Source organism: Dendropsophus ebraccatus, chromosome 9 (genome assembly GCF_027789765.1).
Source record: "Dendropsophus ebraccatus isolate aDenEbr1 chromosome 9, aDenEbr1.pat, whole genome shotgun sequence".
Taxonomy (NCBI): Eukaryota; Metazoa; Chordata; class Amphibia; order Anura; family Hylidae; genus Dendropsophus; species Dendropsophus ebraccatus.
In genome coordinates, this window is record NC_091462.1 from 112,164,910 (window position 1) to 112,307,871 (window position 142,962).

The following is a 142,962-nucleotide window of genomic DNA, read 5'->3' on the forward strand; positions in this document are numbered from 1 at the left end:
AATCTTCTCTCAGTAAGTTCATAGATAAGCACTGACCTTTCTGAAACCTGAATCCAGCGTTTTAGGTGCCCAGAGAGTCTACAAACAGCTGACCTTCATGTCGCCTCTTCCTGCTCCCTCATCTCCCTCAGCCCCTCCCCCCTTCATAGGCTTACAATGGAGAGAGCAGAACCCGTCTTCACTGGCTTCTCTGTAATGAAGACGTGTTTGCCTGATAATGCACAGATAAGAAGTCAGGGGGGGAGGCAGGGAGGTTGCTTCTTGAGTACAGAAGCAGGCTTTTTTGGCTGATGAAACCTATTACAGAGTTTCTTAAAAACGCTTATACTACTGATTTCTGCAATAAAAAAACATGACAGTTACGCTTTAACCCTTAGCCGCACCAGGGCGTTATTGTACGTCCTGGCAGGAGGTTACTTTCCGCACCAGGACGTACAATAACTTCCCGACTCCCGGTGCTCACTGTTTACATAAACAGTGACCGGGAGCCGAAACTAAACTGTCAGCTGATAGCTGACAGTTTAGTGTAACTGCTGCAGGACCCCCTGAAGGGGTCCAGCACGGGCGATCACCGGCATCAGTGGATCGGTAACGATCCACTGATCCCGGTGAAGACAGCAGTAAACCCCCGGTCCCAGTCTCAGCAGAGTTCCGGGATCCGGAGGAAGCTGGGGCAGAGCTCCCTCCTGCCGGCTCTCTGCACCGCCCCCAACCCCCCCCACACACACACACACACGTCACACATACCGCCCCCCGCCGCGCCATCCCCGCCCCCTGTTGCTGTAACCCCCGGTCCCTGCAATCTCCCCTTGCTGCCGCGCCCCCCACTGATCCCCCGCTCGATGCCGTGCCATCCTTCCCCCCCCCCCCGAGCGACCTCTGGAAGTACCGGGCACAGCGGGTGGGGGTCACAGCAGAGATCGCTCTTCCTTCTCCTCCTCGCAAATCTGGCCTGCCGCATCCCGCAGCTCAGAGTAAGTTCCAGGACCGGGGAGCTAGTGCTGCGAGGAGGAGGGGGAAGGAGCGATCTCTGCTCTGAGCCCCTCCTGCTGCAGCAGCATGTACCAGCATCGGTGTAATGACGCTGGTACATGCTGCTATATACTGTGATTGGCAGCTCTGCGATCAGAGCTGTCAATCACAGTATCTGATTATGGATGCAGGCTCTGATCCCTCACTTTGTGAGGAGATCAGAGCCTGCATCCATATACTGTAAAAAAACACACTGACACATAATAAAAAGTGCCCCCTCCCCTGTGATCTCCCAGTAATAAGGGAGATCTTAGTAAGTGTCCGTCAGTCAGCGTCCGTTAGTAAGTGTCAGCGTCCGTAAGTAAGCGTTGGTGTCAGTCAGTTTCCGTTAGTAAGCATCAGTCAGTGTCCGTTAGTAAGCGTCAGTGTCAGTCAGCGTCTGTTAGTAATCGTCAGTCAACGTCTGTTAGTGTCAGTGTCCATCAGTACATATCAGTCAGAGTCTGTTAGTAAGCTTCAGTCAGCGTCATTTAGTGTCAGTCAGCGTCCCTTAGTAAGCGTCAGCAAGTGTCAGTGTCCGTTAGTAAGCTTCAGTCAGCGTCCATCAATAAAACTCAATAAGCCTCATTCAGTGTCTGTCCGTCAGTCAGTGTCCATTAGCATGTGTTAGTAAGCGTCAGTCCCCTTTCATCAGTCAGCTTCAATTTGTATGTTTCGGTAAGTGTCAATCAGCATCAGTCAGCGTCCATAAGTAGATGTCCATAAGCGTCAGTCACCTTCCGTCAGTAAGTGTCAGTCAGCGTCCATTAGTAGTAGTCAGTCAGTGTCCGTTACTAAGCATCAATTAGCGTCTGTTAGTAATGTCAGTCAGAGTCCATTAGTCAATCACCTTCCGTAAGTAAGTGTCAGTCAGCGTCCGTTAGTAATCGTCAGTCAGCATCCGTTAGTCACCTTCCATAAGTAAGTGTCCGTCAGCATCAGTCAGCTTCCGTTAGTAATCGTCAGTCAGCATCCGTTAGTCAGTCAGTGTCCGTAAGTAAGTGTCAGTCAGTGTCAGTAGTAGTAGTAAACACATAGACATAGGTGCTCCTTCTCTTCTGAGCCCTGTTGTACGCCCGTATAATACTTTAGCTTCACAAATGGGGTATTTCTGTGCTTGGTAAAGATTGCTTTACAAATATGGGGGGCTATTTCTCCTCCAAGCCTTTTGAAATTTGGGGTTTCACCAATGTATAAGTGTGAAAAATGTGATTTTTCATTTTCACAGCCCACTTTTGCAAAAAACTGCGAAAAACCTGTGAGGTCTATATGCTCACTGTACCCCTTATTACATTCCTTATGGGGTGTAGTTTTTAAAATGGGGTCACTTGTGGGGGGGTTTCGACTGTCTCGGCACTAGGGGGGCTTTATAAATGTAACATGGCCTCCGACATTCATTCCGCCCAAATCCACTCTCCAAAATTTAAAGGGTGCTCCTTCTCTTCTGAGCCGTATTGAGAGCCCGCATAACACTTTACGTCCACAAATGGGGTATTTATAAAAACTGCAGATTCAGAGGAATAAATGTTTTATAGCATTTTACTTTTTATAGCTGTGTGGTATGAAAGAAATAGAATTGAATTGGAATGTCTGCAAAGAAAATAGAAATTTTTACTTTTTACACTTACTTTGCAGTTATTCCTGTGAAATGCCTAAAGGGTTAAAAAACTGTATGAATGTCAATTTGAATACTTCAAAGGGTGAAGAATTCGAAATGGGGTGTATTTGGGGCGTTTCTAGTATACAGGCCTCTAGAATATGCTCCAAAACTGAACTGGTCCCTTAAAAAAATCTGAGTTTAAATTTTCACAAAAATTTTGAAAATTGCTACTTAACAATTACGACCTCTAAAATCCTAAAAACATTAAAGCATGTTCACCAAATGTTGTCAATATAAAGTAGACATATTATAGATATGAATTAATCAATAACTTATGTGGTAGAACTATCTTCCTTATTGGCAGAGGCTTTCAACTTTAGAGAAATGCAATTTTTTTCCAATTTTTCACCACATTTTGGCATTTTTTCACAAAAAAAGTAAAAGGTATCGGCCTAAATTTACTACTAACATAAAGTAGAATATGTCACGAAAAAACAATTTCGGAACCACAAGGATCGGTAAAAGCATTCCAGAGTTATTAATACATAAAGTGACACATGTCATATTTGAAAAATTTGGCCGTGTCATAAACACCAAAACTAGCTGTGTCCCCTAAGGGTTAAAGCTCGAAAAAGATGGAGCTGGTCCACTGAAACACGCTGCCTCTCTACTGCTCATACCAATAACCGGAGAATACCGCATCTGGTGCCTACTACTGGCGTCTGTACACCGCGCACTTGGAGGGGGTTCTGACCGGAATACACAAGTCTCTCCCTCATGGCAGAAGTAGGGGACGATTATCGTGCGGAAAATCGTTTGAATTTAAATGATAATCGTTCAGTGTAATTGCAGGCAACGATCGAAAAATCGTTCACTAATTCTTCACTGATCGTTCAGTGTAATTACAGGTAGTTCCTTCCTGGGATCAGATGGAGTAATGGATTGTAGTAACGATGATTATAACGATCTCTACTAACGACTATTGTTCTGTGTAATATGATGAACGATTTCAGGTTAACGATAAACGTTCTCGTTTGAGATCGTTTATCGTTAAAAATCGTTAAAAATCGTTTATCGTTAAAAATCGCTTTGTCTAATAGGACCCTAAGTCTTCTCTCCCCTCGATTATCGCTATGCTTTGATGGTTGCTGGTTTCCCTGAGTGCCAGATTGTTCTTTTTGTTTTTCCTATAAATCCCCATCGGCTCTGTGTGACTCCTACCCGGTATTGTCAGGCGCGCTCCCTCAATGCGGGGATATCAGTGTAATGACGAACCAACTCTGATGCTCTCTACTATAACGTTTATGCGGCTTCTAGGTGATATGGATGGTTTCCATCATCCACATACACCAGGTGTATATATATAGATTTATAATTCCTCTAGTGAATGAGCACTAGCCCTTCCCGTTATATTGTATATCCTGGCAGTAAGGGGGTTGTGGAAAAGTGTCTGCACTGTTGCATGGCAACCGCGGGGTCACAGTTCAGAGAGGAAACCAGGAAGTGATCAGATACATAGGGGAGAATAATGGTGCAGGGATAGAAGCTGCTTTACTGAACACCACACATTTCTTCTCCTGTACGTATTTGTGGTATACATCTAATTATACCTTCTTTGCTTTGTGACCCTGCCCTTTTAATCTTAAGAAATGATGCCAGAGAAGCTTCCGGCAGCAACCACACAGGAAGGTGCTGCAATAGCTGTGAGTGATAGGGAGGGCCGGGCGGAGGGTGATGGGGAGGGCTGGGCGGTGGGTGATGGGGAGGGCCGGGCGGAGGGTGATGGGGAGGGCCGGGCGGAGGGTGATGGGGAGGGCTGGGCGGTGGGTGATGGGGAGGGCCGGGCGGAGGTTTAAAATCGAAAAGATACAAAACATAAGAGCAAAAAAAAAAGTATGTGCATACGGGTCAGGAGGAATCTTCAGGATGAGTGGACTGGGCACAGTATGACCTCACCACCTCCTACAGCTGGCTTCACACTACACTTGTTCTGCAGCACCTTTCCCCCTACCCCCACTATTCAACTCTACATTGAGGGACATTTAAGCCCCGCCCCATTCCCCTTTATATGCAGATCTGCCCAGGCTCCACCTCCTGGTCTTACAATTACGTATCCCTGATATGTAGTAACAAAAACTACCCTAAAACACAAAAGAAACAGCCAAGGATTATAGATCCATAACATTTTAATATAAGCGATGTATAGCAGCACATCACAGGGTAACATTTATTATGTGTACAAGTATAAAAAGACGTGAATAACATCACTATACAATCGCCCCACTGCTGCCCCTGCTGGTGCAGTGTCTGGTACAGGAACCAGAAGGCAATACAATAAGTACTATAGTATAGGAGCTCATATAAACTTATAGCATGCTGTTCCCAATAATAATCAGCACAACAATGAGTTCAGCTCTGGAGTAGAATAGCTTAGAATCAGTACAAGATATGTAACTTAATACAAAGTGTTATAAAACAACCTATAGAGAACACATAAGTACAAACCATCTTCAGTGTTAATAAAGGGGTATTCTGGAGATGTATTTATATTAAGGTTGCTGTTAAAAAAAAAAATTTATTTATATATATATATATATATATATATATATATATATATATACACACATACATACATACACACATACACCACCACCACCCCCCTCCTTCCTCCCCCACGTCATTCCCCCTGTTGAGCTGCACTTCCCTGTGTCTGTGTTGCTCCTGGACCTTTCTGTTTAGCCAATCAGGCAGGAGGTGGGACACCTATGCAGCCACTGATTGGCTGAGCAGGAATGTCCTTGTGCAACACAGACACAGAGACCAACACTAAGACACTAGCGATGGCAGGGGAGCGGGTTAAATTGGGGGGGGGGGGGGGGAGAAAATCTCCAGAATAATTTATGTTCAAGTAAATTATTTATGGTGTTTTCTTTTGATTTTATGTCAGATACTAAAATTGTGCAATTTCTTTTTTATTTTTTACAAAATTTGGTAAAGTGCTTGTAGTTTTCTTGCCAGTGTCCCTTATGAGGGGTGGACAGTGGGTTGTGGCCGATGCAGTGTGGGGGAATCTAAAGGGGTGTCTCAGATGTCACCACTCAGAAATCAACAATGACCAAGGGTCTAAGGGACGTTGGAAAGAAGGAGACTCACTCTATAAGTTGTCAGACCCTCCCAGATCGCTAGTTGTATGTCTATATATGGTTCAAGGAAAATAAAAAACAATATGGCGTCACCAGAGTTTTCCACAGTACAAGTTCTTGATTGTTTTAGCGAATGACCCACAACCACAACTACTGACCCCCTATGTTTGGGTGGTCTTTCCTTACAGCTGTGACCCTGTTGCCCCAATATGGGGTAACATTTCTAGAACAACTTAACCCCCACCCCAGATGTTTCAGTTTTGGGACTTTGCTCTTGGGGGAGCACTGGAAATCCCCCCCCCATCAACCAATATCCTGCACCAACCTTACTGATGGGGTACTCCAAGCAGAATAAATATAACACTAGGAATGTGGGGGAGTATTTGGTGTAATATAAATAGTGGGCCAATTATACCCATGGGGGGGGGGGGATTAGTAAGAGTGTGAGGCTGTACAGAGGGTCCAAAGGAAAGTGCATGTCGATGGGGGCATTAAGCTTGGGGAAACCCAAAAAGTGCAGAACTGCCCAGATGTCTAATATAGAGTTACTTCAGTTTCCGACGTTGATCGGTGTAAATGTAAGTGAACCCCCAGCTATTCTACATTACAGAGAGGTATAAATATATGATAGCGGGGGGCTCAGACCACATGGGTCTGTACAGGGACTCGGTACAGGCTGCCCACTGGAACTCCGGCCCCGCACGATCTCAGAAGACTGATAAACCAGTTGTCTCTCGGATCGGTTTGTCCTTCTTCCTCCTCAGCTGTTTGTCCATCTTCCTCCTCAGATCTTGTCGGACACAATGTAGACACTAAGAGTGAAGAGAGGAGATCAGCGGCGCCTTCAACACCCCGATATTTACGTCACCTGCCGCACTGATCGTACAGAGATTATCCCAGAATGCAGGGAACCATAACGCTGATAAAGCCGCCCTGGTCCATCTAGTCCGCCCTCATATTATTTCCTTCCTTATTATCTTAGGGTAAATATCTGTATATCCCAAGCAGGTTTACATTCACTTACTGTAGATTTATTGTAGAACCATATGTGCCCCCTCGGGTGCAGTTTGTCACCCCCATTTACCACCCGAACATAGACACCGCCGGCAGGATCTGCCTGGACATCCTGAAGCCGCCGCCTAAAGATGCCCGGAGGCCGGCCCTGAGCCTGTCCTCCGTCCTGACCTCCATCCAGCTCCTCATGGCCGAGCCCAACCCGGAGGACCCCCTGATGGGAGCACAAGGACCACAGGGCTGTGTACAGCGCCACCGCCAGGAGCTGGACGGAGAAGCAAGCCGAACCCCGGGACACAGAGGAGTCAGGTATCAGCTCACCTTACAGTGTGTTCACACTTTGCAGCAACCCCCCTTCTCATGCTTTATGGCTTTAAGTGCATTATAATATTAAAACTATCAGAGCTCTGTAGGAATACTCCAAGAAAAGCTGATACATTGTGTAATCTGTAATTCAGCACTATTGGGGGCGGGGTCTGAATGTGTCATGCTCCGCCCACTCTTGTCCTGCAAGTATCAAATGGTCATTTTTTCCCCTTTAAATACTGTCTGAAACCGTAATATCAGATAAGGAAACTTTACACTTACCCAGGGCTTTGCCACATCCTCCTGCGTACCGAATGGGCCAGAAAGTGATGGAAATTACAGCGTCCATGACCGATCTGCGGGAAAACCGAAAACAAAATTATAGCAGTAGCAATAGATTGTATCTGCCCTTCCTACATTCATCTCTCCCCAGCCTGATATGGCTGATAACAGGGAGCAATAGATTGTATTTGCCCTTCCTACAATGGCTGATAACAGGGAGCAATAGACGGCAATGTACTACACGCCAGCTGGAGAGATGCCGGGCGGTGCATCCAGATGTTACTATATGGCGGATATAGTTACAGATCAGCAGGATATCCACTTACCGGGGGAAGGTTCTGCTATAGTTAAAGGTCCCCGAGAGGCTCAGCGCAGAGTGAGACAGAGGAAGTTTATAAAGCCGCAGCAGAGGCACCGTCAGATTTAAAGGGACTATAGCGATCACACCCCTGAAGGCTGCAGCTAGTCACTGTGAAGGGAAAGTAAAACTGTGATAGCTTTATGGCTGGGTATAAACCATGGGAAGCGGCACTCCCTAGAGAGTCCAGATTATTGTGTACCGTCACTTTAAATCAGTGTCACCTGCATATCAACAGTCATCCCCAACCTAAGGCTCTCCAGCTGTTGCAACACTACAACTCCCAGCCAAAGGCTGTCAGGGCAGGCTTGGAGTTGTAGTGTTGTAGAAGCAGGAGAGCCACAGGATAGGGATCATAAGTCACTAATGTCCACCTGTCCCTGTAGGAGCTGTCACCCAGCTTTCCACAGAGCCTGATGGGATATAAATTTGCATGTATATAGATGCCTGGCTCCCCCCGGGTGTCAGCGTTCATTGCACTTCTGGCTTTTATGCCTACATTGGGTGTTGCATGTGATACATGTTGTCTATATGATACAGTGTTGTCTAGAACCTTCCGGCAGTGCAGGGATGTGTATATGTAGGACATGTCCGCCGGCTCTGGCAGCCTGGAGCCTCACACGTCACTTAAAGAATGTGAAGTCTCGAAAACAGTTTAGATTCTTGGAAAGTCTAACCTAAATAGAAGCTGCATGGCCGAAATATAATCCAGGGCAGGGGGTGAGGGCAAACGCACACCTGAGAGGTGACAGCAGGAGAGCGCACACTCATCCTACACCTGAGAGGTGACAGCAGGACAGCGCACTCTCATCCTACACCTGAGAGGTGACAGCAGGAGAGCGCACACTCATCCTACACCTGAGAGGTGACAGCAGGAGAGCGCACACTCATCCTACACCTGAGAGGTGACAGCAGGACAGCGCACACTCATCCTACACCTGAGAGGTGACAGCAGGACAGTGCACACTCATCCTACACCTGAGAGGTGACAGCAGGACAGTGCACACTCATCCTACACCTGAGAGGTGACAGCAGGACAGTGCACACTCATCCTACACCTGAGAGGTGACAGCAGGACAGTGCACACTCATCCTACACCTGAGAGGTGACAGCAGGACAGTGCACACTCATCCTACACCTGAGAGGTGACAGCAGGAGAGCGCACACTCATCCTACACCTGAGAGGTGACAGCAGGACAGCGCACACTCATCCTACACCTGAGAGGTGACAGCAGGACAGCGCACACTCATCCTATGCCTAAGAGGTGACAGCAGGATGGGACAGTGCACACTCATCCTACACCTGAGAGGTGACAGCAGGACAGTGCACACTCATCCTACACCTGAGAGGTAACAGCAGGACAGCGCACACTCATCCTACACCTGAGAGGTGACAGCAGGACAGTGCACACTCATCCTACACCTGAGAGGTAACAGCGGGACAGCGCACACTCATCCTACACCTGAGAGGTGACAGCAGGAGAGCGCACACTCATCCTACACCTGAGAGGTGACAGCAGGAGAGCGCACACTCATCCTACACCTGAGAGGTAACAGCAGGACAGCGCACACTCATCCTACACCTGAGAGGTAACAGCAGGAGAGCGCACACTCATCCTACACCTGAGAGGTGACAGCAGGACAGCGCACACTCATCCTACACCTGAGAGGTGACAGCAGGAGAGCGCACACTCATCCTACACCTGAGAGGTGACAGCAGGACAGTGCACACTCATCCTACACCTGAGAGGTGACAGCAGGACAGCGCACACTCATCCTACACCTGAGAGGTGACAGCAGGACAGCGCACTCTCATCCTACACCGGAGAGGTGACAGCAGGAGAGCGCACACTCATCCTACACCTGAGAGGTGACAGCAGGAGAGCGCACACTCATCCTACACCTGAGAGGTAACAGTGGGACAGTGCACACTCATCCTACACCTGAGAGGTGACAGCAGGACAGCGCACCCCCCTCCCCCCCCCCGAAACTTAGCTTCACCCAGATAACTACGACTGGGGCTTGTATCACACTTTTAGGACAGGTCACCCGACACTGTAGGGCACAAGGTGGTCATACACAGTCTAAACACAGGTACAAGTAAACTTCTCGCTCTACAAGTATTTCTCCAAAGTTCCGGCAGAGTACATTGCTACATTGGGTTGGGACTCCCTCAACAAAATCTTCTCTACTCTCAACTTTCCAAGCACCGGTACAAGTACCTCTTTCTATTCTACTTCTGCAAGCACCTCCTCAAGCACAAACGAGTTAAGCACTAAAGTGTATGTAAAGTTTTATCTATTCTACCAAAGTGTATTGTACTATTGAAAGACTGTACAAAAACTGAAAGATTGAAAGACTGTACTGTAAAGTTGTCCTATTCTTGACATCACTGGGACTCTGTCATCCTTTATACACCACAGCACCCATACACACTAGCCGCACACCTTGGGTTATTTTTCCCCTTTCTGTGGGTAGCGGTACCGATAGTCCAGGTGGGTCGATTGCCACTCAGGACTAACGTGACAAGAGCCCAAGGGACCCATCACAGCCCAGCAGGTCACTGACCATTTGGGGAACAGTGAAAACCAGCCACACTAAAGCAGGTACCAACATCACACCTGTGTGCTGGACTAGCACTGGCGTCACAACACTAATACCTGTGGCTGAGCTGACACAACTACCGGTCATAACATCACCCGGTGGATCATCATCCAGAGTCACCATACCAACAGTAACGTACAATGCACAATCGTCCTGGATACTTGAGAATTAAAAGCTGTACAGGACAGGGCACATTTATCCTTCATACCTGAAACAACAGATCTGCAGTTCACACAATGTAGGTTTTTGGAAAGTGAGTAAAACAGAAGCTGTCTGATTCAAAAACATCTATACATCCCACCTAAGAGGTGACGGCAGAACGGAGCATTGCACACTCATCCTATGATGAGAACAGCAGTGCACATATCATTCTATACGAGAGGAACATCAGTCATCATCCTATACCTGAGAGGAGATTAGTGCAAAGCACACTCATCATCCTATATCTGAGAGGAACAGCAGTGCAATGCACACTCATCATCCTATACCTGAGAGGAACAGCAGTGCAATGCACACTCATCATCCTATATGAGAGGAACAGCAGTGCAATGCACACTCATCATCCTATATGAGAGGAACAGCAGTCATCATCCTATACCTGGGAAGAGATTAGTGCAATGCACACTCATCATCCTATACCTGAGGGGAACAGCAGTGTACTGCACACTCATCATCATATACCTCAGAGAAGAGCAGTGCAATGCACACTCATCATCATATACCTCAGAGAAGAGCAGTGCAATGCACGCTCATCATCCTATACCTCAGAGGAGAGCAGTGCAATGCACACTCATCATCCTATACTCGAGAGGAACAGCAGTGTACTGCACACTCATCATCTTATGCGAGAGGAACAGCAGTCATCATCCTATACCTGGGAAGAGATTAGTGCAATGCACACTCATCATCCTATATCTGAGAGGAACAGCAGTGCAATGCACACTCATCATCCTATCTGAGAGGAACAGCAGTGCACTGCACACTCATCATCCTATATGAGAGGAACAGCAGTGCAATGCACACTCATCATCTTATGCGAGAGGAGCAGCAGTCATCATCCTATACCTGGGAAGAGATTAGTGCAATGCACACTCATCATCCTATACCTGAGGGGAACAGCAGTGTACTGCACACTCATCATCATATACCTCAGAGAAGAGCAGTGCAATGCACACTCATCATCATATACCTCAGAGAAGAGCAGTGCAATGCACACTCATCATCCTATACCTGAGAGGAGAGCAGTGCAATGCACACTCATCATCCTATACCTGAGAGGAGAGCAGTGCAAAGCACGCTCATCATCCTATACCTCAGAGGAGAGCAGTGTAATGCACACTCATCTCATACAGTTCAGTGCACACTCACCAGTCATAACTAGGGGGGCCAGCAGAACAGTACACACTCATACACAAGTCATTCTGTTACCCCAGGTCCTATAGCTCCTGCACCCGGAGTGTACCCCAGACGAGTCGCAGGCTGCAGGATACCCCCTCGTACTGTACACACCTCTGTGGTCACGCACTGTTACCCATTACACAGATTATTTATCCTCATTGCACTTTAACACAGGAGGCAGTGCCCCCCCCCCCACCTGTACCATCCTCTGTGTGTTTACCAATACTACGCTTCACATGTCACCGCTATATACTGTATCTATAGCACCATAAAATACATATTCCAGGAACAGCACTCTGTCAGCATAGAAGTGTCATTCCTGGGAGTCGGTGACAGGTGTAGCAGAGGTCAGTTTGTCATGTGAACACCAGCTTGGCTTATACACTGTCATAGCTCTAAGTACAGATAATGACACCTCCAGGCTGTATTTCTATGCGGTTTTTACACAGATTCTTCTGTTTTTTCACACTTTTTTCCTTGTTTACCAGCTGTCTGGATCCTCTCACTTCTGGGTGACATGGAGATGTCTTCTCTGCTTTGGACGATCCCTCATTTGGAAGGTGATCCCCAGTGATTGCCTGTAACCTGATCACCTGTAACCTGTTCAGCTTCCCTACAGCACCACCACTGGTCAAAGGAAGAATTACAGTAGTTATTTTAAATGAATAAACCTGATGCAAAACTACAACTACCACAATGGCCTTGTTCTTATGTATGTGTCAATATGTGGGTGCAGATTGTGTGTGCTGCTGGCAGGATGAGGAGTGTGCGTGCTGCGGGCAGGATGAGGAGTGTGCGTGCTGCGGGCAGGATGAGGAGTGTGCGTGCTGCGGGCAGGATGAGGAGTGTGTGCGCTGCGGGCAGGATGAGGACTGTGTGCGTGCTGCGGGCAGGATGAGGAGTGTGCGTGCTGCGGGCAGGATGAGGAGTGTGTGCGCTGCGGGCAGGATGAGGACTGTGTGCGTGCTGCGGGCAGGATGAGGAGTGTGTGTGCTGCGGGCAGGATGAGGATTGTGTGTGCTGCGGGCAGGATGAGGAGTGTGCGTGCTGCGGGCAGGATGAGGAGTGTGCGTGCTGCGGGCAGGATGAGGAGTGTGCGCGCTGCGGGCAGGATGAGGACTGTGTGCGCTGAGAGCAGGATGATGACTGTGTGTGCTGCGGGCAGGATGAGGACTGTGCAATGCGGGCAGGATGAGGACTGTGTGCGCTGTGGGCAGGATGAGGGCTGTGCAATGCGGGCAGGATGAGGACTGTGTGCGCTGTGGGCAGGATGAGGACTGTGCAATGCGGGCAGGATGAGGACTGTGTGCGCTGTGGGCAGGATGAGGGCTGTGCAATGTGGGCAGGATGAGGACTGTGCAATGCGGGCAGGATGAGGACTGTGTGCGCTGTGGGCAGGATGAGGAGTGTGTGTGCTGCGGGCAGGATGAGGACTGTGCAATGCGGGCAGGATGAGGACTGTGCAATGCGGGCAGGATGAGGACTGTGTGCGCTGTGGGCAGGATGAGGAGTGTGTGTGCTGCGGGCAGGATGAAGACTGTGCAATGCGGGCAGGATGATGACTGTTCTGTGGGCAGGATGAGGACTGTGTGCGCTGCAGGGCAGGATGAGGTGTGCGCTGGGAGCAGGATGAAGACTGTGCAATGTGGGCAGGATGAGGACTGTGTGCTGCGAGCAGGATGAGGTGTGCGCTGGGAGCAGGATGATGACTGTGTGCGCTGTGGGCAGGACTGTGTGTGCTGCGGGCAGGATGAGGACTGTGCGCTGCGGGCAGGATGAGGTGTGCGCTGGGAGCAGGATGATGACTGTGTGCGCTGTGGGCAGGATGAGGACTGTGTGCTCTGCGGGCAGGATGAGGACTGTGTGTGCTGCGAGCAGGATGAGGTGTGCGCTGAGAGCAGGATGATGACTGTGTGCGTTGTGGGCAGGACTGTGTGCGCTGCGGGCAGGATGAGGACTGTGTGCGCTGCGGGCAGGATGAGGACTGTGTGCGCTGCGAGCAGGATGAGGACTGTGTGCACTGCGGGCAGGATGAGGACTGTGTGCGCTGCGGGCAGGATGAGGACTGTGCGCTGTGGGCAGGATGAGGACTGTGTGCGCTCAGGGCAGGATGAGGACTGTGCGCTGTGGGCAGGATGAGGACTGTGTGCGCTGCGAGCAGGATGAGGACTGTGCGCTGTGGGCAGGATGAGGACTGTGTGCGCTGTGGGCAGGATGAGGACTGTGCGCTGTGGGCAGGATGAGGACTGTGTGCGCTGTGGGCAGGATGAGGAGTGTGTGCGCTGCGGGCAGGATGAGGACTGTGTGCACTGCGAGCGGGATGAGGTGTGCGCTGAGAGCAGGATGATGACTGTGTGCGTTGTGGGCAGGACTGTGTGCGCTGCGGGCAGGATGAGGACTGTGTGTGCTGCGGGCAGGATGAAGACTGTGCAATGCAGGCAGGATGATGACTGTTCTGTGGGCAGGATGAGGACTGTGTGCGCTGCAGGGCAGGACTGTGTGTGCTGTGGGCAGGATGAGGACTGTGTGCTGCGGGCAGGATGAGGACTGTGTGCTCTGCGGGCAGGATGAGGACTGTGTGCGCTGCGAGCAGGATGAGGACTGTGCGCTGTGGGCAGGATGAGGACTGTGTGCACTGCGGGCAGGATGAGGACTGTGTGCGCTGCGGGCAGGATGAGGACTGTGCGCTGTGGGCAGGATGAGGACTGTGTGCGCTCAGGGCAGGATGAGGACTGTGCGCTGTGGGCAGGATGAGGACTGTGCGCTGCGAGCAGGATGAGGACTGTGTGCTGTGGGCAGGATGAGGACTGTGTGCGCTCAGGGCAGGATGAGGACTGTGCGCTGTGGGCAGGATGAGGACTGTGTGCGCTCAGGGCAGGATGAGGACTGTGTGCACTGCGGGCAGGATGAGGACTGTGTGCACTGCGGGCAGGATGAGGACTGTGTGCACTGCGGGCAGGATGAGGACTGTGCGCTGTGGGCAGGATGAGGACTGTGTGCGCTCAGGGCAGGATGAGGACTGTGCGCTGTGGGCAGGATGAGGACTGTGCGCTGCGAGCAGGATGAGGACTGTGTGCTGTGGGCAGGATGAGGACTGTGTGCGCTCAGGGCAGGATGAGGACTGTGCGCTGTGGGCAGGATGAGGACTGTGTGCGCTCAGGGCAGGATGAGGACTGTGTGCGCTCAGGGCAGGATGAGGACTGTGTGCGCTCAGGGCAGGATAAGGACTGTATGTGCTGTGGGCACAATGAGGACTGTATGTGCTGTGGGCAGGATGAGGACTGTATGTGCTGTGGGCACAATGAGGACTGTGTGCGCTGCGGGCAGGATGAGGACTGTATGTGCTGTGGGCACAATGAGGACTGTGTGCGCTGCGGGCAGGATGAGGACTGTGTGCGCTCAGGGCAGGATGAGGACTGTGTGCGCTCAGGGCAGGATGAGGACTGTATGTGCTGTGGGCACAATGAGGACTGTGTGCGCTCAGGGCAGGATGAGGACTGTATGTGCTGTGGGCACAATGAGGACTGTGTGCGCTCAGGGCAGGATGAGGACTGTATGTGCTGTGGGCACAATGAGGACTGTGTGCGCTGCGGGCAGGATGAGGACTGTATGTGCTGTGGGCACAATGAGGACTGTGTGCGCTGCGGGCAGGATGAGGACTGTGTGCTGCGGGCAGGATAAGGACTGTGTGTGCTGCGGGCAGGATGAGGACTGTGCACTGCGGGCAGGATGAGGACTGTGTGCGCTGCGGGCAGGATGAGGACTGTGTGCTGTAGAAAGGATGATGAAAAGCAACTACTCCAACTGCTGGGGATGGTCCTTGGGGGGGGGCTGCTTTTAACTTTTTTTATGTCTGTAGTGGGTTTGTATCTTGCCATTGCAGTGAACTGTTGCATTTTTCTGTGTTTTTGTGTGATAGTCCTTGGTCAACAGATAGGGCTTCCTTAAAAAAAAATGTAGTATACCGTCTTCCTTGACATAGACAGAACAGAGTCCCTCAAAACCCAGACGGGGCCGGGGATGGGGAAACTTTGGCCCTCCAGCTGTTGCAAAACTACAACTCCCATCATGCCTGGACAGCCAAAGCTTTAGCTTTGGCTGTCCAGGCATGATGGGAATTGTAGTTTTAAAACAGCTGGAGGTCCTGAGTTTGACACGTCTGGTGTAGAGTATGTATCAGGATCCTGTATCGGGTTGTCCATATACTTTGAATGCCGCCATGTTTAATTGCAAACCGCACCTGAACTGGAGACAACAGTAGGGGGAAAAGTGGCCATGTTTTTGTAGCGCTGGAGAACCCCTTTAATGCTGTCACTGATTTCACCTCAGCTTTTCTGTAGCTTCTGGTAATAGATCACTGAGGGGGGAGAGGACTTTAACTTTGTGTTAAACATTGAGCGGTAACGTGTGATAAGTAACATATGAGAGGCCAGGGTTCCCGGAGGTGTGAGAGAGAACATGCAGAATGTCACATCCAGAGCTGCACTCACAATTCTGCACAATCTGCCTCCTAGTTCAGTACCCGGGAAGGTGATGATGGGCAGGGACAGTAGGGATGAGTGGTCCCTGTCAGTCCTGGGGCCCCGTAGTTACAGAGCAGTCTCCTACACTCGGCTCCTGAGAAAGTTTTCATTAGTAATCCCCAAAGGAAATCCTGACATCCTGAGACATTGCGGTATGGGGCACTCCATATACTGCTGCCCGAGGACCCCAGCCCCATGGCGGCAGAGCCAGAACCTGCTGAGAGAGGAGCACATGATAGCAGGTGTATGTGCCATTCAGGGTGAGGGGAAAGCTGGGTGGAGACCACTGATAGGGTGTCACTACCTGGGAGAGAAGAGCACACTGGGGCAGGTCAGGTGTATGTGCCATTCAGGGTGTGGAGACTGCTGATAGGGTGTCATCACCTGCTTCAGAGAAGCACACTAGGGCAGGTATATGTGCCATTCAGGATGAGGGGAAAGCTGGGTGGAGACCACTGATAGGGTGTTAGAAACTCAGGAGAAAGGAGCACACTGGGGCGGGAGGTGTATATGCCATTTAGGGTGTGAAGACTACTGATAGGGTGTCACTACCTGGGAGAGAGGAGCACACTGGGACAGGTGTATGTGCCAATCAGGGTGAAGGGAAAGCTGATAGGGTGTAACCACCCGGGAGAGAGGAGCACTCTGGAGCAGGTGTTTGTGCCATTCAGGGTGAGGGGGAAGCCGAGTGACCTCCTCTATAGCAGGAGAACAGGCTGGAGATCACAGGAGGACAGTGACAGATCTGTCCCCTCTGTAGGTGACCTACATAGCGCCGGCAGGTGAGGATGACGAGGAGGAGCAGGAAAATAGGTTAATTCTCCAGGAGAAAATCCATCCAGACCTCAATCACAGGAGGCTCGAGGTATTTTCTGTCTGTACAAACTGAACAGACCCGGATTATAAACAGGAAGCCGCTCTGGTCTGATCATAACACACAACATCCGCCTGCGCTCAGTACACACCGCCATCTTGTCTTGTTGCCAACATTCAGGTTATATCACTGCGGCAGGGGCCACCTTACACCTCAGTTAATGGATAGACTATGTGACACCCGGCTCTCCCATCATCCGGAATGACACGTTTCCATCATGTATGATCCATCTTCTCACGTATATGTTACTGTGGTCCTGTAGTGACGTGTGGGGCCCCCGGGGCTCGGGACACTTGGGATCCTGGAGATCGTATTTCACATTCTTACTTCTCAGACTCTTTTGTTGACTTTTCATCCAGACTTTGCCAAGTTTCCAGAACGGCGATGTTCTTATCTTTGCCGCAGACGCATTTCACCGGGTCACATGACTCGGTTAGGGACCCCGCACTCACATTTGTTTCTGTTCCATCTTATGCAGCTCATCGTTCTTCCCTCACAGCAGCCTCCGGCCACACCAGATCACGTCTCCTAATACACCAATTCACCAATCTGATCTGTATAGTGATGAGCACACATGGTTATACTATACTATTATCCACTAGATCAGCAGGGAACATATCTACTACATCCCTGGGGAAACTTACATTATCCATCACATCACCAGGGAACAGACCATAACCACTAGCTCACCAGGGAACATACCTTATCCACCAGATCACCAGGGAACAGACCATAACCACTAGCTCACCAGGGAACAGACCATAACCACTAGCTCACCAGGGAACAGACCATAACCACTAGCTCACCAGGGAACAGACCATAACCACTAGCTCACCAGGGAACAGACCATAACCACTAGCTCACCAGGGAACATACCTTATCCACCAGATCACCAGGGAACATACCTTATTCACTAGATCACTGGGGAAATTTACCTATTAGAAATGTATCTATTAGATCACCAGAAAACAGACCATAACCACTAGCTCACCAGGGAACAGACCATAACCACTAGCTCACCAGGGAACATACCTTATCGACCAGATCACCAGGGAACATACCTTATTCACTAGATCACTGGGGAAATTTACATTATCTATTAGATCACCAGAAAACAGACCATAACCACTAGATCACCAAGAACACAACATTATCCACAAGATCACCAGAGACTAGAAATTATCAACTAGATTACCAGGGAATAGACATTATCCACTGAATCACAAGGGAACATATCTTATCCACTAGATCACCCAAGAACAAGGCATTATCCACTACTTTACCAAGGGAAAGATGTTATCCAGTAGAGCACCATGAAATTGACCTTATCCACTAGATCAGCAGGAACTGGAGATTATAGATCACCAGGGACATGACATTATCTAAACATTGGGGACATTGTGCCAAAAGAACTGACATTATCCTTTAGAATGACTGATACTTTTCCTTCTATCACAAGGAAACAGACACCCTCTACTAGATGACCAAGGAACAGACACCCTCTACTAGATGACCAGGGAACAGACACCCTCTACTAGATGACCAGGGAACAGACACCCTCTACTAGATGACCAAGGAACAGACACCCTCTACTAGATGACCAGGGAACAGACACCCTCTACTAGATGACCAAGGAACAGACACCCTCTACTAGATGACCAAGGAACAGACACCCTCTACTAGATGACCAGGGAACAGACACCCTCTACTAGATGACCAAGGAACAGACACCCTCTACTAGATGACCAAGGAACAGACACCCTCTACTAGATGACCAAGGAACAGACACCCTCTACTAGATGACCAAGGAACAGACACCCTCTACTAGATGACCAAGGAACAGACACCCCCTACTAGATGACCAGGGAACAGACACCCTCTACTAGATGACCAAGGAACAGACACCCTTTACTAGATGACCAGGGAACGGACACCCTCTACTAGATGAAAGGAACAGACACTCTTTACTAGATCACCAGGGAATGGACACCATCTACTGGATCCCCAGGGAAAGGACACCATCTACTAGATGACCAGGGAACAGACACCCTTTACTAGATGACCAAGGAACAGACACCCTTTACTAGATGACCAGGGAACGGACACCCTCTACTAGATTACCGGGGAACGGACACACTCTACTAGATCACCAGGGAATAGACACCATCTACTAAATGACCAGGGAACGGACACCATCTACTGGATTACCAGGGAACGGACACACTCTACTAGATCACCAGGGAATAGACACCATCTACTAAATGACCAGGGAACGGACACCATCTTCTAGTTCACCAGGGAGGGGACACCATCTTCTAGTTCACCAGGGAGGGGACACCATCTTCTAGTTCACCAGGGAGGGGACACCATCTTCTAGATCACCAGGGAGGGGACACCATCTTCTAGATCACCAGGGAGGGGACACCATCTTCTAGTTCACCAGGGAGGGGACTCCATCTTCTAGATCACCAGGGAGGGGACATCCTCTTTTAGATTGCCAGGGAACGGACACCATCTACTAGATCACCAGGGAACAGACACAATCTAGAAGATGACCAGGGAATGGACACCATCTACTAGATCACCAGGGAGCGGACACCATCTTCTAGATCACCAGGAAATGGACACCATTTACTAGATGACCAGGGAACAGACACCATCTACTAGATTACCAGAGAACAGACACCCTCTACTAGATCACCAGGGAATGGACACCATCTACTAGATCACCAGGGAAAAGACACAATCTACTAGATGAGCAGGGAAAGGACACCAACTTCTAGTTCACCAGGGAATGGACACCATAAACTAGATCATCACTGAACAGACACTATCCACTAGATGACCAGGGAATGGACACCATCTTCTAGGTCACAGGGGAATGGACATCATCTACTAGATCACCAGGGAACGGACATTATCTACTAGATCACCAGGGAACAGACACCCTCTACTAGATCACCAGGGAACAGACACCCTCTACTAGATCACCAGGAAATGGAAACCATCTACTAGATTACCAGGGAACAGACACCCTCTACTTGATTACCAGGGAAAAGACACCCTTTACTACATTACTAGGGAACAGACACCCTCTACTAGATCACCAGGGAGCGGACACCATCTTTTAGTTCACCAGGGAATGGACAGATCTATTAGTAGACGGAAAGACGGAATTGTTTCTTCTGTGCTGTCTGGTTCCTTTTGTGGGTTGTGGCTGGCCTCACTGTTGTGTCACATCCTGGAAGAGACTTTGCTCTGTGGTTAGATATATATATATATATATACACAGACACACACTCACTCCTTACTCTTTAAATCACTGTAGAAGGTTGATATCCCAAACATAACATTCCCTGCATCAGACTTCATAATCCTGTTGTATAAGCATAGGTGACTGGTATGGACAGAGATCCCTGCGAGGTCATTGTGTGGTGTAGTCATAACGTACTTCCTCCTTAGAGCAGAACAGAAGGAGTAGCTGCACCAACTACTAGAGACCTGTATGATACCATGAATACCAATATGTAGCACCAGGACCTGACTATAATGGCCTGGGCTACAGATCACTGTCTGGCATCCGTTCATCCACTGCACACCAGACACACACGGGTACTTGTGCCCCTATAGTTCCCCAAGATAAGCCTAATAAAGAGCACAGACACAAGCTACAAAAGCAGAGAAGAGTTTATTCACAGTAATGGTGGGAGGGTGCAGTTCTGATACATAACACCAGGGGGCACCTAGTCATAGCTACATCTAAACATTAGACATAGTGGCTGAGACAAGATCGGGGGTCTTTGACTTTCACAAGATTTCTGAAGGCTTTAAGTGTCAACGTGACATCATCCGAACAAACTCTGCAAGAGACAAAAAGGCGGTGATCAGGAGATGTACGGGATGAGGTGAGGGGTAAGGTACAGGGTGTTAGGGACCTCTCCTTACCTTCAAAGTCCACTGTCCCGTCCCCATTGAGATCGGCCTCCCGGACAACATCAGCGATCTCGCTATTTGTCAGCTTCTCTCCCAGAAGCCTTTGCATGGCATGCTGGAGTTCATCCAATGTGATCTCGCCATCGCCGTTCGCATCAAACTGTGAATAAATAATAAAATGTTATTATAACTGCAGCAGGGGTGACAGTAGAATCAGATCCATTCAACCAATCAGATCCCTGATGTCCTGTAATAATCTGATTCCTTCCAGTTATTATACATGAGGCCACTATGTCACCCCAGAGATTGAGGCTTCAACCCAAGCAATAAAGAAAGAACCCACCAGGGTTGTCACCCATCTTTCCCAGATGCCTGAATTACACATCTGCACAGTTATGGAGATTGATTCCCTCAGGTCACATTGTAGGATAACAAGATCGATTTACCATTCAGGAGTCTAGAAAAGTGGGACCATAACTGGAGTGCAAGCCTCCAATACTCAGTAGCCAGTGAGGCTCTCACCTCTTTGAAGGCGTCTCTCAGTTCCTTCACTCCGATCATCCCGGCCGTCTCCTCCAGCAGCTTTGGAGTCATCAGGTCCACGAAGTCCTGAAAGTCAACGCGGCCTCCAACTGGAGGGAAATAAAGGGTTAAATGAGAGGCGGCATGTATTCAAAATGGGAAAAGAGGAAAAGCTGCTACCAGATACATTAAAGGTAAAGGGATCGGGCAGGTTAAAGTCCACACACTGATTATTCATACAACATCCACCATTGGGGTAGGGTCGTGAGGCCCCCATACACATTAGATGAGTGACCAATCTCACCGAAATCAGCCGGTCCAGCAATCTTTAACCTAACATGTATGGCCGTCTTTACCCGATACTTACGATTCATGTTGATCTGCTGGGACAATTCTATAAGCTCCATCTCGGTGGGCATGTATCCCATGATCCTCATCAGGTTCCCCAGGTCCTTGCAGGTGATGAAGCCATCCTTGTCCTTGTCAAACTCTACAAAGGCATCACGTAATTCTACACGAGGTAAATGAAGACTGAGAATTAATGAAAGGAATACATAAAATCCCAACACAACATCTCCTGATCCCCACAGATACAAAGGAAGAAAGCCACTGCCAGGCTCCTTGGCCTATCTTTTAAAGAACCAAAGGATCAGGCAGTTAAAATCAGCACACCCGATCCTTCCATCCCTTGATATTTGGAAAAGTCAGCATGCCCCTATTTTTGGGTTTATGTTTGTGATCCTGATAAAATTGACAGGTTAGGCTGGGCTTATCTAAAATATATGTCCGGTCTAAAGGGTCTTATACACATGCCTAATGATGGTGGATTATTTATCCATGTAAAATGGCCAATGATTGGCTGATGTAAGAAAAAAAATGCGTACTCGTCATCTTATCACATCATTGTGGGGCCCATATGTGTTTAAAACCACACACCTTACACCCTCCAATGGGCAGGACTTTAGGCAATACCATACAATCCATTGGAGAAAACAAGGATAAGTGGTCTCAAACGAGAGGAGAGGCAGCCTAAAAGGTCCTGTCAACAAGCGTCAATTGACTTGTATATAGTCAACCAGCACTCATAGAAGTGCAATAATCTGCTCATGTTGGGCTGTGTTCACACATTCACAGCTGTGTTGTATTTTTTGGTTACATAACACAAGTCTGCAAAAAAAAAAAAAATGTTTTCGAGAGCTGTTTTGGTTCTTCCACGTAATCTTTGTGTTTTTGGGTGCGCTGAATCGGAAAATGACCTCCATTTTGTCATGGGACATCACGTTACCTGAAAATTTTGGTAACTTTATTGAATAAGGCAAATAATTATTTTTTCTTTACAAATTTTTCATGAAATAATTTTTTTTTTTAACTGGAATGAGCTCACTAACACACATTAACATTGATTCTTCTTCCCCGTGAGGCTCCTCTTGGTACATTTACGTTTTTCGAGTAGCTTCTGGAATGTCTCTCTACAGCGCCCAGCAGAAGTCTGCCATCATTGTAATGCTTCATCTTCCCTGGTATCTTCTTTCCATCTCTTTAATGTCCTGGTGGAATCGTTCACCTTGCTCTTCACTCAAGGCTCCCAAATTTTTTCAGGACAGTTGTCTAGGTGGAATAGAGGAAACGCACTTTCAAACTCATCAGGTAACCTAAAGCTTGAAATGTTTTCAGAATTTGTCCGACGATCTTTTTGTAGACAGGATCTTTATTACTGCCTAAAAATTTCTCTATGACCACTTCAAATGCAATCCACCACCCTTCTTTCGTCATGGTATTAATAAACTCTTGATCAGAAATAAGCCTTCTAATGACTGGTCCAATGAACACATCTTCCTTCAATTTTGCCTCCGAGAGGCTACGAAACTTGATGACCAAGTATTAGAAGCATTCTCCATCTCTTAGAAGTGATTTTTCGAATTTCTTCATCAATCCCAATTTTATGTAGAAGAACTTTATGGGGAGGTACCAGAGTTTCTCGGAGGACATTATTTTCACCCTGAGCTGCAAATTCCTTTTGGTCCAGTGATGTTGTCGGTCTCGACTGTCCCATAGACACAGAAAACAAGGGTATTTGGTATACCCAGCTTATTGCCCAAGCAGCATGCACAAGACTTTCAAATCCCTGCACACTTGCCAACTGTGGTCTTCATATTTAGGTTTATGAAGAACCAGTTCCAAATTCTTGTAGGTTTCCATGAGGTGTACAGAATGACCTAGAGGGATTGAAGCATAAGAACCGCCGCTGTGGGGTAAAACTGCTTTGAGACTTTTTTTTTAATAATCTATAAAAAAAAGACGCCATTGCGCTGAATTATTTTGGATTTTGCAATAAACCCACTGGTCTTCCTGGGCAAAGTAAGGGACGAACTCCTTTTTACAAAGACACTCCTGGCAACAAAATATTCCCGCTTTTGAGCCTTTGATCTAAGTAACTCGCCGGCATCTTTGGGGAGATTCAAGTCTCTTACCAAATCATTCATCTCCTCCTGGGAAAACTATTTTGGTCTTGTATCATTTTCAAAGTCAGATTCATTATCTGGTTTAGGTATGACTCCACCTTCATTGGAGCTAATGTCATCTCTTCCAACTCTTTGAGTTTTGAAGTTAAGACATTCATGAATTGTAATTCTACTTGTATATTTAGCGGAGTGCTCTACCTGCCGGTTACAATATGTGGGATCCACAAAACGAAAGTTAAAGGGGAACTCCGGATAAGAAAAACTTGTTTTCTATTAAAAGTACATTAAAAGTTAAATATATGTGTCTATACAATGTATTACCGTATCTGTACGGTTCTGCCACACTGGTAGCTGATAGAAATAGTGGAAGTGAAAAAAACGGCCCCTGTGCCAATCCACATTGTCTCCTGCTTCCACTGCTCTCCCCCATTAGGAGACAAATCTTCCATGCCTCTGTCTCACATTGTGTGTGTTTGCTGATGATGCAGACAGGGGGCAGGGTGTGATGTCACAGGAGGCGTGGCTGGATCCCCCAATCCCCTGAGTGATTCTCCATCTCTGACCAGCCTGAAGCAGGTGCAGCACTAATTTTATTGAATGTGATGGGTGGGGACTGTGACGACCAGCTGAGGGAAAGCATTGCATTCTAAAAAATGCTAAACCATGAAGGACAGAAACACAATACAGAGCAAAAACTCCCCCCAAAAATTGTTTTTTGGTAGTTTCAAAACTGGGATAGACAGGTAAGTAATGCTATATGCTTCTGCAGAAGTTTCATATATATTTTTTTTTTACCTCTACCTGGAGTTCCCCTTTAAAAGTGCAGAGCGCATCTCAGATGCAACTTCCATGGCAACCTGACAGTTAACCAAATCCATTTCTGGTCTATTACGGCACTTTTCTGAAGTCCACAAAGGGGATCTATCCAGTCTCATAATGATTGCCATTAAGAAGGTGTTCTGTCCCAAACGAGGAGGTGATCGAGTCCACACCCTCTGTAAAAGGGAAGCGTTTTGGATTCTGCGTACCAGGACTCCCACAGGCATGACCTTTCATACAGTAATTAACTGTTCATGTGCTATTTGGATAAATTCTGTTTTTCATAGTATGTCACACATTATCTTGAGTGTAATCCATTAAAGCAATTGTTAAATATCATGTGATGTGCTTTGATCATGTGTCTGCAGGGCTGCACCCTGATGGGGGCGTGCCCCTTTGTATTTGGCATTCATCTCCTTGTGTATATAAGTTGGTATATACAGTAACTTGAATTATGTAACTGCCATAATTAAGGAATTTGCTATTCCAAAGCATTTTTTTAAGTCTGTTGTATTTTTTAAAGGATATGCAAAAAAATTCTCTACATTTTTTACTGCATGGAGTTGTGGAAATTCCTCCTTTCATCGTGTGAGCACCATTACCAGGCTTCATGACAAGGCGTTTATGACATCCCGAGATATAGTCTGGTAATACAGACCACATGATCATGATCAAACAACAGAATCAATGAGGCTCTAATTATGTAACCAAAGAAAGGCAACAAAACTATGAATGTGTGAACACAGACTAAAAAGAGCCATGGTCCTGAATTGTTCTCTGCTGTCAAATTTGTCAGCAGCTGTCTATCTGATTCCGGAAAAGATGGGTGATAACCAACCTAACTACATGCTGCTTTGTGCATTCATATCTCATATGTGAACAATTGAGCCAATTTGGTCACATGATTCTGACATCTATAACACCATCAGCATCTGCAGCAGCAATGTGCAGGGCCCCCGAGATCTCCACAATATGATTCTGACATAGTTTAACTCTTACCTTCAATCTCGTCTGTTCCCAGTTCCCGATACTATAAAAAGAGGAGAGGAGACGTAACACATGAGCAGGAGGAGCACTCATACATCATAAAGAGGATCTCCCCTTTAAATCCCCATAGAGAAAAGTGGAATCCTATGTAACCCAATGATATAGGGACATCTACAGTGACAACCCCCAGGGTAATGCTAAGGATAGGTGGTATTCAAATATGGAGAATGTAGATTATAAATCATGATACACAGTGTTACCCTCCAGAGCAGCATTCCCCAATTTAGGGCTCTCCAGCTGTCAAAAAACTACAACCATGACAGATGAAGACTGCCAGGACATGCTGGGAGTTGTAGTTTTACAACAACTGGAGAGTCCCAATATGAGGAGCTTTGCTGTTAAACAGGTAGGAACTCACATATTACACTATCCACAGTACATGCAGCTACAGACTAGTGTACTCACCCCTTGCTTCTCAGCAATTCCCTTACGTAGAAAGATACAGGCTGGACCTAATCCCTGCATGCCAGAGCCAAGCGTAATCACCGGTAATGTCAACTCTGGTTCCGTTATTGTAAGTTTCCGGCGGAACCGAGACACCGCTCCCGCCGCCTGGTGATCCAAAGAGAAATCACACATTATATCTGTGCCACAACCGTTCAATGTATTTCATATCTATCTCCTATCTATCTCCTATCTATGTATCTATCAAGCTATCTCCTATCTATCTATCTCCTATCTATCACATAGCAATGGGCACTTACCTTCCTGTAGAAGCGTGACACTTCTCCCCTATAAGGGAGAACCACACCAGGCCAAAAGAAAAAAAACAGGACCTATACAATGTGATCCTCGGGGAACAATGGAGCAGGACCAGGTACAGAAGAAACAGATTTGGAATGAGAGGATTAGGAAGGGTCAGAATTTACTAGGAGCAGGACCACCTATAAGGTAAAAGACGGTGAGAAAAGAGAAGAAGGTAAGATGTGAAGAGGAGGACGAGGCTGGACACTGAGGAGAAGATGAGATGCTATGGAGGTAGCAGAGACGACTGATGGCGGAACGTGCGGGTATCAGAGATCATCTGTGAGCGGATAATACAGATTATATCACATGTCACCTCTGTGACTCCGCTGAACATCTGCTTTATTAATAGTCCCCCTCCCGTCACACATCTGTTCTCTCCATACTGAGTACTGTCCGCCTGTCATCAGCAGGTGCATACACGTGAATGGCTCCGACCACCAATAAACCTTCTCCACCATGGCTCACATCATCCATCTGATGTCCAGGATTGCTGGATATTTTATAGGGATGAATCCTCTTAAAGGGAAACTCCATCCTATGATATCCGATTCATATGATCAATCAGAATAAAGGATCGTGAGAAAAATACTTCAACTGTGCAAGTCTTCTCTATGAGTACAGACTGAGGAGCAGGTTGTGATTTTGCAACGGGAGATTGACAGGCTGAAGACCACCGATGTAGATAAACGCAAAAGAAGACTGAAAGTAACACTGGGCCATCGTTTAGTGTAATAGCAGACAACGATTAAACGACCCACGAGAAATTGTTGGTAGTTTAATAGAATTTGGACCTATTTTTATGTAATAAGACGTCATAAGGTTGTTCGCAGTAGTGGCGAACGCAGTGGCGGCAACAGGACAAGCGCAATAACGATCATAAGTAATGATCCTTGTTCTGTGTAATTTGGTGAACGATTTCAGGTCGTTCGCCATAGCAGTTGTTTGAGTTCGTTTATCGTTAATCGTCAAAAAATCGCTTTGTGTAATAGTACCCTTACACTAAGGGTCCTATTACACAGAGCAACTAGCTGCTGAATCAGGCAGATATCGCTCCATGTTAGGGCATGTGCACACTACGTAATTCTCCTGGAGAACTCCCTGTGGATTCCGCCGCTTGTCCCTACACGCTCCCGCTTCACTCTCCACCTGTCCCATAGACTCCATTCTATGTTCAGGCAATTCCGCTGTCCAGCTGAAGAATGAACAGGTTCATTCTTTGGGCCGACAACGGAATCTGCCTGACCGTAGAATGGAGTCTATGGGACCGGCGGAAATTCAAGTGGGAGCGCGGGGAGTTCTCTGCGAGAATTCCGTAGTGTGCACATACCCTAATAAAGACAAAGATCACCCAAAGGGTCGATCAGCTGTTCCTGGTCTTGCAACGTTTAAAAATTATATCAGCCATTGGCCACACATTGCTACGTGTAATAGTGATGTGTGTCCGACAGCTGATTTGAGGGTAAAGAAAACAATGAAGATGTATACTTACCTGTCCACAAGTCTCTTGCCTTGTTTCTGGGGTTCCCAGCTCACTGCAGCTGCCTCCGACACTTCAGAACCCCTCTCTGACATGACAGAACGATCAGCCAATCACTGGCCACAGTGCTGACGCTTTAGAGACAGAACCTGAAGTGTGAACTGTAGCTGTGGTGACAGACAAGGCTTCAGGAGTGTGAACAGGTAAGTACATCTTTATTATTTTACACCTCCAAAGCAAAGGCTGCACAATATCTATCTATCTCCTATCTATTATCTATCTATCTCCTATCTATCTATCTATCTATCTATCTATCTATCTATCTATCCATACTCTATCTATCTATCTATCTATCTATCTATCTATCTATCTATCTATCTATCTCCTATCTATCTATCTATCTCCTATCTATCTATCTCCTATCTATCTATCTATCTATCTATCTATCTATCTATCTATTATCTATCTATCTATCTCCTATCTATCTTCTATCTATCTATCTATACAGTGGTCTCTTGGTTTAAGAGCGACTTGGTTTAAGAGCATTGCTTTGGTTTAAGAGCTCCCTGTACTGTGTGGGAGCGGGAGTGGGGGAGGGGTATGGTCTGCATAGCGGGGTCTACAGCCCTGTACTCAGGAAGTCTCCCTCACCTTCCAAATCATAGCAGATCCACTTCAGGCTGGGGCTTACATCAGAGGACAGGACTGTGGAGGTAATCTCTCCATAGCTGTAACCCCTCTCTCCCCGGACAGAGAGTGCTGCATGTATGTGCCCACATCTGCCCTGCTCATTCCTTCCTGCTCCCTGCAGTCTCTGTCCGCCCTTGTGTTTCCCATCCTCTCCTATTACTGTACAGTAACTTATATTATCACATATTCTGCTGTTTCTGAATGTTTGTTTCATCTGTTTTACATGTTATTCAGAATAATAAATGATTATTTTTGGGGTGTGGAACCAATTGTCTGCATTTCTATGATTTCTTATGGGAAAATTTGCTTTGGTTTAGGAGTGGATTTGGATTACAAGCGCCGTCCTGGAACGAATTATGCTCGTAATCCACGGCCCCACTGTATATGTATATATACACACACAGCGTTTGCTGCACAATAATTAAGTCCTAAAATAGGCTCTGTAAGCAAGGACTGATCTAGCAGATCGGCACTCGCTTACCCAGGATATTGGACTGTGTAATATGGCCCTACTGTTTCTTTTATTATTGTTCCCTTATAAATTTCAGTTACCTGAAAAGCCTAATAACAGGGAGAAATAGACGGCATTTATCTGTCCTACAATAAGACTGCATTCACACATACTGGTAAACGCAGGATGCCAAGACCATGTCTCCATGAATTCAGCAATAGCCAAGAGATGTGTTTAATAACTGCACTGAATATCATCTGCCTATCGGTGACCGCGTAAATGTGTGATACAGTCTGCATGCACTTATATGAGCGAATAACAGGGAGTATTAGAGTGTATTCATGTGTCCTCTATATATGGCCATTTCTCCAGGCTGAAATGGCTGATAACAGAGGACAACAGACTGCATACATCTGTCCTATACTCAGAGAGCAATAGGCTGTATGAAAATGCACTGTCCGTGCTCCTCACCATCTGCCTTTCCATCCCCTACATAGCACCAGATCTCTGTGTTATAGTGTTATTACGTTGTGGAAGCAATATTACCGCATTTCTGGTAACCTTTGGTAGCACGGTGGCTCAGTGGTTAGGCAAGGAGTCTGTGGGTTTTTTACATAGTAACATAGTTAATAAGGTTGAAAGACCATTAGGTTCAACCTAGGAAAACCCTACTGTGTTGATCCAGAGGAAGGCAACGACAATTGCCCCATCACAGGGAGACAATTCCTTCCCGACTCCAAATGTTCCCACTCCATATAAGTACAGATAGGTGGATTTAGATTGTAAGGGACTGATCTGAGTGATGGCAAACTATGTAGAAGTAGTTGACCGTATATAAATAATTTCCATTGGAAACTAACAAAAGTGGAAGAAAAAAATTACAAAGTTTGTTTAGTAGAGGTAGGGAACCCTTAAGGTCAAGGACAGAAGAGCAGAGGACACTGGAGAAGGTCTTGTAGGTGAAGGCGGACACACAATTCATGCAGATGCTCCTTGAGGGTAGGGGTAGTATTGGAGGGAAAGGAGATTTAGAAAGGGGTGAGTATACATAAGACCTTATACTTACTTTTGGGATCCCCTCCACATGAATGAAATGCGCTTGGTTCCCCATATGATTCCCCATCCTGATACGGTCACTCTTCAACCCACAGCATGACTGAGGCATAACATGGTGGTGCCGGGTCTTTGTGCCTACAAATATCTTACACACTGTGCCCCCTGACTGAGCGTCTGCACTGTCTTCTTCATCGGAAGGGAGGGTGTGAGAATGCAGCTGGTACTGTCTCTGTGACTATGATGACACCTATAAGTTTCATGCACGTGAAAGCAACAAATTGTCAGCGTGTGAGTGAGAGATGGGAGGGGGAGACGACGACAGATGGACCGTCAGATCCCAACAGCTGACCAGATAAAGCCGCCGCCGCCGAAACCATAAGCACAAGAATATTCACAGTTTAATATAATAACCAGACTCGGTCAAAGTGATTACAGTGACGCCAGAGCCTGGGCTTGTAACCTTGCTCTAGTTAATTTAGCACAAATCAGGCGCCAAATCATAGGCTTAGCAGCAGCTTCCGCGACAGAGTTGCCGGGGGCCTCCCTGACCTAAAAATGATCAGAGGATGACCCGGTTTCTGCAGGTGGGTCATGTTCATTGTAAATAAATTAAAAAAAAATGAATATCTATAAAATATTGTATATTCTATACTATACACTGCTCAAAAATAAAGGGAACACTAAAAGATCCCATCCTAGAGCTCAGAGAATGGAATATTCCAGTTGCAAATATTTCTTGATTACATAGTGAAATGCATTGAGAAGAATAAGGGTGCCTTTACACAGAGAGATTTTTCTAACAGATTTTTGAAGCCAAAGCCAGGAACAGACTATAAACAGGGAACAGGTAAAAAAAAAGACTGAGATTTCTCCTCTTCTCAAATCCATTCCTGGCTTTGGCTATAAAAATCTTTCAGCTAAAAGGCACTCTTAGGTGCCTTCACACGTAACGGATCAGTAGTGGATTTCTCGCTGCAAATTTGCAGAGAGATCCACTGCGGATCTGTGCCCTGTACACTCTATGGCCAGACAAACTCGCAAAGGGGTGGACATCCCGATGTAAGTATGTCAGCAGCCCGCCCCGTTAACCCCCCGCTGCAGGAGCGTAAACATCCACTTCTCCACGCTCCGGCTTGCTTTGGGGGTTCCCGGCACATCCTGCTCGGCCAATCAGTGCGCTGCGGCCCGTTGCAGCACACTGATTGGCTGAGCGGGACGTGAAGACGCCGGGAGCCCCGAAGCAAGCCCGAGTGGGAAGAAGGTGAAGTATACGCTACAGCGGTGGGGGGTTATCTGGGCGGGCTGCTGACATACTTACATCGGGATGTCCATCCTCTGCGAGTTTGTCTGGTCATAGAGTGTACAGGGCAGGGATCCGCAGCGGATCTCTCTGCAAATTCGCAGCGAGAAATCCGCTGCAGATCCGTTACATGTGAAGGCAGCCTTACACATAAAAATGATCAATGTAAATCAGAATGAATATGCCATGGAGGCCTGGATTAACTACCCAACTGCCCAAAAAATCTCCATGAAAATAATGAGGCTCTTGGTTACCATTTTCAAATAGTATAAACCACCCCATCAACAATAAGGTGGCCTCATGCCAGGATGGACTAGCCTCTCCATGGCATGTAATAAGCCTATGCTCTGGGCATGCAGGATCCATCTAATACTGGCAAATATCATAACCAACTGGGTGGGACAGGTGGGGGGCACGACCAAGCAGAGGCAGCCACTCCCCCATCTGGTACACAGAAAAAAGACAAGTTTGGTCAGCTCTCCTAGAACACTATTCACACCAGGCAGGAGCACGTTGCTATGGCTGAAGTTGCAAACACACAAAAACACAGAGGAATGCAACAGCTCACCGCAATGGCAAGATGTAGACCCAATACAGATATAAAGATCACTAAAAGCAGCCCCCTAACCGCAAAAAAAAAAAAAAAAAATCCATAAAAATAATGAGGCTCTTGGTTACCATTTGCAAATAGTGTAAATTTGTCTTTTTTCTGGGATCAGAAGGAACCCAGGACCCACTGCACCTACATATGGTCTCACAATCTGTCTGAGGATCTCATACCAGTATCTAATACCGAACCGGCCAATTATAGCTCGGTGGAATAGAGAAAACGATCAGCTGATCATTGTGTCATCGGCTGATCGTTTATTTAGGCCCAGACCTAAAATCATCGGTCACCCACCGCGCATCGCTTCATGGAATAGCGGTGAGCGGCGGCGACTGACGATTTGAGAAGCAGCAGCATACATTACCTTGCAGGGCTTCTCCTCCGCTCCTTCTTCCTCCCGGGCCCGATCGCATCAACTTCGGAGCGGCCTGACTGAGCTGTCAGACTGCTCAGCCAATCACTGTCCGGAACCGTCGCGGCCTGTGATTGGCTGAGCAGTCTGAAAGCTCAGTCAGGCCGCTCCAGAGTTGATGCTGTGAGCGGGAATCGGGGAGATAGACGGAGCGGAGGAGAAGCCCTGCAAGGTAATGTATGGTGCAAGGGCTGCAAGGACATCGGTAACGATGTCCCTGCAGCCCTCGTGTAACGATCATGGGCCGTGGAATAGGCCCAGTAAACGAGCGCCTATCTATCAGATCGGCGCTCGTTTACATCGTTGATCGGGCCCGTGGAATAGGGCCCTAACATTACCAACAATCACCTGCACCTCCATCACACGTGGTGGCACACCACACATACATTCTGTGTTTCATGGAACATGGGAATAAACCCTCAGTCTTTCCTTTATTTTTTTGAGCAGTACATATATTCTGTGCACCGAATCAGATGAGTAACTGAGGTCACCCATAGAATTAACCTAAATGCAAAATACTGATTGTGTAGTCAGTATAAGGCTGCGTTCACACTACGTATATTTCAGTCAGTATATGTATATTTCAGTCAGTATTGCAACCAAAACCAGGAGTGGATTAAAAACACAGAAAGGATCTGTTCACACAATGGTGAAATTGAGTGGATGGCCGCCATATAATGGCAAATATTTGCTGTTATTTTAGAACAATGGCTGTTGTATTGAAATAATGGCCGTTATTTACTGTTATATGGCGGGCATCCACTCAATTTCAACATTGTGTGAACAGATTCTTTCTGTGTTTTTAATCCACTCCTGGTTTTGGTTGCAATACTGACTGAAATATACTGACTGAAATATACGTAGTGTGAACGCAGCCTAATACTCTACAGCTGCCCTAAACATAACAGATGTGCATGAACCAACCCAGGATTTAGTGTGTGATATATATAAACCCCATCCCCCTTAAACACATCACACCACCCAACTAAAAACTTAACCCCTAAACTCCAACCAAGTTGGCGCCATTTTGCAGATTAAACAAATTTACAATTACATTTTAATAATTTTCTTCAGGGGATGACTTTTTTTTCTATTGCTCTATGTTTTGGAGTTAAAAAATGCGCCGTTCACTGCATAGTAAAAGTCACATTTTTATACATAATTTTATAATCTGGGTCAGTACAATTATAGGGATACCAAATGTATACTTAAAAAAAAAAAATGTGGGTTGTTTTTTTTTGTAAGTTTTACTAGATTGGCACAATGGAATCAAAAAGAAAAACTTGTGTTCCCACATTTTAAGACCCATAACATTTTTATTTTTTCTTGCCAGTGCCGGGTGAGGTCTTCATTATGTGTTACTTATCTGTATTATTTTCAGGTACATACAACTTTTCTGTTTTTTAGGAGGCAGATTAACAAGATGCAGCCCGTGCCAAACGGAAGTATCTGTGCCCTAACTTTGCACCACCTTTCTGTCCCTCCTCCCCCACCCTCCTCATCATTAGGAATGCTCCAGGCAGATTGCCTTCTATTTCTCATTTGTGTCAGCCCGGCACATGGGCTGAATCGTTAAGGAGTCAGGACCTGTGCAATGTTCAGCATGGAAAAAATGTTCCAGATTGTGAATACAGTCACTTTAAGGGGGCATCAGTTTTCCGTGATTACAGTACAAGCACGGAAAAAGTGCAACTTCCAGCATCATGATTCATGGTGATGCTGGGAGCTCCAAAACTGTTAACCTTTTAATGACAAAGCAAGTGTTTTCATTGTCGCCTTTCAAGTGCCAGGAGCGAAACAGCGTTGGAGTGTGAGATGGGGGTCATTATTCCGGGACACCAGGTTTGATAGCACTACAATAGCTTTTGTGCTTTTATATTAACAATATGGTGTATGATTTGTTCAGCGAACTGATGTTATGAATGCACCTCAAAAGTGCTGTCATATTGACTGTCTGTTCCAAATTACGAACATAGTGTGCACTGAGAAGAATCAACCACCCTGATACACTGATGGTTAAGGTATATGGTAATCTATGTATCTGGTAATAGAGCACTGATCTAATGGATCAGTGCTCTATTACAACAACAGCATTGATCTCAATGAGAGATCAGCGCTGTGTATATAGGAGTCCCCAAGGGGGCTTCTAATTAATGTGTGTGGAAGTTTATTAATAAAAAAAAATCACCTTCCCTAATAAAAGTTTGAATCACCCTTTTTCCCATTTTATAAATTGTGCAAAATTGCTAATTTTTGGTCACATAAAACCACGTTAAAACGTGATCAAAGTCACATATAAGCAAGTAAGGTACCGACAGAAAGTACCCATCAGATTGCAAAAAATGACACCTAACACAGCCCCACAGACCAAAGGACAAAAGCATTATAAGGAATAGAGCAATTTTAAAAAACATTTAATTTTTTTTAAAAGGTTTTAATTTTTTTTAAAAGCCATCAAATAAAATAAAATTGATGCAAATTGCCTGGAAGAGAGTGATAGCAGGATATAGGTACAGGAGGAAGAGGTAGCTAGTTGGGTGACAGTTAGAAAACGGGGTAGAGGAAAGAGTGTGAGGGAGGCTAGTCCTGATCTGGCACACCCCAACAAGTTTGCCAAATTGTTGGATGAGGGGGATGTTGATTCAGGGGTGGCATTGCTGCAGCAGGACACTGCCACTGAAAGCCAGGGGAGTGTCTGCTTCAGTAAGGTGGGAAATAGGAGTTCGGGCAGGCCAGGCAGGTACTGGTAGTGGGGAACTCAATTATTAGGGGGACAGACAGGGCAATCTGTCACAAAGACCGGGATCGTAAAAGTGTTTTGCCTACCTGGCGCTCAAGTTCGTCATATTGTGGATTGGGTTGACAGATAACTGGGAGGGGCTGGGGATGACCCAGCCGTCATGGTGCACATTGACACCAATGATAAAGTTAGAGGTAGGTGGTGGGTCCTTAAAAATGATTTCAGGGACTTAGGCAGGAATCTTAAAACTAGGACCTCCAAGGTGATATTCTCCTAAATATTACCTGTACCACGATCCACACCTGAGAGACAGCGGGAGATTAGGGAGGTAAATAAGTGGCTCAAGAGCGGGTGTAGGGTAGGGGGTTTGGGTTCATGGAGAACTGGGCTGACTTCTCGGTCGGTTACAGGCTCTACATTAGGGATGGGCGGCATCTCAATGGGGAGGGTGCAGCCCTGTTGGGGGAGAAGATGGACAAGAGGTTGGAGGAGTGTTTAAACTAGGGACCGGGGGGGGGGGGGGCAACTACAATACAGCAAGTGAATTCAGGGTAGATGGAGAGCTGGGCCTAGATTATGGAACTGGGGGTGGAGCGGCGGGAGGGGATAGAACAGTAACTAGTGACAAGAGGAAAGGGAATATAGACAAACGTATTAAATGTATGTATACTAATGCTCAAAGTCTCACTAATAAAGCTGAGGAATTAGAACTAGAGATGAGTGAACCTCAAGCATGCTCGAGTCCATCCGAACCCGAACTTTCGGCATTTGATTAGCGGTGGCTGTTGAAGTTGGATAAAGCCCTAAGGCTATATGGAAAACATGGATATAGTCATTGGCTGTATCCATGTTTTTCAGACAACCTTAGAGCTTTATCCAAGTTCAGCAGCCCCTGCTAATCAAATGCCGAAAGTTCGGGTTCAGATGGACTCGAACCCGAACCCGGTTCGCTCATCTCTAATTAGAACTCATAATGGTGGAAGAGAAATATGATATAGTGGGGATAAGCGAGACATGGCTGGATGAGAGCTATGACTGGGGCCGTTAATATCCAGGGTTACAGTCTATTCAGAAATACCCGTAAAAATAAGAAAGGGGGAGGGGTCAGTCTATATGTAAATTCTGCCTTAAGCCTATTCTGCGGGAGGATATAAGTGATAATAATGTGGAGTCTCGTTGGGTAGAAATAAGGGGAGAGACGAGGAATAATAAAATTGTTATAGGAATGAGTTATAAACCTCCAAATATAGTGGAAGAATCAGAAAATCTTCTTATAAGACAAATAGACGCGGCAGCGACTTTAACTACCCAAATATAAACTGGAAAGCAGAAATCTGCAGCTCCAGGAAGGGAAGCGGGTTTTTGGAAATAGTAAAACATAATTACCTTTACCAACTAGTACAGGAACCAACAAGAGGGGGGGCACTCCTTGGACCTGATCTTAACCAATAGGCCAGACAGAATATAAAAAATAGAGGTGGGGGGTCACTTAGGTAATAGTGACCATAACATAGTAAGTTTTCAATTATCCTTCAATAAAATGATTAGTAGAGGGGCAACAAAACATTACATTTCAGTAAGGCTAATTTCCAAAAACTAACAGAGGACCTTGGGGACATAGACTGGGACAATGCCTTCAGAAATACAAGTACACAACAGAAATGGGACATATTTAAGGGCATCCTGGGTAAATCATGTAAACGACACATACCATATGGGAACAAAAGTAGTAGAAATAGGAGAAATCCAATGTGGTTAACTACAGCAGTTAAGAGAGCAATAAATGATAAGAAACAAGCATTCAGACTACTAAAACAAGAAGGTAGTGGGGAAGCATTGAGCAACTATAGATGTAAGAATAGAATGTGTAAAAAACAAATAAAAGCAAAAATTGCAACAGAAAGAAGGATTGCCACAGAAAGTAAAACGGATCCCAAAATGTTCTTCACCTACACTCACCGGCCACTTTATTAGGTACACCTGTCCAACTGCACGTTACCACTTAATTTCTAATCAGCCAATCACATGGCGGCAACTCAGTGCATTTAGGCATGGTCAAGACAATCTCCTGCAGTTCAAACCGAGCATCAGTATGGGGAAGAAAGGTGATTTGAGTGCCTTTGAACGTGGCATGGTTGTTGGTGCCAGAAGGGCTGGTCTGAGTATTTCAGAAACTGCTGATCTACTGGGATTTTCACGCACAACCATCTCTAGGGTTTACAAAGAATGGTCCGAAAAAGAAAAAACATCCAGTGAGCGGCTGTTCTGTGGGCGGAAATGCCTTGTTGATGCCAGAGGTCAGAGGAGAATGGGCAGACTGGTTCGAGCTGATAGAAAGGCAACAGTGACTCAAATATCCAACCGTTAAAACCAAGGTAGGCAGAAGAGCATCTCTGAACGCACAGTACGTCAAACTTTGAGGCAGATGGGCTACAGCAGCAGAAGACCACACCGGGTGCCACTCCTTTCAGCTAAGAACAGGAAACTGAGGCTACAATTTGCACAAGCTCATTGAAATTGGACAGATGATTGAAAAAACGTTGCCTGGTCTGATGAGTCTCGATTTCTGCTTGAACATGACAATGAGTTCACTGTACTCAAATGGCCTCCACAGTCACCAGATCTCAATCCAATAGAGCATCTTTGGGATGTGGTGGAACGGGAGATTCGCATCATGGATGTGCAGCCGACAAATCTGCGGCAACTGTGTGATGTCATCATGTCAATATGGACCAAAATTTCTGAGGAATGCTTCCAGCACCTTGTTGAATCTATGCCACGAAGAATTGAGGCAGTTCTGAAGGCAAAAGAGGGTCCAACCCGTTACTAGCCTGGTGTACCTAATAAAGTGGCCGGTGAGTGTATATAAATAAAGACTTAAAACCGAAAATGTTGGTCCCCTCAAAAATAATCTGGGTGTAATGGTGGAGGTGGAATAGGAAAAGGCCAATCTACTAAATACATTCTTCTCTACTGTATTCACAGAGAATTCCATAACAGACGACATGACTAGAGATAATGTAAATCCTCCCATAAATCTCACCTGCCTAACCCAACAAGAAGTAGGGAGACGCCTTTAAAACATTAAAATCCATAAGTCAACGGGCCCAGAAGGTATCCATCCTAGAGTTTTGCAAGAATTAAGTACTGTGTTAGACAGACCCTTATTCCTAATATTTAAAGATTCTATAACGACAAGGATTGTTCCACTGGACTGGCGCATAGCTAATATGGTACCAATAGGTCAAAGAGTGATCCTGGAAACTACAGGCCCGTAAGTCTAACATTTATAGTAGGTAAAGTATTTGAGGGGATTGTAAGAGATGCTATACTGGAGTATCTGAATGAAAATAATCTTATGACGCAGCATCAGCATGGATTTATGAGGGATCGATCCTGTCAGACTAATCTGATCGGCTTCTATGAAGAGATGAGTTGTAGACTAGACCTGGGGGAGGCTGTGGATGTTGTGTATCTGGACTTTTCAAAGGCATTCGATACTGTGCCGCATGAAAGGTTGGTCTACAAAATGAGGATGCTGGGACTCGGGGAAAACATACGCAAATGGGTAACTGGTTGTGGTCATTGATGGAACATATTCAGATTGGGTTTTAGTTACTAGTGGGGTACCACAGGGGTCAGTGTTTGGTCCACTCCTTTTTAATATTTTTATTAATGATTTTGTAGAGGGGCTACAGAGTAGAATCTCCATTTTTGCAGATGATACTAAACTGGGTAGAGTAATCAGCACAGAGGATAATATCATATTACAGAGGGATTTGGAGAAGCTAGAGGGTTGGGTGGTGAAAGTTTAATGTGGATAAATGTAAGGTCATGCATTTGGGCCGTAGAAATAATAAGTACAGTTAAGTGATAAATAATAAAACACTGGGTAAAACTACTTCCGAAAAGGACCTGGGGGTATTGGTGGACAGTAAACTCAACTTTAGTGATCAGTGCCAGGCAGCAGCTGCCAAGGTTAATAAAATAATGGGATGCATCAAAAGAGGTATAGATGCTAAGGATGGGAACATAGTTTTGCCTCTTTATAAATCACTGGTCAGACCACATATGGAATACTGTGTACAGTTTTGGGCACTGGACACAGCTGAACTGGAACGAGTGCAGAGGAGGGCAACAAAGGTCATTAAGGGAATGGGTGGATTACAGTAACAGGACAGGTTATCAAGCTTGGGGTTATTTACGCTAGAAAAAAAGACGTCTTAGGGGCTATCTGATCACAATGTACAAATATATAAATGGACAGTACAGAGGTCTTTGTAGTGGTCTTTTTACTCCTAGGTCTGTAACCATGACAAGGGGGCATCCTCTACGTCTAGAGGAAAGATTTTACCATCAGCATGGGTTCTTTACTGTACGAGCGGTAAGTCCCCCTTCACACGTCCGGAAAAACCACCCGGATTTCCTATCAGGAAATCCGGACGGATTTCCGGACGCATAGACTTTCATTGGACACGGACACCCTTCCGGAATTTTCCGGAAGGGTGTCCATTCCGGAAAATAGGTCCGGATTTTTTAGAACCGGTCCTATTTTCGTTCGGAAATCCGGCCCGGACGCCCCCATAGAAGTCTATGGGAGCGCCTGGGCCCCGGACGCTTTCCTGATGCACATCAGGAAAGCGTCCGGAGTTCCACTCACCCGGACCACCTTCCGCCGCTGATCCCCGGTCTTCCCCGGCCTCCTGCTGCCTCTTCCTCCACTCCCTGGACCTCCCCGACCCGGTGTCAACGTCTCCCCTGCCCCCCCCCCCCCCCCAAACAAAAATTATAGCAGGGGGTTACTAAAGATTTTCATATTTTTCTACTTTTTAGTAGATTTGTAATAATTCCTTTAGGGCACATTTATTTATTGTAGGTGTAGCATTTTATGAGGGAATATCTTGCATGTGAATCGTGTCATGGTTCTCAGGTGAATAGGTGTTTAACAGATTAAAGTGCCTATGATCTCTGTATTAAATGAACAATGGACACTAAAGTAATGGTGTGTTAACACAGATTTATCTAACAGATTATTGAAGCCAAAGTCAGGAATAGATTTGAAAAGAGGAGAAATCTGTCTTTCCTTTATGACCTGTTCTGTTTATAGTCTGTTTTGGTTCAATAATATGTCAGATAAATCTGTCAGTGAAAATGCACCCTAAGAAATACTTCATGTTGTCCAGCATGCCTCCACACTCCTCCTGGCGACATCCCTGATCCTCAGAGTTCCTGCACTTCAGATTGTTTCTCACATACAGTATTCCATGAAAGCTGAACCAAGCCAAATCCCAAAACTTTAGGGGATCCTCATAGAATTCTATAGACCAAAACTGAACTCCATAACCCGACAGACAATCCTTGAGCGCCAACATAAAATGGGTTTGAAGAGGATGTACCATCAGACCTCCAATATTGCGATTTACATATCAATCTGTTGGCGCTGACATGTAGACTACAGTGGTGTGGATTTTTATTTTCACTGCCCGGTCACCGTTAATTTCCCTGCCGAACAGATATGCAAATGAGCCAGGGTGAAGCACAGGAGGCGCCCGGTGTGTGCTGTTCCTCTTCACCTCCTCCCCCCACCCATGATGTGCAACGCTGACTTTCATCATCCACACTTTATCTCCCACATCCCCAAATCATAATTGCCTATTATCTTGAGGGTATCAGAAGACAGAAGATGCTGCTGCATGTGAAAAAACATCACAATACCTCATCACCCTTACAGCCACCACTATACCTCTCCATCTGTAATACCTCATCACCCTCACACAGAACCAAAATTATAGCACTACACCAGTAATACCCCATCACCCTCACACACAAGCGCCATTATACCTCATCACCCTCACATACAGTACCTCATAACTCTCAGACATTATTCCTCTCCATCTGTAATACCTTATCACCCTCACACACAGCCTCCATTACACCTCATCACCCTCACACACAGCCTCCATTACACCTCATCACCCTCACACACAGCCTCCATTACACCTCATCACCCTCACACACAGCCTCCATTACACCTCAACACCCTCACACACAGCCTCCATTACACCTCATCACCCTCACACACAGCCTCCATTACACCTCATCACCCTCACACACAGCCGCCATTACAACTCATCACCCTCACACACTGCCGCCATTACACCTCATCACCCTCACACACAGCCATTATACCTCATCACCCTCGCACACAGCCGCCATTATACCTCATCACCCTCGCACACAGCCGCCATTACACCTCATCACCCTCGCACACAGCCGCCATTACACCTCATCACCCTCGCACACAGCCTCCATTACACCTCATCACCCTCGCACACAGCCTCCATTACACCTCATCACCCTCGCACACAGCCTCCATTACACCTCATCACCCTCGCACACAGCCTCCATTACACCTCATCACCCTCACACAGCCTCCATTATACCTCATCACGCTCACACACAGCCGCCATTATACCTCATCACCCTCACACACAGCCGCCATTATACCTCATCACCCCCACACACAGCCGCCATTATACCTCATCACCCTCACACACAGCCGCCATTATACCTCATCACGCTCACACAGCCGCCATTATACCTCATCACCCTCACACACAGCCTCCATTATACCTCATCACCCTCGCACACAGCCTCCATTATACCTCATCACCCTCATACACAGCCGCCACTATACCTCATCACCCTCACACACAGCCGCCATTACACCTCATTACCCTCACACAGCCTCCATTATACCTCATCACCCTCACACACAGCCGCCATTACACCTCATCACCCCCACACACAGCCTCCATTATACCTCATCACCCTCACACACAGCCTCCATTATACCTCATCACGCTCACACAGCCGCCACTATACCTCATCACCATCACACACAGCCGCCACTATACCTCATCACCCTCACACACAGCCGCCATTACACCTCATCACCCTCACACACCTCATCACCCTCACACACAGCCTCCATTATACCTCATCACCCTCACACACAGCCGCCATTATACCTCATCACCCTCACACACAGCCGCCATTACACCTCATCACTCTCATACACAGCCGCCATTACACCTCATCACCCTCACACACAGCGGCAATTATAAGAAATCTCCCCCTCATGTGAGGAGAGACCGCGGCGACACAAGCATCTATACTACAGCATCTTCCCGCTCTTTCTTAAGCGCCGCCCCCGCCTGCCTCCACGTCACTTCCGTCACGTTGCTAGGAGACGCGAGGACGCTAAAGAGAGGAGAGATAGACGGGAGACCGGGTCTAGTCGGTACATATCGCATCGATACCTCGTGTAATAACCATAAAATAGACTGAGCTCTGTGTGACCTGCGGGCAGTACATGACCTCCACATTATACACCCCTACCGCCTGCCTGGGACTCCCCAGCTGTTCGGCTGTCCGGGCATGCTGGGAGTTGTAGTTTAGCAGCAGTTGCTGAGCTCCAGGCGATGGCTTCTGTATTCTTTACCTGTGCAGTCACAGACACATCTATAAATTGTCACGGGATGAGCTGATGGGTCACATTTGGTCCTGTAGATAGAATATAGAGAATCTCTTTAAATTTAAAGGGATGGTAGAAGTTTATAGAAAAGGCAGACCATGAAGAGTACATTGTATATGTATACGAGCCCTGACGGGATTATATTACATCAGACTTATATCCTCATATTAATATCTGTTCGTTTCTGGATTTCACAGAGCACTGAGCCATGTCCGGGATGCTGGTGACCCCGAAACCTTGCGTGATTCCAAGCAGATCCTCTGTCCAACTGGTAACCCCAGATTACATTGACACCCAGGAATCTATTCCAGACCCGAGTACAGAGGGAGAACTGCACCTGGAGAGAGAGATGTAAGATCCTGTATTATACCCCAGAGCTGCACTCACTATTCTGCTGGTGGGGTCACTGTGTACATACATTACATAACTGATCCTGAGTTACATCCTGTATTATACTCCAGAGCTGCACTCACTATTCTGCTGGTGGTGTCACTGTGTACATACAGTACATTACTGATCCTGTATTATACCCCAGAGCTGCACTCACTATTCTGCTGGTGAGGTCACTGTGTACATACATTACATAACTGATCCTGAGTTACATCCTGTATTATACTCCAGAGCTGCACTCACTATTCTGCTGGTGGGGTCACTGTGTACATACATTACATTACTGATGCTGAGTTCCATCCTGTATTATACTTCAGAGCTGCACTGACTATTCTGCTGGTGAGGTCACTGTGTACATACATTACATTACTGATCCTGAGTTACATCCTGTATTATACTCCAGAGCTGCACTCACTATTCTGCTGGTGGGGTCACTGTGTACATACATTACATAACTGATCCTGAGTTACATCCTGTATTATACTCCAGAGCTGTAATCACTATTCTGCTGGTGGGGTCACTGTGTATATACATTACATTACTGATCTTGAGTTACATCCTGTATTATACTCCAGAGCTGCACTCACCAGCCTTCTTATTGTTTTTGGAAACAGTCAGCAGTCTTCTTAGTTGACAACCAGCTGTTATAATACAGGGGGCAGATTATACACGGCAGCCATCACCCCAGGAGCGTCTCCTCATTGTCTCCTCTTCTTCTCACCCAGTGACTGCGGAGAGGAGGTGATGAGCTGTAGGTTTAACCCCTCAGGATCCCTTCTTGCTGTCGGTCTCATCACTGGAACAATAAAGGTAATGCCACACATGGAGTGCAGTGGGGGTAATAATCTGCAGATGACAACACAGATGAAATGCAGTGGGGTGATAATCTGCAGACAACAGCCTACATGGAGTGCAGTGGGGGTGATCATCTGCAGATAACAGCATACATGGAGTGCAGTGGGGCTGATCATCTGCAGATAACAGCATACATGGAGTGCAGTGGGGGTGATCATCTGCAGATAACAGCATTCATGGAGTGCAGTGGGGGTGATCATCTGCAGATAACAGCATACATGGAGTGCAGTGGGGTGATAATCTGCAGATACCAGCATACATGGAGTGCAATGGGGGTGATCATCTGCAGATAACAGCATACATGGAGTGCAGTGGGGGTGATCATCTGCAGATAACAGCATACATGGAGTGCAGTGGGGTGATAATCTGCAGATAACAGCATACATGGAGTGCAGTGGGGTGATAATCTGCAGATAACAGCATACATGGAGTGCAGTGGGGGTAATAATCTGCAGATAACAGCATACATGGAGTGCAGTGGGGGTAATAATCTGCAGATAACAGCATACATGGAGTGCAGTGGGGGTAATAATCTGCAGATAACAGCATACATGGAGTGCAGTGGGGTGATAATCTGCAGATAACAGCATACATGGAGTGCAGTGGAGTAATAATCTGCAGATAACAGCATACATGTCATGTACAGTATGTGTGCAATACTCTGTGTCTCTGCAGGTGTACTCCATGCCTGACGGGAAGTATGTGCACACCCTAAAGGACGACCAGTCTATAGCACAACGTCTGCCCGTCACCGCGCTGAGGTTTCATCCCTCCAGACCCTCCTCCAAGGGGGACCTGCTCCTGGCTACATGTGAGATACACTGCTCCTTACTCCATCCTATAGAGGCATTGCTGTCTTGTCTGTGATGGCAGTCAGGGGAGTGATAGTGTTGGGTATGTAGATGTTACCCATATCACATCTCTATGTCGCCCCCCTCAGATGCAGGTGGTCAGGTGAAGTTCTGGCATCTCTCCACTCAGAGCTGCATCCGCTCCCTGACAGAAGACAGACAGACGCTCGCTGCCACCTTCAGCCCCACTGGCAGCCACTTCCTCACTGCAGGGTCCAGCGACGAGATCTTTGTATATGATGCGGAAACCATGATGTGTGTGAACGTGTGCCAGCCCAGGTGTGTGCCAGTGACCCCCATCAGTGAGTGTAAGGTGTCTCCAGGGGGCGGCAGGCTGTTATATTGTCTTATAACCCCTGTATCCTCTCGTCCCCCTCACACTATATTACACGTGTCTACGTTCGTCTTCTTCCCCAGCCCGTCTCTGTCAGTGATGGACGGACACCGATCCCGGATCTTCGGTCTCACCTTCCACCCGTTAAGTGAGGAGAATTTTCTATCCGGGGGCTGGGACGACACTGTCCAGGTGAGAGAATCGGTATACATAGTGTGAAGATCTTATCGTCCTTATGTAATAATGCTCCAGTGCCAGGATCGCCTTCAGCACCAGGAAACAAAGGAGCTCATCCATTGCAGTTGATCTGCTTAGGTCAGGGATGGGGAACCTTCTTCCCTCCAGCTGCTGCAAAACTACAATTCCCATCATGCATGGAGAACTAAAGCTTTGGCTGTCCAGGCATGATGGAAATTGTAGTTTAGCAGCAGCTGGAAGGCAGAAGGTTCCCCATTCTTGGCTTAGGGGAATCACATGACATGGAGTCAATCAGGGGGGGGGGGGGGCGCTTCTTTTTGCCCTCCTCTGACTAGGACGTGAATTTTAACCCTGTAATCTTTGGCTCTGATGTCCCCTCTTATTTTGTCGATCTCTTCTCTCACAGTTCTGGGACATCAGACAGAAGCATTCCCTCAGGTAACGGCGAGAGTTGGCCGGTGGTGTGGAGCATAGCTGTTATTGAATACACATGAAGCAATTGAATACACATGAAGCAATTGGTAAAATACCTGATCTCTTCCCCCCCCCCCCCCCCACAGGAGGATCTCTGGACCCCACGTGTGTGGAGACGCTCTAGACATTGATCCTGACACTCAGGAGATCCTCATTGGATCATGGAGGAAGGAGGAGAACCTGCAGGTGAGGAGATTATAGGTAGTCATTGACTTTCTAACGATTGGAATGGCAGCCATATTGGTCGGCTCACCATGGTCTTCCTGTCATACATGCCATACTACATAATCGTTCTTATCTTTGCAGGTCTGGGATTCTCAAACTGGACAGAAAATACAGACTGTGCCTGATGACTACAGAGGGCCCTCTAGGGTGAGTCACATGATGGGGGTCTGACGTGTGTTATACGTATCCATTCACATCAGAGCTGCATTCATAATTCTGCGCTCTACCTTTTAGAATGCCAGCTCCATGCGGACATCCCACAATGCTCCATACAGTGATGTATTGTATTTTGGGAAATTAACATTTGTTTCCATATAAGCTAATGAAGCAGTATCAGATATATAGTCCTGACATCTCCCAGCATGCATCACAGCAGACACTGAAACAGCAGGAATAGAGCAGAGAAAGGCCTGGTTATTGGTCCTGATGAATAATATAGCCAACAAAATGGTGGCTGTAGCTCCAGATGTAAGTAGAGTAGTCATCCCCAGCCCACGGCTCTTACAGAACTACAAGTCCCAGAATGCCCTGAGAAGAATAAGGTCGCCTCAGGACTCAAGTAACTTAAGGTGTCATGTCACTAACATAAGGATCCATTCTGTCTCTCAGGTCTACAGCTGCCGCTGGTTGGGTACAGGTCACATGATCGCAGCAGGAAGCGACATTAACATTTGTAGAATCATCGACCGTAATTCCCTGCTGGTGAGTGAACACATTATATATAACCGTAGATCCTCACACACCCCACACTGTCACTATAGTCATACTCATCCATCTCTCCTCAGACACGCGGGAGCCTGGTGGATCTGCCCGGCGGAGTCTACAGTCTGGACGTCTCGTCCTCAAGCCCGTCAGTCGCCCCTCTTCTTGCCGTCACCTCTAGTCACAGACTCTTCCTGCTGCGTCCCACAGGCAGCACCTTCTCTTAACACCTGTATAGAGACTCCCAGCAACCTCCATCGCCTCATATAACACAGTAACCATCCAGTGCCACATCACCATCTGCCAAGGGGTGTGCCACGCTGATGCCCCCAAACCCATAACTGACCCGAACACAGCTCAGTATCGGTGACGCATGACAGGACACAGCTCAGTATCAGTGAAACATGACAGGACACAGCTCAGTATCGGTGACGCATGACAGGACACAGCTCAGTATCGGTGACGCATGACAGGACACAGCTCAGTATCAGTGACACATGACAGGACACAGCTCAGTATCAGTGACGCATGACAGGACACAGCTCAGTATCAGTGACACATGACAGGACACAGCTCAGTATCAGTGACGCATGACAGGACACAGCTCGGTATCAGTGACGCATGACAGGACACAGCTCGGTATCAGTGACGCATGACAGGACACAGCTCGGTATCGGTGACCCATCACAGGACACAGCTCGGTATCAATGACCCACGACAGGACACAGCTCGGTCTCTGGGACCCATCACAGGACACAGCTCAGTATCAATGACCCACGAGAGGACACAGCTCGGTATCGGGGACCCATCACAGGACACAGCTCGGTATCGGTGACCCACGACAGGACACAGCTCGGTATCGGTGACCCACGAGAGGACACAGCTCGGTATCGGGGACCCATCACAGGACACAGCTCGTTATCAGTGACGCATGACAGGACACAGCTCTGTATCGGGGACCCATCACAGGACACTGCTCGGTATCAGTGATCCAGAACACTGACAGTAATATCGCATAGGAGGCCGGGGTCAGAGTTATGTTGGTTCACATCCATCGTTTATAATAATAAAGATTTATTTTCCATGTTTCTTCACATTGACATCGTAGTCGAGCCTTTTCGCTTGAATAGTGACTAGAATTTATTTATTACTTATTATATCCTGAGAAGGCACAGATGGATGGTAAAGGCACTGGACTATAAGCAGGAGAGGCTTCACCTTGTAGTGGACATGTCCTTTAAGGGGGTCAGAGTTTGGGTTCTGTAATGTCCATAGAAGTGAGCATTAGCGCAGAGATCCTCGCTGTCAGTGTTCTCCCCAGGCCAGCTTGTGCAGGGATTGCGCCACCGCCTCCATCCGCTCCCTGTACTCCAGATGACTATAGTTTCCTTTCGGGACCCCTGCTAGTCCGTACAGGGCCCCCCAGCAGCAGGCTGCAATGACCCCGGTGGAATCGCTGTCACCTGTGGGAGAAAAAACATTGTAAGGCCAAGAGGGTGCACAGCACAGGAGCCATTGTCCAATCCTCACTCACCTCCATGAAACATAGACCTGCTGCACAGCTCCTCCCAGGAATCCCCGGCCCCCAGCAGGGCGTCATAGGCAATCATGGGGGCATCGTGCCCACTTCTGCCAGGCCACCCATCCAGACTCCACCGCCCATACTCCACATCCCTCTCTGCAGGGCCATAAGCAGAGGGGAAGACTGCTGGAGCGCTCCCCTGCTGAAGACCCCTCTCCGACAGGTATCTGAGGAGAAAGAGTCACAATCAAAGGGGCCCTAAACCTTCTTATTCAGAATGCTGAATAGTCATGAAATAAGAGCTCCGGTCTCTATTAGGACCCCCCCTCTCACCTCTCCCAGGACTGACGGAAATAATCCCACACCTCCAGGTGCCGCTCCGCGTCCGTGTCTGTAGAGCGCACGTAGTCCAGGGCCAGAGGGAGCGTCTCCAGCAGGAGGAGACCCCATTGTTCTAGGGGGACCCTCTGCACTGACAGGGCTGTGAAGAGAGCGGAGGCCAGAGAGCCCAGATACCCTGGAGACAGACAGGAGGAATATGAAGAACAAGAGGAAATCTAAATGTCCTCAAGCTGAGAAAACTTCTGATCAGCGGCTTCATACTATATCTGTTGCTGGAAAAACTAGGTGACAACCAATATGGCCGCCATTACTGCCCCCAGTGAGGGCCTTCCCCTATGGAATAACACAGAGTTTCTGACCTGTAGGATGATTGTGCGTCATCTTCCCGCTCTCCACACTGACAGCGACCAGAAGAGACAGCTCAGACGGACGGGGGAACCTGAGGAGAGACACAGAATCATTAACATACCAGGAGAAGTCTTCTATCCACCTTGTCACGGATAGGCATTGCCTCACCTCAGCCCTATACACATGGATCTCATCGCTGCACCACATCCAGTCGCTGAGGGGTTAAAGGGGATTCTATAGCCGCCAGGTTCCCCAGGACGCAGCTGGGAAGTTCCTATAAAGAGAAAGGGGGAGTAGGATATACAGAAATGTATTATACTCCAGAGCTGCACTCACTATTCTGCTGGTGGGGTCACTGTGTACATACATTACATTACTGATCCTGAGTAACATCCTGTATTATACTCCAGAGCTGCACTCACTATTCTGCTGGTGGGGTCACTGTGTACATACATTACTGATCCTGTATTATACTCCAGAGCTGTACTCACTATTCTACTGGTGAAGTCACTGTACATACATTACTTTACTGATCCTGAGTTACATCCTGAATTAAACCCCAGAGCTGCACTCACTATTCTGCTGGTGGGGTCACTGTGTACATACATTACATTACTGATCCTGAGTTACATCCTGTATTATACTCCAGAGCTGCACTCACTATTCTGCTGGTGGGGTCACTGTGTACATACATTACTGATCCTGTATTATACTCCAGAGCTGTACTCACTATTCTACTGGTGAAGTCACTGTACATACATTACATTACTGATCCTGAGTTACATCCTAAATTAAACCCCAGAGCTGCACTCACTATTCTGCTGGTGGGGTCACTGTGTACATACATTACATTACTGATCCTGAGTTACATCCTGTATTATACTCCAGTAGTGAGTTAGGGTATGTGCACACTACGGAACATGGGCAGATCCCCGCCACGGATTCCGCAGGTTTATTCTTTGGGTGGACGGCGGAATCTGTCTGACCATAGCATGGAGTCTATGCCACAGGCGGAGATGCGGGCAGGGGCGAGCTGCAAAATTCACGGCGGGTGATTCGCCTGGGTTCCGTAGTGTGCACCTACTCTTAGCATGAAATTGAGAGCAGAATTGTGAATGCAGCTCTGGATGTGAACTCTTACCCAGAATGCTGGTGGGTCCAGGCTTCCTTCCTTCCATGTCAGTCATGGCGGTCACATATCTCGCGGCCAGGTCCTGGTACAGCTCCTCGTTCAGCTTCCCTGCACCCACACAATGAAGACAGTGACGCAGTGATCTGATTGGCTGCCATAATCTCTATTGGTCACAGTATACAGGACCCACCAGTTGCCAGGCTCTCTCCCGTAGCCAGATGTAGCACTGTGTCGTCACTGACCGGCCAGTCCGGTAGAGCCGCCATGATGTTCTGGAGCCCCCCCAGCTCCTGTAGCTCTGTGTGGATCTGGGGTCCGGACTTACAGTATTCCCAAAGCTGGTTCCTGTAGCCCAGAGCATCTCCGACACCGCTCAGCAACATGGCAGCTACGTAGAGATCACGTGACGGCATCCTGAGACATTAAATCAACAGAAAGAGACATTATATACAACCCTCCAGCTGTGGCCTTCAGCTGTCCAGGCATGATGGGAATTGTAGTTCCGCAACAGCTGGAGGGCGGAAGGTTCCCTATCTCTGCTGTAGAGAGTACATGGACTGCAGGGTTACTGCCCCTTTAAGAGGCTTAAGTCTCTTACTTGCTCTCCATGGCGTCTTTTGTGTGTGGAGCAGGAGCTGTGAACGCTCCTCCAGAAGACTCTCCCAGAATCCCCCTGTGCTGAGTGTCATGTGACCTGGCCGTCCCTTGTATAACTCCTTCACTGCTGGGGTGCCTCAGGACACAGTCTGCAGAGGTCAGAGTTCACACAGCTGATTATTAACCTGATATACTTATATGACGGTCACCACCAGACGTTGGCCGGGCATGCTGGGAGTTGTGGTTGTGCATTGGTTATCCAGTGCTCAGTCTGCAGTTTCTGTCTCTGTTATCAGCCAGCAGGGTCCAGAGATTAGAGACTGTGATCTCCCCGCGCAGTCGCCACCTTGTGGTCAGATTTGTGACGTTATCAGGACTTTAGTGACATTTTTAAAAATTATGGAATCACTTAATTCTGAGGAAAAAATTATGGAATCACTTAATTCTGAGGAAAAAATTATGGAATCACCCTGTCATTTTTTATTTCCACAACTAACACTTGCATCAAATTAGATCTGCTGGTTAGTCTGCACCTAAAAAGGAGCGATCACACCTCGGAGAGCTGTTGCACCAAGTGGACAGACGTCAAGTGAAACAAAGGAGAGGATTGTCAAACTCTTAAAAGAGGGTAAATCATCACACAATGTTGCTGAAGATGTTGGTTGTTCTCAGCTGTGTCTAAAATCTGGACCAAATACAAACAACATGAGAAGGTTGTTAAAGGCAAACACACTGGTAGCCCAAGGAAGACATCACATTATCAAGACAGAAAACGTAAAGCAATATGCCTGGCAAACAGAAAATGCACAACAAAATAATTGAGGAACAAATGGGAGGAAACTACATTTCCCATCATGCATCTCCCTGACTGGTCCATTTGTGTACTCACCCCCTTAGCTTTCTTTCCTGCCCACTGCGGTCATTACTATTGAACAGTAAACACAGGACTGGTGTGCTGCATAACAGGCATCTGTTTATCGGGAGGTGGGGTAAAGTGCAGGTTTAGATCTCTGCTTGCTGGCTGTGAATAAAAACATTCTAGTTCCATATAGACTCTAAGAATATCCATAACACTTACAATATACAGAGCTGAAACACAAAGACAGGCACATATACCTGCATTTACTGACAGCAAGCAGAGATAGAACTATAACTTATTATATTCCAGAAACCTAGGCTCAGGGACACATGTAAGTCTATGGAAGCAGCACAGGTGCATGGAGATGATGCAGATGACGTCTCCTGGGGGTTGGGTTACCAAGTCAATAGACAGCTAACCTGGTCCCCAGAGCGGGGATTACATGTCCTCAGACCAGAAAGGGAAGCAAAGCTGATCTGGCAACAGCAATGAGAGAAAGATGGAGGCAGATTGATGAAGAGGACTGTGTGTCACTCATTAGGTCCATGCCTCAGAGACTACAAGCTGGTATAAAAGTCAGAGGTGGTGCTTCATGATTCCATAATTTTTTCCCTCTGCTTGATCTAAAAAATTAAACATTACTGACTACCATTTTTTTAAATGATTTCTGTTAGTGTTTCTTAAAGCCAGAAAGTTGCCATTTGACATGACTTTAGTTTTGTGTCATATGTGGGATCTGCTTTTTTTCTACAAAATTAAACAACTGAATGAACATCCTCCGAGGCCGGTGATTCCATCGTTTTTGTGAGGGGTTGTATTATAAACGTGAAAGAAACAACCTGTAAACTGTGCAGAGTATTACAGCTGTATAATGGAAGTAATGTCCCCCCTATAAAAGGGGCGGTCAGCTTTGCGGCAGCCACGTGCAGAGGGAGCCATGCCCACAGGGTACCACTGGTAGTCCCAGCAATATCGTTCAGCCATCGGCCACCACATGTAGGAATGGTCTCCTCTGCGCTGGGAGCGCACCATTAGATGAAGAGCAGCAACTGATGTAGCCTGGAAGGACTGTGATGGACACTTAGTTTGGCAGGACATTCATATGAGGGTGGAGGAGTACGCCGCTGCCAGACAGCTCTGAAAAGAAGGGGGGGGGGGGAATAGTAGGGACAGGTGAAAAACATCATGGCCGATCTTTCTTCAACTTCAGTTTTTGAATGTGTCATGCTCCGCCCCCTCATGTCCACCTAAAAAGATGTCATCTCAGCTGTAGAGAGTGTGATACCCCTTGTGTGATGGGTAGGAATCCCCCGTGCACTCTGCTGCCACCATAGATGTGGTCAAAAAGACAATGGGGGAAATTTATCAAACTGGTGTAAAGTAGAATTGGCTCAGTTGCCCCTAGCAACCAGATTCCACCTTTCATTTTTTAAAGAATCTGTGAGGAATGAAAGGTGGAATCTGATTGGTTGCTAGGGACAACTGAGACAATTTACACCAGTTTCTCCCCCTATGAACAAAGAGAAGGAAGAGCTGAGAGCCGCCATTACTTCTGACTAGAGTTGATCGAACCTTGGGAAACCTAGGTTTGATCGAACTCGAACATTCACGAACCTTCCGCATTAGATTGCTGATGCCTTCCCGGTCCGTGGGGAAGGAGGAGACTGCCCGGGTGCCTTATTACCTAGGCTGAATCCCCGAATTCCAGGCTGTACCCGGGCTGTCTCCTCCTTCCCCACGGACTGGGAAGGCATCAGCAATCTAATGCAGAAGGTTCGTGAATGTTTGAGTTCGATCGAACCTAGGATGAGAACTTAAAGTTTCCTTTAGAAGAAGAAGAGCAACATCTGTGGCTCTCACCCCCCTTCCTTCCCAGATGGATGTGGCCATAGCTAAACCGTTGAAGCAAACCATTTCTCTATCTGCAGCTAAGGGATACTATAGACAGGAGAGCTGACCATCCTCAGAGGGTACCACAACACTGATGCCAGAAGTGCTCCACTTGGAGGAAGCCATCTGCATGGGATGTGTCCTGGTCCTAAAGAGACGGTTTCAGCCCATGACTGAAGAAAGTCCTGTATCTTATCTCACCTTCCTTCTAACAATTACATCTGCTAAGAGAGTAAAGGTGGCCATACACCTTACACTAATGCTTGATGCAGGTGTGGCCGTCAGTATATGGGACTCTCCCAAGGCTCCAACCAATGAAGATATGGAGAGCAACTTGGCTGCGGCTTACTCCTCCCCATAGAACACACAGGAACACTCGGCCCCCCCACCAAACATTCTTGTGTATGGGGAGGACGGACTGTTGTCCAAACAATGATTTGGCCGTCAGTTATTGAAGGTGTACGGCCACCTCTTGTGAGCTTCAGGCTCCTGGCTCCATACAGCTTCTCTCGGAGGAGGCCTTTCTCAGGGCCAAAGTTTCCTTCTGTCGCCATCATCAGTAAAGTCATCTGCCTTCCAGTTCTTTCTCTGGACAGAGTCTGTCTCGTTGACCTCAGTTATGGTGGCCCGGGCCGGTGCCTCAAGTCATATCTGTATACAACTGTATACCTTATGAAACAGGAAAACCTATGGATCTCCTCCCAGCCTCCCAACTCTCCACCGACATATGCTGTTTGGTGGTGGTTGTAGGGTTTAAATGAGACATTACATATCATATAACTAGCTTCTTCCTGCTTGTTCAGTGTCTTTATAACACACATGCAGCCCTTCTCTATAAGGAAGAGTGTCTGCTCTCTGGTGCCACCTATTGGCTGCTTTGCTATTCTTTCTTCCCACAGACCTTGCCGCCCCCTGCTGGCTCAGTGTGATTTTGGGATGTACCATAAATATGGATTTTTGTGGTGGGATTATTTTCACCAATTCTTGAGGCAAATGTTAGGAAATCCAATATTATTATTATTCCTGACACCAGGACATGAAGCTGTAAGGAAATAAGTAAGTGCCCCCTGTACAGCCTTATAGTAACAGTTTGTGTCAGCTCCAGGATCCTCCATACAAGTGGCAGAGTCTTAGGCTGTGTTCACACGATCTGGAGGATAGGGTCTCCTCGGGGGGCGGTCTGGAGGATAGTGTCTCCTCAGGGGGGCAGTAAGGAGGATAGGACCTCCTCGGGGCGGTCTGGAGGATAGGGTCTCCTCGGGGGGCGTTCTGGAGGATAGGGTCTCCTCGGGGGCCGTCTGGAGGATAGGGTCTCCTCAGGGGGGCGGTAAGGAGGATAGGATCTCCTCGGGGCAGTCTGGAGGATAGGGTCTCCTCAGGGGGCCTTCTGGAGGATAGGGTCTCCTCAGGGGGCCTTCTGGAGGATAGGGTCTCCTCGGGGGCCGTCTGGAGGATAGGGTCTCCTCGGGGGGCCGTCTGGAGGATAGGGTCTCCTCGGGGGGGGGGGGGGGGGGCGGTCTGGAGGATAGGGTCTCCTCGGGGGGCCTTCTGGAGGATAGGGTGTCCTAAGGGGGCGGAATGGAGGATAGGATCTCCTCGGGGTGGTCTGGAGGATAGGGTCTCCTCGGGGGGCGGTCTGGAGGATAGGGTCTCCTCGGGGGGCCTTCTGGAGGATAGGGTGTCCTAAGGGGGCGGAATGGAGGATAGGATCTCCTCGGGGTGGTCTGGAGGATAGGGTCTCCTCGGGGGGCTGTCTGGAGGATAGGGTCTCCTCGGGGGGCGGTCTCAGCTCCGGCCCAGCAGGCGTCGTCTCAGCTCCCGTCGCAGGAGGTCTCTCTCTTTGCGGATCCCCTGGAGGACGCTCTGGTTCTCCTGCGCCCGTCTCACCAGGTACGGGAGGACCGAGTCAACAGAGCCGTAGGGAATGGATTTATAGACCAGATAACCGGCCTGACCTGAGGAGGAGAAGACAAGGTCACATGACAGCTGGAGAAACCCCACATAACTATCTGCTCCAAGGAAAGCTGGGTGACAAGCAATATGGCCCCCCAGAAAACCAGTTGGGTGCTGATCCCTGCAGAGCTGCCATGGCGGCCATATTACTTATCATCAGGAGACTCAGATATAACATCCAAGAGGCCTACCGAGAGTGAGCGAGACGTGATCACACATCCCGAGGAGCTGCCCGAAGCACACAGCGCCACCGCTCCGATCTATACCGAGCTCTGTCATCCTGGAGGGAGAGGAGAGGGATGAGCCGTGTATCTCATCATGTGTGATACTGTCTGCTGAGCTGATGTATCTAATCATGTGGGATACTGCTTCCTGAGCTGATGTATCTAATCATGAGTGATACTGTCTGCTAAACTGCTGTATCTACTTCTATCATGTTTAATACTGTCTGCTGAGCCTCTGTATCTAATCCTAGCATGTGTGATACTGTACACTGAGCTGCAGTATCTAATCCTAGCATGTTTGATACTGTCTACAATTCCTAATCACATTGCGTGATACTGTCTGATGAACTGTGTATCTAAGCATGTGTGATACTGTCTGATGAGCGACATATGGAAGCCTTTCATGTTTAATACCATCTACTAAACTGTGTATCTGAGCCTGTCTTGTTTGATACTGTCTGTCGACCTGTGCATCTAATCTTCTCATGTGTGATACTGTCGACCTGTGTATCTAATCTTGCCTGTCTGCTGAGCCTGTGGTACTCACCTGTGCACAGCGTGAAGTACGGACTCCTCGTTGTGGCTGGCGATGATGAGGTTATAGCGCCGACCTTCTTGTCCTATCAGGTCGAGCAGCCTGTCCAGGGAACGCTGGTAACTGATAGGAGGTCAGAGGTCATGAACATTAGTGCTATGGGGGTGCGGTCCCCCATACTATGAGGACTCTAACCACATATATCCCCCCTAAGCCTATTAGAAAGCTTCCCCTCATACAATGATTGGGTTTCATGTACCCCAGACTGGACAAGCCCTTTAGGCCCTCACCTGGTGTTGGTGGCCACCCAGTCGGGCTGTATGGGGTCACTATATCCCTTCTCTTTTGCCAGTTTCCGCTCCTTGTCCATATACGCCCCACGCACCAACTTCACCCCAAAACAGACTCCCAGACTCTTCGCGGTCTCCAGGCCCTGCGTCAGGTTCTTGAAGGAATCCTCCATGGGAAAAAGAGACAAGACAAAATGGCCGCCATTAAACACAATCTCTGTCTAAGATGGCAGATGCTACACAAGGCCTTCACCCAGAGATGGCGGCCATCTTACCTTCAGATAGCACTGGTAGGTGTTCCAGATCCAGGGCTCGTCTTTGTTGCATTGTGCCATCATCGCCATGGTAACCAGGCTGAGCGCGGGGTTTATGTACGTGTACTCGGCGTCCACCAGGACACGGACCCCTTTAGCTTTGGCATGCTGGAGGATAGAGGAGAAGGAGCTAAAACATCCGGTGACCACTACATGGAGTGGAGTGGTGGTCACCCAGACAGGAAGTGAGGTGGTTGCTAGGCAACGTCACACATTCACTATCCTCACCTTCCCAATGCGGCTGAGTCTGCGCACAGACATCTCGAGGTGCCGATTCTGCTGATCGGACAAGAAGGGAAAATCCGAGTCCTGGAACAATGGAAGGAAAGTGAGTGTTAGCTCCTGGGCCCAACTTCTTATGTTCAACATGAGAATTACAGGTTGTATGAGGTCATATCTAGGTTTTTATATGAAAATTATACTGCGCGCCACCTACCTGCCCCTCCATGATGGAGACGATCCTCTGAGGAGTGAGCGTCACCCGCTGGGACGGCTCTGACAGACACACGGACAGAACTTTCTGATGATGTCATGAAAAAAGAAGGCAGTGTTCTATAAGGGACCTGGAGTAGCTGTCATATCTATCTATATATATGTGTGTGTGTGTATATATATATATATATATATACATGTATTGGGCACTCACGCACAGATCAGCGCTCATCAGGGCAGTGATTCTCAGCTGCATCATAGGGCGGTCGCCTACAGTCGAGGACAGTTCCACGCATTTCAGCATGACATCTTCATTCTGCTCGTACCAGCGCTCGCTGAAAAAGGAACCAGGGAAGCCCGAGCTCAGATATTATAGTGAGTGTCAGTAACTTTATAAGTCTGGCTGCAATACCAATTACAGACTGCAGATGGCACAAGAGCATCTAAAACCATAAGAATAATAACAGTGACATCTGCTGGCAGCAAGGAGTAATGCAACTTACAATAACAATTGTATAAATAAATAATAATCAATCATCATCATTCCTTTATTTATATAACGCCTGCTTATTCCGCAGAACTTTACACCACTTTATATGCTCTTTATACTGTTGGTTCTTCTTTTATGACTCTGCACCCCCTGTGGTCACATCACCACCTCCACTAGCAGGAACAACCATGTGAGTGACCAGTCTGCCATCATCCCTCAGGAAGGTGTCATGTCATACAAACAAACAGAAAACAGAATACCTCCCCCTATTGGTGAAGCAGTTGTATTACAGCTTCCAGCTCACCCGCTTTTGCTTTCGCCCACGTCCTCCTCGATGGGCACAGCTAACATGGGTCGAATGCCCAGCCTGGCCAGCCGCTCCATACAATCCTGGATCTCGGGCAGAGTCTCTCCAGCAACAAACTGGCCGTACACTGAGCCCCTCATACCCCATTCAAAGAGTCTGCGGCCCAGAAGCCTGCGAGAGACGGAAAGCAGCTGCGAGGAGAGACAAAAAGCATCATGGCCCATAATTCATAGAAAACCGTAACCGTAAACATGCGGGTAACATTTTAGCAGTAGGCTAAGAAGGGTTTGTTACAATGTATCCAGTCTATAGACAATCCTCTGTGAGCTGAAAGGTTTGACCTCTAGATTGATACAATATCATTGTAGTTACTATGCATCCAATCTGGACAATACTCTATGATCACTAGATTGGTTCAATTTATCATTGTAGTTACAATGTATCCTATCTAGACAATCCTCTGTGAGCTCCACAGCCTGATCACTAGACTAATACAATGTATCAGAAAAGAGAGACTATACCCAGTCTAAACAATCCTCTGTAAGCTCCACAGCTTGATCATGAGACTGATACAATGTATCAGATCAGTTAGAATGTTTTCAGTCTGGGCAATCCTCTGTAAGCATCAAAGCTTTATCACTAGATTAATACAACGTATCAGAACAGATTGGATATATTCTGTCTAGACAATCCTCTGTGAGCTGAGGTATGGCCTCTGGATTAATACAAGTAAATTGTCTTCAATCCTCTGTGAGCTGAAAGGTTCAACCTCTAGATTATAAATGTATTAATGCATTGTATCAAAATGTCCTGACTAGACAATCCTCTGTGAGCTCGACAGCTTGATCACTAGATTAATACAATCTATCAGATCAGTTAGAATGTTTCTGGCCTGGACAATCCTCTGTGAGCTCCAGAGCTTGATCACTAAATTAATACAATGTATCTATCCGATCAGTTAGAATGTTTCTGGTCTGGACAATCCTCTGTGAGCTCCATATTGTGATCACTAGATTAATACAATGTATCAGATCAGTTAGAATGTTTCCGGTCTGGGCAATCCTGTGAGCGGACAGTTTGCACTTTATAATGATATAATGTATCATTGCAGGTAGATTTATCAGTTTGTATTCCCAGCTGTTGATCTCACAGAGGATTGTCTCTACTGCATACACTGCCCCAAACCCTCAGTTGTGTTATTAGCTGACGTCACTGTAGATTATGGTCGCAGTTACCAGTCCCGGCCCTGCGTTGGCATTTCCCTCGCTTACCTTCTCGGAGTTCCTCACCAGGATGGGCACGGAGCACATCCGGAATATGAGGAGGCCTCGCACCACCTCCCATCGGCCCTTCAGTCTGAACACCTTCCCATCAGAAAAATCGAGCGTTGGTTCCGGCCTGTGAGTGAACGCCCTTTGTATAGACCCCACAGTCCGGGACGAGAGCGAAGACCCAGAACGGAGGCAACGGGTGAAGCTCCACATGTTTGGTGCAGGTTCTCTCAACACCTGAGGGACAGCAGTGAGTGACAGTACAAGGGAGGGGGGGAGGTGGTCAGCGACCAATGACAGCAGCGAGACACAGGGAAGGCGGCAGCTGCTGCCTCTGTACATAGGTCTGACCTCAGTCAGCCTTAAAAATCAATATGCAGAGAGGAAGGGGTTAATACACAGCCGTATTACTTATAAAAGGTGCAATGCTCTGCAGAGACCTGGTAACTCATTGCAGTGCTGAGCTGTGCGGCCGGGATTAACGTTTCACCAGGCACCGATTATCCAGTAAATAAAAGGTCTATGAACCATTGGTGGGGGCAGAGGGACAATATACTGGATGACACAGTGCAATGTCCACCACCCACCATCGGGGGCAGCAGAGGTGAATAGACAAAGTGCAGGTCCTCAGTTTCATCACTAGGATATATCACCAAGAGCCATTGATTAAAATAAGCAAATTGCATGAATATAAAATATCCAATAGAAAAGAGTTGATGGTGCCGGCATACGCAGGGGCGATGTAGTCAGGAATATCGGACTCACTGTGATCCCTGGGAACTGGTTCATCTGTCCCAAGTTATCACCAGAGCGGCAGCTGAGACTCTTCTCACATGATAACCAGTCGCTGACCACCTCGTGTACACAGGTCACATACATATATCCATGTGAGAAAGGGGGCAGATACTTTATTCTACAAGATAGGATGGAGGACCCTGTATGTGTCAGAGGAGTCAACACCGGCCCTTTAAGGAGGTATTTCAGGCTCCGCTACTGGGGAGAGTCCAAAAAATAAACACAGGAGGCGAATAAGACGCAGCGACGGACGATTCACTCCAATAACTTTATTTAGAGACACGATGGGGAAAATAATAAAAATAAAAGCAAGAGGAGCCGGGAGGTGGAATCCATCAGTAGTTGTTCTGATTCTGCTGGTCTCGCCGGTAGCCCCGCCGCATGTAGCCGCCCTCCTTCCTCTGGTAAGAGTCTTTTTGGTCTGAAGAATAAGAAAGATACAAAACATTTAGAAACATGGAGGGGCAAATCCTCAATATCGTCACTACAGTCCCCGCCCCAAAGGCACCCAACTATCTGCTGTGTATAGCCGCCACCTGACTGCCCTGACAGAGGGATCAGGCGTCCTGTATCTACACTGACCGATCCATATGTATTCAGAAAAATAATCCACTGCCAGGAGTGTGTGATGGTGGTAAGGGAGGAGTCTGGAGACAGGCGTCTAGAGGGGGGAGGCAGGCGTCTAGAGGGGGGAGACAAAGGGGAGGCAGGCGTCTAGAGGGGGGGAGACAAAGGGGAGGCAGGCGTCTAGAGGGGGGGAGACAAAGGGGAGGCAGGCGTCTAGAGGGGGGGAGACAGGCGTCTAGAGGGGGGGAGACAAAGGGGAGGCAGGCGTCTAGAGGGGGGGAGGCAGGCGTCTAGAGGGGGGGAGACAGGCGTCTAGAGGGGGGGAGACAGGCGTCTAGAGGGGGGGAGACAGGCGTCTAGAGGGGGGGAGACAGGCGTCTAGAGGGGGGGAGACAGGCGTCTAGAGGGGGGGAGACAGGCGTCTAGAGGGGGGGAGACAGGCGTCTAGAGGGGGGGAGACAGGCGTCTAGAGGGGGGGAGACAGGCGTCTAGAGGGGGGGAGACAGGCGTCTAGAGGGGGGGAGACAGGCGTCTAGAGGGGGGGAGACAGGCGTCTAGAGGGGGGGAGGACAGGCGTCTAGAGGGGGGGAGACAGGCGTCTAGAGGGGGGAGACAGGCGTCTAGAGGGGGGGGGAGACAGGCGTCTAGAGGGGGGGAGACAGGCGTCTAGAGGGGGGGAGACAGGCGTCTAGAGGGGGGGAGACAGGCGTCTAGAGGGGGGGAGACAGGCGTCTAGAGGGGGGAGACAGGCGTCTAGAGGGGGGAGACAGGCGTCTAGAGGGGGGAGACAGGAGTCTAGAGGGAAGAGACAAAGGAGAGACAGGAGTCTAGAGGGAGGAGACAAAGGGTTTGCAGAGGGGACAGTCTCGTCTAGAGAAAATGGCCAAAGGGATTCTGCAGGCGGGGGAAGGGGAGTCTGGAAGGAGAAGGGAAGAGAGTGAGGAGTCCAGGGAGGAGACAGGTTGAAAAGAGCAGAAAGTAAGGAGTCCAGAGGGAGGGGACAAAGAGGAGTCTGGAGGGAGGAGGCAGAAGAGTCTGGAGAAGTAAGAATGGTCTGTAGGGAAGTCTCTGGCAGCGGCTTATTGCCATTTCTGTATTCAGAGATTCACTTACACTAGCTGTTTCGACCTTAAAATCCAGGATTATAAAAAACACAGCCACTTTCTTGCAAGAACAGCACCACCCCTGTCATCAGGTTGTTTGTGGTATTAACAACTCTGCTCCATTGACTTCAATGGGCCGAACTGCAATACACACCCCAAACCTGAGGACAGGGTTGCTGCCATTTCTGGAAGAAAGCGTTTTTGTAAGCCTGGACAAAAATCCCTTTAAGCCACTGAAAGTGTAGCTTATCTCCAAGTGGAACCAAACCAGTAAAACCCACCCGACCTATGTCCTGTGACAGTGGGCTGCCCTCTGGGGGGACAGATTGCTATAGGCGACTGCTGGTGGTCAGCGGATATTATGAGGGAATATACAATACATGAGGGGTATACGGATGTGCCGCCATTATTAAAAGGGACCCCCCACCAACACCACCACCACCACATATGGAAAGGGGACGTGCACATTTCCCCTAATTCCCCATCACATGACGGGGTGCGAGCAGCTTCTCAGTGGGTCAAGTAACAAAACAGGAAATCATGTGTGCACCGCCTCAGTGCTTTCCCCACATCTCCAGCAGAGGATGAGTCTTGGGATGATGAGAAGATGTAGAAGATGAGATGTTACATGCAGAGAAGACTTTAGACCAATCACCACCCACCGCTGCACAACTACAACTCCCAGCAAGCTCAGACCCGCTGGAGGCCACAGTCCCGCAGCGGTGGGAGAGCCCAACCTTACGCTACAAGAATGATGGAGGTTAAAGACGAAGAGTTGACGTAGATGATGGTAAGAGATGATGAGCAGGAGCCTACAACACATACAGCTTTCCTCACCGCGATTGAAGTATCCACCATAACTTCCTTGCTTGTGGTCAAATATGCGCTCGTTGTTCTCCACGAGGTTGCCCAGCTTCTCGGCCAGCTGCAGAGCAGTGTTCTGGAGTGAGCTGGGCTCCGTGCCGTGCATCACCACTGTCTGCGTCGGCTGGTCCAAAGAAGCCTGCCGGGGGGAAAAGAGGAACAAAGATGGTCATAGTTACGGGAAACAGTCAGCAAGCATGTACAGACAACAGGTCAGCTCCTACAACAGGGACGGGGGAAACTTCGGCCCTCCGGCTGTTGCAAAACAACAACTCCCATCATGCCTGGAGATCCAAAGCTTTAGATGTCCAGGCATGATGGGAATTGTAGTTTTCGCAACAGCTGGAGGGCTGAAGGTTCCCAAATCCCTGTCCTACTACGTTTGTGTCTCATCTGTATCAGTTGACAGCCTGGGATATAGAGATCCCCCCCAACCAGAGAAAGTATAGTGCAGACACTGAACAGGCAGAAGGTGCTGGAAAATATCAGATGACAGTTAAAGGGTTTATCCAGGATTAGAAAAAGCAGAGCAAAAACAGTGACACCCATGTCCTCAGCTCCTCTTACCATCATTCAGCTTCATTCACTTCAAATGGACCTGATCTAAAAAAACACCACACCCAACCTGATACAGGACAGGTGCTGTGTCTGGAGGAAAGCGACCATGTTTTTCTAAACTTGCACAACCCCTTTAAGAGCCTAGGATATAGACATCACCTCCCACAATGCAACTCACCACCGGAGGAGGTAATGTGCAGACACTGAACAAGCAGGGGATGCTGGGAGATTGTAGACACAGACAGAGCGGGCACTCACCATGAGCTCCTCGTTGATGATCATCTTGCTGATGATGCTGTGTACGGTGGGGATCTCCAGCTGGAACATGTCGCCCAGGATGCCCATCCTGAGGGGAGACACAAGGATGAGGACGCAGAACAAGGATGAGAATTACAGACGCAGAGTCATGTGATCAGAGGGGACTCTGGAGGTCAGACCCCCCCCAGACACACACAGGATAGGTCATGACTAGTGTTGACCAAACTTGCTTAACTTTTCTCCGAACCTGAACACTTGGCATCTGATTTCCGGCGGCTAGAGAATTTGGATGCCAGGAAAACATGGATACGGCTATAGGCCTGTGGCTGTACGCATGTTATTCAGGACTCCCTAGGGCGGCATCCAACTTCTCCAGCCGCCGGGAGTCAAATGCCGAACATTCAGATTTGGAGAACATTGCCGAACCCGAATAGTTCAGCAAGTTGGCTCAACACTAGTCATTGTACCGAACCCTCAGCTGTGAGGTAAGGAAGGATTTCAGTCACTACATGTTAAAGGGCTTCTCCAGCGCTACAAAAACATGGCCGCTTTCTTCCAGAGACAGCACCGCTCGTCTCCAGTTTGGGTGCAGGTTTTGTACCTCTTTTGAAGTGAATGGAGCTTAATTGCAAACCGCACCTGACCTGGACACAGGAGTGGTTCTATCTCTGGAAGAAAGCGGCCATGTTTTTGTAGTGCTAGATAACCCCTTTAACTAGGATACCACTCACTTACTGCAAGCAGAGATCTTGGCTGGAAGTTATGTGTGTGTGTGGAGATTCTAACTTATCGCTCAGGGATGGGGATCCTTCAGCCCTCCAGCTGTTGCAGAACTACAATTCCCATCATGTCTGGACAGCCTTCACATAAGAGACTGCTGCATAGGGCACTGAAGGCATGCTGGGAGTTGTAGTTTTGGAACAGGTGGGGAATGACTGCAGTAGAGTGAGGGTATGCTGGGACTCCTACAGGTGAGGGGGGCCACCGCCTCCAGGGCCTTCGGAGTCTCACCTTATGGAGTCGTACACGCTGCTGTATGTGAACAGATACGTCCTTAGAGATTCTTCTTGTATCTTCCTGTGAGAGAAGACAAGGAATTAAACTTCAGTATAAGACATCCATAATCCAGCCACCCCCTCCCCTGATCCGGCGTTCTCACCTGACCAGCATGCTGCGCACGCGGTCCGCCTCTGGGAACAGGTCCCACACTTTGCCGTTCATCTTCTCGTTGATGATAAAGTTCTTGCAGGTTTTCCAGTCTCCCATTTTCATTGCCTTTGAGGCGGCCACCACGTGCTCCCTCATACTCTCAGGGGGTCCTGCAGTACACAAAACGGGAGGGGGGGGGGGGGGTCACACCTCAGCACAGACCTTAAAGAGGTACTTTAGGGGACCAGACTTAAAGAGGTAACCAACTGGTACCAGAAAGTTATATAGATTTGTAATCTGCTTCTATAAAAAAAAAAACAAACTCTAGTCTTCCAGTACTTATCAGCTGCTGTATGTCCTGCAGGAAGTGGTGTATTCTCTCCAGTCTGACACTGCTCTCTGCTGCCACCTCTGTCCATGTCAGGTACTGTCCAGAGCAGCTGCAAATCCCCATAGAAAACCTCTCCTGCTCTGGACAGTTCCTGACATGGACAGAGGTGGCAGCAGAGAGCAGTGTCAGACTGGAAAGAATACACCACTTCCTCCAGGACATACAGCAGCTGATAAGTAGTGGAAGACTGGAGATTTTTAAATAGCGGTAAATTACAAGTCTGTATAACTTTCTCTACCCCTTTAAAGACGCTATAATGTGTGGTTATCCCCAGACTCACCCAGCAGAGGCTGCCGCTCGCCCACACGCAGTTGGTGGTGGAACTGCTTGCTGATCATCCTCCTGCGGGCGTCAAACTCGTGTGCCGCCATGTAGGGGATCTCCAGCAGCATGGCGGACACCAGGTAGACGCACTCCAGCAGCTCCAGGTTGATGTGCATGTGGAATGGGATCTGTCGTCTCTTCTCGATCTTCTCCTGCTCCTGGTTGCGCTCCTGCATGGTCCTCATGAGGAGCCCCTGTCCCAGCAGCTCCTTGGCTCTGCCGCTGGACTGGATGTCGAGCAGAGCATTGTGCGCGTCGCGGATCATCCCCTGCCGGAAGGCGCAGATGCCCAGCTGGACCATGGTGCGGTTATACAGGATCTGGAGGAGACAACAGGGGTCAGGTTATGGCGGCTGCTCTATGGGGCTTGTATGTTATACTATGGAGCGCCCCCTCTCACCTGTACAGGGGGGTCGGCGTGCTGGATGTTGTCTTGCAGGTGAGACATGAGCATAAGATCCCGAGCCTGGAACCAGCGGTTGTGCAGAGCGTGATGGTAGATGTGGCAGAGGATGGCGCAGGTGCGGATACGGTCCGTCCTGTCTTTGGCGTAGATGTACTTGCAGAGTCTGTCCATGAGGACGGCGCTGTCCTCCGCCTCGTTCTCTGCCTGGTCCTGTTCTGACTGCACAGAGAACGGGAGAGGAGTTATTTCACAATACAACAGGATAGGGGGGTAAGAATACTCAAACATGGCCGAAACATGTGATCAGTGGGTGGGGTCTAACCACCAGGATAACCCCTCCCCCGCACCTTAGACTCCTGGCCGGTGCTGAGCTGCCGCTGATGAGCTTTGTAGTCAAACTTGTAGTAGGTGTGCATGATCCTGCGGAGGTAGACGCGGCAGATCTCCTCCGTGCTGCCCTTCTCCTGCAGATACTTCTGCACCCGCTCAATCACCTCGCACACCCGAGCCTCGTCCTTCAGATTGTCCACGTACTCTGCAAGGAGAGACAACAACGTATCAGGAACCATCTCTCCTCCCTGTCAGAAAACGTATGATTTACACCGAAGCTCTCCTGGCAGCCGAGTGTCCCCGAGCTCTTCCGTTGAGACGCTAAGCTGCAGGAAGAGCTTCGGGGATCCCCGGCGCAGTCAGTGTACGTCACACTGTTGGCGCCGGGAATGGGCCCCCAGGTGAGTTAACTGTTTTTTTCTATAGTGGTCGCCCCATACGGTAGTGATGCGGCCATTTTTCAACTCCCCCACCGCATGGGGTGACCATATCCAACGTATAAGACGGCCCCTGACTTCTAAGAAGATTTTTCGGGGGTTAAAAAGTCGTCTTATACGCCTTATAAAATACTGTATTTCTTTATCTGCTTGCTGTCAGAACGGAGGACGAAAACCGATTAAGATCCGATCCTTCTCGGGGCGGACTAGATGCTACAAGTGTTTTCAGTAAAAACTATCTTGGTTGATACAGTGTAACAAGCTCTCAGCTGTGCAAGGGACTGGGTCAGGGTGGGTCTGGATGTATACATTGACGGCTGTCGCTCACTGACAGGATGAAGAATATTTCGTTATCTGCAGTGATTTCCCACCTACGGTTATCCAGTAAAACTACAAGACTCAGAATGCCTCCAGCTGTCAGGACACGCCAGGCGTTGTAGTTTTTTTAACAGCTAAAGAGTCACAGGTGGAAGACCCCAGCTGGAGGCTATCAGAGAGTGCTGGGATTTGTAGTTTTGTGACTACTGGAGACTTACAGGGTAGAAGGCCAAAGCTGCAGACAGGCAGGGCATGCTGGGAGTTGTAGTTTATAAGATCTATACTGCACCCCTCCCCACATGGATAGACAGCATTAGTTATCATGAAAGAACTATGCTTAACATCGCCCACACACACACACCCCTGGATTGCGGCTTCTCGTACCTTGTGAATGCGGGTCTGTGTTCTGCATGATCTTGGTGAACTCTTCGTCCATCCTCTCGATCAGGGTGAGGATACAGCCGCGTACGCGGAGAGGTTGCTGAGGACACAGAAGAACATAATATAAGTCAATGCCCCTGTATGATAAGCTTCCAGCACAACCCGATATACATCCAGGGTCCAGGAAGCTGAGATATAAAATCCTGTATGTTATTCTGTATGGTTTGCTATAGTTGCTGTGACACTACAACTCCCAGCAGTGCCTGACCGCTCTATGGTCTCACCTGGTCAGACACAATGAGATTCTCCGAGTCCTCAGCGATATTCTCCCCGATGAACATGTTGGGGTTGGCGAAAAGGATGTCCAGCAGTTCATGGATGCACTCCAGACATTTCTTCCACATGTCGGCCTGCGGAGAGAACACACCAGGAGGCGGGGTTAACAGGTCATGTGATCAGGCTCCTGCTGGTGACCACACGTCTGAGAGGATTCACTACCTTCATATACGCGGCCAGATTGGGGTTGTAGTCGTACAGAGAGGCCACAATGTTGAACTTGATCTTGACAGCGATTCCCTGGCCCAGGTTATTCTCCTCGGATATCCCGGCCAGCATGTGGAGGAGCTCGATCTGAGCCGCCCTGTGGGGAGGCAGACGCCAGGGTGAGACCCCCGGAGGATGAAGACCCCCATCCCCACCGTCACCTCCGGCCCTTACCTGTCCGTGCCCTTCTTTCCTCTGGCCTGGAGGATCTCGTTCAGCTTCTTCACCACGATGGGTGGGGTGATCTCTGTGCCTTTAGCAAACATCTTGGGCTTTTCCTGTAGAAGTGAATGGAGGGGTGTGAGGAAGGAGCAGAGACCTCCGCACAGCCCCTGCCCCCCTCATTCCTTAATCTCTCACCTTAACCATAGGAGCGCCCCCTTTGACCTTCTCCCACTCTCCTCCAGCCTCGTTTTCATCCTGTTCACCTTCCATCCCCTCCTCGGCCAGACTCTTCACTTTGCGATGCTGCTTCTTCTTGGCCTTCTCCTCCTTCTTTTTCTCAGTGGCCTGACGTTCTCCAGAAGGGCCGGTTCTGAAATGCAGCAACATGTCTGGTCACCCTCACGAGCAGATCCCCCTCAGCAACACAGTCCCTGGGGACTGAGACTATACCCCCCCCCCCATTGATAGAGATATTGGGGTGGGGGCCCCCCCATTCCATCTCTGCTCCCTTTTACTCACTTCTTAAGGAACCTGGCGGCCAGGGTTGTATATTTGCCTTCTTCATCTTCAGATTCAGAGTCTGAGTCCTCGGAGTCGGATTCCCAGATTTCACTATCGGAGGATTCTTCATCATCCTCGGCATCCTGGCACAGAACAAAGGTTAAAGATGATGATATTATATAATTCCTGTAATCCGGCATTAATGGGAACAGATGCTGGATTATCAGAAGGTTGTGCCCCATCAGCCTTCACAAAACAAAAACTCCAACCATTCCCTGACAGTCTCCATCCTGCAGGGCATGCAGGGAGTTGTAGTTCTGCCAAATAATGAATAATTCTGCACTTATCTGCCATTTTAACAGGTTCCTTCCATTTTTAACCTCTTCAAGACGGAGCCCATTGACGTCCGGGTCAGATTAATGCAATGTTCCTCCCCGCCTTCTAAGAGCCATAGCGCTTTTATTTTTCCACCTACAGGGCTGGTTGGGGTGTCATTTTTTGCGCCATGATCTCTTGTTTTTATTAATATCATATTGGTGTAACAAAAATTTTGATCGCTTTTTATATTTTTTTTCTGATATATAATTTATAAAAATAAATAAATAAATAAAAAAAAATCAGCAATCCTGGTGTGTTTTTTTTCCCGTTCACGCCGTTCACCGTAACACTACGATATATGTTGTTGTTTTTGTCAATATTTTTATTTTTATAATGGGCAAGGGGGTATTTTAAACTTTTATTAGGAGGGGGTTTATAAGTTTTTTTTTATATACTTTTAAAAACTTATTACACTTTTTTCTTTTAACACTCTTTTTTCCACTGTAAAATATGCAATCATTAGATTGTATGTTCTGATTTATGCTTTGACATAGCATAGATCAGTGTTATCAGCGATCTGTGTATAAAGCCTGCCTGAGGGAAACTCTATCCACAGATGGCCAATCCAACAGGACGGAGGTAAGTGACTTACCCCTACCCGTTGGTACAAGTGATCAGGACCCCCGCAATGTGGCTGCGGGGATCCCAATCACTCAGTGCCAGATGCTTGTCCTGTCACTGACTACCTTAAACACTGAGATTGCTATAGATCGGGCATTTAAGGGATTAATAAGACGCAGCTGCAGGATCAGAGCTGCCTCTCATTATAAGTGCGGGGCCGCTCTCACTGCAGCGGTCCCAGACACATCAAACCCCTTCAGTGTCAGGAACGTATACATACATTCCTACCGTATGTGCAGTAGGAAAGTATATCTACATATTACTGACATGAAGGGGTTAGAGGGGTATCCTGTGGTTAGAGGACAAGTTAGTTTTTCTTGGAAAACCCCTGTAAGATCTCTGCTTGCTCTCAGGGAGCGGTAACCTCCTTTGTTCACATCCAGAGACTGAAACTAAGGCTGATCCAATGTCACTTAGCTGAGGGTTTGTTGCAATGTATCAGCTTGATTTTCTACATTTGTGTGAAACCAAAAATGCTCTCATTCACTGACAAACAGATGAGGAAAGAAACTCGAGGGTGAGATTTCCTAAGGCCTGGCCTAACTACCCATAATCCCCCTCACCTCGGCTTTCTTCTGGAACTTGCTGCGGGAGTCCGGAGGGGCGGTGTCGGCCTTCTTCAGGAACTTACTGGCACTGATGCCCACATCTTTCTCGTCATCACTGGACTCTGAGGCTGAAGAGGAGAAAACGGGAGGTCAGTATGATACAGGGAGCAAAGATGGTTGTCTGTCCCCTATACCCTCTATATACTCACCGTCTGAGTCGTCGTCATCCTCATCCTTGTCTTGGTCTTCATCCGCTGACTCCTCAGGATTCTGAGAGGACCATATATATATACACCGATATAATAACAGATACACAGATACAATATACACAGATATTATACACACACATAATACATATACACACAGATATAATATAAACACAAGTGGAAGCCTCATCACAGTGGCTCCGCCTCTCGCCATTTCCAGCTCCGCCTCTCACCTGCTTATAGGCGGTAATGGACGCCTCAAAGTCTCGGTTGTACTTGCGCAGTTTCTGGCGCAGCGTGCTCAGGGCTTTGCCGTTGTTCTTGTTCATCTTCTTCCTCCCTTCCTTATCGTCCCAAAGCTACAGAATACAACAGAGGAGGAGGGGGAGGGTCGTCAGCATCACACACAACATCTATCAGCCAACTACAGGTGCAACAAAGCAAACAATGGCGGCTATGAAGAGTCTATGGGTCAGACCACTAGTACAACTCTTTATTTCTTACACTTTCAGGTCCCCGATGCAACTTGAACAGGTGATCAGGCCTGATGGCTTCAATGCTAATGTTAGTGTAATGAGACAATGGAGAACCTTTCCCACAACCATCACGAACCATCGGCCACGTGTCTGACCTGCGCTCCACCAGGGGGACACAGGAGGCCCCCCACACAGGGTAACGCACCTGGCATAACTACTATTGACTATAACATAACTCCCACACTTCAGCTGTCATCGGCTTTTGGACCAAATCCTTTAAAGAGGCCAGGAAGCCATCTTTGAACAGGATGTCTAGCTATTGCCGTACATAGAATCAAATACACCTTGGTCATTTCTGCAGCTCCCATAGACAATGACTGGAGCATTCTGAGAGGAGAGGGTCTCCGCACACGTATCCTTTATACACAGCAAAGCAGATAAGTGTAAATGGTCGGACTTCCCCTTTAACCCTGCTCTGATATAATGGCCCGCCATGGTGCAGCCCCCTCACCTCGTTCACATAGTCCTCCAGGTCGGACAGCAGGCGAATGTAGAAGCGGGGGATCCCCTCCTTGTCCACGATGTTCTTGGCCTTGATGTACGCCTTCCCCAGCTGCTCAAACTCCTCCAGACACTTGGTCATGTCGCGGATCTTCATGGCGTTGCGGATGGTCTTGATGATGTTGGTTAGCTCCTCGAACCTGCGCCAGGTGACCAGGAGATACGGTTACAGCATAATACGGGAAAACACAGGACAATTCCTTCAATCCGGCATCAACTGGACAAGACAATTCCGGATTAGTGGTCTGACCTCTTATCTTTGGCGCTGCGCACCACGCGCTTGGTGTCCTCTTCATCCTCACTGAGGAGAATCGGCCTAAAGAAACAAGTAGAGATCAGTAGGTTCCTGTGCTCCCCAATACCAGGTGACACCCCAGAAGCCGAGGCGGCACTCACTGCTTGTTGAAGCCCCCCACTGGCTTAGGGAGGAGCTCATCTCCGGACAGCGACGACTCCGACTCACTGTCTGAGCCGGTGGCGAAAAAACGGGACATGGCGGCGTCTGATGCTGGTGAACCGCGTCACTGGATGCTGAGGAAAGAGGCGACAGAGGTCACATGGTCAGCTCCTGGGCTTCAGGTCACATCCCACAGCTTGTTACAAAACTACAACTCCCATCATGCCCTGGTGTTCCCCAGCCTGTGGCTCCTTGGCTGCCACAATACTACATCTCCCATCATCCTCAGTATCCCCCATCTGCTGCAGCTACCTCCCCCATGCGGTGGGGCAAAGGTTGGGGACACTGTCCTGTATGACTCATCCCCCAGCTGTTCCTCCATCTTGCTGATACAATACTACATCTCCCATCATCGTCATCTGCTGCAGCTACTACACCTCCCACCATCCCCCATCAGCTGCAGCTACTATACTACATCTCCCATCATCTGCAGCTACCTCCCCCATGCGGTGGGGCACAGGTTGGGGACACTGTCCTGTATGACTCATCCCCCAGCTGTTCCTCCATCTTGCTGATACAATACTACACCTCCCATCATCGTCAGTATCTCCCATATGCAGATACAATACTACATCTCCCATCATCCCCATCTGCTGCAGCTACTACACCTCCCACCATCCCCTGTATCCCCCATCAGCTGCAGCTACTATACTACATCTCCCATCTTCCTCAGTATCCCCCATCTGCTGCAGCTACTACATCTCCCATCACCCCCAGTATACCCCATGTGCACAGGTTGGGGACACTCTCCCGTATGACTCATCCCACAGCTGTTCCTCCATATTGCTGATAGGCGCCCCCATGCGGCTGCCCTGTGCTGGCCCGGGAGCTCAGTGATCCCTTCCTTTGTGGCCCCCAGTCCCCGGAGAGATGATAGTAGTCCCGTGGCCCCCGGTTCTGTGGCTCCCGGGGGCCCCTCCCGTACTCACCTCTAGGAGCCGCACACACGCGGCAGGCCCGGCTGGTAAAAGCGCAGAAAGGCTGTACGACGAGAGCAGTGCGCATGCGTCGACCCGGCAGGCCGCGCGCCGGAAGCTTACCTCACTTCCTGTCCGTCGCTGATCTACCTTCCCCCGGCAGACGTACCCTGTAGTTCTGTTGTATGTAGCTCGGGATAGGGATGGGAGAACTATAATCGTATTAGAACCCAGCGCGGGTATCTTAGACAAGAGACGGCAGAAAAAGTTATCAGATGACGGAGACAGTATCACAGCGGCGGTAGCCGCCATTTTGTTGGAGACCAGCATTATTTTGGGTCACGGAAAAATGGCGGGAGTTAAACTGCTGAAGGAGCAACTGATTGTTTCTATGGTGACAAATCTTATCAGCAGGTCACAGGCAGGCGGATCCATGGGGGCAGACGGGTGTAGATCCATGGAGGGGCTGCGGGTACTGAGAAATACAGCGTATTCAACAGTGTATCCAACTGGGTGTCCAGCCGTGGCCGAGACTAATAGGACATAGTGGCCAATACAAGCAGTCACAGTCCCTAGCAATAGACAGTGTACTATAGGGACAGCGGAGGCCTCAGACCCCTAAACTTATATGGACCTCAGAGAGCTCAAAATGAATTCAGACGTCAGACCAAGCATCGAAGAGAAATCAAACCCCAGATCTCAAAGAGAAATCAGATCTCAGACTAGGCATCAAAGAGAAATCAGACCCCAGACCAGGCCTCAAAGAGAAATCAGACCCCAGACCAGGCCTCAAAGAGAAATCAGACCCCAGACCAGGCCTCAAAGAGAAATCAAACCCCAGACCAGGCCTCAAAGAGAAATCAAACCCCAGACCAAGCATCGAAGAGAAATCAGACCCCAGATCTCAAAGAGAATTCAGATCCCAGACCCGGCATCGAAGAGAAATCAAACCCCAGATCTCAAAGAGAATTCAGATCCCAGACTAGGCATCAAAGAGAAATCAAACCCCAGATCTCAAAGAGAATTCAGATCCCAGACCAGGCATCAAAGAGAAATCAGACCCCAGACCAGTCATCAAAGAGAAATCAGACCCCAGACCAGGAATTAAAGAGAAATCAAACCCCAGACCAGGCCTCAAAGAGAAATCAGACCCCAGACCAGGCATCAAAGAGAAATCAGACCCCAGACCAGGCATCAAAGAGAAATCAAACCCCAGACCAGGCCTCAAAGAGAAATCAGACCCCAGACCAGGCCTCAAAGTAAATTCAGATCCCAGACCTTAAAATGAATTCATACCTCAGAATGAATTCAGACCCCAAACCAGACCTAAAAGAATTGAGATTTAAAACCAGACCTGTAATTGAGATGTAAAACCAGAAATGAATTTATACCCCAGAACTTAAAATGAATTTAGATCCTAGATCTTAAAGAGAATTTAGACCTGAGACTTCAAAGAGGATTCAGACCCCAGAATAGACCTTAAAGAGAATTCAGACCCCAGACCAAACATCTAAATGAATTAACAGAAAAAAAAACCCAGAAATTGGCAACAGCTCTCTGCCTCTGTTCACACTGTAGGTTGCATGCCGTATGTGGCTAAATTACAGACAAAAAGTGCAACAAAAACCTACACCCTTTTTGTAACATATATATGTCCAAACCCTTGACAACAAGCGAAGTAGTACTGTGCAGTGTCCATGAATACAGAATAGGAGCAGATACTGAGGATTACACCCAGCATACAGGAGAAGTAGTACTGAGCACTGTATACATATACACTCACCCGCCACTTTATTAGGTACACCATGCTAGTAACGGGTTGGACCCCCTTTTGCCTTCAGAACTGCCTCAATTCTTCGTGGCATAGATACAACAAGGTGCTGGAAGCTTCCTCAGAGATTTTGGTCCATAGTGACATGATGGCATCACACAGTTGCCGCAGATTTGTCGGCTTCACATCCATGATGCGAATCTCCCGTTCCACCACATCCCAAAGATGCTCTATTGGATTGAGATCTGGTGACTGTGGAGGCCATTTGAGTACAGTGAACTCATTGTCATGTTCAAGCAGAAATCGAGACTCATCAGACCAGGCAACGTTTTTCCAATCTTCTACTGTCCAATTTCGATGAGCTTGTGCAAATTTTAGCCTGTTTCCTGAAAGGAGTGGCACCCGGTGTGGTCTTCTGCTGCTGTAGTCCATCTGCCTCAAAGTTCGACGTACTGTGCGTTCAGAGATGCTCTTCTGCCTACCTTGGTTGTAACGGTTGGCTATTTGAGTCACTGTTGCCTTTCTATCAGCTCGAACCAGTCTGCCCATTCTCCTCTGACCTCTGGCATCAACAAGGCATTTCCGCCCACAGAACTGCCGCTCACTGGATGTTTTTTTCTTTTTCGGACCAATCTCTGTAAACCCTAGAGATGGTTGTGCGTGAAAATCCCAGTAGATCAGCAGTTTCTGAAATACTCAGACCAGCCCTTCTGGCACCAACAACCATGCCACGTTCAAAGGCACTCAAATCGCCTTTCTTCCCCATACTGATGCTCGGTTTGAACTGCAGGAGATTGTCTTGACCATGTCTACATGCCTAAATGCACTGAGTTGCCGCCATGTGATTGGCTGATTAGAAGTTAAGTGGTAACGTGCAGTTGGACAGGTGTACCTAATAAAGTGGCCGATGAGTGTATATACTGAGGATTATACTCAGCATGCAGGACAGGAGAAGTGGTACTGTGCACTGTCCATATATACTGAGGATTACAACCAGCATACAGGAGAAGTGGTACTGTGCATTGTACTTATACAGAATAAGAGCAGATACTGAGGATTACACCCAGCATACAGGATAGGAGAAGTGGTACTGAGCACTGTATACATATATACTGAGGATTATACTCAGCATACAGGACAGGAGAAGTGGCACTGTGTACTGTATATATATATATATATATATATATATATATATATATAAAAAAATGGAACAATGGAGCTTTTGTTTACAAGCTGGAACTACACGTGGAGGAGTAGCGGTTTATTCAAGTTACCGGGTGAGGGACAACCTCCTTCCATTAACCCTTTTGTATATATGAGCCAGATACGTTATGAATTACATGGACGTTGCTGCATCTCTAGAGGATCGGACGTTATTTTTTAGTGTTAGTCACTATCACTTCACACTATATTATGTTTGCAATGGGGTTATGTACACTGTAATATATAGTTTTGCGGATTGTTTATATAATTATGTAATTATGATGTCACTGATTATGGGCTGAGTTTATGGACTTTAAATACCAGCCCCTTCCTTCACATGTGTATGTGTTGCTTGAAAAAGGTTTCATCGAGAAACTGAAACGTTGTATTGCACATTATGGGTGAATAAAACCACTGTTTTTTCACTATTTTTGGAGTGCCGCCTTCCTATCTATTGTCTATATATATATATATATATATATATATATATATATATATATATATATAATATATATATATACTGAGGATTACACCCAGCATACAGGACAGGAGGAGTGGTACTGTGTACTGTATATATACACTGAGGATTACACCCAGCATACAGGACAGGATAAGTGGTACTGTGCACTGTATATATACTGAGGATTACACCCAGCATACAGGAGAGAAGTGGTACTGTGCACTATATACTGAGGATTACACCCAGCATACAGGACAGGAGAAGTGGTACTGAGCACTGTATATATATATACTGAGGATTACACCCAGCATACAGGACAGGAGAAGTGGTACTGTGCACTATATACTGAGGATTACACCCAGCATACAGGACAGGAGAAGTGGTACTGTGCACTATATACTGAGGATTACACCCAGCATACAGGACAGGAGAAGTGGTACTGTGCACTATATACTAAGGATTACACCCAGCATACAGGACAGGATAAGTGGTACTGTGCACTATATACTGAGGATTACACCCAGCATACAGGACAGGAGAAGTACTGTGCACTGTGTATATGTATATATATATATATATATATATACACACTGAGGATTACACCCAGCATACAGGACAGGAGAAGTGGTACTGTGCAGTGCTTTTATTAGTTTCTTACTTATTCTTCTAGGACTCACTGAAAAAAAAACAAAAAAAAAAAGAAGGCTTCCTTTTACTTTCCTTTAATATATAGAAATCACCTGTTCACTCCAACAAAGGAAATCCCTCAGCTCATAAATTGTAAAGCAGCGTATGTAAAATTTCCCCCAAATTGTCAGAATATTTACAGTTATAATAATAATATACAGATCAGGAACCGAACCTGACAATTCTAAACAATAGAAATTATTTTACAAATTTCACATGAAAAGTTTAAATAATGGAACAATCGAACACTTGTAATAGTAGAATAGAGTAAGGAATATGGCGGATACGAGGCCTGGTGAAGACATTGCAAGCAATTTACTATAAATGAGATTGCACTGATGCTGGAGGCATTCTGTACCTCATACCTCAGTGAGGTCACAAGTTATTCTTCGGAGCAGTAACATTTTATGATATGCTGCAGTACTAAGCGTGACCACTAGGTAAGGCCTCTGAGATTACCCTGGAGAGCCTGCACTGAATTGGATTTTCCTTTTCTGATTCCCCATAGGCGATATCTGTATAAAGTTTATACATCAACCATGAATGTGCAGTGCTCGTACATTCAGAAAAAGAGCAAATACATTCAATAGAGTCTGGGAAGTTGTACTGTGCAGTGTCAACATTGTCATCATTCTCCTGCCCCATTTCATGTTATACTTGTAACACAGATGTTACCCATGTGTCTTCGACATGTGAGACCCTATTGGTAGTGTGTGACAAGGCTCCTCTATATAAGAAGGCCCTCTTATTGTCAGGAGAAGTGCCGCCTATTTATCTTCGGACAGCGCAGGTGGACAACATCATGATAGACCACAGAAGTAGTTGTGGACAGGTATAGCGATTGCTCCAGACAGCGATATCCCCAGAGTATCTGACACGCAGGCAACAGACATGGCGAATTCCTGATCCTCCGGTTTACTCTGTGGATGATGGGTGGGAAAAGTTTACAACAAGAAAAACAGAGTTGCACAAAAACAATATGGTGTGGCCCACAGCGGCCATTACCTCAATAGCAATGTTGTTAAAAGTGTTTACGTATGCAGCGCCCCCTAGCAGACCCTCGAATACGATAATCAGGAAGATGCCCGGCAGCGTTAAGCTTGTGAGGTATAATTCCGCCACCCCTACCAGAAGAAAAGTGGCGATTCCACACTACGGGAGAAAATGTTTGTATAAATGTTAGTATAAATACACAGAGGGGACTCCACACCCGCTCCAAGCGGTAGGGGCATTACCTGAAGAAAAGCCAGAACCCAGATGTGTCTGATCCTGAAGCATCGTACTGACGATCGAGACACAAACACACCGGCCTGATACAGCATCTGGTACCTGAGATAGAGGATGATGGGAGTCAATATCCCTGCTGTCATAGGGGCAGGATAATGATATTGTTATGGATAAAGCCCCCCACCCCCTTTCTTCCTGAACTTTGACTTAACACCCCATTAACTATTAGGGACGGGAACCGCAATGGGATAACACTTAACCCCTATATTTATTCTACATTTACCCGGGGTTTGTAATATTTTGGAAGCCAATTATCACTAGTCCATAGAGCTGCGGATCCTGGGATTGGCCATCATCCTGCACTATGAGGTGCACACTGCCTGCACGAAAAATTAAATTAGGACAGGCCTTAAAAGTAGGACCATCACGGTTCCACTAATTATTGGTAAAAGGAGGGCAGAAATCGAGAGTGGAGACGTCTTGCCCCAAATTTACTCCTTAATGTGATGACAGACACTAAAGGGGATTATTTAACCCTTTCTTCCCACCAGTCTGATCCAAGACTCCACATACCTTCTTTGTTTGCTACGTACCATCGGTATTGCGTTGAGTGGCTCATCTTGATGTTTGGAAAATAAATCAACTCATACTGCAAAGGACAGAGAAAGGATACTAACATAAGAGCCCCCACATCCGCCTGTTCATGGTATCCTATCACAGTCATACCTCTTCACTTACCAAGCCCTGGTTTATGAAGTATTCGGCAAAGTAAACAGTCGACAAGGGAAGCATGTACTTCAAGAGAGACTGTAAGACATAAGTGATAATTGAGGGCAAATAAGAAGCATTTAGAATACAGCACAGCAAATGACCAGGAAACCACAGAGAAGACAGCACAGCAAATGACCAGGAGAACAGAGAGGACACAGCACAGCAGATGACAAGGAGAACGGAGAGAAGACAGCACAGCTTATGACAAGGGGACTACAGAGGCGACAGCACAGCAGATGACCAGGAGAGCACAGAGGAGACAGCACAACAGATGACCAGGAGAACAGAGAGGAGACAGCACAGCAAATGACCAGGAGACCACAGAGGAGACAGCACAGCAGATGACCAGGAGACCACAGAGGAGACAGCACAGCAGATGACCAGGAGACTACAGAGGAGACAGCACAGCAGATGACCAGGAGACCACAGAGGGACAGCACAGCAGATGACCAGGAGACCACAGAGGGACAGCACAGCAGATGACCAGGAGAGGAGACAGCACAGCAGATGACAAGGAGACAGCACAGCAGATGACCAGGAGACCACAGAGGAGACAGCACAGCAGATGACCAGGAGACTACAGAGGAGACAGCACAACAGATGACCAGGAGACCACAGAGGGACAGCACAGCAGATGACCAGGAGAACAGAGAGGAGAAAGCACAGCAGATGACCAGGAGAGGAGACAGCACAGCAGATGACAAGGAGACAGCACAGCAGAGGCCCAGGAGAACACATAGGGACAGCACAGCAGATGACCAGGAGACCACAGAGGAGACAGCACAGCAGATGACCAGGACAACAGAGAGGAGAAAGCACAGCAGATGACCAGGAGAGGAGACAGCACAGCAGATGACAAGGAGACAGCACAGCAGAGGCCCAGGAGAACACATAGGGACAGCACAGCAGATGACCAGGAGACCACAGAGGAGACAGCACAGCAGATGACCAGGACAACAGAGAGGAGAAAGCACAGCAGATGACAAGGAGACAGCACAGCAGATGACCAGGAGACCACAGAGGAGACAGCACTGCAGATGACACAGAGAGAAGAGAGCATAAATAGTGTACACACATTGTATATAGGGGTCTGTGTTATACAGGGAAATAAGGAGGTTCATGCCATTTAACACATACAGATTATGGCATAACCCTTTATATCTCCTGTACAGAGGATAGACACAGGCCACCAAAATCTAGAATAAATCTACCGTCATTCACATTTCTTTTCTGACCTTAACAATTTTCCACTGGTCAGCCATTGTCCGTCGAGAGCATGTCTCTGCAAGACAAAATTAGAAGTAGCAATGTGAACCTGTGTATGTCCCTCCAAGTACCACTTCTGACCCAGAACCTGCTGTTCCATTACCTGACTTACCAGATGAGGGGTCCTCTAATAGGGGTCGCTGGTCAGATGTATCCACTAAACTGTAACCTGCTGGAAACTTCCATCGTGGGAGTGAGGACGGGGGAAGCAGGAGGAAAAAATAGCTGTAGAAGAGAAGAAACGGCAAAAAAAAGACAACTAATAAGGGTAAGTTTTGAAAATTCAGACCTGGACCTGTGTACAGAGGCGCTCAGATCAATAGGAAAAGACATAAGTTCATAACCAGTGACACATGGTGGATGTTCTTGTATTTTATCTCCCCTCCCAACAACTCACCTTATCAAGAGCAGAGCCGGGATTATAAGCATGACCAGCAGAGAGTTTCGAGGAGAAAGTCCAGCCTCAGTGAGACCAAGATATGAAAGAGCACCCAGGATCCCCGCACCTCCAGTACCGGAAGACCACCATGAGACCACATCACTGGAGAACACATCAGAAGAATCAATAATGCTATAATACTCCATGTATAATCCATGTTTACAAAAATATAACTACTATAATACTGCTCCTATATACAGGAATATAACTACTATAATACTGATCCCTATATACAGGGATATAACTACTATAATACTGCTCCTATATACAGGAATATAACTACTATAATACTGCCCTCTATATACAGAAATATAACAACTATAATACTGCTCCTTTATACAAAAATATATATACAGTATTTTCCTGCGTATAAGATGACTTTTTACCCCAAGAAAATCCTCTCAATAGTCAGAGGTCGTCTTATAGGGCGGGTGCTGAAAAATCTCAGAACCAGACTGGAGAAATTGCGGTTGCCACATATGGTGGAGTTAAAAAACAGCTGCATTCCCGATGTATACGGAGAGCATATGAAGGGCAGCAGGAGCAGTAGGCATCCAGGGTACGTTAAAAAAGAGATTTGGTAGAGTGGCGCTGTGCCCAGAAAAACGCAACTCTATCACCTGTCTGACCCACCCTTGTATCCTACCCGTATTACTATACCTACTTCTCCGCCTCTCAGATGTCAGTGCTGTCTGATGTTTTCTATTAATTTTTATTTGGTGTTGGAAGAGAGGTAGTCTTATACAACAAGTATTTCCCAAACTCAATATTTTAACTGGAAAATTTGGGGTTCGTCTTATACGTTGGAAAATACAGTAATATAATACTGCTCCTGTATACAAGAATATAACTACTATATATAGTGTTTCTTACCTATAAAAGAAGGCGGTGAGGCTGAGGAATGTGATTTCTCCTAGACCGGATGAGATACTGGCGAACACCACCCCTGAGATATAAGGCCTTTGTTAGATATTCTATACTGCTCCACAAAATACATATGATTACAGAATATATAGTGGGGTAAATAAGTATATGATATACTGCCGATTTTGCATTTTTTTCACCTATAAAGAATGGAGGGGGGGGGGGGGGTGATATTTCTGGTCGGTGACTTTACCTGTGAGAGAGAATCTATAGAACATTCCAGATTATCACATTGTAGGATTTATAAATAATTATTTACCATTTTATCACATGAGATTAGGATTTGATACAATAGAAAAAAAGATTAGAACCTTTTGGTATAAACTCCAGTCTCTTCTGTGTTTGGAGGAAGAAGAAGGATGAGGACAACCCCAAAAAACACAGTTCCAGCTATGAGGCAGGGGGGTGGAAACATCATACATTGGGGGGGTCTTTTTTGCAAAGATGACAGGACGGCTGCACCGTATTGAAGGGAGGATGGATGTGACCATGTACCATGAGATCAGTAAGAGCATTAAAGATGGGTGGTGGCCAGGTGGCCCTCATGACAATGACCTGAAATACACACAGCCGGGGCAACTAAGGAGCGGCTCTGTAAGAAGCGTTTTATAGGCCGGCAGTGGCCGCCGGTCTCCACACCTGAACCCAATAAAAAATCTTTGGAAGGAGCTGAAACTCAATGTTACACAGTGACAGCTCCGAAACCTAAAAGCTGTGGAGAAGATGTGTATGCAGCAGGGTCTGGTAAAGACCTCCACGAACCATCCGACCTTTGTAACTGCACCAAATAATACGTTGTTTCGGTCTCATCTGATCACATGACCTTCTCCCATGCCTCCCCTGGATCGTCCAGATGGCCATTGGTGAACTTAAAAAGGGCCTGGGTATGTGCTGGTGTGAGCAGTGGGACCTTGTGTGCCCTGCAGGATTATAATCCTCGACGTTGTAGGGTGCTACTAACAGTAATCTGTGAGACTGTGGTCCCCACTCTCTTCAGGTCATTGACAAGGTCCTCCAGTGTAGTTCTGGGCTTTTTCCTAACCATTTTTTGATTCATCCTTATCCCATGAGGTGAGATCTTGCACAGTGTCCCAGACCGAGGAAGATTGACAGTCATCTTGTGCTTCCATTTTCTAATAATTGCACTTACAGTTGTTGCCTTCTCACCAAGCTGCTTGGCTATTGTCCTGTAGCCCATCCCAGCCTTGTGCAGGTTTACAATATGCTCCCTGGTGTCCTTAGACTGCTCTCTGGTCTTGGCCATGGTGGAGAGCTTGGAGTGTGATTGTGTGTAGTGGGTGTTTATTATACTAGAAACAAGATGAAACAGGTGCAGGTAATCCAGGTAATGAGGGCAGAGTAGGAGAAGCTTCTTATAGAGAAACTAACAGCTCTGTGAGAGGCAGAATTGATGGCTGGGCGAATACGGCCTAAAGCAACATCACAATTGAACATGTAGCCTTGATTATGATTATTGAGCAATTTTTATAACACTTTTATAAGCCACACCCCTTTTGCAAGTCACATCCATTTGGCCATGCCAAACTACAGATAACAGAGGAGAGGGGTCATAATATACACTCACCGGCCACTTTATTAGGTACACCATGCTAGTAACGGGTTGGACCCCCTTTTGCCTTCAGAACTGCCTCAATTCTTGGTGGCATAGATACAACAAGGTGCTGGAAGATTCCTCAGAGATTTTGGTCCATATTGACAATGATGGCATCACACAGTTGCCGCAGATTTGTCGGCTGCACATCCATGATGCCAATCTCCCGTTCCACCACATCCCAAAGATGCTCTATTGGATTGAGATCTGGTGACTGTGGAGGCCATTTGAGTACAGTGAACTCATTGTCATGTTCAAGAAACCAGTCTGAGATGATCTAGCTTTATGACATGGCGCATTATCCTGCTGAAAGTAGCCATCAGATGTTGGGTACATTGTGGTCATAAAGGGATGGACATGGTCAGCAACAATACTCAGGTAGGCTGTGGCGTTGCAACGATGCTCAATTGGTACCAAGGGGCCCAAAGAGTGCCAAGAAAATATTCCCCACACCATGACACCACCACCACCAGCCTGAACCGTTGATACAAGGCAGGATGGATCCATGCTTTCATGTTGTTGACGCCAAATTCTGACCCTACCATCCGAATGTCGCAGCAGAAATCGAGACTCATCAGACCAGGCAACGTTTTTCCAATATTCTACTGTCCAATTTCGATGAGCTTGTGCAAATTGTAGCCTCAGTTTCCTGTTCTTAGCTGAAAGGAGTGGCACTCGGTGTGGTCTTCTGCTGCTGTAGCCCATCTGCCTCAAAGTTGGAGGTACTGTGCGTTCAGAGATGCTCTTCTGCCTACCTTGGTTGTAACGGTTGGCTATTTGAGTCACTGTTGCCTTTCTATCAGCTCGAACCAGTCTGCCCATTCTCCTCTGACCTCTGGCATCAACAAGGCATTTCCGCCCACTAAACTGCCGCTCACTGGATGTTTTTTCTTTTTCGGACCATTCTCTGTAAACCCTAGAGATGGTTGTGCGTGAAAATCCCAGTAGATCAGCAGTTTCTGAAATACTCAGACCAGCCCTTCTGGCACCAACAACCATGCCACGTTCAAAGGCACTCAAATCACCTTTCTTCCCCATACTGATGCTCGGTTTGAACTGCAGGAGATTGTCTTGACCATGTCTACATGCCTAAATGCACTGAGTTGCCGCCATGTGATTGGCTGATTAGAAATTAAGTGGTAACGTGCAGTTGGACAGGTGTACCTAATAAAGTGGCCGGTGAGTGTACATAGCCCAGCTGTGGTGCTGTATACATAGGGGAAGTGCAGGCTATATCCACTATAGAACAACATTTACTAACAGTTGTGAAAATACAACTCCCATGATGCTATGGTGCTATACAGTATATAGACACGAAATGTCATGTGACAGGTTAGGGGAACGAGTAAATAAAAATAGTCATCATGCTGAAAATCAGGTCGGTTAATCAAGGCCATTTTCAGTCTCGTTTTTTTTCACGATTAATCACCCAGCCCTAATATGTATAGGATATTATTCAGTCATCTACAAACAATGGACTCACCCAGCAGACTGACCGCAACGCTTGTCGAGAATGACACAATTAAAAAGCTGGAAGAGGCTGTGATGATGCAGAGAGTCACCCTGTAACTGAGAGGGGAAAGACAGCATAGCGGATGGTCAGAAGAATAAAGAGATGACCAGGAGACCACAGAGGAGACAGCACAGCAGATGACCAGTAGACCACAGGGAACACAGCACAGCAAATGTCCAGGAGAACACAATGGAGACAGCACAGCAGATGACCAGGAGACCACAGAGGAGACAGCACAGCAGATGACCAGTAGACCACAGGGGAGACAGCACAGCAAATGTCCAGGAGAACACAATGGAGACAGCTCAGCAGATGACCAGGAGACCACAGAGGAGACAGCACAGCAGATGACCAGGAGACCACAGAGGAGACAGCACAGCAGATGACTAGGAGAACACAATGGAGGCAGCACAGCAGATGACCAGGAGACCACAGAGGAGACAGCACAGCAAATGTCCAGGAGAACACAATGGAGACAGCACAGCAGATGACAGGGGGAACACAGAGGAGACAGCAAAGCAGATGACCAGCAGACCATAGAGAAGACAGCACAGCAAATGTCCAGGAGAACACAATGGAGACAGCACAGCAACTGACCAGGAGACCACAGAGTAGACAGCAAAGCAGATGACCAGAAGACTAGAGGAGACAGCAAAGCGGATGACCAGGAGACCACAGAGGAGACAGCACAGCAGATGACCAGTAGACCACAGGGGAGACAGCACAGCAAATGTCCAGGAGAACACAATGGAGACAGCTCAGCAGATGACCAGGAGACCACAGAGGAGACAGCACAGCAGATGACCAGGAGACCACAGAGGAGACAGCACAGCAGATGACTAGGAGAACACAATGGAGGCAGCACAGCAGATGACCAGGAGACCACAGAGGAGACAGCACAGCAAATGTCCAGGAGAACACAATGGAGACAGCACAGCAGATGACAGGGGGAACACAGAGGAGACAGCAAAGCAGATGACCAGCAGACCATAGAGAAGACAGCACAGCAAATGTCCAGGAGAACACAATGGAGACAGCACAGCAACTGACCAGGAGACCACAGAGTAGACAGCAAAGCAGATGACCAGAAGACTAGAGGAGACAGCAAAGCGGATGACCAGGAGACCACAGAGGAGACAGCACAGCAGATGACCAGGAGACCACAGAGGAGACAGCACAGCAGATGACCAGGAGAATGGAGAAGAGACAGCACAGCAGATGACCAGGAGACCAAAAAGGAGATAGCAAAGCAGATGACCAGGAGAACGGAGAAGAGACAGCACAGCAGATGACCAGGAGACCAAAGAGGAGATAGCAAAACAGATGACCAGGAGAACGGAGAAGAGACAGCAGAGCAGATGACCAGGAAACCACAGAGGAGACAACACAGCGAATGACCAGGAGAACACAGAGGAGACGTGTATATGGATATTTTTAAGGGATAGAGATAATGGTGAGAGTAACTCTTACTTGTACGGGATCCGATGAATGTAGAACGGAGCAGAAAACTTTATTACCAGGGTTGGCAGTATATCGGCCAGGAGAACTGCCTGTAACATAGAGAGAGGTTATACCAAGAGGTATGGTGGGGGAGGCAGGAGCAGTAAAAACTTTCATCTGTATTAAAAAAAAAGGTTGAAAGCTCATGCTAAATTTGACAGTGGAGTGACCAACACAGTACCCAACCTCAGTCATGGTCATAACAGAGGAGCACACAGTTGCCATCTTAATTTGTGCGTGCTACTAAAATTCCCAGAATGCATTACATTCCTTCACCTCCCACCATTCCGACTCCCCTCCCACAGCACTCCTGCTAGATCTCCTGAAGCACATTGCTCTATACAGCTCTGCAGGCAGTAAATCTGCAGCACCTGTTTCTGTCTATGGCATATTTACCACAAGGCAGCATGCTGTACATGCACCTCATTGTACTCTGAATGTCCTAATAAAAATATATATATATGTGTGTGTGTGTGTGTGTATGACAGAGAGATGGTGATATAGACTGGAAGGACTGGTAAGAGATGATGACATCACTCAATGGGCGGGGTTTGAGCACAGAGATAAGATGCAGACAAGCCTCCTGAGAGAGCAGAGGATGATGTGTTGCCTCCTACTCTTTCTATGTCACAGATTTTGCAGTAATTTACCATACTATTACCATGAATGAATTATTATTACTATTACTATGATGAATAAAGCATTGCGATACGCGGAGACTTTGCTGCCTTATTACAGGTCATAAGTCACTGGGCCACTCGCATTACTGAAATATTTATGAAGGAGCCTGTGTGGCCAGGGTGTGAACTGGACCTATAAAAGTCACCATTGCGTAACCAGGTCTCACCACATTCCTGGTAAATATGAACACAATGGTAGCAAGGAGATTATTTATATATATATATATATATATATATATATATATATATATACACATGGCCGGCCTGGAGCAGTCATGTATCATGCAAGAATTCTGTTTATTAGGTGAGCTTGAGCATCTTTTACGGCAAATTTCCCTGGCTACACGAGATTAATAGTTATTGGTTACATGAATATATATCACAGAAGTATGTATAGATACCAGGTGGACATTCTCAAGACGAGCTCTTTTACGTAAGAGATAAGACTGGCTTATGTTAGAACATTCCAGTGCTAGCTGGTATCTGGAAGAAGCCTCTCAGCACAACAAGTTAGAATATCATACTGTCTATATACCATTATATAAAAGGATACAAGATGGCTACTGTATTGCTATATGGAGAATCAACTCTAACAGTCCCTAAAGCTGTGGAGTTCCCCTTTAAGGCGAGTAGAGACTGTGCACTTACGGCGGTGGAGATCTTGTTGCAGTCGTATCGGCTAGAGTTTGTCACGTTGACCTGGAAAGAGAATGAGATGTTGTGCATTTACGATCAACCAGGATGCGGTGCAGCAGCACAGACCCGACATCTATTGTCTTACATTTTTGACAGTCTCCGAATCGACAGGATTCACTTCCTTATATTACCTAATGTTGTGTTAAAGTCACGAGATGTCTGTTCTGTAATACTGACCCAGGTTATCTGCACTGATACACTAACAAACGGCGAGAGGTTTCCAGCCTCTGAATACAAACAAGAATATTTCTATTCACTGACAGCAAGCGGAGGACCGGGGAAAGGATGAGTCTGGAAATCGTGGGTCGTAACCCCACCCACCCAAAAGGAGGTCTCTTAAAGGGACACTCACAGCTGCCGTCTGGTTGGTCTCGGTCTTCAGGATGTCGTGTGCGGCGCTCAGCATCACCACGTAGGCAAAGTTATTACAGAGACCCAGTAACCTGAGAGGAACAGAGCATAAAATATCACATGATGGCTGCCGTATTATACTCCACTCACCTCCAGAGCTGCATTCACACTTCTGATTTTACCGAAGGCCCTGCTGGTTCACCACAAAGTACTACAGGCAGGCAGAATCTCCATCAACAATGCATCTATATACTGCCAGCAAGCAGAGGACTGAGACATGAAACCCAGAACTGTTCATTATAAAGCAATTATATAAGACCGGACAAGTCCAGGAACATACCAGAAGGCAGAGCGGTTTCTCCAGTGCGATCGGCTCTCCGGACGGGGATCAGGGGGCGCTGCACCATTGCGCTCATCCTCTGTAACACAGGACACACAGGCGGTAATGTAACCCTTGCACCCTGGCAATGCTGGGACTTGTAGTCACATATCAGGCTACGTCTGGCAGGGAATGCTAAGAATAGTAATCACATGACATTCTAGATCTGGCAGGGAATGCTGGGAGTTGTAGTCACATAATTTGTCAGGGAATGCTGGGAGTTGTAGTCATATATCAGGCTACGTCTAGCAGGGGATGCTGAAAATTGTAATCACATGACAGTCTGTTAGGGAATGCTGGGAGTTGTAGTCACATAGACTATGTCAGGGAATGCTGGGAGTTGTAGTCCCCCCTCACCTTCCCAGTCGGAGTTGTTGTCGCCGCTGGTGTTGATCCTTCTCCGCTCCATATGTTTTGCTTCAGAGCCGGCTCCACAGCTTCCTGCAAACACAGCACTTCCTGCTTCTGTGGCCACGCCCCCTTCCCTAGTTACTGTAACCAAGGACAGGAAGCTTTAAAGGGGCCATTACCACAAAAATAAAGTGCTGGCAGAGCGATACCCAAAGTGACCATTCAGGTCGATGCTTTTTGTCACTTTTTTTTAAAGATTTATGGATAATTATGACAATAATGCCCAAAAATGACATATAAATCGATCCTTATCCATTGTGACAAAACCGCAGCTTTATATCCAGCCCCCAGGCTTCTGTACACTCAATGGGGGAGATTTATCAAACATGATGTAAAGTGAGACTGGCTCAGTTGCCCCTAGCAACCAATCAGATTCCACCTTTCATTCCTCACAGACTCTTTGGCTCTCCAACTGTGGCAAAACTACAACTCCCATCATGCCCAGACAGCCAAAGAAGCAGCTGCATCCTACTTCTTCAGCCACTGTTAACAATCAGACTGGAGCATGCTCGAGTAACTACAACCCCCAGCATGCCCTGGCAGTAAACAAATGACCACTAATATATACACTGCCCCCTGCTGGCCATAATGGGGAACCCAGACCCTGCTTCTTTTCCTTCTCTGTCCCTTATTGCTGTGGCTGCAGTGCATTCTGGGACAGCGTCCGTATTTTTGCAGTGCGGTCAAGCCATTAAGGTGACATCAAAGCCACATCCTGTTACACCATCCCCGGCGGGTGACATCAACTTATCCGGAAAACAGAGGCCATCTTGTCACCCAACTTTCCCAGACACAGACTAAGAAGATCCACTTCCCCCATATACACCCGCCAACCACATAAAATAGTGCAATCCTATGTCTGTCTATGGCTCCGCCCACAGGTGTGAATTAAAGGGATGTTAATTTTCTGCCATGACTCAGGCTCACTGAAAGAATCGTCATTTAAAGGAGAAGTACCGTGAAATTGAGGCCGGTACGACCTATGGCTCCTGCAGGTGTACATGTGGAGATATATGCAGAATTACATATATGATGATTCCAATGTCTTAGAGGGATACATCCAGTCCTGAGTATCCCCCACTAGAGATGAGATACCGGTGTTTCTGGCAGTGAAGGGGTGAAGAGGAAGTGTATATTGTACAAGGAGAAATGCGCTTTATGTTAACACACTGCCTGCGGTTTTACGGCCACTTCCCGCAGCGGAGTCTCGTCAAACAGTCGCTGAGACGGCCGAGAGACCCTCCAGAGAGCGAGCACCATGGAGTTCCTGCGGAGACATCTCCCCCGTGTGCACCAAGCAGTGCAGAATGCGCTGGTGAGAGTTATAGGGCGATATAATGTACGGCACCGATGCCCGGCACATATGGCGGAAATGTCAGTGACTGCATACTCGGTGCAGGAGTCGTGTACAGCCAAGTGACCGCTCTTTATACAACACTAAGAAATGTCTTGTTTTGCATTTGCAGGACTATTTAACCAACATGACGGCGCAGATTTTTGGTGCTCCACCTGATGCACCGCAGCCTAGAAACACTCGGGCAAAGACCCCCCTGAAGTCTGAGGAAGCCGCAGCAGCACCAGAGAAACAGGAAGAGGCCAGAGAGCCACAGGTAAGTGCAACCCCCGATATTGTAAGTGTGGGAGCTGTAAGAGTACGACCTATAAGGAGACAACAGAGAGTCACTGGCTTTGTGCAAGATCTTTACTTCCCTATTAAAACCTGCACTGGTCGGTCATAACACAAAACCACTGACTAGCTCTACTACAACACCATTCACACTAGGCAGGGGCACGTTGCCATGGATGAAAGTGCAGACACACAAAGACACAAAAAATGCAACAGCTCACCACTAGAGATGAGCGAACCTGGAGCATGCTGCAGTCCATCCGAACCCGATCGTTCGGCATTTGATTAGCGGTGGCTGCTGAAGTTGGATAAAGCCCTAAGGCTATGTGGAAAACATGGATACAGCCAATGACTATATCCATGTTTTCCAGACAACCTTAGAGCTTTATACAACTTCAGCAGCCACCGCTAATCAAATACCGAACGATCGGATTCGGATGAGGTTTGCTCTACCCACCACTAATGGCAAGATACAAACCCAATACAGATACGTAAAATCGTTAAAAGCAGCCTCCCCACCCCACCCCACCCCCCGGCGGCTGCTACAGAAAATCTCCATAAAAATAATGAGGCTCTTGGCATACTATTTGCAAATAGTGTGTCCCATCCCACCAAGGTAGTTCTGTGGACTGCAGAGTCCATGTGACCCCTATCGATCCACGATAGTGTCTACAATGAGCATCAAAACTGGAGCAACTGAAGAAGGCGCTTCATGTGCGTGTGCGTCACTTACCTGGGAGAGAGTCGTCACCAGGATGCACTATGGGAAGAAGGCAAGATGACGGGGGCATGTATGTGCCCACATACACTCGCCGACCACTTTATTAGGTACACCTGTCCAACTGCACGTTACCACTTAATTTCTAAACAGCCAATCACATGGCGGCAACTCAGTGCATTTAGGCATGTAGACATGGTCAAGACAATCTCCTGCAGTTCAAACCGAGCATCAGTATGGGGAAGAAAGGTGATTTGAGTGCCTTTGAACGTGGTATGGTTGTTGGTGCCAGAAGGGCTGGTCTGAGTATTTCAGAAACTGCTGATCTACTGGGATTTTCACGCACAACCATCTCTAGGGTTTACAGAGAATGGTCCGAAAAAGAAAAAACATCCAGTGAGCGGCAGTTCTGTGGGCGGAAATGCCTTGTTGATGCCAGAGGTCAGAGGAGAATGGGCAGACTGGATCGAGCTGATAGAAAGGCAACAGTGACTCAAATAGCCAACCGTTACAACCAAGGTAGGCAGAAGAGCATCTCTGAATGCACAGTACCTCCAACTTTGAGGCAGATGGGCTACAGCAGCAGAAGACCACACCGGGTGCCACTCCGCTCAGCTAAGAACAGGAAACTGAGGCTACAATTTGCACAAGCTCATCGAAATTGGACAGTTGAAGATTGGAAAAACGTTGCCTGGTCTGATGAGTCTCGATTTCTGCTTGAACATGACAATGAGTTCACTGTACTCCAATGGCCTCCACAGTCACCAGATCTCAATCCAATAGAGCATCTTTGGGATGTGGTGGAACGGGAGATTCGCATCATGGATGTGCAGCCGACAAATCTGCGGCAACTGTGTGATGCCATCATGTCAATATGGACCAAAATCTCTGAGGAAGCTTCCAGCACCTTGTTGTATCTATGCCACCAAGAATTGAGGCAGTTCTGAAGGCAAAAGGGGGTCCAACCCGTTACTAGCATGGTGTACCTAATAAAGTGGCCGGTGAGTGTATGTCCTGCTCATTCCTTCATGCTCCCTACAGTCTTTGTCTATCCTGATTGGTCCATGCTGAACACACACCCTCATTGCTGTCATGTGACCACACAGACCTCTGACAGCAGCCCTGCTTCTCTATTCTAGCCTGTTGTACTACGCTACTGCATGATGGGGATCTGCAGTTTCATCCTGTATCTACAAACTGCTGCTGTGTTATCAGGTTTCTGCACTTACTATACATTATACTCCCCATGCTGATTGCTATACTGTACAGTAACTTATATATCATATATCCAGCTGCTGCTGTGTTATCAGGGTTATACAGTTACTATACATTATACACCACATGCTGCTATATTGTACAGTAACTTATAATATCACATATCCAGCTGCTGCTGTGTTATCAGGGTTATAAAGTTACTATACATTATACACCACATGCTGCTATACTGTACAGTAACTTATATATCATATATCCAGCTGCTGCTGTGTTATCAGGGTTATACAGTTACTATACATTATACACCACATGCTGCTATATTGTACAGTAACTTATATATCACATATCCAGCTGCTGTTTTATCAGGGTTATACAGTTACTATACATTATACACCACATGCTGCTATACTGTACAGTAACTTATATATCACATATCCAGCTGCTGTTTTATCAGGGTTATACAGTTACTATACATTATATACCACATGCTGATTGCTATACTGTACAGTAACTTATATATCACATATCCAGCTGCTGTGTTATCAGGGTTATACAGTTACTATACATTATACTCCACATGCTGATTGCTATACTGTACAGTAACTTATATATCACATATCCAGCTGCTGTGTTATCAGGGTTATACAGTTACTATACATTATATACCACATGCTGATTGCTATACTGTACAGTAACCTATATATCACATATCCAGCTGCTGTGTTATCAGGGTTATACAGTTACTATACATTATATACCACATGCTGATTGCTATACTGTACAGTAACTTATATATCACATATCCAGCTGCTGTGTTATCAGGGTTATACAGTTACTATACATTATATACCACATGCTGATTGCTATACTGTACAGTAACTTATATATCACATATCCAGCTGCTGTGTTATCAGGGTTATACAGTTACTATACATTATATACCACATGCTGCTATACTGTACAGTAACTTATATATCACATATCCAGCTGCTGTGTTATCAGGGTTATACAGTTACTATACATTATACTCCACATGCTGATTGCTATACTGTACAGTAACTTATATATCACATATCCAGCTGCTGTGTTATCAGGGTTATACAGTTACTATACATTATACACCACATGCTGCTATACTGTACAGTAACTTATATATCACATATCCAGCTGCTGTGTTATCAGGGTTATACAGTTACTATACATTATATACCACATGCTGATTGCTATACTGTACAGTAACTTATATATCACATATCCAGCTGCTGTGTTATCAGGGTTATACAGTTACTATACATTATACACCACATGCTGATTGCTATACTGTACAGTAACTTATATATCACATATCCAGCTGCTGTGTTATCAGGGTTATACAGTTACTATACATTATATACCACATGCTGATTGCTATACTGTACAGTAACTTATATATCACATATCCAGCTGCTGTGTTATCAGGGTTATACAGTTACTATACATTATATACCACATGCTGCTATACTGTACAGTAACTTATATATCACATATCCAGCTGCTGTGTTATCAGGGTTATACAGTTACTATACATTATACTCCACATCCTGATTGCTATACTGTACAGTAACTTATAATATCACTGATTCAGCTTTCTAAATGAGAGGGGACCATTACACCCACCAATCAGGGGTCAGAAAAGAAAGCTCCTCCTGTTCCATAGAGTTACATAATGGGTCTGAGCCATACAGCAACAGGACTGCAGCACATTTACAAGCAGAGAGGCTGCTGTTCCCCTTTAAGTGAAGCTCCTCCCAGGATCACCACTGACTATGAAACACAACAGCTTAGTGATATCTCCTTGGACTCTGTTCATATTAGCAGTGAAAGGCTCTGCACCAAATAAGTATATAGGAAGGGGACTGGATGTAGGGACTAGCATAATCCATGTGGTGATATACAGGATTGCACAGAAGTGTTAGGCAGGTAGAGAAATACAGAAGTGAGAAGCTTCCAGAAATACGAGATGTAACTCAGGATCAGTAATGTAATGTATGTACACAGTGACTCCACCAGCAGAATAGTGAGTGCAGCTCTGGAGTATAATACAGGATGTAACTCAGGATCAGTACAGGATCAGTTATGTAATGTATGTACACAGTGACCCCACCAGCAGAATAGTGAGTGCAGCTCTGGAGTATAATACACAATATAATGTCTATACACAGTGACTCCACCAGTCATGTAACCCCTGACACAGAGCCAGACACAAGCACCTGTGCGGAAAAGGAAGTCTCTTTATTACACATAGAGAACATGTATGAGTTAGTATCCGGAGGTGATGTCAGCAGCCGCAGAGCTCAGGGTTCTCGCATTTACTATATCTGGGGAAATAAAAAAGTTTTATAATTATGAAAATGTAGACAACACACAATGGTCAGAAGTGGGTGAGGAAGAACATTTCTCCTCTACCTCCTAACAGATTTATACTGGCATAGTGTACAGATTATTACTACTATAATAACCCAACCCTTAAAGGGGTTATCCAGCGCTACAAAAACATGGCCACTTTTCCACCTCTCTTGTCTCCAGATTGGGTGGGGTTTGGAACTCAGTTCCATTGAAGTAAATGAAGCTTAATTCCAAACCGCACCTGCACTGGAGACAAGATAAGGGGAAAAGTGGCCATGTTTTTGTAGCGCTGTATAACCCCTTTAACACTGTGCAGATTATTGCGGTTCTCTTCATGTTTTGCATTGTTTATATGACAAATAATAAATTTTGTTTGCACATCGGTCTTTTTCATACCTTGTTTGTTTACTATTGTTTTCATTGTCGGACAGGGTGCAGATCATATGACCTTAGATGTGTCATTGGAGGATGCTGCTCTGGAGGCCACGGAGGAGAGTATGAAGATATATGGGATACAGCAAGGTAAACCCTGTGAAGAAAAAAATTTTAACATTTTCTCACCCATGTCTATAAGCAACAGATTTGTCTCTGGTAATTCTGGGTAACAACCAAAATGGCTGTCAATACAGCCCCAAAGTCATTTAGCTTGCTGACCCTCATGTATTCTTATTCCCAACCTCAGATGCTGAAAATCGAGCACAGGAGACAGAGGTCAGATATCGGAAGGAGGCTGTAGACAGAAGAGTTCTTGACCCTCTTCATACAACCAGTCATGGCAAAAATACTCTCAGTCACTATCAAGTAACAGTGGAAAGTCACAAAGATCAAAGCCATAAAACAGTCACCACAAATGATTCAAACCTAACAAAACCAGAAGACATTGATTATATTCCTTGTAGTGTTATCAGGGAGGTTCAACATGAAGAAGTCCACACAGTTAATAATGAAGAGGTGCGAAAGGTAAACCAAGAAGCCACAGAGGTTCATCATGAAGACATCCAAACAGTTGTCAATGAAGAAGTGCGGAAGGTAATCCAAGAAGCTTGGGAGGTTCATCATAAAGAAGTCCACACAGGCATCAATGAAGAGGTGTTTAAGGTAAACCAAGAAGCCAGGGGGGTTCATCATGAAGAAGTCCATGCAGTCATCAATGAAGAGGTGCTCAAGGTAGGCCAAGAAGCCATGGAGGTTCATTATGAAGAAGTCCACATGGCTATTAATGAAGAGGCGCCAAAGGCAAACCAAGAAGCCACAGAGGTTCATCATGAAGACATCCAAACAGTTGTCAGTGAAGAAGTGCGGAAGGTAATCCAAGAAGCCTGGGAGGTTCATCATGAAGTCCGTGCAGTCATCAATAAAAAGATGCCAAAGGTAAACCAAGAAGCCGGGGAGGTTCATCATAAAGAAGTCCACACAGGCATCAATGAAGAGGTGCTCAAGGTAAACCAAGAAGCAAGGGGGGTTCACCATGAAGAAGTCAATGCGGTCATCAATGAAGAGGTGCTCAAGGTAGGCCAAGAAGCCATGGAGGTTCATCATGAAGAAGTCCACATGGTTATTAATGAAGAGGAGCCAAAGGTAAACCAAGAAGCCTTGGTGTATGATGAACATACAAGGTTTAATACTGAAGAGGAATCTTACAACTTGAGGCTTGAAAACTTGTTGCAGGAGTTAGAACCAAAGAGGTATCTAGAACATAAAGTTCCACCTACCAGCAATCAAGTTCTAAAGAGTAACCTAAATCTAGAAACTGAAGAAAATTCCTGCAGTACACATAAAGAGAACATTTCTCCAATCCAGAATGAGACCATCATTATTCAAGAAATCTCACAAGAAACTTCGATATGTTATGTGACAGTAACATCAGAGAAATGTCACCAGGAATTACCAGGAGATGTTCCAGCTCCTCCAGTCCTTGTGGAATATGATGACTTGGATGTACCAGATATCAAAAGGCAGCATAAGGTCACACCAATCAGTGAAACAGACAGGTCTCCATGTGATCAAGGTGAAGAAGCGAGGAAGACATGGGAACATCTACAGGAGACGGCTGTTCGCCTAGCCATGCACTGCGACTTACTTCAAAATGACAATCAAGAGTGTGAGACATTAGCATCAGGAGAGATGTCAAACAAGTCCTCTGTAGATGAGGTACCTTCATCAGAGGAAGATACTGGTCTGTGCAAACCAGAAGGCAATAAATATAATGAACAAAATCAGAAAGTTGAGAAGATGAGAAGAAGAGTTCACTTCTCACTGAGTACTGAAGAACGGGAACTGATGTTCAGACCTACAGAAGTTACAGACTGTATAAAGAATAACCTTATAGAAGAGGGGGCACTGGAGCCAACCACTGAATACTGGGTTCATCCACTAAACATAATCTCAAGACCAGAACCAAATGATATAGAAAACAATATTGGATTCATAAGTAGCAACCAAGATACTGAGCCATCAATGATGGATCAAGCCACTGAGGAGGACCAGGTGAATCCTCTACACATGGGATGTACTCTATGGTATGATGAGCCTGAGGGAATTATTACAGATGAAGAGATGTGTGGATCTATAGGAGACAAGATCTGCCAGAGCATGACTTCAGGTTTTGAACCAGAGGAAACCGTCTTTGGAATCCATAAAAAGAAGCCACTGAAGGAACTTTCCCCGGATGTTCCATCTATTGAAAAGATGCAGGACAGTAAAGAGGTAGCAACCAAGAACTCAGTGCCCAGTCTAGTTGATATTATAACTCATTCAGGGGTAGACCTTGATGAGGAGCATCATCATGGAGAAGGTACATGGAGTTTTGACAAGGTTGATGGTTCTTTAGAGCAAAGTCTCGGGGTTGTATCAGATCATTTAAAGCCTGATGAATCAATTTTTGTAGAGAATGAAGAAACATCAGTATCTTTGGAAGTTGTAGGTCAGTCAAGTGAAGAAATTAAGGTTGGTCTCTTTCAAAATGAGGATATGGAGCATCTGAAACAACAAGTTCATGGAGCAGATGACAGTGAAGATACTAAGGAAGATGCTAAGGAGGAAATGCTTGGACTGGAATGTCGCCTGGCGGTGGATGAAATGGAAGAATCAACCAAAGTGGGATTAACATCAAGGAGTGATGAATTAAATTTACAGGAGTGTGTTAGTAGACTGCAATGTGAACCTGAGGGACAAAATGTAGCATACACCCGAGATAAAGGTGTTGACGAAGACCAAACAGCAGAAGTAGACAATGTAGAGACTGTAGGACTGGACCTTACCATGATGATTGAAACTCAAAAAGAAAACCTGATGGGTAGGGATTATGAAGATTTAAAAGAATGTAAACATAAAAGCTTACAAGAAAATGTAAGTGTAAAGGAGACACAAGAAATGGACGACTACACGTGGTATAGACAAGATAGTTATAAGAGGGATGGCCTCATTACTTACAGTGATAGCAATGAGGAGTTGGGATCTCATAAAGATCAGAATCCTACAGAGACTGTGGAGGAATTGTCTGAACAGTTACCCTACAAAGACTCTGAAAGTGAAGTCATATCTAAAGATGGAGGGGAAGAAGATCTGGAAGACTTAAAAGCCAAGGACAATCAGCAAGAAGGCAGCTCAGAAGCAGACTCATCCAAAGTCAATGACCTGCATATTATATCTGAAACCAAAGAAGGTATCTGTACAGATACAGGTCTAACAGAGCAGAACATTTCTAAAGAGATGGGGAGATCAGAGGTCATTCATGGTGCAGTTTCAAGCGGAAACACGGAAATGGTATCTATAGAAGACAATTTTGCAGAAGCATTAAACCAGACTGACAACATAAAAGACTTATATCTCCAGTGTATGCTTATGGAAGGTCACCGAGTGGACGAGATCACAGAGAATCTACCAGAAGAAAATCAAAGTCCTCTAGATGACACATCATCCCTTGGTGAAGACCACATTGAAGTAATCTTGGACAAAAATTTCAAAATGGACAACATCTCTGAACCACAGGACAAAGACGAGCTCTTATCTGAACTCTATTCTGAAATGTCAGTGCATCTTACAGCAGAAGTAATAGAAACTAAGTCTACTAGGAATGTAGGTCAGTCTATGCGGACAATTGACAATGTGAGTATTTCGAATTCAGAAACCATTACAGAGAAAATTACAGTCAAGGAACATGAATGCCTGGAAGAATATAATCCTGGCCTCCATCTTTCAGAAGAGTTCGGATTTTCAAGAGAACCTAAGCATACATTCAAGGAAGAACATTATTCTTCCAGTGGAATTACTGTCACTGAGACAGAAGTTTCTGATGGTGGCGTGGACATCAAAACCACCATAGAAATGTCAGAAAATAAGGAAGAACAAGACACCCAAGCTGGAGATGATCAGTTTTCTGCAGATGAACCAGGAGCTCAATATTTAACTAATGCCACAGAACTAGAGATTGCATTAGACACCAGATCCTCTCCTGAAGAAGACAGCAATGAAAAATTTGGATCTATGTCAGATCTTTATGCCGAAACTGTTGAAGAAGGTGGTAATTTCTTATCCATCACTGACCTATCAGCAGAAGTCAATGATATTGTGTCTGCTCTGAATAAAGATGTGTCAGATAAAAGACTGGAAGATGGTCAATCCAATGATGAAGCCATTGTAGATAATTTGTCAGAGACAGATGTTGTAGAACAGCAGCAACACCCAGAAGAACTTGGATTCATTGTAGAGCTTGAGCGTACATTTGATGAACATCCTTTTTCCACTGCTGATATCACTGAGACTCAGGTAGAAGCTACAGACTTCAACAATGATTTCAAAAAGATAAAAATTGATCTTTCACCAGGCATTCACTGTGACCTTATTTTAGGCCCCACAGAGGAGATTTCAGTAAGTAAGAAAGTAGAAAGTCAATCTTTCAAAATTCTAGATGATGTATCTAGAAGACAGTTTGGAGACCTTAAAGACGATAAGCCTGAGATTTCTTTGGAAAGCGGATCTCTGGTCAAAGACATTGATATAAGTTTTCTGTCCACCTCAGAACTTTCTCAGGGTGAAGGTGACCTTCTTTCAGAAATCCAACCAGTTGTGACAACAGATCACCCAACAGATGTCATTAGCCTTGTCTCCACTTCTGGCAAAGAAGACATATTGGACACAAATAAAGCATGTGAAGGAGTGGATGACTCAGCTGTTCAAGTTGATTTAGTTCCAGATAATGTTATTCCAGATGAACAGAATGACTTCTCAGTTATCACTTATTCAGAGGAACTTGGATCTATTCTTGGGCCCAGCCAAGAACTTGAGGAAATTCAATGCAATTCTTTATCTCTGGTTTCCACTGAAGGTTCTCACGTTGTTCTGGATATTGTCAGTAGTTCGGTAGTAAATGTGAATGAACTACTAGATGATCAAGAGCAACATACTCAGAGGTCCGAGGTACAGTCGATGATTACTACAGACTTTTCAGTGGGAGTCACAACAGGTACATCTACTGTCAAGCAAGATGCTGTGGATGAAGCTACTGGAGAAGACACAGTGTCAAAGAATATGACAATGAATGAAATGGAAGCTTCTGAGATTACCCAAGACTTAAGTCCTTCACAACCTAGTCACAAAGAGGAGAACAAAATTCATGAGCAAGATTTCTTACCAGCAATGCTGACCACTGCCCCCCAAGTCACAGTTGACGTCACAGGTTGCAATATCAATGAATTCTCAAAGACAACAGAATATTTTGGTTCATCTGACTTGGAGATCAGTCATCCTCCAAGTATGGAACATGCTAATCAAGAAGTAATGGAGGAACAAGCTGAGGAACAAAACAAACATGTCGTCACAATCCACACCGAAGAACCGCTGAAATCACTAGAGCCACCAAGCCACATGGAAATAAGTGAAGATCAAGACAAACCTCTAGGAGATCACAAAGAAACATTGAAGGAACCGAGCGTAGAAGATGATGCAGTCGACAACAGTTTGGTAAGTGCCTGGGCTATGTATCTGCTTTGGCTGCATAGTGTTTACAGCATGCTGTAAAGTAAGGATGACATTATATAAACATGGAGTGCTTTACATAATATGCTTTTTATATATGGTTTTGTCTTCAGCTCCCTCATAACACATTAGATGTCAGCGCTCAGAAGAGCCGCGTACAGTTACGTAGAAAAATATCAATTCGCCGTAAACAGGGGCAGCGCCAAGTTACACCTGAGAGTGAACCCATGGAACCACCACAGCCAGCCCCCAGGCAACGGCCGATGGGAATACCAATATTTCCAGGAAAAATGCCGATCTTTGCAATGGCTCCCACCATGACACCTGAGGTATCACATCCTGCAGAAGAACAGAAAGAAGAGAAACCTGCTGAGGAGGAGCTGCTTGTGAAGCCTAAGAAGGGGATACCAAGGCATGCTGGGTAAGGAGGCATTCTAAATGTTTGGAATGATCCATTTCAATGGCCTCATAGATTGGAGGCCACATAGGCAGTACTCACGTATCTGGATGGGAACTCACATTCTGTTCAACTTAATTGGGTCAGTTCAGTGTAGGAATGGGTCCAGTAAAAGACATGATGGTCCTTGAGGCTCTCGGTCTTGCAGTTGGCACTTCCTTTACATATGTATACCCCCTTATTTATTCAGTATATGCAAATAGGGGGAAGTTTTCTTAGTAATAAATGTAAAAGGAAACATAAAAAGGAAGTAATGGCTTTGTGGCCTCCTCTGTGATTGTTCTGATTTATAAGTGCCCCCCCCCCCCAATACTTGTCGGCTTCTTGGGTTCTGCAGGTCCATAATGGAGCAAATGAGAAAATGTCACATTTTTCACTGGACGGTGACAAACAATGAAAATTGTCACTTCTGTAATGACATTGAGGGCTGTAAAATTCCCTGTGCAGCTTCCAGCACTCACTAATATTGGGGAAACCCTACTGGCATCGGACTGTGGCATATACTTCACCATCCCCCGCCCCATAACGTATTGTTTATGCGATGTTTCCTCCATTAAAACATATTGGGAGTTATTACTTATAACAATAGGAATGGAGTCCCATTATTTATCACTAACTGTCTGTCCCTCTCGGTATGAACAGGTTCGGGATTCCGCACCCCCAGATGATGCAGGAGTTACAGGCACGTATGAAGAAGAAGAAACAGAGCGAGTGATGGGAGGTGGAGGGGTCATTGTGGACGCACCTAATGTATTGTAAATAAAAATGAATAATAAAGATTGTCTATAAAATGTGGAATAAGACCTGTCTGCATCCATCTTTGTAAGTTATCTGCACACATCAAATCAGAAAGGAAATCTAGCTAGAACCTCATAGTCCTTAAGGGCCTATTCCACAGAACTTTTTCGAACGATTATCGTTCATAAAATTGTTCAAACGACCCCTCGTTAACGATATTCGTTCTGTGGAATAGCTGTAAACGAGTGAACGACAGCAGCGAAATCGTCGTTGAGCCATTCACTATTTTTTTTCAACATGTCGAAAAAAAATCGTTGGTCTTTCAACAATAATTCGCTAATCTTTTTGTTGAATAAAAAATCTTTCAGTCGTTCTTGAAATGTCTACCTACATTTCCCCACGTTTTAAACGACCATGTAACGATGTAATGACCGCAAAAAAATCGTTACACTACAGATATCGTTCACATTCCCACACGTATAATGTGTTATCGTTCGCTTAAAAAAAATCGTTAAGTGCTCGCTAACGAGCGGTCGTTGGAGCGAGTCTATGAACGATAATCGTTCCATGAAATTGGGCTATTATACAGAGTCCCCCATATATCGATGGCTGCCTCAAAGACATTATACAGTGTACAAACACAGAGTCCTGACAGTGGACTATCCATAGAACACTCATAACAATGCTAGCCCCAGAGACCCCACACAGTGCTAACCACAGAGTCCCCATACAGTGCTACCAACCATAGAGTCCCCATATACTACCAACCACAGAGTCCCCATGTACTACCACACAGTAACCACAAAGTCCCCATATACTACCAACCACAGAGACCCCATACAGTGCTAACTAGAGTCCCCATATACTACCAACCACAGAGACCCCACACAGTGCTAACCAAAGAGACCCAAACACAGTGCTAACCACAGAGACCCCACACAGTGCTAACCACAGAGTCCCCGTATACTACCAACCAAAGAGACCCTCTACAGTGCTAACCAAAGAGACCCAAACACAATGCTAACCACACAGTCCCCATATACCACCAACCACAGACCATTGATGAAGGACTATTAATAGTGGAGCATCCATAACAGTGTCAGCTTTAAAGATCACAAAATGCCCACCATTGAGACCCCATATAGTGCTTACCACAGACCCATATACTATGTCACAAAGCCCTCATAGTAAAGCCAGCCCTAGAAACCCCATACAGTGCTCCCCACAGAGCTCCCATAAATTACTAATCACACAACCCTTCTAGCTACAGAGCCCCCATATCACTGACCACCCCATAGACCCCTTACAGTGCTGACCACAGAGCTCCCATAAATTACCAATCACACAACCCTTATAGAGAACTAGCTACAGAGCCCCCCCATATCACTGACCACCCCATACAGTGCTGACCACAGAGCTCCCATAAATTACCAATCACACAACCCTTATAGAGAACTAGCTACAGAGCCCCCCCCATATCACTAACAACTGCAGAGATACCCATATAGTACCAACCATACAGCCCCAATATAAATAGACGTCCCAGGATTCAAGGATTCAATACAATGGCAACCATAAACTTTCCATATAAAACCAACCACACAGACCCTATTATATGGTCAGCCCCGAAGTCCCCTCATATAGTGCTAACCACTGTCGTACAATGTATATATGTTAATCGTGTGATATATTTACAAGGCGTGGGAGGCGTTGGTTGTAGATAGCTTTGTTTACTTTCTATATATATAGTCGTTGGTGGGGGGGGGAGTTGTGTTTCTGGTAAGACACAGGATTTCCCCTTATTATTTAATGACTCAGAAGTAAATGGTCTTCTGAGCATCCCTTTCAGGGATCTTCCAAGTTCTTGTTTTATCCTTCCTTTTAAGGACAAGGAATAAGGGCCGTGTTTTGGGCATAGACAGACGTGATGATGAAGGTGTAAGGGTATACGGGTTACATGTCCCATTAATTGTGGGACTTTCACGAGTATCCATGAAACTTCGGGTCTTTTACCCATCAAGAAGTGTCAGAAATTTCCAAATGAGGAATTTTTTATTCAAATTAAGAAAAAAAAAACAAGAACAAGATATAAATATATAAAATAGTAAAAAAAACATCATTTACCAAAATTTAATTTCCCACGGTTCTGAACAGAAATACAAAAACATCTGGGACCACATGACAGGATGAAACTCTTGAGTTTTGGGATTTGATTGGTAGAAAAGTCCACAGTGTAGTCAGCGCCTTTCCTCACAACACAAGACTTCCACAAAATTAGACTGTGACTAACGAAATTGTGTAATCATATGATTAACCACATCAAGGCCAGATGAGCGAGCCACCCACATAAGACAAAGCGGAAAATCGCTGGACCAGACAAAAGTCGAAGAGGACTACAAGAGACTACTAGTGTGTCACAATGTTAGGGTCGGTAATCGACATCATCGGGCAAGTGTGTGACGTATCCGGGCCTAATAGATGAACTAGAACATGTAGATAAAGAGGGGTGTAGACTATGACGTGAAATAAAAAAGTCTACCAGTCTGGGGCCAGGGACATGTTGGTAAAGATATATTTGTAGAAATTTGTAGAACGAAAAACCAGAGCAAAATGATGGAGGAAGATCGGGGACAAGGTAAATCTACTAAGTAGATGGGGCACAAGGTATATCTACTAAAGTAAGCATATGAAGTTGTCTACAACATTGGAGGACATGCCGATGAAGTGTTGGCCAACTAATCCAAGAGTTTATAATTCTGATAAAGTGTCTTAGGGGGAGATTTATCAAACTGGTGTAAAGTAGAATTGACTCAGTTACCCGTAGCAACCAATCAGATTCCACCTTTCATTCCTTACAGACTATTTGAAAAATAAAAGGTGGAATCTGATTGGTTGTTAAATCTCCCCCTAAGTGTCTATGATGTTTATGTGTTGGTTTTGCAGACTGGAGAATGGTGGAGTAGTGTGTTGGAAGTCTAGAGTACATTGATAAAAGGTTAATATCCATGGGATGTTTACAAGATTGGTGAATGGTAGGACAAGGTACATGAAACGTTGGCTAGTTAGATGTGGTCCTGTAAGAAACAGTGTGATTATCCAAAGGTGAAGGGTCCACCAGTCTAGGGCAGTGGTCTAATAGTCACTGACTGCTTATGGAAGTTCCTAGTCAGCGACCTGTTGTTGGGAAGTGCTTTAGTGAACATACAGACAGTACATAAATAAGTTCATAAAGTAGCTTTTCAATACAAACATATTAGCTGCCAAGTAACATCAGATCAATATAAAAATGTAAAAAAAAAACATATAAAAGCTCCTATAAAAATAACACAGTTTTCACAGTTCTGTCCAGAGTCTCCTGTAACATTAGCAGAGCAGCGACCATTACCAGGTGTCACATACAATGACAAGTAACAGTGAACGTGAAGTTACTGCCCATCACCCACTGCGGGAGCCGCGGGGGGGGGGGGGGTACAGTAAATGTTATCGGAATGTCAGTGCAATATCCAGAACACAATAAATAATAATAATAAGAAAATGAATAATAATAAATAATCACATGTCATAAAACCATAAATATAGTCAGAGCAGATAACGGAAGTGGCGGAGGGCGAGGGGACAGCTCATCAGCTGGGAAAATGGCAAATTAGGTCCCCGACATAAATTATTATTGGGGGAACCATAAAATGACACAGCAACATTTGGGGTACAGGGTAATGACACTTGGGGTACAGGATAGTGACACACTGATACTTGGGACACTGGACATGACGATACTTGGGGCACAGGACATGCCTATACTTGGGGCACAGGACATGCCTATACTTGGGGCACAGGAAATGCCTATACTTGGGGCACAGGACATGCCTATACTTGGGGCACAGGGCATGCCAATACTTGGGGCACAGGACATGCTGATACTTGGGGCACAGGGCATGCCGATACTTGGGGCACAGGACATGCCTATACTTGGGGCACAGGGCATGCTGATACTTGGGGCACAGAACATGCTGATACTTGGGGCACAGGGCATGCCGATACTTGGGGCACAGGACATGCCTATACTTGGGGCACAGGACATGCCTATACTTGGGGCACAGGACATGCCTATACTTGGGGCACAGGACATGCCAATACTTGGGGCACAGGACCTGGCGATACTTGGGGTACCTGAGTATTTCATGCATTTTCCCAGCTGAGCGTCCCCTTCCTCCTTCTGCAGCTTACAGTACATAGTGTATGAGTCGGCAGTATTATTCCTAGAGCAGGGAGGAGGTACCCACAAGTACCAACCCCCAATACTACAATTGTCCCCACTTTCAGTCATGGAAACGTTGCAACATGGTGTACTCCCTCACCGCCCGGAGCAGGGTTTGTTCCATGGCACGAAGAACTTGGTACATCTGCAGTCGAGCACACCAACCGCGGGCACTGCCCCATGGGAGCTCCGGAGGCGCAGCTTTGTTGTGATTGAGTCCGAGTATCGACATCTATAAAAGATTAAGTATTGTTAGACATTTCCTCAATTCTATTACAGAACAATATAAAAGACCCCTTCTCCGTGATGTCACCAATGTGGTCTGAGCCCTTGACTGGAGGTCAATGATGATGCCGATGAGATGAGCCCCCTTTATATTGACTTCTGTGGTTGTGATTGGTCACTGACCTGTCTGTGGATATGATGTAGGAGATCTCGGAGGTCTAGACGAACACAAGTGGCGCCTCTTTTGAGAGGTGGTGGTGAGCCTTCCTTGGTCTCCTCCTTCTCCCACTTCTCTAGTTCCGCCAAATACACGGGATAAACCTGGAGGGTATCACTAAGGAAGGTAAGTCGTTCACTTGGCTAAAAAATAAGAGATATTTAAGGTTTAGGGAAGACGCTAGAGGTGAAAAACACAAGGCCTGGACGGAGAGCAGCCGAGACTCACCTGTAGCTTCAGCCAAGAAGTAAAATTGATGGCAACTGAGGTGAGGTTAAGGGAGGGGCCTGAGGTGCCGGTGAAATCCAGGTGCGACCCAGGCAATTTCCATTTACGCTAAAGACAAACAGGGCATTGTTATTAGGACAATTGTCTGATTGTGGTAAAAAATAACAGACATTGAGTCGGCAAATATTAGCTACGGAGGAGACCTTCAGGGGAACAGATGAGCTTTGTTATCTCTAGAGATGAGCAAAACAATCTGGCACAAATAAAATTTCTTCCAAATTTCTCCCCAAAGTTGTCAACAATTCTACAACTTTTGGAATATTTTTTTCAGACTAGCCTCTTAAATTGGTTACTACTACCACCACCCTACACAGCCACATATCTCCTGTGCTGTCCATCATGATCTATACTGTACTACTAATACTACCACCCCTATACAGCCACACGTTCATGCTGCTGGGATCCAAACCCTTCACCGGGCAAATACAAAACCCCCACCCCCCGGAACCTAGAAGATCTGGACACTCTTGGTTCACAGTGAATTCATTCGGTCCGAATGAAATCCAACAGCCAAAATCCACTCAAAACCAATTTCGGGAAATTCACTTTCCCGAAATAAAAGTAACATCTCGGAAAATGAGACTTGTCACAATGCCAGGTAAGAAGAGTTTGGGGAAAATGCCAAGACTAAGTACAGTAGCATTTTACTTTATGAAGACAGCAAGTATATAGGTCTGTCGTGAAGCAGACCTACCTAGACTATGCTTTTGAGTCAGACAGAACCTAGTCAATGGTATTTGGTCTACTAATCTAATGGGTACGTCCAAGCCCCTCTTTGCTGGTATTCTGGTGTATGGCAGCGATACAACACGATAACATGATATAAATGGAGCCTTAGTTGTCTCAGGTCACCAAGTAAGTAAAAGTAAAACAGGGTCATGTCAAAAATTGGCCAAAGGTCAAAGAGCCTTTAGCCTGGATTGACCCCAACTAGGGATGGTCCGAACCTGCCGAGTTTCTTGTTTGTATGAACCCGAACGCTCGGCATCAGATTCCCGCTGTCTGCCCGCTCCGTGGATGGCTGTGGCTGTATCCCAGTTTTCCAGGCGGTCCTCCCGCTGGATCCGCCCACTCCACGGAGCGGGCAGACAGCGGGAATCATTACCGAGGGTTCGGGTTCGTACGAACCCGAACCGAACTCGGTTCGGACCATCCCTAACCCCAACATTATTAAAATATATGGATGGCCCCCGAGTTCGTTGGACACCATGTGATGTTACATTAGAGAAATTGCAGCTAAACCCATGGGGTCATCTGGACTTAGGGAAAAAGACCAGGGGCTGTCCAGACTGGACAATCCCTTAAATATAAAGATCACATTGCACCACGCTTGAAATCTTGTGATTTATAGTATAAACCAGAAAGAAACCATTGCAGAATAGGGGGAAGTTAAAATGAGTGTCACAAAATATGCATGAAAAAAAAATTCTGTCATTACCAAAAAATCACATTGCCACCATAACGTGAAACTCTGAGCAGTTAATGATACAAGGCTATGGATGAGGGTGGTCACTTACATAGTGATGGGTCAGCAGTCTGCTCTCCCGTAACAACTTCCTGGACAATTTTAACGTCTTGTTGAAGTCGTGGCCAAGGTTGAAGCTCTTCGATGTTGGGCTGTTGCTTACAGGAGCCCCTTCCACTGCCCACCCCAATACCACTCCATAGAATATTATGGGCAACCAAAATCCTCCTGTATAGGTAGAAGAGTGTATCAGTGATAGGACACAGCAATCGTCTTACATAGAAGAGCCCTTCCTGCCCTCTCCTCCTCGAGTCCTCCTTCCATTTACCCTACAATAAATTTATAGCCAGCTTGCTCACCTTACATGTAGGTCTCCTTGGCTCTCTCCGCCTTGTGTCTATCTCTTTGCTTTGCTATCTCCGTCTCGTAGACAGTCACCACCCCCTCCTTTATAAGTCAGCATTTTTCTCGTTACTCTTTTAACTCTCTTCCTCTTCTCATCTCCTTCCACATTTGTCTATCGGCAGTTTGTTAAAACTTTAACAATTTCCTTCCCTTGTGATGAGTAGAAGACCATTAAACCCGTAGAGATTTAGCCGTTCTGTCTGCAGACTCTTTCCTCTCTACTTTCCTGTATTTATTCTACATGTTGATAATTAGACTTCATGAGCAAAGTTTACTACGAGAGTTTTTGTTGTTTTTGGCTCCCTCACACCCATGCTGGCAATGGGTGAAGAAGAAAGCTACTGCTCCTCACAACCTCCTATGGTGGATAACAATGGAGACTGGTAGATATTACCAGCAATGATCTCCCTGAGTGGACAATGTCATTTGGATATTGCCTATTACGACCAGATGGTCACTCCAAGAGACCACTGAAGGTGTGAGCCTCCTACCTGGAACCATGGCATGCATCTTGAGTGTAGAACGTGTCCCAGGATCTGCTCTTCGAGTGATTGTGCTCTGAAGTCTCCATCTCTGGTATTTTATACCCTCTAACTTTCATTTTTGAAACCAACTCTGGACGACTGAATATCTGTATATTACAAGAAAGCTCTCTCGGAGATTCCCTCCTTCCTTATTTCTTTGGGGTTTCCTATTCTCAGTATGAGGTCATGGTAAGATTATACGAGATGAAGGAACTTTGAGACAATATCGTTCCAACCATTATTGCCATCGTTCTTTAGTCTCCGTCCTGCGGTACATGTCTATGTCTGGCATCCTTTACACTGTGGTCTCTCACCACCAGGAAGTCAGGAACCTCAGCCCTATGCAATGGTGACCAATGGAGATGGTCTAGTCACATGGATTACAAGACAATTGCATTGCACATTCTGTAACGTCAGAAGATTTCACATACTGAGGACCAGGGACAGACGCAGACTACTAAGGGCTCCTGTGCAAACACAGATAGAATAAATACAGACATGGAGAGAAGTGACTGCACCTCTCACCTATGGCTGACACTAATGCCTCTCGGCTACATTTAAAAACCAGCACCAGGATGTTGGTATATAATTTGATGAAACCATATTGCCCCATGTACCATGTGCAGGTCTTCTGGCCCACGAGTCCCTACACTAAACAACACTGTGTCGGTCAGCGACTGCCAACCCTGCAAGGCAAGCGCTAACAGGGGAGGGGGGCCACAGAATGGCCCTGCAACCCCACTGCTACAGGACCAAACCCCATGCCCTTCCCCCCCCACACACACCCCGCAAGCACTGCCGACAGAGAAGGCGGCTGCCAAGCAACACAAGTGTGAACAAGATGCTACTACTCACCATTGCACCAGCAGGTAGAATGGGAGAAGGAGGAGGTACTTAGCATATGAGCACAGGTGCCTCCTGCTAATTGGGGTCACATGGGTCTTACCAGGAGGATTGCTAACCACTCAGAAAGGGGAGAACATTTAAAATACAGACCTAGAGAAAAAGGAGCGGCTGCACCTCACACCTATGGCTGACACTAATGCCTCTTGGCTACATTTAAAAACCAACACCAGGAAGTTGGTATAAAATTTTATCAAACCATATTGCCTCATGTACCTGCTGGTGCAGTGGTGAGTAGTAATACCTTGCTCACACTGGTGTTGCTTGGCGGCCGCCTTCTCCACTGGCGGCACCTGCGGGGTATGCGGGGCCATGGGGTTTGGTCCTGTAGCAGTGGGGTTGCAGGGCCATTCTGTGGCCCCTCTCCCCTGTTGTCGCTTGCTTTGCAGGGTTGGCGATCGCTGACCAGGAGACCAGCACGTGGTACATGAGGCAATATGGTTTGATAAATGATATACTAACATCCTGGCGTTGGTTTTTAAATGTAGCTGAGAGGCATTAGTGTCAGCCATAGGTGTGAGGGGCAGCCGCTCCTTCTTTTCTCTAGGTCTGTATTACAAATAGAATAGATAATCATAAGACATGGCTGCTATCTCTTCATTCCCCTACAATGATGGGTGACCTCCCTTATAATATAAAGTAGTGAAGGGGTTAATGGTAACATCCTTGGTGATCTGTAAAGATGGTTATAGTTGCATCTCTGGAGGTCTATGGCAGCAAAAAGGTTAATGGTTACCTCATTGGTGGTCTAGGGTAATAAAGGGGTTATTAGTAACATCCCTGGTGGTCTAGGGTAATAAGGGTTATTAGTAACATCCCTGGTGGTCTAAGGTGTTAAAGGGTTATTAGTAACATCCCTAGTGGTCTGGGGTAATAAAAGGGTTATTAGTAACATCCCTGGTGGTTTAGGGTAATAAGGGTGATTAGTAACATCCCCGGTGGTCTAAGGTATTAAAGGGTTATTAGTAACATCCTTGGTGGTCTGGGGTAATAAAAGGGTTATTAGTAACATCCCTGGTGGTCTAGGGTAATAAAGGGGTTATTAGTAACATCCCTAGTGGTCTAGGGTAATAAAAGGGTTATTAGTAACATCCCTGGTGGTCTGGGGTAATAAAAGGGTAATAAGAAACATCCCTGGTGGTCTAGGGTAATAAAAGGGTTATAAGTAACATCCCTGGTGGTCTAGGGTAATAAAGGGGTGATTAGTAACATCCCTAGTGGTCTAGGGTAATAAAAGGGTTATTAGTAACATCCCTGGTGGTCTGGGGTAATAAAAGGGTCATTAGTAACATCCCTGGTGGTCTAAGGTATTAAAGGGTTATTAGTAACATCTCTGGTGGTCTGGGGTAATAATAGGGTTATTAGTAACATCCCTGGTGGTCTAGGGTAATTAAAGGGTTATTAGTAACATCCCTGGTGATCTAGGGTAATCAAAGGGTTATAAGTAACATCCCTGGTGGTCTGGGGTAATTAAAGGGTTATAAGTAACATCCCTGGTGGTCTAGGGTAATCAAAGGGTTATTAGTAACATCCCTGGTGGTCTGGGGTAATTAAAGGGTTATTAGTAACATCCCTGGTGGTCTAGGGCAGTAAAGGGTTAAGGGGTCAATATGAGAGGACTCTTACTGCCACATTGCAAGGGAAGCTGCCACTGCCACTATTCATTGGCATTGTAAAGAAATACATCATCAATGTACCCACCCCAGCCACCACTAGGGGGCGCTGACTGGGGAAGCCCTATGATGGGATCATTTTTGGACAGTCCTTCAAGGGAAACCTAAAATTACCCGTAACACTTGGTCAGTGATTAAACTTTTTATAACTCCTGGGCATTCACACTCCGACAAATAGTGGGATTCAGAAAGAGGAACCCCGCATCCGAAGCCTGAAGAATGAGAGGGCTAAAAAAAAGCATCAAAAAGAAAGTGAGATGGAGGGAAGAGAGGTTTCAGTACAGTCTCTGCACGTGTGCACTATGGAGACTGGTGCTTTCTACCGCCACACTGCTGACTAATGTGTGATATTTACTGATCCCCACACACTCTCTGCAATGTGCTGCATCAGGGTTCTCCGGGGCAGGTACAGCTGGGGGGGCTATGCTGAGATAGTTATAACCTTATATAGGAGCAGTATTATAGTAGTTATATCCCTGTATATAGGAGCAGTATTATAGTAGTATATTCTTATATATAGGGGCAGTATTATAGTACTTATATTCCTGTATATAGGGAGCAGTATTATAGTACTTATATTCCTGTATATAGGAGCAGTATTATAGTAGTTATATTCCTGTATATAGGAGCAGTATTATAGTAGTTATATTCCTGTATATAGGAGCAGTATTATAGTAGTTATATTCCTGTATATAGGGAGCAGTATTATAGTAGTTATATTCCTGTATATAGAAGCAGTATTATAGTAGTTATATTCCTGTATATAGAAGCAGTATTATAGTAGTTATATTCCTGTATATAGGGAGCAGTATTATAGTAGTTATATTCCTGTATATAGGAGCAGTATTATAGTAGTTATATTCCTGTATATAGGAGCAGTATTATAGTAGTTATATTCTTGTATATAGGAGCAGTATTATAGTAGTTATATTCCTGTATATAGGAGCAGTATTATAGTAGTTATATTCCTGTATATAGGAGCAGTATTATAGTAGTTATATTCTTGTATATAGGAGCAGTATTATAGTAGTTATATTCCTGTATATAGGAGCAGTATTATAGTAGTTATATTCCTGTATATAGGAGCAGTATTATAGTAGTTATATTCCTGTATATAGGAGCAGTATTATAGTAGTTATATTCCTGTATATAGGAAGCAGTATTATAGTAGTTATATTCCTGTATATAGGAGCAGTATTATAGTAGTTATATTCTTGTATATAGGAGCAGTATTATAGTAGTTATATTATGAGCAGTATTAGTATATAGTAGTTATATTCCTGTATATAGGGGGCAGTATTATAGTAGTTATATTCCTGTATATAGGAGCAGTATTATAGTAGTTATATTATGAGCAGTATTATAGTAGTTATAGTAGTTCCATTATAGTCCTGTTGTGGGATCATCTTTTCTGGTCTCACCAGAATACACCTGCCTGGTCCCCATCATTCTTCCTGTAGGATACCTCCCCCACCTCCCTCATGTCTGAGGTGAACCACAGTGGTTACAGTCAGTTTTCTCAGTAAAGAAATCTTGAGAATGTGTCATTTACTGCCTGTTTCGAAGCTTCCTTTGAATTATGGCCAATGAGTTTCTCAATCTAAATGCATTTTAAAATATAGGAAAAATCACTAAATTAAAAGACAAAGAAAGACGAAACATAATATATGCTGTGCTAGGGTGGTCTGCAACATTGAAGACAAGGAAGGTTATGATCCCTGGTGGTTTAGGTTAATAAAGTGGTAAATGTTAGCATCCCTTGCACTCTAGAGGATTTAAAGGACACCTGTCACCCCCCCGTGCCGGGGTGACAGGCTCCCGACCCCCTGTTAGATCCCCCTATACTTACGTGATCCCGCCGGGTCCCGCTTCCTGAGCCGGCCGGGTCCCGGAGATATCAGCGCCCGAAGCCCGGCGCGCACGCTGAGAGATGATTCCGATGCCCATAGAGAATGACGGAGCATCGGACTCCCCATTCATTCTCTATGGGCGTCTGACTCTGCTGTCAGCGCGCCGGGCTTCGGGCGCTGATATCTCCGGGACCCGGCCGGCTCAGGAAGCGGGACTCGGCGGGATCACGTAAGTATAGGGGGATCTAACAGGGGGTCGGGAGCCTGTCACCCCGGCACGGGGGGTGACAGGTCCTCTTTAAGAGTTAATATTAGAATGTGTGTAGTCTACGGTATTAAAGGGGTTAGTGTCAGCATTCTTTTTTGTTCTAAAGTAGTGAAAGGCAAACATGGGGGTCTAAAGTAGTGAAGACGTTGATTTCATAATCCCTGGTGGTCTAGAGCTGTGAAGAACATAGAATCCCTGGTGGTCTAGAGCTGTGAAGAACATAGAATCCCTGGTGGTCTAGAGCTGTGAAGAACATAGAATCCCTTGTGGTCTAGAGCTGTGAAGAACATAGAATCCCTGAGGGTCTAGAGATGGGAAGAACATGGAATCCCTGGCGGGGAGAGGTAAGGTATCAGGTGTTTGGGCAATCGTTTGCTGTTGGCCGCGCATCACTATTACACATAGCAATGTGCGGCTGGCGTCCAAACCTAAACCAACAATCAGCCAAAGATCCTTTCATTGGCTGATCATTGTCTCTATTACACGGAGCGATAATCAGTGGAATTGGCCTGATTCGGTAATAGGGCACTTAGAGTAGTGAAGAGATTAAAGGTTAGGATCCTGGATAGTCTAGAGTAGCTAAGAAGTTAGAATTCCTTGTGCTTTATCATATTGAAGAGGATAAAGTCAGCATTTGGTGGTCTAGAGTAGTAAAGTTACTATTAGAATACAGTACCAATATAATACACAGTGCATACATATAAGTATAGACAGGGGTGATTCTAGCCTCTCTGCTGCCCGAGGCGAACTATAGAATGACGGTGCTGATCTTTTAGGAGATGGTCCCCCTCTTCCCCCCTTATAGATGGTCCCCCTCTTCCCCCCCTTATAGATGGTCCTCCTCTTCCCCCCCTTATAGATGGTCCCCCTCTCCCCCCCTCCCTTATAGATGGTCCCCCCTTCCCCCCCCTTATAGATGGTCCCCCTCTTCCCTCTCTCCCCCCCCTTATAGATGGTCCCCCTCTTCCCTCTCTCCCCCCCCTTATAGATGGTCCCCCTCTTTCCCCTCCCTTATAGATGGTCCCCCCTTCCCCCCCCTTATAGATGGTCCCCCTCTTCCCTCTCTCCCCCCCCTTATAGATGGTCCCCCTCTTCCCTCTCTCCCCCCCCCTTATAGATGGTCCCCCTCTCCCCCCCCTTATAGATGGTCCCCCTCTTCCCTCTCTCCCCCCCCTTATAGATGGTCCCCCCCTCTCCCCCCCCCTTATAGATGGTCCCCCTCTCCCCCCCCCTTATAGATGCCCCCTTATAGATGGTCCCCCTCTTTCCCCCTCCCTTATAGATGGTCCCCCTCTTCCCCCCCCCTATAGATGGTCCCCCTCTCCCCCCCCCCCTTATAGACAGTCCCCCTCCCTTATAGATGGTCCCCCCCTTATAGATGGTCCCCCTCTTTCCCCCCTCCCTTATAGATGGCCCCCCCTTATAGATGGTCCCCCTCTTTCCCCCCTCCCTTATAGATGGTCCCCTTCCCCCCCCCTATAGATGGTCCCCCTCTTCCCTCTCCCCCTCCCTTATAGATGGTCCCCCCTTATAGATGGTCCCCCTCTTCCCCCCCTACCTTATAGATGGTCCCCCTCTCCCCCCTCCCTTATAGATGGTCCCCCTCTTTCCCCTCCCTTATAGATGGTCCCCCTCTTCCCCCCCCCTTATAGATGGTCCCCCTCTTCCCTCTCCCCCCCCCCTTATAGATGGTCCCCCTCTCCCCCCCCCTTATAGATGGTCCCCCTCTTCCCTCTCTCCCCCCCTTATAGATGGTCCCCCTCTCCCCCCCCCCTTATAGATGGTCCCCCTCTTCCCCCCCCCTTATAGATGGTCCCCTTCTCCCCCTCCCTTATAGATGGTCCCCCTCCCCCCCCTTATACATGGTCCCCCTCTCCCCCCTCCCTTATAGATGGTCCCCCTCTTTCCCCCTCCCTTATAGATGGTCCCCCTCTTCCCCCCCCTTATAGACAGTCCCCCTCCCGCCCCTCCCTTATAGATGGTCCCCCTCTTTCCCCCCCCTATAGATGGTCCCCCTCTTCCCTCTCCCCCTACCTTTATAGATGGTCCTCCCCCCCTACCTTATAGATCGTCCCCCTCTTTCCCCCCTCCCTTATAGATGGTCCTCCCCCCTACCTTATAGATGGTCCCCCTCTTTCCCCCCTCCCTTATAGATGGTCCCCCTCTTTCCCCCCCCCTATAGATGGTCCCCCTCTTCCCTCTCCCCCTACCTTTATAGATGGTCCTCCCCCCCTACCTTATAGATCGTCCCCCTCTTTCCCCCCTCCCTTATAGATGGTCCTCCCCCCTACCTTATAGATCGTCCCCCTCTTTCCCCCCTCCCTTATAGATGGTCCCCCCCTTATAGATGGTTCCCCTCTTTCCCCCCCCTATAGATGGTCCCCCTCTTCCCTCCCCCCCTACCTTATAGATCGTCCCCCTCTTTCCCCCCTCCCTTATAGATGGTCCCCCTCTCCCCCCCCCCTTATAGATGGTCCCCCTCTCCCCCCCCCCTTATAGATCGTCCCCCTCTTTCCCCCCTCCCTTATAGATGGTCCCCCTCTCCCCCCCCCCCCTTATAGATGGTCCCCCTCTCCCCCCCCCCCTGCACAGCAGATAAAACAAAAACAAAAAACAGCACACAACTCACCTGCCCTCCGTTCCCCCCGTCGAGCCTCTCTGGTCTGGTCCCGGCTGATGTGCGGCTGCCCGGGGTGTCCCGTCCTGTCCCCGGCAGCGCGCGCATCAGAGAGCTCCCCGTGCGCCTGTGGCTGTGACTTCCGGCGCACGGGGATCTCTCTGATGCGCGCGCTGCCGGAGACAGGATGGGACACCTCCGGCAGCCGCACATCAGCCGGGGGACTAAGGCTGCATTCCCACGTTCCGTGATCCTGACGGATCACGGACGTGGAATGCATTTACCGGAGTCCCCCCGCGCCCGGGCAGTATCTGTAATGAGATGCTGTGAGCGGGGGAGACTGTATTCATAAGCGCCGCGCGGCTGATTTATTACAGCGCGGCGCTTATGAATACAGTCTCCCCTGCTCTCAGCATCTCATTACAGATGCTGTCCGGGCGCGGGGGGACTCCGGTACATGGTACGATCAGTGGCGGATTATAATGTGGGCGGCCGCCCGAACCGCTCATATTATAATCTGCCACTGAATGCCGCCCCCATGAAGACAGCTGGTGGCGACGCCTGAGGCAGACGACTCAGGTCGCCTCATGATTGCGGCGCCCCTGAGTATAGAACACATAACAGAACCATTCAGTACTGATATAATACTGCCACACAGTGCATACATATTAGTGTAGAACACAGAACCATTTACTATTGATATAATACTGTCACACAGTGCATACATATTAGTATAGAACACATAACAGAAGCATTCAGTACTGATATAATACTGCCACACAGTGCATACATATTAGTGTAGAAAACAGAACCATTCAGTACCGATATAATACTGCCACACAGTGCATACATATTAGTGTAGAAAACAGAACCATTCAGTACCGATTTAGTACTGCCACACAGTGCCTACAAACACCACACCTCCCAATGCTTCCTGCTATTGCAATGGCTGCTGAATCTATTACAACATTGACCATAACAGGAGTAGTCACCGGGTCATGTGATCCTGGAGCAGTTACTGGACTATCATGGTGGATTACAGTAAATGGCTCTCATCATCGTTCCCGATTATGGATTTTGCTGGCGCTGCATATTGTATATAGAGCCATGTGGAAGCGGTATACATAAATTATCATCGGAACTGACCAACACAAGAGAGAACTTCACTATTTCCAGTTTCTCTTTCTTTGGATAAACTGCAACTCAGCAGAGAAAGTTATGTCATAAAATATACCCCACCCCCGATGAGTATCTATCTCCTGTCCGCCCATTTCCTATCTGTTATCTGTTAACCATCAGCTCTATTTCATATTGGTCTGTGCATATCTCTCTATCATACAGTGCATGAAAAATATTGATATACAGTAGTATATATATAATAGTGAATTAAATATTACTGATATACAGTAAAACACAATAGTGCTATAAAGTATGTAAAGATTACTAATAGACCGTACATAAATAATAGTGATATAGGATATGTAAATATTACTGATATACCGTACATAAATTACAGTGCCATAGAGTAAGTAAATATTACTGATATACAGTGCAAAAACAATAGTGCTATAGTATGTAAATATTACTGATGTACCGTAAATAAATAATACTGGGATAGAGTAAGTAAATATTACTGATATACCATACATAAGTGATAGTGCTATAGGGTATGTAAATATTGCTGATATACAGTACATAAATAATAGTACCATAGAGTATGTAAATATTACTGATATACCGTACATAAATAATAGTGCTATAGAGTATGTAAATATTACTGATATACAGTACATAAATAATAGTACCATAGAGTATGTAAATATTACTGATATACAGTACATAAATAATAGTGCCATAGAGTATGTAAATATTACTGATATACCGTACATAAATAATAGTGCTATAGAGTATGTAAATATTACTGATATACAGTACATACATAATAGTGCTATAGAGTATGTAAATATTACCGATATAAACAGTACATACATAATAGTGCTATAGAGTATGTAAATATTACTGATACACAGTACATAAATAATAGTGCTATGGAGTAAGTAATTATTACTGATATACCGTACATAAATAATATTGCCATAGAGTACATAAGTAAGTGCGATTGAGTATGTAACTATTACTGATAAACAGTACATAGATAATACTACAGTGAGTAAATAATACTGCCAGAGTATGTAAATATTACCAATATACAGTACACAGATAAACTGTAATATACTGTAGAATACAAAAAGAATACTGCCTTACATTACATAAATAATACTGTCATATAGTACGTATTGCTTCCATACAGTACATATACAATACTGCCATACAGCACATATTGATACACAATACATACATAATGATGTACAGTACATGAATAATACTGACAAATACTGCTGTACATTACATAAATAATACTGCCACATAGTACATTATCCCCTTCCTTCGTATAAGATATTTGGCAAATCTGTATTTCCTCACAAAAAAAAATCATAACTTTTTCCATATAATGAGCCATATGAGGGCTTGTTTTTTGCTGGACAAATAGACTTTTTACTGGCATACTTCTTTATATCATAAAACATACTGGAGAACAGAATAAAAAAAATAAACACATTTCTGGGGTGAAATTGTAAAAAAAAAAAAAACTGCAGATCTGCACTTATTAAGGGATTTTGCTCCTGAATCGTTCCCTTTATTCTCTAGGTCAGTACCATGACAGCGATTACAGGCACTACAGGCAGTTTTATTTGAAAAAGGAGGAAAAGGGGGTGATTTAAACTTTTAAAGAGGAAAACTTTTGAAAACTTTTTTTTCTGTGGCAGAGAGATTGTTGGGGACGCCCTAAAAACATGTATTGGTGGTCATTTAGAGGTTAATAATACTGCTAAACATTACTGCCGTACAGCAAGTATAACCCTCCGGCAGTGCTGGGGTGCTGATTCGTCTCCTGACAGGTTACACATGTACATGCTATGGTCAATATTAATCGTGCCATGTACAGGGTTAAATTTGCTCTCAGTAGTTGCAGACAGGTGTCAGCTGTAACATGCAGCTGACACCCACTGCATATAGCGCAGGTTCAGTTCCTGAGCCCAAGCTATATGCAAGGACCGCCAGGACGCCTTAAAAACATGTGTTGGTGGTCATTAAGAGGTTAATGATAATGCCATACAGTACAATAACAATACTGCCATACAGTACAATAATACTGCCATACAGTACATTAATAATAGTGCCATACAGTTCATTAATACTGCCATATAGTACAATAATAATACTGCCATACAGTACAGTAATAATACTGCCATACAGTAAATTAATAATACGGCCATATAGTACAATAATAATACTGCCATACAGTACAGTAACACTGCCATACAGTACATTAATAATACTGTCATACAGTACATTAATACTGCCATACAGTACATTAATAATACTGCCATATAGTACAACAATAATACTGCCATACAGTACATTAATAATACTGCCATATAGTACAACAATAATACTGCCATATAGTACAATAATAATACTGCCATACAGTACATTAATACTGCCATACAGTACATTAATAATACTGCCATATAGTACAACAATAATACTGCCATACAGTACATTAATAATACTGCCATATAGTACAACAATAATACTGCCATACAGTACATTAATAATACTGCCATATAGTACTACATTAAAACTGCCATAAAGTACATTAATACTGCAATTACAGTACAATAATAATACTGCCATACAACATGTCAAATGATACACTGAAAACTGATCGGATGACCTGGGGAAATCCTTCCTGTTTCTCTCAGGCATTAGTGACAGAGAATACTAGTTAGGCCATATGTTATAAGAAACTATCTGCCCCCCCCCCCCCCCCCCCAAGAATCCTGCGGTTGTTTTATAGGGAACTAGCAAATGACAACGGAATCGGAATGAAACTCCAGCTGTGCTCAACTCCCCTCTCTGGTGCTAGAATGATGTTACTGTAGAAAAAACCAGGGGAGTCGTATAGTAATAGGATAGAGCAGAGGATATAATATTTTATTATTATTATTATTATTATTGTTATTTTATGTATTTTTTAATCGTCTTTTTACGAATTTACAGAATTTATTATTTTTGTGTATTTTTTTTTTTTTACTTTTTCCTCTTTTTTTATTTTACGGAATAATAAATTGACAATTTTTATTATATAGTTTATATATTTTCTGTGATTGTTGTTTTTTATTTGACTCATTTCAGCCAGTTGCGTTATATGAGGGTGATGTTATCTCGCTTTATTACGTCGAGCGTTATTGCAGCGATTACGCGACTATTTATGTGTATTTTTTTTTATATGTTTTATGTGATTGCTGTATCTCATTACATTGACCTGGTTGTTATTTTATATGTAGGTTAGAAGAGATATTTTGTTGTAAATTTAAATTAAATTTTTATTTTACATTTGAACATAATTTTTTTTCTGAACCTTTTTGGACTATGAAATGATGTTATACTTTACATTGTAGTCTTTAGTGTATAAGGGCTCTATTACATGGAGTGATAATCTGCCCAATCAGGCCTATTCAGCAGATTATTGCTCCACGTAATAAAGACACTATGTGTAATAGCAATGTGCGGCCGGTGATTAATGCTAGGATACAGAAAAAAATAACAATTATACTTACCTGTCCAGGCTCCCCCAGTGTCTACGCTCCCCTGTGTCTGCTCAGCCAATCACTGGCTGCAGTGGTGTCACGTCTAGGTCAGTGATTGGCTGAGCCACCTGTCACTTCAGAGACAGGTGTAGAAGCTTAAGTGGCGGCTCTGGTCAGCTGGGAAGAGGCAGGAAGACACCAGGGAGTGTGGCCAGGTAAGTATACATGGAAAGAGGCAGGAGGACACCGGGGAGCATGGGCAGGTAAGTATACATGGGAAGAGGCAGGAGGACACCGGGGAGCACGGGCAGGCAAGTATACATGGGAAGAGGCAGGAGGACACTGGGGAGCATGGGCAAGTAAGTATACTTAGGAAGAGGCAGGAGGACTCCAGGGAGCGTGGACAGGTAAGTGTACATGGGAACAGGCAGGAGGACACCAGGGAGCACGGACAAGTAAGTGTACATGGGAAGAGGCAGGAGGACACCAGAGATCATGGGCAGGTAAGTATACATGGGAAGAGGCAGGAGGATACTGGGGAGCGTGGGCAGGTATGTATACATGGGAAGAGTCAGGAGGACACTGGGGAGCGTGGGCAGTTAAGTATACATGGGAACAGGCAGGAGGACACCGGGGAGCACGGGCAGGTAAGTATACATGGGAAGAGGCAGGAGGACACTGGGGAGCATGAGCAGGTAAGTATACATGGGAAGAGGCAGGAGGACACCGGGGAGCACGGGCAGGTAAGTATACATGGGAAGAGGCAGGAGGATACTGGGGAGCGTGGGCAGGTAAGTATACATGGGAAGAGTCAGGAGGACATTGGGGAGCGTGGGCAGGTAAGTATACATGGGAAGAGGCAGGAAGACACTGGGGAGCGTGGGCAGGTAAGTGTACATGTTTATTATTTACTATATAAATAATCGACTGCACAGACATTGTTAATGATTTTTTAAATTTGCTCAATGATGTCATAAAACTTCACATATTTTGGGTTTTTTATTTTATTTGGTTCCTTTTTTTTTTTCTTCCCACAAGATTCAATTCACAAGAAAGGAGAAATGTGGGCATCCCAATCGATAGTTTCTATACTTTACCTGAAGCCCAGATATATTTTGGTCTCCTATGGCCGGTCCAGGCAGTGGGATTCAATTGCGGAGCTTTCAGCTTTGTGTGAACCCCAGCTTATTGTAAGTTCTGTTATCAGGGTTGGCGCCTCCCCTTGGTGGGAGATTGGGATTGCACAAAACTGTGGATTCCCAAAAACACCCTACAGCGCCCCCTGTAAACATCACATATATGTAGGTGTGCACTATAGTGATGCTGGGGGGGGGGGGGGGGGGGGAGGGGGGTCCCACTACAATGATGGACACTGGAGAACTGTGCTAGGGGTCCACTACAATGATGGAAGCTGGAGGACTGGGCTGGGGGTCCACTACTACAATCTACAATGATGGGTGCTGGAGGACTATGCTGGGCGGTCCACTGCAATGATAGACAATGAGGGCGGGGGGCAGAGGACTGTGCTGAGGGGGGCAGAGGACTATGGTGGGGGGTCCACTGCAATGATAGACAATGAGGGCGGGGGGCAGAGGACTGTGCTGAGGGGGGCAGAGGACTATGCTGGGGGGTCCACTGCAATGATAGACAATGAGGGCGGGGGGCAGAGGACTGTGCTGAGGGGGGCAGAGGACTATGCTGGGGGGTCCACTGCAATGATAGACAATGCGGGGGGGGCAGAGGACTATGTGGGGGGGGGGCAGAGGACTGTGCTGAGGGGTGGCAGAGGACTATGCGGGGGGTTTCAGAGGACTGTGTTGGGGGGGGCAGAGGACAATGTTGGGGGCAGAGGACTATGTTGGGGGGGCAGAGGACTATGTTGGGGGTGGCAGAGGACTGTGCTGAGGGGAGGCAGAGGACTATGCGGGGGGGTTTCAGAGGACTGTGTTGGGGGGGCAGAGGACAATGTTGGGGGCAGAGGACTGTGCTGAGGGGAGGCAGAGGACTGTGTTGGGGGGGCAGAGGACAATGTTGGGGGCAGAGGACTATGTTGGGGGGGCAGAGGACTATGTTGGGGGGCAGAGGACTATGTTGGGGGGGCAGAGGACTGTGCTGAGGGGAGGCAGAGGACTATGCGGGGGGTTTTAGAGGACTGTGTTGGGGGGGCAGAGGACAATGTTGGGGGCAGAGGACTATGTTGGGGGGGCAGAGGACTATGTTGGGGGGGGCAGAGGACTATGTTGGGGGAGGCAGAGGACTATGTTGGGGGGGGCAGAGGACTATGTTGGGGGGGCAGAGGACTGTGCTGAGGGGTGGCAGAGGACTATGCGGGGGGTTTCAGAGGACTGTGTTGGGGGGGTTTCAGAGGACTGTGTTGGGGGGCAGAGGACTGTGCTGAGGGGTGGCAGAGGACTATGCGGGGGGTTTCAGAGGACTGTGCTGAGGGGTGGCAGAGGACTATGTTGGGGGGGCAGAGGACTGTGCTGAGGGGTGGCAGAGGACTATGCGGGGGGTTTCAGAGGACTGTGTTGGGGGGGTTTCAGAGGACTGTGTTGGGGGCAGAGGACTGTGCTGAGGGGTGGCAGAGGACTATGCGGGGGGTTTCAGAGGACTGTGTTGGGGGGGCAGAGGACTATGTTGGGGGGGCAGAGGACTATGTTGGGGAGGGCAGAGGACTATGTTGGGGGGGGCAGAGGACTATGTTGGGGGGGCAGAGGACTATGTTGGGGGGGCAGAGGACTATGTTGGGGGGGGCAGAGGACTATGTTGGGGGGGCAGAGGACTATGTTGGGGGGGCAGAGGACTATGTTGGGGGGGCAGAGGACTATGTTGGGGGGGCAGAGGACTATGTTGGGGGGGGGGGGCAGAGAACTATGTTGGGAGGACTATTGGTATCAGATGATAGCGGCCTCCACCTTGTGGTGATATTGAGCCTATAGCCAGGTGTTTGTGCGGCTCTCGTGTATGTTTATGGTGCCTCTGTATTGTACACACTCCGTCACTCCCTCCCGGGGCTTCTGTTAGTTGTTGGTCCAGATTGAAGTTGTGTCATCTGTAAACATGTGAGTGTACAATGCACAATCCTGTCACACGCCAACCTCTATATAACATTCAGGGGACGCCGTGTAATAGACAGGAGGACAGTGATCCGGCAACACACTGTATATCGGGGGAGACCTGCTATATACTGCCTGCAATCCTGTATACTGAACATCAGGGGAGACCTGCTATATACTGCCTGCAATATACAACCTGCAATCCTGTATATCAGACATCAGACAGCACCTGCTCTATACTGCCAGCAATCCTGTATATTAGACTTCAGATGGGACCTGCTATATACTGCCAGCAATATACAACCAGCAATCCTGTATATTAGACATTAGAGGAGACCTGCTATATACTGCCTGCAATATACAACCAGCAATCCTGTATACTGAACATCAGAGGAGACCTGCTATATACTGCCTGCAATATACAACCAGCAATCCTGTATACTGAACATCAGAGGAGACCTGCTATATACTGCCTGCAATATACAACCAGCAATCCTGTATACTGAACATCAGAGGAGACCTGCTATATACTGCCTGCAATATACAACCAGCAACCTTGTATACAGCGGAGACCGGCTATATACGGACAACAATCCTGTACATTACACCTCAGAGGAGACCTGCTATATACTGCCTGCAATATACAACCAGCAATCCTGTATATTAGACCTCAGAGGAGACCTGCTATATACTGCCAGCAATCCTGCTGTATATAGGAGATCAGAGTAGAAGACTCATGTAATACGCTGTACATCAGACCTCATTGGATACCTGTGATACGCTGCCTGCAATAACCTGCATATAAGTGGGGTCTCGTCTGCCTGTAATACCCCGACACCCTGCATCATCTCTGCCTACTAGGACATGGGGCGACTCCTGAGAATGTGGGTGCTGGGCTCTGCCCTGGTGGAGACGCTGCTGTTCTCGGGGGGTCTCCTTGGCTGGCATTCCCTGAGCCCTGTACTGGTGGATGTGGGGGTGCTGTCCGGGATCTGTCACACAGGTCTGTATCTGGGGCCTCCTGTCTGCCACCCCTCTATATGTGGTGGTTGTGTTGTTAGTACTAGTACTCGGCCAGTGCTAGTCCAGCACACAGGTGTGATGTTGGTACCTGCTTTTAGCGTGGCCGGGCTGTACTTTTCCCTAAATGGTCAGTGACCTGCCGGGCTGTGATGGGTCCCTTGGGCTCTTGTCACAGTAGTCCTGAGTGGTAATTGACCCACCCGGACTATCGGTACCGCCACCCACAGAAAGGGGAAAAATGACCCAAGGTATATGGCGGATGTGTATAGGTGCTGGTGCGGAGGAAAGGATGACTGAGTCCCAGTGATAAAAATAGAACAGCTTTACTGTACAGCCTCGGAAAAGTATAAAACACTTTGGCAACAAATAGATAATCTTTGTACAGATGTTTGTGTTAAAGGGGTACTCCGGCCCGGGGGTATTTTTAAGCTATGGCCGGGGAGGGGGAAGTTATAAATGGCGGAGATCACTTACCTCCCCGGTGGGAGTCCGCTACGGCCGCTGAATGGCTGAGCTGCCTTGAGACGTCACGTCTTATGCCGCAGCTCACACCAGAAAGCGACCGCGGATCGGGTGTACGGGGCAGCGTGATCCAGGACCCGGCACTGGAACCGGGGTGGTAAGTGATCTCCGCCATCTATAACCACCCCCTCCCCGGCCATAGCTTAAAAATACCCCCGGGCCGGAGTACCCCTTTAAACTTGGTTTTTGCTGCAGAGATACTTGAAGGAGTAGGATATAGCAGAGGTAGTTGTAGCAGTGCTTGTAGAGTGGAGCAGCGCAGAGGAGAGGAGTAGGTCAAAGGAGTGCCAACCCAATGTTGTACTTGTGCTCTGATACAGAGATACTTGTACCCGTGTTTAGACTATAGTCTGACCACCATCTGCCCTACAGTGTTGAGGTACTCATCCTACTAGCGTGATACAGGCCCCAGCTGTGGTTACCTGGGTGAAGCTAAGTGTCTGAGACTTCCCAGGGTTACTTGCACTGTGAGATAGAATATGTAGACCTTCTGGTATCTTTGTTCTATCCAAGTTAGTTCCTCTGTAGATCAGGATATTGCCTTGCACCTTTTAGACTGGTTCACGGCGTGGGCTGGGATAATCCCCGACTCTGCGCTCTTTGTAGTGTCTAGTGTCTGCATGGATACAGTGGATAGACTGGAGAAACTGAGTGTCTCTGGTTGCTTCTGCATACACGTGTCTTTACCAACTCACTAACACACTGTCTGAACTAGACTGTACACGCTGGCCCTGGTTTGGCTACAGCAGGAATGTCTGCTCTCTGTGTCCTCCTCCCACGAGAATCTGGGTAAGACTGAAGCTACACTTCCTCCTACTAAGTAACTACTTCCTACAGGGATATTTAAAGGACCCTGTGAGTGGGGTAAGGGAACGTGTGCAAAGAAAAGAAGAAGAGGGATAGGTCAGAAAGACAGAGCATCTCCATTGGACAATAAATGCATAATACATAAGAAACAGTAACCCTTTGTTTGCTTCAGCTGTGCAACCTATGAGCATACAGTACATATAAAATACTGACATCTTGTGGTGAAACTATAAAATGCCTTTATCTCCACTTAACCTAGAGAAGAAGCTTTTGCGACAGGTGTAAGAGAGATAGAACACCCAAGGTGGGACACCACATATATACAGTCACAAAAATATCTACCCTCTTATCATGTCTCCTAGATCTGGAGTGGTCAGGAGCGCGGAGCAATGAGAGCAACGCAGGAGTGCGGAGCAATGAGATCGATGCAGGAATGCGGGGCAATGACAGCAACTCAGGAGGGTGGAGCAATGAGAGCGCCATGGGAGAACAGCATATGGGTGAGTGATGGGGAGTATACTCTGCAACTCCCTGAATATAACACATCACCATAGACATATTATATACAGCCAGCAATCCTATATTACACTGTGTATAAGGGCCAGTTCACACGGGGTAAAACTGGCAGAATTCCATGGCGGAACTCTCTGTGTGGAATCCCGCCAGCTTCTGTGTCATACTGTCAGTCTATGGGAGAGCTCACATCTCCTCTCTCTCATTAACATGTCAATTCTTCAGAGCGGAGAGGCACGGAGAGAGGAGGTGCGCGAGCCCTCCCATAGACTGACAGTATGACACACAGGCTGGCGGGATTCCGCGCAGAGAGTTCCGGAATTCCACCAGTTTTACTCCGTGTAAACTGGCCCTAAGACATCATCATAGACATATTATATACTGCCTGTACTATACAGCCAGCAATCCCGCATTATACTGTATATAACACATCACCATAGACATATTATATACTGCCTGTACTATACAGCCAGCAATCCCGCATTACACTGTATATAAGACGTAACTATAGACATATTATATACTGCCTGTACTATACAGCCAGCAATCCCGCATTACACTGTATATAAGACGTAACCATAGCTGGATATTGTATATAGAAGAGAGTTATTAGACATTATGAGGTGGAGCAGTCGTCCATAGCAACCAATCAGATTCCAGCTTTTGTTTTTAAAAAGGCCTCTGAGCTCTGAAAGCAGTGATCTGATTGGTTGCTATAGGTGGCAGCTCCTCTCCACAGGGTCTGATGAGTCTCCCCCACAGTATACAGCCCCCTGTATATAGTGCATCCTGTATTCTCTACTCTTAGAGGCGGTGCCCCCCCTGCTGGAGATGATATTGGGGTCAGGCGCACCCCACAATCCCTGCACATCGCAAGAGAGAAACCTCCATTTAGGATTCACAGTGGGGGCGTTCTTCGTCTGGGGGGCTTTCCTGCCCCTGCAGCTGCTCCTAGGATACGCCCACATCCGATCCCTGCGCCAGATTGGAGGGTGAGAAATATGTGACCCCAATATCTGTCATATTATCTACTGCCCCTCCCCCCTCAATCTCATCGCCATCTCCCCCCACAGGGCCCTGGTGTCTATCTCCTACCTGATGCTGGCGTACTGCTTCTCTAACCCGCAAAGTGAGTATAAACCTCATCCATAGAGGGCAGTATTATAGTAGTTATATTCCTGTATATAGGAGCAGTATTATAGTAGTTATATCCCTGTAAATAGGAGCAGTATTATAGTAGTTATATTCCTGTATATAGGGGGCAGTATTATAGTAGTTATATTCCTGTATATAGGAGCAGTATTATAGTACTTATATTCCTGTATATAGGGAGCAGTATTATAGTACTTATATTCCTGTATATAGGAGCAGTATTATAGTAGTTATATTCCTGTATATAGGAGCAGTATTATAGTAGTTATATTCCTGTATATAGGAGCAGTATTATAGTAGTTATATTCCTGTATATAGGAGCAGTATTATAGTAGTATATTCCTGTATATAGGAGCAGTATTATAGTAGTTATATCCCTGTAAATAGGAACAGTATTATAGTAGTTATATTCTTGTATATAGGAGGCAGTATAATAGAAGTTATATTCTTGTATATAGGGGGCAGTATTATAGTAGTTATATTCCTGTATATAGGAGAAGTATTATAGCAGTATATTCCTGTATATATGAGCAGTATTATAGTAGTTATATTCTTGTATATAGGAGCAGTATTATAGTAGAAATTTTTTCCAAACTTACGTAATTTTACTTTCTTCGAGTCTAAAGGCAGCACAACAGGGTTATTCAGCTCCTCCTTAGATCCTCCTAGGAACGCCCACCTAAAAAAACCTCATTAACCAGCACCAATACAGCTGTATGAATACCTTTAAATAACCCCCCCTCACAGTGTGAGACGTGTAATAACATAGCCTTCTAGATGCTTAATTTTTTTAATAGGGAGGGTATATTTGTGCTGCCTTTAGACTCGAAGAAAGTAAAATTACGTAAGTTTGGAAAAAATTTCTACTTTCTTCTTCGTCTCAAGGCAGCACAACAGGGAGCTTAATAGCTACTAAAGGGTGGGTTTTACTGCTGCACTCAGAACCGCCGTGCTAAAGGCTGGACCTCCACCTTGCATGTCTAGCCGATAATGACTGATGAACGTAGATGGAGACGTCCACGATGCAGCATTACATATGTCGATTATCGGGACTTGTGCCCTTTCTGCCCATGACGTTGACATGGACCTTGTCGAATGGGCTCGAACTTCAGGAGGCGGCAGATCACGAACTCTGTAGGCTTCCAAAATAGTTGTTTTTAGCCACCTGGCCAAGGTATCTTTGGATGCCTTTTTTCCCTTGTTGCCTCCAGCAAATTGCAGGAACAGGTTTTCATCCAGCCGGAACTGAGCCACTCTCTCCAAGTAGATCTTAAGTGCTCTGGAAACATCCAGCGTGTGTAACCTGCATTCCTCTTCTGACGCCGGGTCTGCCATAAATCTTTGCAGGAAGACTTCCCTATTGATATTCTCTGTTGATGCCACTTTGGGAAGAAAGGATGGTACCGTTCGTACCAATACCCCATCTGGGACAAACTTCAAGAACGGTTCCCTGGATGACAGCGCCTGCAATTCTCCCAATCTCTTCGCTGATGTGACGGCCGTCAAGAAGATAGTTTTACATGAAAGCCACTTTATATCCGCTGATTGTAGAGGTTCAAAAGGTGGTCCCGACAACACATCTAGGACTACTGTTAAATCCCAGGAAGAGACTGGCGGCTTTATGACCGGCCTTAGATTCTTCAGAGCTTTGAAGAAACGGATGATTAATGGGTGACCCGCAAATTGTCCGTCCGTGTAGGAATTAATTGCGGTCATGTGGACACGGAGTGTGTTAGCTTTCAAGCCTTTTAAGTATCCGTCTTGAAGAAACTGTAATATTACTGGCAATTCAATTTCAGGAAATCCCTTTTCTTGCCTCCAGAGTGTGAATTTTTTCCATAACTTGGAATATACTTTATTGGTTGAATGCTTTCTGGCTGCCAATAAGGTGTGTATCACCTGATCTGAGAGTCCGGATCGTCTGAATTTAGATCTCTCATATTCCACGCAGTTAAGTGGAGATGGGCTAGGTGTTGGTGAAACAGACCGTCTTGTATCAGCAGATCTTGTACTTGTGGAAGCTTCCAGAAAATCCCCTTGGATAGTCGTAGTAACAAGGGGAACCACACTCTGCGAGGCCAGAACGGTGCTATTACTATGGCCTCTGGTCTGTCCATCAAAATTTTCTTCAAAACTTTGGGAATGAGCACTGGTGGAGGGAAAACGTAGATGTACTTGCCTCTCCAGGACACTGAAAATGCATCGAGAATATCCGGTTCGTCTCTGGGATTCAGTGACGCGAACCTCTGAGTTTGGCGATTTTCCCTCGTTGCCATCATGTCCCAACAAGGTTGGCCCCACTTGTGCGCTATTTCCCGGAAGTAGACCGGATTGAGTCGCCATTCGTTGGGGCTCAGAGTCCGACGACTCAGAAGATCCGCTAACGTATTGCTGGATCCTCTTATATGCAGCGCTGATATCGACATTACCGTCTCTTCTGCCCAACGCATGATGCCCCTGCATTCTCTTTCCAATCTGGGGCTTCTGGTCCCGCCCTGCTTGTTTATGTAGAACACCGTCGCTGCGTTGTCTGACTTGACAAGCACCGCCTTGTTCCTCAACTGCAGTGTAAAGTGACGCAGGGCTAACTTGACCGCCTTGAGCTCTTTCAGATTGGAAGTTAGCTTCCTGTCCATAGCTGACCAAGTTCTCTGTACCCACCGACCCCCCAGATGGGCCCCCCAACCCATTGCTGAGGCATCCGTGGTCCAGATCACCGGATCGCTCGGAAGGAAGCTGTTGCCTCTGTTCAGATTTTCTGGGATCAACCACCATCGTAATTCTCTCCTCGTCCGAGCTGAGATGGTCATTGTCATCGACAACGAAGTCGTATTCCTGTCCCAAATATCCAGGATTTCCTTCTGGAGAGATCTCATCCTTGCTCTGGCCCAAGGGACTGATTCGATGACAGATGTTAATAAGCCCAAAGTACTCATTGCATGGCGAATCGACACTGTTGGAGTCTCTATCAGAGCATGAATTTGCTCCTGAAGTGTCGTCACTTTGTCCGCTGGCAGAAAAAGTTTCATCTGAGTCGTGTCGATTATGAAGCCTAAAAACTTCTTTGTTGTAGCAGGGGAGAGATCTGATTTCTTGATGTTGATCAGAAACCCCACCGACTCCAGTAACTGGCGGGTCAGATATAGATGATGTAGGAGAAGCTGAGCCGAAGAAGCTATCAAGAGCCAGTCGTCCAGGTAGGGGACTATTTGGACGCCCTGAAGCCTCAGGTGAGCCACCAACACCACAACCACCTTGGTAAACACCCTCGGGGAGGATGTTAACCCGAAGGGAAGTGCTCTGAATTGGTAATGCATCACATTCTGCCCCACCTGAACTGCTACCCTGAGATATCTCCTGGACACCGGATGGATTGGCACATGGAGATAGGCGTCCATAAGATCTATGGACACCATCATGTCCGACTGTTGGATCAGGCTGGTCGCTGACCGAATTGAATCCATTTTGAACTTCTCCTTCTTGACGAAGTTGTTCACATAGCGGAGATCTATAATCAGTCGGGATTTCCCTTCTGGCTTGGGAACCGGGAACACACGAGAGTAAACTCCACTCCCTCTCTCCTCCTCCGGAACTTCTTCTAGAGCATGTTTCGTAAGAAATTCTTCTAGTAGGGATGGCACAAGGTTGTCGTCTGGCTGGTTGATTACAAAACGGGATCTTGGCTTGTGGGCAAAATTTATCTTGTAACCGGTTCTTACTATGTTTAGAACCCACTCGTCTGTGGTAATGTCTTCCCAGCTTTGCCAGAATCCTAAAAGCCTTGCGCCTACCGGAGGTGGATGAAGGGAGAGGCTGGCGTCAGAACTCGGTTTTTGACTGCCCTTCTCCTTGCTTTCCTTTGCTCTTGTTATAGGTTTTCTTATCAAATCTGTTTTGGACATTTCTTCTCTTGAATGCATTCCTGCCTTTGCCTCGAAAGTATTTGAAAGGCTTCTTTTTTCCTGACATGGGAAAGGAGAGTCCTTTACCTTCCTTAGCCGGTTCTAAAATCTTCTCCAACTGATCTCCGATAAGTTGGCCGGGCTCAAATGGAAGGCTGCAGAAATTATTTTTATTAGCTACGTCCCCTGGCCAAGGCTTGAGCCAGATGGCTCGTCTGACAGAGTTTACTAAAGCCATAGTCTTCGCTGAAATCTTCAGGACGTCAATGGGGAAGTCGCAAAGGAAATCTGCGCAAACTTTAAGACTTGAGACCTGCTCCAAGAGCTCCTCCCTTGGGACTCTATCTTCAATCTGCCTGCTGAGTTGACTGAGCCATACTCGTAGTGCCCTAGATACTGGGACGGTAGATAAAGCGGCTTTGCTTAGGTCTGCAGCGTTATAATGTGCCTTCTTCAACAACACATCGGACTTCCTGTCCATAGCATCTTTTAAGATGGACGAGTCTTCAGCAGGAAAAAGGGTGTTCTTTGACAGCTTAGCAACTGCAGTGTCTACTTTCCCCGGTGCTTCCCACATCTCAGATTCTGTAGGATCAAGCCGATACACAGACTTGAAACGGGAACCTAGGATAACCCTCTTATCCGGCTTCTTCCATTCTTTTTCCATAATTGTCTTGAGCACTTGGTGCCCCGACAATACACATGACTTTTTTCGTGGAAAATAGTAGAGGTTATCTTTGTCTTGAGAAGAGGATTTATCTTTTTTAACCTCCATAATCTCTTTCACTGCCTTGATTAGTTTATCCGCGTGCTCTTTCTTGAAGAGGTAATAATCTTCCGTAGGTGGCTCCTCAGACTCTGAGGACTCACTATCAGCGGCAGAAGAGGAAGAAGACGAATAAGACGATTCTGATGAGGAGGGTTCTTTTCTTTTGCTAGATTTTTTCTTCTTTTTTGAAGAAGGTTTTGTAGACATATTTTCTTTGAACCAAGTAAAAAAAGATCTAGCCTCATTTAGGAACTCTGAGGCTTCATTTTGATTAGAAGTAGAAGCACCGCAGGCCGATGACTGCGCAGAACATTCTTTGCCTCTTTTGCGCTTAGCTGAAGGTGCCTCCCGAGATAAGCACACCTGGCAGATAGATCTTTCATAATCATCAGGTAATGGCTGTTCACAAACACGGCACAACCTGTGCTTAGCTTTACTCCTCCTCTTGCCTCTAGATGACTGGCTAGACATCTTCGCAAGGAGAGAATCCGGCTGCCCTGCACAAAGGGTACCGCTCGGCAGACTCTCCTTGCTTAAATAGCCCGGCAAAAGCCACGCACGCGTAGACGCCGGGCCCCTCTGTGACGTACATCATGCGCGCGTCATCCACATCACCTGATCTTGTTGCGTCCAATCGCACTGCAGCGCGTCACACGCTGCGCCCGATCATGTGATCCTGAAGTTCCGGACCGGAAGTGATGCAAGCAGAGGGCGGAATCACAGTGGAACGCAGGAACCGGCCTGGAACGCACGCGCCCACACGCTGCACCAATAGGCCGTACAGAAGAGAAACGCCAGCACCTACCGGCACCTTATCCCGCACACGAGTTCTGGGACACAGGTATCTCTCTCCAGGCACCTAGGTCAGGAACTACTGACCGATGCCAGCAGGTACCCCCGATCGCCCCAGCACCTAAGGCAGGGTACCTGCAGCAGCTTAGGCTGCAGTGCTGAGGCACAACGGCCTCTCTGAAACACAAACAAACACAAAAAAAGTGTTAAAACATGGTGGGCTTATTGGCATATACTTGCCTCTTCTCCCAGGCTAGGAGGATATGAAAAAACACGTCTCACACTGTGAGGGGGGGTTATTTAAAGGTATTCATACAGCTGTATTGGTGCTGGTTAATGAGGTTTTTTTAGGTGGGCGTTCCTAGGAGGATCTAAGGAGGAGCTGAATAACCCTGTTGTGCTGCCTTGAGACGAAGAAGAAAGTAGTTATATTCCTGTATATAGGAGCAGTATTATAGTAGTTATATTCCTGTATATATGGGCAGTATTATAGCAGTTATATTCTTGTATATAGGGGGCAGTATTATAGTAGTTATATTCCTGTATATAGGAGCGGTATTAAAGTAGTTATATTCTTGTACATAGGGGCAGTATTATACCATTATATTACTGCATCTGTTCTTTATCTCATCCCTTAGGCCTGTCCCTGTTTCTGCCCTTTGCGTTGATGGCTCAGGGGCTCGGGGGAAGCTGCGTCCTCTTCTCCTCTCTCCTGGTAAGGACACCTTCTCATGGCTTAGCAGATTTACCCCTATGACGGCTACAAATCATCTTATCAGTGACCGATTTATTGTGTTTTTATGTGAACTGTTTGTGAGGTCTGATGTGTCGCCTATAAACAAACCCGAGTGTTTCCACAACAGATCCAGATCGCACCCAAATCCCTGATCTCAGCATGGAAAGAGATGAATGATTGCTGGATTTATCATAAAATAAAATACCACTGTACGGCTGAGCTGCTGTATCTAAGCCTAGTGTGTGATACTAGGGTCTACGGGCCAGTGTATTTAAATTTGTGATAATATTCTCTTAGAAACCTAGAAGATTGCTAGCAGAGAAAGCCCCCTTATCTTTCTAGTCTGCCCTTATATTATTCATATCCTATTATATGCACAGCCCAGCATACCATCATATATATATACAGCCCAGCATACCATTATATATATATATATATATATATATATATATATATATATATATATAGCCTGGTAAACTATTATATATACAGGCCAGCTACACACACACATACACATACACTGGTGGCTTCAGTATTCATGTTGTATCGGTGTGTCTCTTGTCTCCTTCAGCTCCCACAGATCTTGGAGAACGTTGGATCCCTCTTCTCTGCTCTAGTGATTGCCAGTTTCTCGGCCTCTGCCACCGTGTTCACCATCATTAAGGTAAAACATTCAACATTCAGCATTATATACCTGCACAAGGCTGGGATGGGCTAAAGGACAATGGGCAAGTAGCTTGTTGACACAATTATTAGAAAATAGGAGCAACGCAAGATGAGTGTCAATCTTCCTTGGTCTGGGGTTCCATGTAAGTTCTCACCTTGTGGGGTAAGGAGGATTCTGTAAAAAGTCAGGAATCAGCCCAGAACTACACGGGAGGAGTCTCATAGTTTACTGTTAGTAGTACACTACGCCATCATGGACTAAAATTCGCTTAAAGAATTGACATGGTTTCTGGACCAAATAGAAACTTCTCTTTATTTCATGGAGTAAAATTATGAATAATTATATATAAATCCTACAATATGATTATTTGGAATGTTTTATAGATTCTCTCTCACAGGTGATGTTACCGACCAGAAATATTACACATTTCTCCATACTATGTAGGTGGAAAAGCTTGAAATATCGCCAGTGTAACTACTACTCCCCCACACACATACTATATATAGAGCTTATAGCGTTAGTGACTAACAGTATTTTGGTTTTTGTCTTCATTCAGGTGATTTATTATTCGGGGGTGCCCATAGTCCTCATTATTTTAGGGTACGGGGCCATGTCCTGTGTCGTTCTAGTGAACAGCACCCTATGCTGGAGCCTGAACCCACCTGGGAAGGAGGAGGACAACATTTACAGGTGAGAAGACCGGGCTCCATAAACCCTAGCCAAAGGGGCCAGAGGACACTCACCAGACTATGCTGAGAGTTGTAGTGAGGAGGGGCAGCCATCATACCCGGGACACCTCAGGTGAGTGCGGAGGGATCTGGACACAACAAGTCTCTTATGTTTCCTTAGTGTCAGTCTCCGGCTGAACTGCTACGAGGCCATAAAAAAGAAGAAGCCTCAGGAGGACAAGTGGTGCCAGAGGTCTCTGAAACTCAAGTTCCAGGAATCTCTGAGGGACCGAGAAAGAATCCTGAGCAAGAAGAAGACGCTGAGCTTCAGGAGGCCGCAGGGTAAGGGGGACCATCATTTATAAGTCCTTATCAGGTCAGGGCCAGGGTTGTTCTATGAGCGATACCTGATCCTGGGGAAGGAAACATGGCCCACCAGATCCTGACCCAGGGATGGATCCTGCTATAAGGAACCCATGAGGCCCAGCAGACATGAGCCCAGAAGGACCAGGGCGTTGGATGATCAGTTCTTGGTTCCATCTACTTGGTACCATATCAGGCACTGTCAGGAATCATCTGCTCTTTATCTTGTCTCTAGTCCCTGTCCAGTCCCCGGTACTGGAAAGTCTCATCACCCCAGTGTTCCTGCTCCACCTGCTGTCGGACTCCATACTGCTCACTTGGATCTACTTCTATATGTCCTCCCTCAACCAACATCTTCAGATCCAGGCAGAGAATCATCAGGATCAGTCAGGTGAGCGCTCATATATATATATTCACACACACACACACACACACACACACACACACACACAAACATACTGCTCAAAAAAATAATGGGAACACATCCTAGATCTGAATGAATAAAATCTTCTCAGTGATACTTTGTTCTGTACAAAGCTGAATGTGCTGACAACAAAATCACACAAACATCATCACTGGGAATCCCATGTATTACCTAATGGCGGCCTGGAGGTGGCGTCACACACAGAATTACAGTTACAGAGGTCATTACAGTGTCCTTATACCAAGTGCCAGTGAGGCCGAGTATTGTGTGTGGCCTCCATGTGTCTGTATGACCTCCGTACAAGGCCCAGGCATGCTCCTGATGAGGTGTATGACCTCCCTACAAGGCCCGGGCATGCTCCTGATGAGGTGTATGACCTCCCTACAAGGCCCGGGCATGCTCCTAATGAGGTGTCTGTATGACCTCCCTACAAGGCCCCGGCATTCTCCTGATGAGGTGTCTGTATGACCTCCCTACAAGGCCCGGGCATGCTCCTGATGAGGTGTCTGTATGACCTCCCTACAAGGCCCCGGCATTCTCCTGATGAGGTGTCTGTATGACTTCCCTACAAGGCCCAGGCATGCTCCTGATGAGGTGTCTGTAGGACCTCCCTACAAGGCCCCGGCATTCTCCTAATGAGGTGTCTGTATGACCTCCCTACAAGGCCCGGGCATGCTCCTGATGAGGTGTCTGTATGACCTCCCTACAAGGCCCGGGCATGCTCCTGATGAGGTGTCTGTATGACCTTCCTACAAGGCCCGGGCATGCTCCTGATGAGGTGTCTGTATGACCTCCCTACAAGGCCCAGGCATGTTCCTGATGAGGTGTATGACCTCCCTACAAGGCCCGGGCATGCTCCTGATGAGGTGGCTGTATGACCTCCCTACAAGGCCCAGGCATGTTCCTGATGAGGTGTATGACCTCCCTACAAGGCCCGGGCATGCTCCTGATGAGGTGGCTGTATGACCTCCCTACAAGGCCCGGGCATGCTCCTGATGAGGTGTCTGTATGACCTTCCTACAAGGCCCGGGCATGCTCCTGATGAGGTGTCTGTATGACCTCCCTACAAGGCCCGGGCATGCTCCTGATGAGGTGTCTGTATGACCTCCCTACAAGGCCCAGGCATGCTCCTAATGAGGTGTATGACCTCCCTACAAGGCCCGGGCATGCTCCTGATGAGGTGTATGACCTCCCTACAAGGCCCAGGCATGCTCCTGATGAGGTGTATGACCTCCCTACAAGGCCCGGGCATGCTCCTGATGAGGTGGCTGTATGACCTCCCTACAAGGCCCGGGCATGCTCCTGATGAGGTGTCTGTATGACCTCCCTACAAGGCCCGGGCATGCTCCTGATGAGGTGTCTGATCTCCTCCCAGACCTGGACTAAAGCAGCTGCCAACTCCTGGACAGTCTGTGGTACAATGTGATGTTGGTGGATGAAGGAGACACGATGTCCCAGATGTGCTCCATGGGATTCAGGTCTGGGGAACAGGCGGCCAGTCCATAGCTTCACTGCCTCCATCTTGCAGGAACTGCTGACACACTCCAGCCACATAAGGTCCAGCATTGTCCTGCATTAGGAGAAACCCCAACTGCACCAGCATATGGTTTCACAAGGGCTCTGAGGGTCTCATCTTGGTACCTAATGGCAGTCAGGCGACCTCTGGCAGCACATGGAGGGCTGTGCGGCCCCCCACACCATTACTTACCCACTGCCAAACCACTCATGCTGAAGGATGTCGCAGGCAGCAGATCGCTCTCCACGGCGACACTACGCTGACGGACACAGCAAACCTTCTTGCCACAGCTCACATTGATGTGCCATCCTGGATGAGCTGCACTACCTGAGCCACTTGTGTGGGTTGTAGAGTCTGTAGAGTTATAATGTATTTAAGTGTTCCCTTTATTTTTTTGAGCAGTATACATATTAATCAGTCCCTGGCGACCCAATGGTATACATAGTGCTCAGCCTCTGGTCACCCAGTGGTAATATAAATAGGGTTCCGTCCCTTACTGCCATATAACAGATGTAGCATCCATGATCTTAGGTAAGCTGATGTGATCTTGTCTTCCTAGATGTCTACTCCTCGGTGTTCGGGGCTTTGCAGATGTTCGGCCTGTTTGCTGCACCGCTGATTTCCATCTTACTCCATAACCACAGGGTCCGAAAACAACCCAAAAAGAGGGTCCTGACCGTTAAGAGGTCCTCCCATGTTATCTGATCATACACGATCACCTCCATAGAGTATGGTGAGGCCTAAACCTAATCATGGGACTGTGTTTTGCAGGAATTCTCACAGAAGTGCATGCAGCATGAAGAGGCTGTCCGCCATCTACGCCCTCCGCAGTCTGATCGCCATTGGCTTTGGAATAATTTGTCTTCTCCCTTCTCTGCAGGTCCAGGTAAATAGTCTTGGCTTTGATAGTTGCAGTACAAACTCTGAGCCAGCAGATGGTGCTGCATCACCTCCACATACACACAGCTTGCTTCTGCCCCTGCAGGCTGTGATTGGCATTACATGTAAATGAAGATCCACTATATTTCATGCCTCCAGTTGACTTGTTGCTTTTCTCTTACTCTGAGGTTGTCGGCTTCATCCTCCACGTTGTTATAAGGACGTCCATGTTTGTAGTCAGCTCCACCCTCTATCTCTGTGTGTGAGTATAATGATCAGGTCACATGATCAGCGGACGCTTCATCCACCGTATGTGTCACAGTGTCCGTTCTGTCCCTCAGGTTCCCCAGTCACCATTACGGAGCGCTGCTGGGAATCCACACGTTCATCTCTTCTACCCTGTCCCTTGTCCAGTATCCGCTCTTCCTGCTGCTCACCGGACCCCTGCGGGGGAACCCCTTCTGGGTAAGAGATAGAAGTGATGTTCCTCAAACTCAAACGAATATCAAACTTAGAATGTCATAACCTTAAAGGGGTAGTGCGGCGCTCAGAAATTATTCACAGAATAACACACATTACAAAGTTATACAACTTTGTAATGTATGTTATGTCTGTGAATGGCCCCCTTCCCCGTGTCCCCCCACCCCCACCCGTGTACCCGGAAGTGTGGTGCATTATACATTACCTGATCCGTTGAGGGCCGTCCGCCATCTTGTGCCAAACATCTTCGGACGGACGGCCTAGTCGCTGCCGCCCGTCCCCCCTCCGCACAGTTATGCTCAGCCAATCGCGGCTGAGCATCGGATGACGCTGCAGAGGGCGGCCGGCATTCGGGACAGTCGGAGCTGTTCGCCGGCCACCCGAAGAAGACGTCACTGGCTGAAGATCGAAGACGGGTGTCGGCACGTGACAGGTGAGTATAGCGCCCAACACTTCCGGGTACACGGGTGGGGGTGGTGGGACACGGGGAAGGGGGCCATTCACAGACATAACATACATTACAAAGTTGTACAACTTTGTAATGTGTGTTAGTCTGTGAATAATTCTTTACCGCCACACTACCCCTTTAAAGGTGAAGTCACAATTCTGCTAGCACCTCCTTAAAATGTGTTATGTGACCCAACAAACTTACCATCTCAGCTCCCATAAAGCACTGCAGCTACGGTGGTGACTGGAGCATACAACATGATGGAATGTCTTGCTGGTGAGATCACTGTGTACATACATTACATTACTGATCCTGAGTTCCATCCTGTATTATACTTCAGAGCTGTAATCACTATTCTGCTGGTGGGGTCAGTGTGTACATACATTACATTACTCATCCTGCATTATACACCAGAGCTGCGCTCGCTATTCTGCTGGTGGGGTCACTGTGTACATACATTACATTACTGATCCTAAGTTACATCCTGTATAATACTCCAGAGCTGCACTCACTATTCTGCTGGGGGGGTCACTGTGTACATACATTACATTACTGATCCTAAGTTACATCCTGTATAATACTCCAGAGCTGCACTCACTATTCTGCTGGTGAGATCACTGTGTACATACATTACATTACTGATCCTGAGTTCCATCCTGTATTATACTTCAGAGCTGTAATCACTATTCTGCTGGTGGGGTCAGTGTGTACATACATTACATTACTCATCCTGCATTATACACCAGAGCTGCGCTCGCTATTCTGCTGGTGGGGTCACTGTGTACATACATTACATTACTGATCCTAAGTTCCATCCTGTATAATACTCCAGAGCTGCGCTCACTATTCTGCTGGTGAGATCACTTGTGTACATACATTACATTACTGATCCTGGGTTCCATCCTGTATTATACTCCAGAGCTGCACTCACTATTCTGCTGGTGAGGTCACTGTGTACATAGATTACTGATCCTGAGTTACATCCAGAAGCAGCAGGGGATGCTGGGAGATTGCAGCTCTGACAATGATATAGGGTCCTGATGCTTCTCCTGTCTTCTTGTAGATACACGCCACCTTCCTGGCTCTGTCTCTGGCCGCCTTCGCTCTACCCGTCCACCTCATCATTAAGAATACCGGGCGGTCCCATCACCCGCTCTCTCGCCCCATACACCTCCGCCCGGTGACTCCTCCCACCAAAACCCCCGAAACAAGCAAGAGATGATCGCGGACAAATGTGAAGAGATTTTTCTTCTTTTTTTATTTCCATAAATGCGGTCACATGATACCTTAAAAAAAAACAAAAAAACGGTTACTAAAGCCCCTCCCCTCTGACCCCACAACAGGCATGTACAGCCCCGCCCACGGCCCGCTGAACATCCCTCCTGGTTCCGTCGTGGACCCTACAGAAAGTGAGCTGCCCCCCACACCGGTGGCACCAGAAGAGGCGGAACCAAGACCCCCCCCCCCTTTAAGTGGAACAATCCATGAGGAGACAAGAAATGACACCATTAACCAGTCCCCCCCTCACTTTTGGATGGTACAGCATCCCATTAACCCCCGTACTGCTGGACTGGAGCAGTATTAACCGCTCCACTGCTGGAGGCCTGTGATTGTAGAAGCACCAGAAGCCTTAGAATAAATCTTTTTTTGCATATTACGACTCTTGACGGACAATGGATGCGGGGTGTGGGGTGGGGGTGGGGTATTCACCGCCTTTCAGTGTCCATTACCAGCGAGGGAGGGTAACCCTGCTGGAGGGCAGTCTAGTCCAGTGGCAGTGAAGAGGTTAAAAGGACCTAGAAATGACCTGGACAGCCAGTAGGGGGCAGGCAGGGGAAAAAAAAAAAAAATTAACGTGAGGCCAAAGAGTCAAAGGATGAAAGGAATGGGATCCGCAGGGGAGGGGTCAGCAGCTCTTCCTCTCCTTCCATCATAACTGTTAGACACGCCCCCTGCACAGATCAGCCTATGAGAGGAAGCCGGTCCAGACTCTGTATGAGAGGGATCTGGAAGAAAACGAGAGACGCCATTAATCCTTCTGCCCCCTGGTGGTGAGTGGCGGTACTGCAGCAGAGATTTCTTACCAGTTCAATGCTCGGACCCCGGGGGCTTTATTCATCTTTGGCCGTCATTCCTCGGACTGTTCCTTTCTGCCTCATCTGGAGGGGGAGAGATAGGATGATGTATGAGTAAGAAGCGAGACCTGCTAGGGAGAGCTGCTAAGCAGGGGCCCCGGCCCTCACCTCATCCAGTTCTCTCTGTGTCTCGTCTTCCATTCGGCGGATGTCGTCCATGTTCAGGTCCACCCACCGGTCCAGTGAGCAGAAGAGCTGGCGGTGAAAGTTTGTGAAGAGGCGTTTTTCTTGCTACGAAAGAGACAGACGGTATTATGGGAGCTTGTGCTGCTTCTCTGTGACCGCTCACATACTGCCCTCCGCTCCATCCTCCCACTCCCTGCCTGGAGTTTTTTCACAGGGTGGGGGGGGGATCACTTATATAAAGGTGTTAAAGCGGTATTCCGATGTTGCTGCCCATGGGGAGACTAACAATTCCTTCCATACTTATTATCTATTCAGTCTTCTTCCCCCAGTTCACAGCTGCTGCTTTCTGTTGAAGACACAAAAATCTGTGTGTGAGCTTTTCTCTCTGTCTCCCACTCCTCCCCCTCCCTTCTGAGATGGCTAATGTAAAGACAGAGAGACAGAGAGAAAAGCTCACACACAGATTTGTGTGTCTTCAGCAAAAACAGCAGCTGAGAACAGGGGGAAGGAGACTGAATAGATATTAAGAAGTATGGAAGGAATTGTTAATCTCCCCATGGGCAGCAACACATCAAAAGTTATATTTGAGTGGAATACCCCTTTAAAGGTAGTTATCCAGCCCAACAAAAGCATGGCCTCTTTCTTCACCACCGCTCGTCTCCAGGTCAGGTGCGGTTTGCAATTTAGCTACATTCACTTCAATAGAACTGAGCAGCAAAACCTGAACCCAAACTGAAGACAACAGCGGTGCTGTCTCTGGAAGAAAGTAGCCTTTTTTTTGTAGCGCTGGATAACCCCTTTAACACCCAAGGCTGCATCCAAGCATCTGCTGCTTCTCTGTCAGCTCTCAGGATCTCACATCTCTTTCTGCCGGCTCATCCCAAACTAAAACTCCAACAGTCCGAAGGCTGCCAGGGCATGCTGGGAGTTG

At 46.8% G+C, this 142,962-nt stretch overlaps 9 protein-coding genes across 13 annotated transcripts in view; 3 read left to right on the forward strand and 6 right to left on the reverse strand.

Annotated features, from left to right (window-relative positions):
- Positions 1-20,782: 20,782 nt before the first annotated feature.
- CABP5 (calcium binding protein 5) lies at positions 20,783-30,851 on the reverse strand. Its single transcript, XM_069982237.1, has 7 exons — positions 30,328-30,851; positions 26,302-26,448; positions 25,849-25,879; positions 21,936-22,079; positions 21,569-21,678; positions 21,059-21,206; positions 20,783-20,973 (listed from the first exon to the last, which is right to left on the reverse strand). The coding sequence occupies exons 1-7, from the start codon at positions 30,424-30,426 to the stop codon at positions 20,948-20,950; spliced, it is 705 nt and encodes a 234-aa protein (XP_069838338.1). The 5' UTR covers positions 30,427-30,851; the 3' UTR covers positions 20,783-20,947.
- Positions 30,852-42,594: 11,743 nt separating this feature from the next.
- On the forward strand, positions 42,595-48,039 carry LOC138801531 (uncharacterized). 2 transcript variants are annotated; one of them, XM_069984447.1, is made up of 11 exons: positions 42,595-42,679; positions 43,111-43,264; positions 44,029-44,113; positions 44,834-44,969; positions 45,099-45,288; positions 45,427-45,535; positions 45,948-45,979; positions 46,102-46,201; positions 46,322-46,387; positions 46,850-46,942; positions 47,026-48,039. In XM_069984447.1, the coding sequence occupies exons 2-11, from the start codon at positions 43,122-43,124 to the stop codon at positions 47,167-47,169; spliced, it is 1,098 nt and encodes a 365-aa protein (XP_069840548.1). In that variant the 5' UTR covers positions 42,595-42,679; positions 43,111-43,121; the 3' UTR covers positions 47,170-48,039. The 2 variants fall into 2 exon arrangements, with proteins under 2 accessions (XP_069840548.1, XP_069840549.1); XM_069984448.1 differs by having other exon boundaries at positions 42,606-42,703.
- LOC138801532 (ADP-ribosylhydrolase ARH1-like) lies at positions 47,996-50,994 on the reverse strand. Its single transcript, XM_069984449.1, has 8 exons — positions 50,885-50,994; positions 50,477-50,700; positions 50,296-50,394; positions 49,323-49,428; positions 49,166-49,245; positions 48,798-48,981; positions 48,477-48,691; positions 47,996-48,405 (listed from the first exon to the last, which is right to left on the reverse strand). Exons 1-8 carry the CDS (start codon positions 50,893-50,895, stop codon positions 48,248-48,250), a joined length of 1,077 nt encoding a protein of 358 aa, XP_069840550.1. The 5' UTR covers positions 50,896-50,994; the 3' UTR covers positions 47,996-48,247.
- A 3,634-nt stretch (positions 50,995-54,628) lies between these two features.
- Positions 54,629-59,701, reverse strand: PRODH2 (proline dehydrogenase 2). Its single transcript, XM_069982238.1, has 10 exons — positions 59,449-59,701; positions 58,175-58,368; positions 57,595-57,715; positions 57,385-57,468; positions 57,177-57,257; positions 56,910-57,056; positions 56,635-56,801; positions 56,357-56,467; positions 55,777-55,865; positions 54,629-55,587 (listed from the first exon to the last, which is right to left on the reverse strand). Exons 1-10 carry the CDS (start codon positions 59,659-59,661, stop codon positions 55,418-55,420), a joined length of 1,377 nt encoding a protein of 458 aa, XP_069838339.1. The 5' UTR covers positions 59,662-59,701; the 3' UTR covers positions 54,629-55,417.
- A 796-nt stretch (positions 59,702-60,497) lies between these two features.
- Positions 60,498-72,805, reverse strand: LOC138801533 (eukaryotic translation initiation factor 3 subunit C). 2 transcript variants are annotated; one of them, XM_069984451.1, is made up of 21 exons: positions 72,715-72,805; positions 71,725-71,859; positions 71,579-71,644; positions 71,279-71,468; positions 70,525-70,650; positions 70,295-70,355; positions 70,101-70,213; positions 68,557-68,681; positions 68,233-68,407; positions 68,047-68,150; positions 67,828-67,969; positions 67,614-67,739; positions 67,333-67,429; positions 66,211-66,398; positions 65,858-66,082; positions 65,414-65,777; positions 64,753-64,912; positions 64,605-64,670; positions 63,594-63,681; positions 62,751-62,916; positions 60,498-60,664 (listed from the first exon to the last, which is right to left on the reverse strand). In XM_069984451.1, the coding sequence occupies exons 2-21, from the start codon at positions 71,820-71,822 to the stop codon at positions 60,579-60,581; spliced, it is 2,766 nt and encodes a 921-aa protein (XP_069840552.1). In that variant the 5' UTR covers positions 71,823-71,859; positions 72,715-72,805; the 3' UTR covers positions 60,498-60,578. The 2 variants fall into 2 exon arrangements, with proteins under 2 accessions (XP_069840552.1, XP_069840551.1); XM_069984450.1 differs by having other exon boundaries at positions 62,739-62,916.
- A 4,037-nt stretch (positions 72,806-76,842) lies between these two features.
- Positions 76,843-88,852, reverse strand: CLN3 (CLN3 lysosomal/endosomal transmembrane protein, battenin). 2 transcript variants are annotated; one of them, XM_069984457.1, is made up of 15 exons: positions 88,539-88,852; positions 88,143-88,221; positions 87,804-87,894; positions 87,404-87,454; positions 86,046-86,125; positions 84,546-84,631; positions 81,400-81,472; positions 80,485-80,628; positions 80,191-80,312; positions 80,057-80,103; positions 78,789-78,857; positions 78,644-78,699; positions 78,059-78,152; positions 77,829-77,975; positions 76,843-77,743 (listed from the first exon to the last, which is right to left on the reverse strand). In XM_069984457.1, the coding sequence occupies exons 1-15, from the start codon at positions 88,588-88,590 to the stop codon at positions 77,624-77,626; spliced, it is 1,311 nt and encodes a 436-aa protein (XP_069840558.1). In that variant the 5' UTR covers positions 88,591-88,852; the 3' UTR covers positions 76,843-77,623. The 2 variants fall into 2 exon arrangements, with proteins under 2 accessions (XP_069840558.1, XP_069840559.1); XM_069984458.1 differs by having other exon boundaries at positions 80,200-80,312; positions 88,539-88,851.
- LOC138801535 (uro-adherence factor A-like) lies at positions 88,756-101,760 on the forward strand. Its single transcript, XM_069984453.1, has 6 exons — positions 88,756-89,907; positions 90,059-90,202; positions 94,969-95,059; positions 95,220-100,498; positions 100,627-100,934; positions 101,613-101,760. Exons 1-6 carry the CDS (start codon positions 89,851-89,853, stop codon positions 101,683-101,685), a joined length of 5,952 nt encoding a protein of 1,983 aa, XP_069840554.1. The 5' UTR covers positions 88,756-89,850; the 3' UTR covers positions 101,686-101,760.
- A 22,440-nt stretch (positions 101,761-124,200) lies between these two features.
- Positions 124,201-141,427, forward strand: LOC138801536 (large neutral amino acids transporter small subunit 4-like). 2 transcript variants are annotated; one of them, XM_069984455.1, is made up of 15 exons: positions 124,201-125,112; positions 126,824-126,961; positions 127,783-127,966; positions 128,048-128,103; positions 134,228-134,304; positions 134,897-134,989; positions 135,549-135,682; positions 135,842-136,002; positions 136,259-136,414; positions 138,523-138,649; positions 138,735-138,849; positions 139,031-139,104; positions 139,184-139,307; positions 140,834-141,004; positions 141,114-141,427. In XM_069984455.1, exons 1-14 carry the CDS (start codon positions 124,974-124,976, stop codon positions 140,990-140,992), a joined length of 1,737 nt encoding a protein of 578 aa, XP_069840556.1. In that variant the 5' UTR covers positions 124,201-124,973; the 3' UTR covers positions 140,993-141,004; positions 141,114-141,427. The 2 variants fall into 2 exon arrangements, with proteins under 2 accessions (XP_069840556.1, XP_069840555.1); XM_069984454.1 differs by having other exon boundaries at positions 140,834-141,427.
- The window catches only part of LOC138801866 (phosphatidylinositol transfer protein alpha isoform-like), a 10,372-nt gene continuing 8,413 nt past the window's right edge, over positions 141,004-142,962 (reverse strand). The window contains exons 5-7 of the mRNA XM_069984965.1: positions 142,014-142,136; positions 141,855-141,929; positions 141,004-141,776 (exon numbers count right to left, since the gene is read on the reverse strand). Coding sequence (XP_069841066.1) covers positions 141,882-141,929; positions 142,014-142,136 — 171 coding nt within the window. The 3' untranslated portion in view covers positions 141,004-141,776; positions 141,855-141,881. The remainder of the gene's footprint in view (positions 141,777-141,854; positions 141,930-142,013; positions 142,137-142,962) is intronic.

What these genes read in the sequence shown, in the direction of transcription:
- LOC138801532 (XM_069984449.1), bottom strand. An exon ending in GGGAGAGAGCCTGGCAACTG is followed by an intron (nt 50,395 to 50,476) that starts GTGGGTCCTGTA and finishes GTGTGGGTGCAG; the next exon opens with GGAAGCTGAACGAGGAGCTG. An exon ending in TCCATGTGTATAGGGCTGAG is followed by an intron (nt 49,246 to 49,322) that starts GTGAGGCAATGC and finishes GTCTCTCCTCAG; the next exon opens with GTTCCCCCGTCCGTCTGAGC.
- CABP5 (XM_069982237.1), bottom strand. Translation starts at nt 30,426, where the DNA reads ATGCCTCAGTCATGCTGTGGGTTGAAGAGTGACCGTATCAGGATGGGG. An exon ending in GAATTGCTGAGAAGCAAGGG is followed by an intron (nt 25,880 to 26,301) that starts GTGAGTACACTA and finishes CTCTTTTTATAG; the next exon opens with TATCGGGAACTGGGAACAGA. An exon ending in TGAGAGACGCCTTCAAAGAG is followed by an intron (nt 21,207 to 21,568) that starts GTGAGAGCCTCA and finishes ATTTATTCACAG; the next exon opens with TTTGATGCGAACGGCGATGG.
- LOC138801531 (XM_069984447.1), top strand. Translation starts at nt 43,122, where the DNA reads ATGTCCGGGATGCTGGTGACCCCGAAACCTTGCGTGATTCCAAGCAGA. An exon ending in GGACCTGCTCCTGGCTACAT is followed by an intron (nt 44,970 to 45,098) that starts GTGAGATACACT and finishes CGCCCCCCTCAG; the next exon opens with ATGCAGGTGGTCAGGTGAAG. An exon ending in AGACAGAAGCATTCCCTCAG is followed by an intron (nt 45,980 to 46,101) that starts GTAACGGCGAGA and finishes CCCCCCCCACAG; the next exon opens with GAGGATCTCTGGACCCCACG.
- CLN3 (XM_069984457.1), bottom strand. Translation starts at nt 88,590, where the DNA reads ATGGAGCGGAGAAGGATCAACACCAGCGGCGACAACAACTCCGACTGG. An exon ending in CAACAACTCCGACTGGGAAG is followed by an intron (nt 88,222 to 88,538) that starts GTGAGGGGGGAC and finishes CCTGTGTTACAG; the next exon opens with AGGATGAGCGCAATGGTGCA. An exon ending in ACTTCATAAACCAGGGCTTG is followed by an intron (nt 78,700 to 78,788) that starts GTAAGTGAAGAG and finishes TGTCCTTTGCAG; the next exon opens with TATGAGTTGATTTATTTTCC.
- PRODH2 (XM_069982238.1), bottom strand. Translation starts at nt 59,661, where the DNA reads ATGTGGAGCTTCACCCGTTGCCTCCGTTCTGGGTCTTCGCTCTCGTCC. An exon ending in TGGTGAGGAACTCCGAGAAG is followed by an intron (nt 58,369 to 59,448) that starts GTAAGCGAGGGA and finishes CTCTCCTCGCAG; the next exon opens with CTGCTTTCCGTCTCTCGCAG. An exon ending in TCACGTCTCGCTCACTCTCG is followed by an intron (nt 55,588 to 55,776) that starts GTAGGCCTCTTG and finishes TCTCCTCCTCAG; the next exon opens with GTCAGGCCGGTTATCTGGTC.
- LOC138801536 (XM_069984454.1), top strand. Translation starts at nt 124,974, where the DNA reads ATGGGGCGACTCCTGAGAATGTGGGTGCTGGGCTCTGCCCTGGTGGAG. An exon ending in CATGGGAGAACAGCATATGG is followed by an intron (nt 126,962 to 127,782) that starts GTGAGTGATGGG and finishes CTCTACTCTTAG; the next exon opens with AGGCGGTGCCCCCCCTGCTG. An exon ending in TGCGGGGGAACCCCTTCTGG is followed by an intron (nt 139,308 to 140,833) that starts GTAAGAGATAGA and finishes GTCTTCTTGTAG; the next exon opens with ATACACGCCACCTTCCTGGC.
- LOC138801533 (XM_069984450.1), bottom strand. Translation starts at nt 71,822, where the DNA reads ATGTCCCGTTTTTTCGCCACCGGCTCAGACAGTGAGTCGGAGTCGTCG. An exon ending in ATCTGGCCGCGTATATGAAG is followed by an intron (nt 67,740 to 67,827) that starts GTAGTGAATCCT and finishes TTCTCTCCGCAG; the next exon opens with GCCGACATGTGGAAGAAATG. An exon ending in ATCTCATTGTGTCTGACCAG is followed by an intron (nt 67,430 to 67,613) that starts GTGAGACCATAG and finishes CTGTGTCCTCAG; the next exon opens with CAACCTCTCCGCGTACGCGG.
- LOC138801535 (XM_069984453.1), top strand. Translation starts at nt 89,851, where the DNA reads ATGGAGTTCCTGCGGAGACATCTCCCCCGTGTGCACCAAGCAGTGCAG. An exon ending in GATATATGGGATACAGCAAG is followed by an intron (nt 95,060 to 95,219) that starts GTAAACCCTGTG and finishes TCCCAACCTCAG; the next exon opens with ATGCTGAAAATCGAGCACAG. An exon ending in GGGATACCAAGGCATGCTGG is followed by an intron (nt 100,935 to 101,612) that starts GTAAGGAGGCAT and finishes CGGTATGAACAG; the next exon opens with GTTCGGGATTCCGCACCCCC.